Source organism: Oratosquilla oratoria, chromosome 12 (assembly GCF_046742065.1).
Source record: "Oratosquilla oratoria isolate Oo_2021 chromosome 12, ASM4674206v1, whole genome shotgun sequence".
NCBI lineage: Eukaryota > Metazoa > Arthropoda > Malacostraca > Stomatopoda > Squillidae > Oratosquilla > Oratosquilla oratoria.
Window position 1 is genome coordinate 12,165,852 of NC_134788.1, and position 144,179 is coordinate 12,310,030.

The 144,179-nt window shown below is 38.4% G+C and overlaps 3 protein-coding genes and 1 pseudogene across 6 annotated transcripts; all 4 read right to left on the minus strand.

The window, feature by feature from the left end:
* Window positions 1-33,792: 33,792 nt before the first annotated feature.
* Window positions 33,793-33,900, minus strand: LOC143032085 (U2 spliceosomal RNA; annotated as a pseudogene).
* Window positions 33,901-44,804: 10,904 nt separating this feature from the next.
* On the minus strand, window positions 44,805-45,218 carry LOC143030195 (putative CENPB DNA-binding domain-containing protein 1). The gene has a single exon (XM_076193356.1). The coding sequence runs from the start codon at window positions 45,216-45,218 to the stop codon at window positions 44,805-44,807; it is 414 nt and encodes a 137-aa protein (XP_076049471.1).
* Window positions 45,219-64,230: 19,012 nt separating this feature from the next.
* Window positions 64,231-93,592, minus strand: LOC143030972 (uncharacterized). Of its 4 annotated transcripts, none has more exons than XM_076194277.1 (5): window positions 93,322-93,592; window positions 88,445-88,631; window positions 65,630-67,970; window positions 64,967-65,145; window positions 64,231-64,657 (listed from the first exon to the last, which is right to left on the minus strand). In XM_076194277.1, the coding sequence occupies exon 3, from the start codon at window positions 67,759-67,761 to the stop codon at window positions 66,715-66,717; it is 1,047 nt and encodes a 348-aa protein (XP_076050392.1). In that variant the 5' UTR covers window positions 67,762-67,970; window positions 88,445-88,631; window positions 93,322-93,592; the 3' UTR covers window positions 64,231-64,657; window positions 64,967-65,145; window positions 65,630-66,714. The 4 variants fall into 4 exon arrangements, 3 of the variants coding, with proteins under 3 accessions (XP_076050392.1, XP_076050393.1, XP_076050391.1); XM_076194278.1 differs by having other exon boundaries at window positions 88,445-88,634; XM_076194276.1 differs by lacking the exon at window positions 88,445-88,631.
* Window positions 93,593-103,489: 9,897 nt separating this feature from the next.
* On the minus strand, window positions 103,490-118,510 carry LOC143030196 (uncharacterized). Its single transcript, XM_076193357.1, has 5 exons — window positions 118,363-118,510; window positions 108,836-109,197; window positions 104,453-104,973; window positions 104,160-104,344; window positions 103,490-103,575 (listed from the first exon to the last, which is right to left on the minus strand). The coding sequence occupies exons 1-5, from the start codon at window positions 118,508-118,510 to the stop codon at window positions 103,490-103,492; spliced, it is 1,302 nt and encodes a 433-aa protein (XP_076049472.1).
* Between the last annotated feature and the right edge of the window lie 25,669 nt (window positions 118,511-144,179).

Here is a 144,179-nt window from a genome sequence, read left to right on the forward strand (position 1 = left end):
AAGAACAATCAAAGTGGCATTTACATACCTGGATGAAGAAATGGTGAAGAAAATTCTAATCATCCTGATAAGACCAAGATTGGAATATGCAGCAATGATATGGTCGCCAAGTGCAAAAAAATGCATATAAAAACTTAAGGGTCCGTCAGGGGCAATTATTCGAAAAAATCTGGTACATGAACGAATTTTAGGAAAACATTTAAAAAGAATCTCTATGATGTTGGCAACACTCCTACAAAGTTATAGAGCTGTATTTCGTTTCTATCTTTTTATACAGAATTAAATAGATAAATTTTTGGCAACCTCTGGCAACCCCATTGCGTATCAAATATTCTGTATATTGTAATAGCGTTAATTTTTTCTATAGCTATTTTGTTTTTTGCTACGGAATTGTGTTTATGGAGGTATTTAGCAACTCCTCCCACAAGCATAGATCCAGAAATAGCACACATCAGGGCATCAGTACCCATCCAAACGTCAAAGTGAGGTTATGTTCTTTTGAAGCTCTCACCGTGCTTCATATTTTTGATTCCTCACTGTAATTTCTTGCGGTAATCATGGCAAGATTGACGAAAAGCCAGCGAGGAAGGAGGAAGAATGCAGTGAAGGTCCTTGCGTGCCAGATGAAGAAACGCGAAGGAAAAAAACAAACAAACGAAGAGGACAGCATCCAACAATGTTGGTTATAAAGAAGGATTTGTTGTTCCTCTTCTTGAAGAACCCTACACCCATATTCATAAGTCTGCCCTCGAAAGAAGAGACAAGAAACGAGAGGAGAAAAAAAGTGAAAAGTAAAAGTGGTAAAGTGACCAAAAGCGGGGACTATGGGGCTGGGGCCTTTTAAAAATGTCGCGCAAAATTTAAATGCCTTCTCATGTACATTTAATGTTTTTGTTCTTTTTGTTGTTATTTCTTCGGTTGTTCTTGATGGATTTTTGTCATTTTTGTTTCATTTGAAAGATAAAATTATGCTCTTTATTTCCTATATTAAAAAATAAAAGAAATTTTATTTAATTTTTTTTTTACTATTTATGAAACCTGAATTTTGCAGCATCTTTGAAATGTTCAGAAAAGAAAATTCACAATAAATCAGAGGTATAAGTTTGGTCAAATGTACAATATAACAAATATTCCCCAGAATCTAAGCTTGCAATATATACCAAGCTTAATTATGTGGAAGGATTTCCATATGATTAATTACAGCTTCATTAAACTTCATTATAACTTCATTATATCTTCACTACACTTTATATATACATGTGAGGAATACAATACCCAGGGGAATTATAGACAAATGTAAATGGTAATTATACCTAAGTTCATCAAAGAGATTCAAAAAGTTATAGGACATGCTCCCTTATAAAGCAACCTGACGGTCCCTTAAAAGAATACAAAGAGCAATTACAAAATTGGCACCAACACTCAAAACTATCATATGAAGAGAGACTAACAAAACTTGAACTACAGACACTAGAGCAAAGAAGAGAGGAGATTTGATAGCTATTTACAGAATCATGAAAGGCATAGAAATTACTGATAGAGAGAATCTGATAAAATGGGATGATTGAAATACAAGAGGACATGGAAAGAAAATAAAAAAAGACAGCTATAGAAGAGATGTGAAAAAGAACAGCTTTCCTCACAGAGTAATAGACAGTTGGAACAAGTTAGATGAGAAAGTGGTGTGTACAAAAACAATACATGAATTTAAAAATAGTTTAGATAAAATGAGATACGAAAACGGGACACCACGAGCATAGCTCCCCTTCCCGTAAAATACAACTAGGTAAATATGCACACACACACACACACACACACACACACATATATATTATATATATATATATATATACATATATATATATGTATATATGTGTGTATATATATATATATATGTATATATATATATATGTATATATATATATAAATATATATGTATATATATATATGTATATATATTATATATATATATATATATATATTATATATATATATATATATATGTACATATATATGAAACAATCCCAATGTCAGAGAAAGTAAATGGATGAAGAATAGAAATAATTATGTATTCTGACCACTCCCTGTGGTCCTCTTCAGCAGATATGGACTATGGACTAGCCAGGACAGATCACCCACTTGCATCGAATCAGTTTGTGTGGGAGGGGAAGAAGATAGTAACATGGTGTACAAGTAAGAGTTATATAGTCAATATAAAGGGAATATGAAAATGTGGCTCAGGGAACTCTGCCTTGGTAACGATTGCTGTCTTCCAGGCCATCTACATTTGGTAATTTTTTTATTTTTGAGTGCTAATATTGGTAAACAATCTGATACCCATTGTCCTTTAGATGTACTATGATTTGGGTAATTTTTAATTAATGATGACTCGATGATCTTTCTCCGGAAACTGCACTTGGAGTTGTAGATGATTTCTGCTTTCTCCCAATTTATCCGTCTGCTTTCTCTGACAGTGGAATTTTTTCATCTTACCTATGTGTCACGACATAGTCCCTCTCTGATATATATACAGTGTATATGTATGTGTGTGTGTGTGTATTTAACTAGTTGTATTTTATGGGAAGGGGAGCAATGCCCGTGGAGTCCCGTCTCCATATCTCGTTTTATCTAGACTATTTTTAAATTTGTGTATTGTTTTTGCACTCACCACATTCTCATCTAACCTGTTCCAAACGTCTATTATCCTGTGGGGAAAGCTGTTCTTTTTCAGGTCTCTTCTATAATTGTCTTTCTTGATTTTCTTTCCATGTCCTCTTGTATCTCTACTATCCCATTTTATTAGATCCTCTCTATCAATAATTTCCATGCCTTTCATGATTCTGTAAATAGTTATTGTCTCCTCTCTCTCTTCTTTGCTCTAATGTCTGTAGTTCAAGTTTTGCCAACCTCTCTTCATATGATATTTCTGAGAGTGTTGATGCCAATTTCGTAATTGCTCTTTGTATTCTTTCAAGTTTTGTTATACGTTTTTTTTTTTTTTTTTTGTACTTGGTGACCACGTCGTCACTGCATACTCCAATTTTGTTCTTATCAAAGTGACTAGTATTTTCTTCACCATTTCTTCATCCAGGTATGTAAATGCCAATATGATTGTATTGAATTATAAGTTTATCCAAAATTTTTGTTTATATGTTTCTCAGGGGACATGTTATTCATATTAATGACTCCTAGGTCCTTCTCTTTTTCCACTTTTTTAATTTCTTCCTCTCCCAGTGTATATGATCCCACCATTCTTTTTTTTTGCTTTTTCCAAATTCCATTATATTATACTTCTTAGTGTTGAATTCCATCTCCCACTTCCTACTCCATTCCCATATTTTATTGAGATCGCTTTGCAGTGATTCACATATTTTTGTTACTGTGCTTGTAAGGGATACCGGTCTGAAGTTTGTAGAATCTTCCCTATTTCCTCCTTTATATATTGGTACTATGTTTGCATCTTTCCAATCTTGCGGCACATTTCCCTCTTTGAGTGAGAAGTCAATTATCTTGTATAGTTTATCTGGCAGTTCATCTATACACTCTTTCAGTACCCAATTTGCGATTCTGTCTGGTCCATGTGATTTCTTGGCATCTAGGTTTTTTATCTGGTCTCTTATTTCTTTTTGTGTTATCTTTATTTCTTTCATCGTGGGTGATCTTTCTTGTTGTCCATCTTCCCAAGATTGTGAGCTCTCAATTGTAAAAACAGATCTAAAATGTCTGATCATAACTTCTGCCGTCTCTGTGTCATCTATATATTCTTTATCTCCACGCAATTTCACTATTTCATGTTTACCCCTTAGTTTTTCATTCATATATCTGTAAAAGAGTTTAGGTTGATCCTTACATTTGTCTATAATATCTTTTTCATAATTTCTTTTTTCTCTCCTGCATATATTCACATATTCGTTCCTGAGTTTTATATATGTTTGCCATATGGATTTTTTTTTTTCAGGTTTTGTCTTTCCTGTTTCTAGCCTCACTACACCTTTTGTTAAACCAAAACCTTGTGTAAATCTCTTTTTTTTTTTTTACCTTTTTTGGTACATATTTGTTAATTCCTTCCTTGTACTTTTCTTTGAATTTGTTCCATTTGTCTTCCATCTTTGTTTCCTCTTTAGAGAATTTATCCCAGTTTGTGTTTTGGAATTTTTTTCATAATTTTACAAAATCAGTTTAGTTGTACATTAATCTTCTTTCTCTATATTTATCATTCCTGTCTACATTATTCTGTTCTTTTAATTCAAACTCTATTAGTATATGGTCACTCCTTCCAATTGGTGTTTTATACTCTATTTTGTTCTCAATATCTAGTTCAGAAGTTAATATTAAGTCTAGTTTCGATGGTTCCTCATTGTTTCTATATCTAGTATTTTCCTTAACCCATTGTGTTAGGGTGTATTTGATGGTCATATCCAGTAGAATGTTGTTCCAAAGTTCATTTCCCCCTTTAACTATCATTTCTTCCCAGATTATGTCTATTGCATTAAAATCACCCATGATTACTGTTTCCACCCTCTTTCAGTAACTTGTTTAGCACAATCATTGTGTCTTCCAATAATTTGGAATGTTCGCTGACCAATTTGGTGGTACATACACTTCTACAGATTTTCTGCTTTTCATCTTTTTGTTTGTAATTTTGATCATGATGAATTCTACATTGCCTTGGCCTTCAATAATCTTTGTCACATTTAGACCCTTTTTGGTCAATATCATGACACCTCCTCCCTGCTTTTCTGCTCTATTTTTCACCCAGTGGTTGTATAGACCATATCCCACTATGCATATTAATAGAGGTCCTTTCAATTTTGTCTCTACTACTCCCATGATGTCAGATTTTTCTGTTTCTAGATAGTCATGTGTGTGTGAATGCAAATGAATCACAAAACTGGCATGTGAGCCAATAATATGCTGGTTACTAGTAAAGAAAAGTAAACAAAATACCCAAATGCATTTGTGTAATTCATATCTTCAGGGGAGATACAGAAGTAGCACAAAGTCATTTGTACCACTCCTGTATCTCTTCTGAAGCTGTGAATTACACAAAAACACTTGGGACTTTTGTATTTCTTTGTCCCCAGTGGTAACTAGCATATACATATACAGACGCTCCTCAACTTACGTTTTAGTTACGATCCGAGCAGCCGAACGTAACGTGAAAATGAACGTAAGTTGTTACTGTACTATACATCCATAAATTCTATTACCATATCTTATAAAACACCCCAAAATCATTAATTATAAACATAACATTGTAAAATAATAATATTAATTTCAAATAAATCAAATTCAAGCAACATAAATTGAGATGGTGGAGGAGAAGGAGGAGGGGAGGAGGAGGAGGAGGCAAGGCACGTTCAGTCGGTCGCTTGTGCCATGTAAACAATGGACGCAGCGTCATGCGTAAGTATCGTTTGAACTACGGAGAGTGCGCTAAACTCAAAAATTCACTAATTTTTTTTTTTTTTTTTTACAGCCAGTTCAAACATAAAATAAAAAAAACGTAAAACAAATGAACGTAAGTAGAGGAGCATCTGTATATTCATAGATAAAGATGTATAATTCCAACAGTTTCCCCAGGAATTCAATCAAGCATAGCTGTTACTTGTGATTCACTGAATATATATATATATATATATATATATATATATATATATATACAGGTAAACGTCGACTTACGATGGCCGCGACTTACGATTGTTCGACTTTACGATGACGACGACGACGACGACGATATGATAATTTAACCCCTTCCATACGGTGCCGCACACGTATGCGTCATGAGGAGCAAGTGGATTCGCGACGCTGCCATATCGGCGTCTTGATTATATTTATTGTAGTCGCCCCTGTGTTTTTACATTCTCTCAAATGATTCATTCTCTGTGGTTTTCAAAATTCGCGGGTGAAAGAGAGAACGATCGATATAAGCGGTGACTATATTTTATGATGCGAGTATTATTACGTCACGTCGTACGGCTGGCATTGGCTGCTGCCCGCGAGATTTAAGTCCCGTACTGAAAATACATATTATAGTGTTTGAATATGGTAAAAAGGATAAAAATGATTAAATAAACTACTGTACATGTTTAATAGGCTATATTCAGTATCTCTGGTGGTTAATATACAGGTAGGCTAGGTACAGTGACCACGGAACAGAGTGGGGATCGACTTACGATGAGATCGTCTTACGATGGCTCTATCGAAACCTAATGCCATCGTAAGTCGACGTTTACCTGTATATATATATATATATATATATACATATAAACATATATATGTATATACTGTATGCAGATAATAGGATGGAGGTATAATGTAAAAAGTCTACTTACATAACATGCAATGGAATCAGAAAGATATGTAGCATGATTAATGCCGATGAAGATTAATTATCTGAGTAGTACAATGAATCAGATGATGATGTAATTACTTCACAGTAAAGCAGAGCATATACAGCTCTTTTGAAAGCACCTCTTCAGCAAGTACTTCTTCAGGAGACCTATCTTTGCTGAGTACAGCTTATTTACATCATGATAGCCAGTAGTTGTTCCCTAGGCTGTCTAGCCAAGCAGTGCCATCTCCCTGAGGAACACGACAGCCGGAACACCACAAATCCTTTATATAGTGTATTTTGTGTTGTTGGTGTTCATGATTGTGTACAGTGTAGTTTTCCATAATGTTTTGTCAAGTATGGGGTGAAGTGTTACATCCTAGACAATTGTTTGCAATGCTATCATCCAACATCTTGTGTTAAATTAGAAGCACTGGATGGTGTCAGCACTGCAGTCTGGCCTGGATATCAGAGGGTCCAGCAAAAATTCTGGTAATGCATTGTTGCATACTAGATTTTGTCGTTGAAAATGTGTCTGTGGTGATTTACTATCCTTAGTATGGGTTCTTGATTGGGAATCTGTGTGAGCATGGACTTCTGCAATGTGGGCTTGTGTTTTGGGAGTCAGTGATGTTGCTGAGGGTTTTGCTGATGATGAAGAAGAGGGTTTTGTTGAAGATGCATTGGAATGCAGTGCTAAAGATGAGGTGGAGGGATTTGTTGATGATACAATATAATTTTACAAAATAGAGAACTTGTTGTGGACTGTAACAGCAGAAGTAGGATTCTCATAGGAGTGAAGGAGGGGGGGCAATTGATGGTTAAGAAAGGTGGGAAGATGCCCTAAATGTATTTGGTGGAGTGGAGGGAAAAGGAACATGTCTTTACCCTACCATCCATATGTCTAAAATGAAGTACTTCTTTGTCACTACCAAGACTAGCCAGTTGAAAAATGTCTTGTTCAAGACAGTACTCTTTGCATTGTCAAGAATGTATTCAGTGAGCCTCTCTGCTATGGAAACAATAAAGTTCTGATTCACAGTTAAGAGTAGGATGTGAATCAAGGACAGAGCAGTGACCACATAGGGGACCATTTGTTCATTTTTTCCTTCCATGGAGAAACTCATAACACTGGTAACTGTAAAAGACAGTTGATGAGAGCCTTTATTGAGAAAGAAAGAGGACCAATATTGACTAACTCATGGAAATATGAACCATAAAATATGAGCATGTTACCATTTTCTCTTGTTTCTGTCACTTTGTGAACATTGTCAGGGCATAAATGATATTTCTGAGAATTTGTGTAGGTCTTGGTTGTAGATATGTGCTTTGCAGTAATTGAATGTTCAGTGTGGTTTGATGGATTCGAAAATTCCATTGGAAGGGCAAGGTAGATGGAGGAGTATGATGGCTGGTATTAACCCCTTCCATACGGTGCCGCACACGTAGGCGTCATGGGGAGCTAGTGTATTCGCGAGGCTGCCATATCGGCGTCTTGATTATATTTACTGTAGTCGCCCCTCCATAATGACATTCTTTCTAATTCTTTTGTAATCGCATTTTCTATGGTTATCAAAATTCACGGGTGAAGAGAGAACGATCGATATAAGCGGTGACTATATTTTATGATGCGAGTATTATTACGACACGTCGTACGGCTGGCATTGGCTGCTGCCACCGAGATCTAAGTCCATGACGCCTACGTGTGCGGCACCGTATGGAAGGGGTTAAGTCCTTACCTCAGATCATCTTTACCATATTTTTTTAGATTATTTGTAGGGAACACTCTAGTCTCTAGATAATTAGCAGCATGGATAAAGTTACCTCAGTTTTCCTTATAGTATGTCACAAACCAGTAAGATGTAGGGGTGTGGTCTTTGGTAGCATGTTCTTCAGCATCATGGAAAAGGTTGGAACAGTAATCATTCTTGCTGTCAACTACATTGCTTGATCAAATGATCTCAGCAATTAGGCTGTCATCTTCAAGGTGGGAAATGCTCACATGGGACCAAAACTCATAATATCCAACTTTACATTGATTAATGTTAATAGGCAGGGACACCTTCTAAACTGAGATAATACTAATATCAAATAAAGGTTCCATAAAAGGTACACTCCTAAAAAATGTAAAGGCATAAGAGGGTCTGGGAGTTTTCCATCCAGTACCCTAAGGTTTGGGTATTTTAATGTGCATGGTTGTGGTTCAGATGAGAGTAAAAGGGAAAAGATAGATAGCATGTTTGTGAGAAGAAAGATGAATGTGCTGGCATTGAGTGAAATTAAGTTAAGTGTGTGGAGGAGTGAAAGGAGTTTTTTTTTATTTTTTCAAGGTTAATGTGGATGAAGGTGAAACAGGGAAGGGAGATGTGGGTTTTTGTAAGTAGTCAGAAGAGTGTAGAGGAAAGGGAAGCTTTTTGTATAAATTTAAATGAGTATATAGAGTGTTTAGGGAGAAATATCAATGTAGTGGTATTGGGAGACCTCAATGCTAGGGTAAGAAATGAACCAATAGACAGAGCAGTTAGAGAGTGTGGAGTTTCAGGAAAAAATTGTAGTGGAGAGTTGATGGTGATGTGTCTAGAGAGTTGATGATAGCAAATACAGTGTTTAGGAGGAAAGTCAAGCATAAGTACACATAGGAGAGGGTGTTGGATGAAAGGGTGGTAGATAGAGTATTAATGGACTATACTGTTTAGTGGTAACCAGGAGAATAGTAGGAAGAGTGAAGGATATACATGTTCTAAGTGGAGAGAGTGGGGGAATATCAGATAATTTTTTGGTGAAAGGTAAGTTGAGTGTAGAGGATAGATGAAGAAAGAGGAAAAGGACAGAAGGTAGGGAGGTGCTTAAAGTGAACTGCTTAAATGAGAAAGAAAAGGAGAAGGAGTACAAGAAGAAGCTGGGAAGGAGTGAAGGATTGAGTAGAACTAGGAGTGGAGGAGGAATGGGGATGGTTCAAGGAGGGATTCACAAAGTATGCAAAGATGGTGTGTGGAACAAAGAAGACGGGAGAAAATAGAAGGAAAGGTAGTGAGTGGTGGGATGAGAAAGCAAAGAAGGTTGTATAAGAGAAGAAGCGAGCATTCACAGATTGGTTACAAAATAGGATGAGAGAATCTTATGAATGGTACAAAGAAAAGAGAAGTAAAGCATAAAGGATGGAAGAGGAGAACAGATGTGAAATGGGGTAGGAGTATGACAGAAAGTTTAGAAAGTAATAAAAAGATGTTTTGGAAAGAAATTTAAAAAAGAGAAGGCAAATCAAGTAGAGAAGAAAAGTTAAAAGGTGCAGATGGAGAGATGATAAGTGAAGAGATGGTAGTAAGAGGAAGATGGGCAAAGTATTTAAGGGAGTTGCTAAATGTGAAGGAGGATAGAGAGGGAAAGGTAGTTGCAGTGCGAAGCACTAAGAAAATGACAGTAATGAGTGAGGAAAATAGAGGAGAAATAAGGAAAGATGAAGTGAATGCAGTTGTTAAAATGAAGAGAGTATGTAAGGCATCAGGGTTGCATGGGTGTCATGAAGAATGTCTAAAAAAGGAGGTACAGTGATGGTAAATTAGTTGGTGAGATTATTTACTGTTTGTTTAAGAGAGGGTAGAGTGCCAGAGGACTGGAGGAGTGCCTGTACAATTCCACTTTACAATGGAAAAGGGGACAAGTGTGAGTAGTATTTTAGAGGGATCAGTTAAGTGTAGTTGAGAAGGCTTATGGGAGGATGTAAGAGGCTGGTAGATTGAGGTAGAGAGTAAGGTAGGTAGAGGGGTAGGTGGCGAGAATTTCGTTTTTATGAACTTGTTTTCAAAACATCAAGCTGTGAAGGAGTTGCATAATCTTGCTCCTTGTCCAAAGTTTATAAGCAACCACTAGGGACTAGATTTTAATGCTGATGTGACAATATGTAAACTAAGCCATTCCTGCATTGATATTGAGATTGCTTGTGTAAGCAGTATTGCTTAAGACATTGTAACAGTCTGATTGGAGAAGGGTGGAGAAAAATTGATTGGTACATGGGAGTAAAGTCATGGCCTTTGGGAGAGGCACTTATTTGTTACAGTAAAGATCATTGGATGAATAAAGTCGTGACGTCAGTTCAGAGATGGCTTAGTGAGTGGATTGAGGATCCCAGTGAGGAGTCCCTTGGTGTAAATTGACAAACCAAGTGTAATATTATTTGGGAACAAGAAGAACATTTTACCTCAGAGGGTTAGGCAGCAAGAATTACTTAATACAGAAAGATATTGTGAAAGACATTCTTATTTAAGAAAAGTGATAGAAAGAAATTTAAAAGTAATAAAGAAATACAAAACCATAGCAGGGAACAGTAGTCAGAGTAGTAAACAGTAACAACAACAGAGGTAACAGGGGAAGCAGGGGGTGGAAGAGGGTCTTGATTGAGAGGATTAGGAGAGGAACAGAGGGAGAAATTGGTGATGAACAGTGTGGGTTTAGGGCAGGTAGGAGTTGTGTGGATCAGATTTTTGTGGTAAGACAGATATGTGAAAAGTTTTAAGACAAGGTAAGGATGCTTTTTGGGGCTTTATGGATTTGGAAAAGGTTTATTACAGGATAGACAGGAAAACACTTCAGATGTTGCAGATATATAGGACAGGAGGAAAGCTTTTAAGAGCAGCCAAGAGTTTTTACAAGAGTAGTAGAGCGGCCTTGCTGTGGATGTGCTGTGTCTTGTGACACTGCTTCTGACCCAGGGCAGTGGACAGGATGCATGGATGACCTGTCATCTAGGAGGTGCCAAGATGAGAGGGAGGTGGGTGAAGGGGAGTGGAATATGTAGGGGATGGAATGGATGGGAGTGGTTCTATGCCTTTTTCTTTTTGGATACCCCCCATCTAAGGGGTAAAAAGCCTTTGGTATATGTATGTTTGTAGTAGAGGTTGTGTTAAAATCAGAAATGGAGAGAGTGAGTAGTTTGAGGTAAAGGTGGGACTTCACCAGGGAGGTGTTATGTTGTCTTGGCTGTTCAATTTAAACATGAATGGGCTGGTGTAAGAGGTAAATGCAATGGTAATGGGTCAGGGATTGGAGATGGTTAGAGAAAATAGAGAAAAGTGGGGGATAAGCTAGTTGTTGTTTGCTGACACTGCTGCACTTGTAGTAGGATCAGAGGATGGATTGAGGAAGTTAGTGACAGAGTTTAGGAAGGATTGCAAAAGAAGTAAATTGAAGATAAATTTGGGTAAAAATAAGGTGATGAGATGTACAATGGGGTGAAAGTGGCAGCAAACTGCAAGTATTAAAGGAAAGAGACTGGAGGAAGTGGATAGTTTTAGATACTTGGGTGCGAATGTGGCGGGAAAGGGAGGAGTGGAGGTGGAGGTAGAGTGTAGTTTTAGAGATGCAATTAAATGCCTTGGAGGATTAAAAAGGGTAATGAGAAACAGACATTTGGGAATGCATGCTATGAGGAGATTGTATAGAGGAGTGATTGTGCTGACAGCACTGTATGGGGCAGAAACTTTGAATGTGTTTGAGATGAGGTGCCCAAGAAGTATGATAGGGTTAACAAGGCTATAGTGAGAAACGAGGAGGTGAGGAGGAGAATGGGTGTGGAAAGAGAGTTGGGAGATAGGCTTGATGAAAAAGTATTGGGATGGATTGGACACATGGAAAGAATGAGTGAAGAAAGATTAGTAAAAGAGGTGTGGAAGGCAGAGGTAGAATGAGTGAACATGAAGGGTTAACCAAGGATGAGATGGATGGTTTGGGTAAAAGGGGCATTGGGTTTCACCCGTGTCTGTCACCTCCATGATTATGGGTTTACTTGTGTTTACTGTTTCCTTGTATGATTTTGTTTTTCTTCTTTCACTGTCAACTTTCTTTTCATCACTGTCTTAAGTATGTCTTTCACCATATCTTTCTGTAGGAAGTAAGTAATGTTTCTTTATGGGGTGAATTAAACAGAAGTAAAAATTTTCTCTTCTTCCCAAATAATATTACACTTGGCTTGTCAATTTACACCAAGGGACTCCCTACTGGGGTCCTCAATATACTTCCTACACCACCTCTGCACTGACGTTGCGACTTTCTTAGTCCAGTGATCTTTACTGTTACAACTAAGTGCCTCCCCCTAAGGGTGTGACTTTAATCCCATGAACCAATAAATTTTTCTCCTCCATCCTTTCTCCAATCAGAAAGGCTGTTACAAACGTCTTAACCAATACTGCTTACTCAATCACAATATCGATGCATGAATGGCTTAGTTTACATATTGTTACATGAGCATTTAATGAAACAGCCTTGCTGTGGATGTGCTGTGTGTTGCAACACTACTAATGACACAGGGCAGTGGGTGAGATACAGAGATGACCTGTCATCCAGGAGGAGCTAAGAGAAGAGGGAAGGAGGGTGGTGGATGGGAGTTGAGTATGTGGGGATGGAATGGGTGGGAGTGGAATCTATGCCTTTGCTTCTTTGGCTATCTTTCTTGTAAAGGGAAAAAAACCTTTGGTATATGTATGTATTATCACACAAGTGTCACAACTGTTAGGGAGTCATAGGCTTCCTGGAAGATAACCGGGTTTATGTATATAATGCCTCTGTGCTTAAATGACATAGTTTGAGAATATTAAAGCACTAATTCTCACATTGTACATTGTGTTTTGCTATTTCCACATTTACTGGGATTGCACCTTTCATAGTGGTTCCTTCCTGATTACATAATGATTGTTGAAATTGTTTTAGTTGGTATAACTTTTTTTTTTTTCAATTACACAAACAAGGATCTTACTTAATGTGACAAGAGAAAATATGGAAATTTCCTCTACTATTTCATTTATTACATTATTTAGAAATAATAACACGGGTACACCACCTACCATTATATCTGATATGATGTGACTTACATCACTTATTTGGGTCAAATGAGATGAACTTCCTAGAGTTTGTCATATTTAGATTCTGGTCATATGTGCCCAAACATGGAATGTTGTGGAATCATGTTAAAATATGACTGCTGCAGCCATCTGGCATGTTCCTCACCTCCAAATCTCATGACATAATGAAAAAGCCAGAGCAGATTTTTTAAATATTCCGGTTGTGGTGAGGTGAGTATACATGCCTATTGGATGGTTTTCAGCATATTTCTACAGCAAAAGTAGAGTACAATATATAATAGCACCATAGCTGTTGTTATTTCTCTTTTATGTTACATTATGGTAAGTACAAAGGGTCTGTTTAGGTATAAAGGGACTTGAATATTAATGGCTTGTGTACACAATATTCACAGTCTTATTACAGTATACAGTGGTACCTCTACTTGCGAAATTAATTCGTTCTGGAAATCGTTTCGTAACGTGAAAATTTCGTAAGTAGAAATGCTTTTTACCCTATAGATGCCCTAATCGGTTCCAAGCCCCTTAAAGATCGGACATAGATTTTTTATGAATTACAAAAATGCATCAAAACCTGTAACAAATACATGTTAGAATTAAATAACTGCACAATAAACATGAAAATAAGAGTTGTACATAATGTAAAGAATTAATGTAAAGAATAATTTTTTTTTTTATTAATTTCTCTCTTGTTTTAACTGCTATCGTCACCTTTCTCCTTCTTCGGTTCAGGTTTACTCTCAGCAGTGGTTTTTGCCTGACGTTTTGTAAAGAACCGATCCAAGGTCATTTGCTTCTGTCGGCTTTTAAAAAATTTTCGAAAATGTGCAAGGCAAACATCATCATAGCGATAGCCCGACTAGTGGAACGCTTTTTCTGGGTGATTCTTTTTAACAAATTCCGAAACTTCATAGAATTTTCCTAAAATGTCTTTTATTCGGGCTGTTGGAATAATGGCTGCCTCCTCTTCATCTTTACTGAACTCCTCCTGCACTGCCGTGTGTTGCATCGCCTCCAACTCCCTCAGCTCCTCCGCCGAAAGATCCTCGTGGTGCTCCTGAATCAACTCGTCGATGTCCTCGTCATTCACCTCAAGCCCCATGCACTTTCCCAGCGAAACAATTTCGTCAACTTCAGGCTCAACTTTACCCTCCAACTCCACCTCGAACCCCTCAAAATCTCATGGGGCAACAGCATCGGGCCACAGCTTTCTCCAAGCCGCATTAAGGGTACGCCTGGTCACCTCCTGCCAAGCCATCACGATTATCTTGAGGCAAACAACAATATCGAAGTGCTGCTTCCAAAACTCACGATGGGTGAGCTGGGTGTTTTCAGTGATGTCGAAACACCTCTTGAACAAGTGTTTGGTGTAGAGTTTCTTGAAGTTCGAAATGACTTGTTGGTCCATGGGCTGGAGGATAGAGGTGGTGTTAGGTGGGAGGTACAGCACCTTAATAAATGAGAACTCCTCCAGGATATCATCTTCGAGGCCGGGTAGTTGGGCAGGTGCATTATCGAGAATGAGGAGGCACTTGATGGGGAGATTGTTCTCCTCTAGGTACCTCTTAACAGCAGGGCCAAAAACCAAATTGACCCACTCAACAAAAAATTGTCTGGTAACCCAGGCCATGGCATTGGCCCTCCATAGCACCTGAAGTTTTTCTTTTGATAATTTGTGGGCCTTAGATGCTCTGGGATTTTCGGAGTGGTACACCAGCAGGGGCTTGATTTTACAATCTCCACTGGCATTGGCATAAAGGGCAAGTGTAAGGCGATCCTTCATTGGCTTGTGGCCTGGCATTTTTTTCTCTTCTACTGTGATGAAGGTACGGCGAGGCATCATTTTCTAAAAAAAGGCCGGTCACAATTAAAAACTTGCTATGCAACGTAGCCTTCATCGATCACCAATTGTTCAAATTTTCGCCCAAATTCTTCGGCCGCTTTCTGGTCGGCGCTAGATGCCTCGCCATGCCGAACAACAGAGTGAATTCCGGTCCTCCTTTTGAACTTCTCGAACCAACCACGCGATGCCTTAAACTCCTGGTGTGGTTCTTGCGCCGAAGTGCCCTCTCCTGCATCCATCTTTACGAGGTCATGAAAGATGGCAGTCGTCTTTTCGCAAATTATGGTCTCGGTCACTGTGTCTCCAGCTATCTCTTTCTCCTTTATCCACACGAGTAAGAACCTCTCCATCTCATTGTTCACTGCCGACCTCCTCTTCGAAATGACAGAGAGGCCTTTGGAAGGAGTCGTAGCTTTTAGGGCTTCCTTTTGTTTTAATATCGTGCCGATCGTAGATGGATTACGGCCATATTCTTTGGCGAGATCAACCAAACGCATCCCTTTTTCGTACTTTTCTATTATCTCTTGCTTTGTTTGTATGGACAAAACTCTCTTCTCACCACATTTCTCCATCACTTTCTTGGGGCCCAAAGTAAATAAAAGTTAATACACACACGTAAAGTTGTAATAAACGCTAACAAAAGCTGACGAAAAACTGTCCGAACACTTCATGCTTTACTGAATTTCGCTAGTGTGAGACTGAGGCTTCGGTAATCCTTGTGGACCGACGGGAAAACGAAGAGGATTCTGGGTATACGCACATACACACAGAGGTCCCTCTTAGCCAATGGGATGCCAGGAAGATGCTGGGCAATAGCCAATGGCAGAGCAGCTCGGACGCGCCACATTCAAACTAAGATACAGGATGCTACAAGTATGTTTACGTTCGGTGGACTCTGGGAGCTGTGATTAGCAGCGCGTATTTTGAAATTTTCGCCTTTCGTATCCTGAAATTTCTTACGTAATAAGAGGCAATATTTTTCCGAATAAGTGTTTCGTAACCTGAAAATTTCGTATGTAGAGCCTTTCGTAAGTAGAGGTACCACTGTATTACACAATTTCAAAGTGTTAGACGTCAATCTTATGATTACATTTTTTCCAGGAAGAGGGTAACTATCAACATTCCTTTGGAGGAGCTATCCATAGAAGCCACGTGTCACATGATGAAGAGTATCCGGTGTGACATCTATGGATTGATTCTGATATATCATGATAATTTCTCAACATGATGACAGACAGAGGAGAGAAGCCTTTCCAGTGTGACCTGTGTGATTCTGCTTTTTCATAAAAGGGTGATCTTAAAAAGCATATGAGAACCTACGCAGGAGAGAAGCCTTTCCAGTGTGACCTGTGCGATTCTACTTTCTCACATAAGTGTAATCTTACAAAGCATATGAGGACCCACACAGAAGAGAAGCCTTTCCAATGTGACCCGTGCAATTCTGCTTTCTCGCGAAAAGTTTCTCTCACAGACCATATGAGGACTCGCACAGAAGAAATGCCTTTCCAATGTGACCTGTGCAAATCATTTTTCTCACAAAAGGGTAATCTCACAAGGCATATGAGGACCCACACAGGAGAGAAGCCTTTCCAGTGTGAACTGTGTAATTCTGCTTTCTCAGACAAGGGTAATTTCACAACACATATGAGGACCCACACAGGAGAGAAGCCTTTCCAGTGTGATCTGTGCAATTATGCATTCTCGGTAAGGGGTAATCTTAAAAAGCATATGAGGACCCACACAGGAGAGAAGCCTTTCCAGTGTGAACTGTGCAATTCTGCTTTTTCAGGAAAGGGTTGTTTTACAAGACATATGAGGACCCACACAGGAGAGAAGCCTTTCCAATGTGACCTGTGTGATTCTGCTTTCTCACACAAGAGTAATCTCACAGACCATATGAGGACCCACACAGGAGAGAAGCCTTTCCATTGTGACCTGTGCACTGCAGCATTCTCAAGAAAGGGTTCTCTCACAAAGCATATGAGGATCCACACAGGAGAGAAGCCTTTCCAGTGTGATCTGTGCAATTCTGCTTTTGTGCAACAGAGTTCTCTCACAAGTCATGTGAGGACCCACACAGGAGAGAAGCCTCACCAGTGTGAACTGTGTGATTCTGCTTTCTCAGAAAAGAGTCATCTCACAAAGCATATGAGGACCCACACAGGAGAAAAGCCTTTCCATTGTGACCTGTGCAATTCTTCTTTCTCAGTAAAGAGTAATCTCACAAGACATATGAGGACCCACACAGGAGAGGAGCCTTTCTAATGTGACCTATGCAATGCAGCTTTCTCAAGAAAAGATTATCTCACAAAGCATATGGGGAACCACACAGGAGAGGTTTTCTAGTGTGACTCTGCTTTTTTACAAAAGAGTTATCCCACACAGCATATGAAGACTCCCACAGGAGAGAAGCCTTTCCAGTGTGATCTCTTTGACTCTGGTTTTTCACATGAGATTCTCTCACAAAACATATGAGGATGGACATTGGATAGAAAACATTCCTGTATGACCTGTATGATGAAAAGATCACAGTTTTTTGATGGCTTGGATTAAGCCAGCAAAAAGGCAGTTATGCAAGCAATGCCTACACACTTAGAATCCTGTGTGGCGTTCCTTTTGTTTTACCTGTAAGGTCATTCATGTGTGAACAAAATTCATTCTTATAGTTCAATATATGAGGAATTTGTCCTCTATGTACAAAAAATATTAATTGTTGTCCTGGTAAAGACCCATGATGTATGAGTATTTACCTGAATTGGTTTGCAGTCCATGCATATGAATGACTAGTTGTTGATCATGGTATTCACCTCATCTATTTAAAGGTCAACTGAGGTTTTGGATCGCTTTATTTTTTGTTATATCATGTTTGAAAATAACTTAGAAGTTAGAACATTAATATGCACATATTTAGCATTTTATAGTCTTGATTTTATCCGAGTAGCATAATCTTGAAAGTGCCTGATAGCAGACGAACTTTTCAATGTCGTAGTTACATTTTCCACCGTTGGGGCAACTGATGATATTAAGGTTGTTGTTTACATTCTTGGACATGGCCATTAAGCAACATGATGGGGATTTCACATTGAGTGAAGAAGATTTTTGGATGCCCTCTCATGATCCAATGTGGGTACAGTACAAGGATACATGTACAAACCAATTTGGATATCCAAACAAGACTCAACTGACGAAGAACATGTTGAGAGTGAGGAACCTTCAGAGGATGAACGTCCAGAACAAGCAGGAAATAAGGACTGCTGTGTTTGTCAGAATGCATTACTGCATGCATGCTTTACATACATAAATGCACACCACCAACCACACCAGGCCAGACACATGATTTCGTTGGTTTGTCATCAGAGGTGCAGTTGAAAGTTTGAAGGCATGAAATGGTAGGCCTAATATCTAGCAGACATTGATGGGCCTGGCCCTATCTACCAGGCCCCGGCATGCCCAGCAGGGCTGGTGTTAATTTTATTTTCTTGGAAAAACACCCACACAACCACCAAGATGACCACATCCACAGTGCATGGATAGTTCATCTGTTCATGCAAGGAGGATAGCATGGTTAGGCTTATGGCATTCATGCCATAGACCTATAAGCAAGCAAAAGAAATTTTGATTAAATTTTCTGACATTTGCTTAACTTGTTACTTTATTCCAGGTAGCCTGTAGCTTGCAGAAATAGCTAACCCCCTGGACTCCCCATTTCCCATTGCATGGCTTTGCTAAAATTCATGAATTTGACTATTTCAAGTGCAGTTGTGGACATTGTGTCACAGCGAAAGGGCAGAGAGAGCTTGTGTTGCTCTGATTCCAGTGCATCACCCAGCACCCAGGATTTTCATTGTCTACCTGAAGCCATATGCTCTTCAATTGACAATGTACAGAATCAATGACAATGGGCTGATTCAGAATGACCAACCTCTGCACAAGTGAATAGTCCTATACATGTGCATGTAGCATTACAGTATTTCAGTTACATATAAGCCCAGGCCTTTCAATTTGAATAATATTGCTGAAATTTTGGTAGCAGTTGTGTTTTGAAGTAAATATTACTAATATTAAATTATATTTATTCTTAAAATAAGAAAAATATATATATATATATATATATATATATATATATATATATATATATATACAATAGACTATGTAAAAATGAATAGTTATATTAATTTACAGCAAAATGAATAATCATAAATTGGTACTTTTATTTCTTTCAGGTTGAACAGGTATCTTGTCTATCATAATTTAGTGGAGTGGTGTTAGCAATGACTAGGCAAAAGAAATTGCCTGCACTTCCAGAGTGTGCCAGAGACCAAATTAGGAAAAAATGGCCTGCACCAGATGGACATTACACAGGATTTAAATACCCTTCAGCAATGACTTTGGTTCAGATTCTTGGAATTATATTCGGAGTACTATTTGTCCTTGGTATATGAAAAAATTCACTGTGTTGGATGATTAACCTGGACCTTTGTTTCTGGATGATGTCAGACTTCTCTTGTTTTTCATACTTGGAACAGACTGGTTCAGGAACTTTCATAGCGGACTGAAGTTTGGCATCTCTTGCAAGTTTGTATGATGGATATTCAGAACGCAACCTCAGTAATTCACCAAGTAAAATTTGTACATATTCTGTAAATAAAAAATGGAGATTTATGTTTTGTGCATTTTATTGTTTAGTTTGTCATATTATCAGAACAATTCCAAATTTTTAGGTATTTTGAATTTATCACATTGCTCCAGTAGGAAGTCCTTTGCAGTTTCACATTTTGGATGCAATATGTAGCACAATAATGCTTCATACACTCACCATATGTTAGATCAACCTTCTCCTTCGCCACTCCAACACCTGTTTTGGCTTTGGGATAAGATATAGCCCATTGCGCCTCTTATTTTTTTTTCTTCAAATTGTTCTGCTTTCTATATAGATTTTCATTGTAATGAGGGGGAGCAAGTAGTAGTCTGAAAGTGGAAAATTAATCATGATAATTTTCAATCACTATGCATATCTTGTATCATTCTCAATATGAATTCAGCCCCCTTGTGCCTGAATTACCGTGCTGAAATTACATCGAGATGTTTGAAGTTACATATTTACTTGCCTTTGTTTCATTGCTGCATAAAAAGAAAAATGCAGGGACTTGGGAGCAAAGAACTTTGTGTTATGATTCCAGCGCTGATGTTTGGTTCGTTGAATCACAGTTGCAACTTCAAGCAACATAATAAACGGTTTTCAAACTAGATACTTGATAAAACCTTGCTAACACATAAAATATGACATTACTAATGAAGTTGGCAGCACAGCATGGTATTTCATAATACGCACACATGGTGTGCATCAGAATGTAATCATCAAGCTTGACGTCACAGTCTTACAAGAACAGCTGAAGGTCGGCGAAGGAAAAGTTTGTCTGCTACCGATATTTTGATAGGTCTTTTTATCACTGCATAATAATTAGGATTTATTTTTCATTATTTTAGCAAATATTCACCAATTCTTTGAAAACCTCTGTTGACTTTTAAAGCTGTTCACTTCCTTGGTTGCTGTTTAGATTTAGTTGCAGCCAATTGGGTTTGACTCATAGGACAGTTTGGCCAGTTTACTTCTAGTTGCACCCCAGTTTGTGGTTGCCCCAGTTGCAGTCTAATTTGTAGTTGTCCCAGTTGTTCATTTGTACTTGTTTTATAAAGGTAGTAGCTGTTAAGGATGTAACAATAATGTTATCTTTGACAAACCTTGTGAAATGTGTAGCAAGCATACAGTGAGGCGAATCCACATAATTGTGGCTGTGCCATTCCAGCACTTGTTATAGTTTTGCTAATATTACTAAAATGTTTGTACACATTTTCCTCCCAGTCAGGAAGTCTTTCATCCATTCCAATAATTTTCCTTTGATGCCACCTATTGACTCTATCTTCCTTATTAATTTATTGTTTGGTACCTTACCAAATGCATGCACACACGTTTTACAACTAGTGCTTGAAGGAAAAGATGGAAACAAGGTGTTTGTGAAGAAATTGAATTTGTGAAATGAATTATACAATTTCATAACAATGGATTACAACAAATGTTATTTTGAGACTATGTCAGTGACCTGTAAAATGGAAGTGTACAGATTCATAATTTCACATGTGAGATCATTTGTACTTTGGTGGTTATTCATCACCAATACTTGTTCAGTCAAGTGAAATAAAATGAGAAGCATGACATCAATTTCACCCTCTCAGATAGTCCTTGTTGGCCTGAGAAGTGTGAATACTTAATACAATTCCATTTTTTTCCTAATGTATCAAATTCTGTTTGGAAAAAAAAATAATAATAATAAAAAAAATCAATAAAGTTCTCCATGAAGACCATCTGTTAAGGAATAGCAACATTAGCAAAGATACTGATGATAAAAAAGACTATTAAAAGAGCCTTGGAATAGTAAAAATATTAACAAAAGAGGAACAGAGCCAAAGCAAAAATTGGAAATCAGAATTTATGTTCAAGGAAAAGGGAGCCACTAGACTCATCCTATTCTACTTTACTTGAAAGGTAAACAAAGAAAAAAGAAATGTGATAACCATGTTAGGTAGGTAGTGCACACAGACATGGTCTGTATTCTGTAGCCATTTGTGAATTTACAAAATAAAAACATTCTTCAAATGACAAAATTGCAAATAACCAATGCACCATGTCAAATTGGAAGGAAGCAAATGGTGTAAAGTGAAAACGAACTGCTACTGAGTGGATGAAATAATGAAAAGTACAATATCCAATTAGTGGAGGATGTACCTGAGGATGAGATAAAAGATTATGTTTGATATCTCTATTTCACATAGTGATATCTAATTTGGAGGTGAACATGTTAATGCGCTTTGTATTGAATATCATAATTTTCAGGTTGGTACCACAGAAATAGTTTAATGATTTCACATTTTCTGTGCAGGAAAAAATTAAATCTAAAGCAGTATAAAATTTTACAAAAATGGTGGAATTTGTTCTAAAGAATGAACAGTTCTGTGACATGGCAAAGTTGATGAATATTGGAGAAAGCTTAATTGAGTCTACTGCAGACTGTGAATGGGGTTTTAGGCTAATGAATAAAAAAAAAAAAATGAGAAACCATAGAGGATAAGTTATTTGAATATGCTTCTGAGATGGAAAAGATACCAATTATATGGAAATTCAGGTAGTGTGTCTAAAGAGTGGGTGAATGCTAAAGACAGAGAAGGAATAAGGAGTTAGAAGCTGGAGCTAAACAAATTGAGAATTAGAAATAGACTTATTATGTACTATAGTCATTTGTAAATTTAGAAAATTTAGATAAAGGTAATCAGTCATCAGTCATGTGTATATATTTATATTTTACTACTAATCAGTTCAATATGAAATATCAAACATTTTTGTCAGCTCTACCATTGTTGTCACACAAATGACTTGCAATCTTTGATCCTGCAACATATGTATATATATATATATATATATATATACATACATACATATACCAAGGCTTTTTCCCCCTTACTAGGGAGGTAGCCAAAAAGGAAAAGGCATAAAATCATTCCCACCCATTCCATCCCTAAAAACACTCCACACCCCTCCACCCTCCCTCCCATCTTAGCACCTCCTAGATGACGGGTCATCCCTGCATATATATATATACATATATATATATATATATTGACGAGTTAAACACCATATGAGGACGGAGCCTTTATTTGTACGACATTTTGCTTATTACAGCTTTTTCAAGTACATAAAAAAGCTGTAATAAGCAAAATGTCGTACAAATAAAGGCTCCGTCCTCATATGGTGTTTAATTCATCTATCTTGTTGGCAACTGCCACTTTCATGAAATATGTATATATATATATAAAGAAGTGCCTAATGTTTTGCCTTAATTATGGAAAGCCAAATACAAAATATACAGTATTCCAAACACATAAACATTAAACTAGATGGCCCTTTGTGCATTGCATACCTCCACCAGTTTCAGGGTCACAAAATTGAAAAAGATAGTTTTGCCCACATTATAAATAATGATAGGTGCAGCTTTGTATACAACTCGTGAACTTTTTATGCAATCTATAAATGCCAGGGTCACACATACTTTGCAAAAAGAAAAAGAAAAATCTAAACTCATTTAGATGGAAGTTATTTTTGTTCATACATACATACACACACACACACACACACATATATATATATATATATATGTATATATATATATATATATATATATATAATATATATATATATATATATATATATATATATATTATATATAAACATGTGTTGCCAAAAAATGTCCTTGCTGGTACACTCTCTCAAGGTATCAGTTTTAAGGGGGAAGGTGTTATGCCCTAGAGTGAACATAATAAAAAACCACATGTCCATTATTGTCAAGCCTTTGCACATGGTAAAAATGGTATATGTATGTGGTTGTCTTGTGTTGAACTGTATGTTGTATTTTGATAAGAATTAAAATGTGTATTTAAATTGTATTAGTTGTGATTTTATGTAAATTGTGTGGTATGAGAGCGGAGGAGATATACATCCTGAAAGTATGTTTCTGATGTCTGAGCCATTTACATAATGCGCATTATTGATGTCATCAGCAAAGGTTATATAAGAGAACATATAGTAAGAACATAAGAATGATGGAGACTACAAGAGACCATAAGGGCTACAATAAGCAGTTCCATGTTCATTACCACCTGTCATCTCCATCCATAAAGTTGCCTAACCATTTCTTGAAACAACAGATAGTTTCATCGCTCACTATATGGTCACTAAGTCTATTTTATTCATTGACCACCCTATTAATAAACCAGTTCTTGCCTATTTCCTTCTTAAATCTAAATTTGTCCAATTTAAATCCATTACTGCGAGACTTGTCCTGTTGTCTTAATGAAATGAACTTGTTTGTGTCACCCTTGTTAAAGCCTTTGACTCACTTCAACACCTCTATTAGATCACCCCTCTCCCACTCTGTGTCTTTCCAGAGAGTGTAACTTAATGTGCCTAAAAATCTCCTCATAAGGTAAATTTCTGAGCCCATGCATCATTTTGGTCATTCTCCTCTGTACTGATTCTAGTGAATTGATGTCCATTCTATAGGATGGAGACCGAAATTGTACTGCATAGTCAAGGATGGGTTGCTAGAGTTTGATGATTACCTCCACTTCTATTCATAACCATCCTAGCAATGAAACCTAATGCTCTGTTAGCTTTATTCCTGGCACTAATACACTGTTTCCTGGATTTAAGGTTAGGACTCACTAGAACTCCCAAGTCTCACACTCAGTTTTCTCTAAATATGTGTTAGTTAAACTATGTCTGGGGTTGTGTAGCCCTACGTTTAACATGCTGCACTTTGAGTTATTTCAATAACCATGCAAACAATTTGTTAAGATCCTGCAGAATCTCGATATCCTACTTTAGGCAGGACAGTCCTGTTTTTTTTTTTTTTTTTTTTTTTTTTTTTAGCACTGACCTCCGTACAGCACCACCTTAAGTGAAAAATAGTTGTATGATCTTGCTGTTACTAGCTATTCACTTCAGGTATTTGCAACAGTTAAAGCCCATCAAGGTTTTGTGCCAATTTATCATTGTCCATGAGATGAGTTCGGGGACACAGTGAAAATTATGTATACATATATATATATATATATATATATATATATATATATATATATAATATATGTATATAAATATATATATATATATATATATATATATATATATATATATATATATATATATATACACAAAGGGCATTCAGTAAGTAATGCCCCTTACCCCCTTCCAGTTGTCCAATCTAGCTGAAATTTTGCATGTGCAGTGATTTATATCTCTATGGGTTATGTGGAAAATAAGAGCTTAGAACTAATTGTGTTTTTTATTTACAGGCGTTTGAATTGAGTCAGGTGTGAAATGGAGCCTGTTGAATGCTGAGCTGTGATCCGGTTTTTATATTTGAAAGGACGCACACCACGGGAGACTTTTGATGAAATGAAAGAAACTTATGGTGATGATGCCCCATCCTATGACCTTGTAAAACGCTGGCATCGTGAATTCAAACATGGCCGGAACTCTGTGGAAACAGCTCCAAGACATGGTCGCCCCCTTCTGCCATTGATGAGGCATCTGTCCGTAAAGTTGAGGCTGCCATTTTGGAAGATCGACGCATTACTATTCGCCAAATAGCCCAAGAGGTCAAGATTAGTACAGGTTCTGTAGAAACAGTCATTCATGATCATTTGTATATGCATAAGGTGTCTGCCAGATGGATCCCCAAGTTGCTCACACATTTCCAGAAGCAAGAACGCGTCGTGTGCTCGAGGATGAATTTGGAGATGTGCCAAGAAGATGAGTCAAAGTTTTTCAAAAGACTGATTACACAGGATGAAACCTGGGTCCATCACTATGATCCAGAGACCAAAGCCCAGTCAATGCAGTGGAAGCACTTAGATTCACCACCTCCAAAGAAGGCAAGGGTGCAGCCCTCCGCTGGCAAGGTCATGCTCACAGTCTTCTGGCAAAGGGTACCACAATTACAGGAGCCTATTATGCTTCACTTTTGAGGAAATTAAGAGAAACTATCAAAATCAAAAGGCGGGGTAAGATCAGCAAAGGTGTCCTCCTGTAGGACAACGCTCCGGTCCACAACTCGCATGTCACCAGATCAGAAGCACAGGCGTGTGGCTATGAAATTCTCCCCAATCCCCCCTACTCTCCTGACCTTGCACCCTCTGACTTTCACCTTTTCCCAGCCATGAAGTTGTTTTTGAAAGGAAAAGGTTTCCTAGATGATGTAGCCTTGATTTCTGAAGTCACATCGTGGTCGGAGGACCAAACTGGGGTGTTCTACAAAAACGGTCTCCAGAGCTGCATCAAACGATGGGAGAAATGTGTAACTCTGGCTGGTGGTTCCTATGTAGAGAAAGACTAATGAATGTGCCAAGTTTCATTGATCTATTGCTAGGGGAAATGGGTGAGGGGCATTACTTATTGAACGTCCCTCATGTGTGTATATATATATATATATATATATATGTGTGTGTGTGTGTGTGTGTGTATATGTATGTTTGTATTTATCTAGTATTTTGCGGGAAGGGGAGCTATGCTCGTGGTGTCCCGCCTTTGTATCTCGCAGTGTCTAGTTTGCTTTTAAACTCATGAATGGTTTTTGTGAATACTATTTCATTATCCAGTTTGTCCCAAGTGTCCACTACTCTATGTGGAAAACTGTGTCTCTTCAGTTCTCTTCTGTAGCTATTTTTTTTTTTTTCTTTCCACATCCTCTTGTGTTTCTCTTGTCCCAGTTTAGTAAGTCCTCTCTATCGAGTATCTCTGTGCCTTTCATGATTCTGTAGATGGTCAATAGGTTACCGCTCTCTCTTCTTTGCTCCAGCATCGCTAACTCCAGTTTAGCCAATCTCTCCTCATATGATAGGTTTGCAAGTGCAGGTGCCATTTTTGTTGCTGCTCTCTGGATTCTTTCTATTTTCTTTATATTCTTTTTGGTACTGGGTGACCACAATGTCGCCGCATATTCTAGTCTAAGCCTTATCAGTGTGACCAATATTTTTTAAATAATTTCTCGTCCAAATATGTAAATGCCACTTTTATTGATCTTAGTAAGTGTGTGTGTGTGTGTGTGTGTTTACCTAGTTGTATTATACGGGAAGGGAGGTATGCTCGTGGTGACCCGTGTGTGTGTGTGTTAGTGTGTGTGTGTGTTTTACCTAGTTATATTTACCTAGTTGTATTTTACGGGAAGGGGAGCTATGCTCGTGGTGTCCCATCTTCATATCTCATTTTATCTAAACCATTTTAAAATTCGTGTATTGTTTTTGCACACACCACTTTCTCATCTAACTTGTTCCAACTGTCTATTACTCTGTGAGGAAAGCTGTTCTTTTTCAGATCTCTTCTGTAGCTGTCTTCCTTGATTTTCTTTCTGTGTCCTCTTGTATTTTTATCATCCCATTTTATTAGATCCTCTCTATCAATAATTTCTATGCCTTTCATGATTCTGTAAATAGCTGTCAAATTTCCTCTCTCTCTTCTTTGCTCTAGTGTCTGTAGCTCAAGTTTTGCTAGTCTCTCTCCATATGATAGTTTTGAGAGTGTTGGTGCCAATTTTGTAATTGCTCTTTGTATTCTTTCAAGTTTTTCTTATACATTTTTTTTTGTACTTGGTGACCACATCGTTGCTGCATATTCCAATCTTGGTCTTATCAGAGTGATTAGAATTTTCTTCTCCATTTCTTCATCCAGGTATGTAAATGCCACTTTGATTGTTCTTATTAGATTATAAGTTTCACCAAAAATCTTATTTGCTTGTTTCTCAGGTGACATATTATTCATAACAATGACTCCCAGGTCCTTCTCATTTTCATTTTTTTTTTTTATTCCTTCTCCCAATTTAAATGATCCTGTTATTCTGTTTTTGCTTTTTTCCAAATTCCATTATACTACACTTTTTAGTATTGAACTCCATCTCCCACTTCCTACTCCATTCCCAGACTTTATTTGGATCACTCTGTAGTGATTCATAATCTTCTTCCGTGTTCACTTTTTTAATAGTTTTGCATCATCTGCAAAGAAGCTCATATAACTTTCAATTTCTTCATCCATATCATTAATATATATAACAAGCATAATTGGGGCCAAAAATATTCCTTGTGGAACACCACTTATTACTTCATCCCAATTTGAGTGTTTGTCTCTTATCACTACTCTCATTTTTCTTTCTTGCAAAAAGTCTTCCATCCATTTAAGCATTTTGCCCTGTATTCCTCCTTCGGTTTCTAATTTCTTAAGCAACTTCTTATGTGGTACTTTGTCAAAAGCTTTTTTTAGGTCTAGAAATGCACAATCAGCCCATCCATCTCTTTCTTGTATTATATCTATTAGCCTTGAATAGAAACATATTAATTTGGTGACGCATGATCGTCCTTGTCTGAATCCAAATTGTCTTGGATTTAGCACATTTTTTTTTTTTTTCTAAATATTTTACCCATCTACTTTTGACAATTCTTTCACAAATTTTTGCTATTGTACTTGTTAGAGAGACTGGTCTATAGTTGGTAGGGCCTTCTTTATTTCCCCCTTTATATATAGGTACTATATTTGCTTTTTCCAATCTTCTGGAATTTTTCCTTCTTTCAAGAAACTGTTTATTATGCTATGTAGTTTGTCGGCCAGTTCATTCCTGTATTCTTTCAGAATCCAGTTTGCTATTTCATCTGGTCCATGCAATTTTCTGACATCAAGATTACTCAAGTGTTTCAATATTTCATTCTTTGTTACTTCTATTTCTTTCATAGGGGGGACTTTCTCTTTCCATTCGTTCTCTTCAGGTTGTATGTTCTCCCTTGTAAACACTGATTTAAAATGCTTGTTCATAATTTCCACCATTTCAATTTCCTCTGTGTATTCAACTCCTCCCTGTCTTAATTTCTCCAAATATTGTTTGTTTTTTAGGTTTACAAATCTGTAAAATAATTTTTGTTGATCTTTACATTTTTCCATGACATCTTTATCATATTTTCTCTTTTCGTCTCTCTTCACGCTTGTACATATTCTATAACAAGTATATATTTTCCATTTTTCAGGTCTTTTGTATTTTTCTATTTGGTCCAAGCTTTGTCTTTTTTGTCTTTTAACTCCCTACAACTTTTGTTGTACCAGTATTCTACATATTCTTTTTCTTGTTTTTGTCTTGTGACATTTCCACTCCTTTTTTATAAATTTTTGTCAAAATATTCCATTTCTCTTCCACTGTTGTTTCTTTTTTGTATATTCCTTCCCAGTTTTCTTTTTGAAAGAATTCTCTTATTTTATCAAAGTTTGTTTTTTCATACACCAATCTTCCTTTTCTATATTGTTAATTTCTTTTCATGTATTTTTCCTCATTTAGTTCCAGTTCAATCAATATATGGTCACTTTTACTTATTGGTGTTTTATATTCAATCTTTTCCACTATTCTAGGTTCAGATGTGATTATTAGGTCTAGTCTCGATGGTTCTTCTTCATTTCTATACCTAGTGTTCTCCTGTATCCACTGTGTCATTGTATGGTCAATAATCATCTTGAGTAGAACATTTCCCCATGAGCCGTCTCCACCCTTTACTGTCATCTCTTCCCAGCAGACTTCTTTGCAATTAAAATCGCCCATCATAACTATTCTTCCTCCATCTTCCATTATCTTATCTTATGTTATCTTTGTGTCCTCTAACATACTTTTATGTTCACTCTCTTCCCTCGAGGCTGTTTTTGGAGGCATATAATTTATCACAAACTTTCTGCTCTTCTTATCTCTGTCTTCCACTTCGATCATAATCATCTCTACTGTATTCTTTCCATATGTGACACCCTTCACGTTTATATCCTTCTTAGTCAGAAACATAACTCCACCCCCTTGCTTTGTCTCTCTGTTTCTAATCCAATAATTATATGCGTCATGTCCTACACTGTTGGGTGGTAGTCGACCTTTTAATTTTGTTTCTATGGCTCTTTTTCCAGATAATCATTCAGCTCATTCAATCCTGTTATCAATCCATCTATATTTGTGTAAGACACTCTTAGTTTTCTGTCACTTCCATTGTATTCTCTGTTTCCCTTTTGTTTTTCTCTAGTATGTCGTATTGCCTTTCATATTCACTACTCTCCAATAGAATTTCTCTTTTTCTGACTCTGTTCTGTTCTCGTTTTTTTTTTCTCAGCTTATTGTCTTTTAATTTTTTCCTCCTCCTCCTCTTTATTCATTTCCCTTTTTATCCATACCTTTTTATATTGTTCACTTGCTGCTAGTTTCCCTGTTTTTGATAAGATATTCTCTGCCGTCGTTTGTGACCTGAATTTAATCTTAATTGGTCTGGTCTTATCTGTACTATACTTTCCGAGTCTAAACATCTCTTCAATTTGTTTCATGATATCAGGTTCATCTTCCTTAACTAATTCTAGTGTGTGTGTGTGTGTGTGTGTGTGTGTGTATTTACCAAGTTGTATCATACGGGAAGGGACCTATGCTTGTGGTGACCCATTTTTGTATCATTCAGCATCAGGTTTTTTCTTAAAATCTTAAAATTGTTTGTATACATTGTTTCTTTGTCTAATTTGTACCAAGTATTTATCACTCGCTGTGGGAAGCCGATTTTTTTCAGGTCTCTTCTGTAATTATCTTTTTTTTTTTTTTTTTTTTTTTTTTTTTAGTTTCTTTTTGTGTCCTCTTGTTTTTCCATTGTCCCATTTCAATAAATCATTCTTATCTAAGTTTTCCATTCCCTTCATAATTCTATAGATATTTAGTAGGTCTCATATTTCCCTTCTTTGTTCCAGACTTGGTAATTCTAATTTGGACAGTCTTTGTTCATATGTCATTTTGGAAAGAGTTGGTGCCAGTTTTGTTGTTCCTCTTTGTATTCTTTCTAATTTCTTTATATTCTTTTTGGTACTGGGTGTCTATAGTGTTGCTGCATACTTGAGTTTTGGTCTTATTAGTGTATATATATATATATTTTTTTATCATTTCCTCATCCAAATAGGTAAATGCCACTTTTACTGTCCTCAATAAATTGTAGGTTTCTCTATTTTATTAATATGCTCATCCGGTGTCATGTCTTTGCTGATCATCCCTCCAAGGTCTTTTTCCGAGTTTACTTTTTTGACCTTTTCTTCACCAATTTTAATCTCTTGATGTTCTGTTTTTACTTTTTCCAAATTCCATTATACTACATTTCTTGATATTGAATTTCACTTCCCACTTTTGAGTCCATTTCCAGATCTTGTCCAAGTCTTGTTGTAATGAGTTGCAATCCTCCTCCGTTTTTACTTTCTTTGGGATTTTTGCATTGTCTGCATGAAATTCATATAACACTCTACTCCTTCATCCATGTCACTTATGTATATAGCAAACATGATCAGGGCCAGTACTGATCCATGCAGGACACCACTTATCATATCTTCCCAATTTGAGAATTTATCTCTAATTACAGCTCTCATTTTCCTCCTAGTCAGGAAGTCTTTCATCCATTCCAATAATTTTCCTCTTATGCCACCTATTGATTCTAATTAGTTTATTGCGTGGTACCATATCAAATGACTTTTGTAGGTCCAGAAAGGCAGTCTGCCCAACCATCTCTCTCTTGTATTATGTCTATTAATCTTGAGTAGAAGCAGGTAAAGGTGAGACTTCATCAGGGATGTGTTATGTCGCCCTGGCTGTTCAACTTGTACATGGATGGGGTGCTGCGAGAGGTAAATGCAAGGGTGGTGGGTCAGGGATTGGAGATGGTTAAAGAAAATGGAGAAAAGTGGGAGGTGAGCCAGCTGTTGTTTGCAGATGATGCTGCTCTTGTGGCAGGATTGGAGGAGGGATTGAGGAAGCTGGTGACAGAGTTTGGGAGAGTGTGTGAAAGAAGAAAGTTGAAGATAAATGTGGGTAAAAGTAAGGTGATGAGATGTACAAGGGGTGAAAGTAGCAGCAGACTGGAAGTGAGCATTAAGGGAGAGCGACTGGAGAAAGTGGATAGTTTTAGATACTTGGGTGCAAATGTGGCAGGAAAAGGTGGAGGTAGAATGTAGATTGAGAGAAGCAAGTAAATGCCTTGGTGGATTAAAAAGTGTAATGAGGAATAGACATTTGGCAATGGATGCTAAAAGGAGACTGTATGAAGGAGTGATTGTGCTAACAGTACTGTATGGAGCAGAAACATGGAACATAAGAGAGGAAGAGAGAAGGAGTTTGAATGTGTTCGAGATGAGGTGTCTGAGAAGTATGATGGGGGTTACTGGGCTAGATAGAGTGAGAAATGAGGAGGTGAGGAGGAAAACAGGGGTGGAAAGGGAGTTGGGATATAGGATTGATAAAAGAGTATTAGGATGGTTTGGCAGATGTGGAGGGAGTGAACATGAGGGGACGTCCTAGGATGAGATGGATGGATGGGGTGAAGGGGGCTTTGGGGAAGAGGGGAATGTCTGTTGAGGATCTAAGCTTTACTTTCAATAGCCTGTATTGTTTTCCTTTAGAGTATCTGCCCATCCTATATGTCTCCTCGATTTCCCTTTTACTACATTTGATGTTGAATTTCACTTCACACTTTTGACTCCATTCCCAGACATTATCCAGGTCTTTCTGCAGTGATTCACAGTCTTCGTCTGTACTTTCTTTAGTTGTTTTGTATCATCTGCAAAGAAGTTCATATAACATTCCACACCTTCATCCATGTCATTTATGTGTATGGCAAACATTATCGGAACCAATATAGAACCTTGTGGAACCCCACCTATCATCTCTTCCTAGGTCGAGTTCTTGTCTCTAAGTACCGCCCTAATTTTTCTCCCGTTCAAGAAATCTTTCATTCATTCCAATAACTTTCCTTGTTATTGGAATGTGTGTGTGTGTGGAGATGAATCATAAAACTGGCACATGAACCAGTAATATGCTGGTTACTAGTAAGGAAAAGTAAACAAAATACCCAAATGCATTTGTGTAATTCGTATCTTCAAGGGAGATACAGAAGTGGCACAAAGTCATTTGTACCACTTCTGTATCTCTCCTGAAGCTGCGAATTACACAAAAACACTTTGGACTTTTGTATTTCCTTGTCCTTAGTGGTAACTAGCACATACATTACATATATGTACAGTATATATATATATATATATATCTATATATATATATATATATATATAAATATATAAATATATATATATATATATACAGGGGGTCACCGCAATTCGACTGTTCGCAATTCGAATTATCGCAAATTCGACAGTAGCTAATTTATACCCAACCCTCAAGGTTCGACAGCCAGACTCGACAATTCGACATTCAAATCTCGCGCGCCACGCACCCGGTCGAATTTGCCGCCACTCCCAATGCGCCACTCTGTCTCACTCTCGCCCCAGCCATCGTCGAGGCAAGCCACGCTCCGCTGTTCCACCTCCACCATGCCACTCAAATCCACCTCCGGCCCCACCCCTAAGAAACACACTTTCCTGCCTTTCAAAGATAAGCTTGAGCTTATAAGAAAGTGTGAGGCAGGTATGGCTCATTCTGCCGTTGCAGCGGAAATGGGTGTCCCGAGATCAACAGTATCAACGATTTGGAAGAACAGGGACAAGTACCGCCAGGCCGCTGCATCAGCATCTTCCACGACTTCCCTTGTTCTCCGTGGCTCAAGGGACTCCCGTTTCGACACGATGGAGGACATGTTGATCAAGTGGATAGAGGACAGGACACAACACAAGATGCCGATCAGCATGGGGCTTGTGCCTTGTCACTGTGGGAGGACTTGCAGGCCAAAACATCCACCACCAAAAATGTACTGTACAGCACCTTAATGTGCTTAATAAATAAAATTAGATAAAAATGAAGCCTTTAATATTACTGATTTAGTCTATATTAGAGTTTCTTAGAGGTCATAGCGATATTTTTTTTGGGGGGGTGGGGGGTTTGGGCTGGAGGTCGGTCCCTATCCCCCCTAATTACAATGTATTCCTATGGAAAACTGTATCATGATTCGACAGAACCCAGGCTCGACCGATGATAGACCGCCCCATCCCTGTCGGATTGCGGTGACCCCCTGTATATAATATATACATACATACATATATATATATATATATATATATATATATGTGTGTGTGTGTGTGTGTGTGTCTGTGTGTACATATATATGTATGTATATCATGTACATATGTATATATATATACATATATATATATATATATATATATATATATATATATACAAATATACGAGTGTTTATATATATATGTATATATGTGTGTGTATATATATATATGTTAAGCTGATAAGAACAGATACTACACTTTCATCTTAGCCAAAAGGCCGAGAAGCGTAGAGACAAAATGGTAAAAAGAGTAGAAGAATTTTACCAAGAGCTTTACTCTTCGAAGGCCGTAGTTGAGTCAGTAAATTCATGTGTAGACGTTAGTAGTGTACCAGACATTACAAAGGAAGAAGTAGAATTTGCTCTAAAAACTATGAAAAGAGGAAAAGCACCTGGGGAAGATGGTATATCAATAGATCTATTGAAAGACGCTGGTAAATTAGTTCATATTATATTAGCTGAGTTGTACACCCAGTGCTTACGTCAAGAAAGCGTTCCGAATGCGTGGTGCAATGCTATAGTGATTTTGCTTCATAAAAAAGGAGACCAGAAGGACCTTAGTAACTATCGACCGATTAGCTTGCTATCAAACGTATATAAAGTATTCTCCAAGATCCTCACAAATAGACTGAGTCAAGTTTTAGATGGAAACCAACCGAGAGAACAGGCAGGCTTTAGAAGCGGATATTCAACTCTAGACCATTTGCAGGCGATAAACCAACTAATCGAGAAAACGACAGAATATAATATACCTCTGTGTTTAGCTTTTGTAGATTACGAGAAGGCCTTTGATTCAGTAGAACAAATAGCAATATTAAACTCGCTACGCAAACAAGGTACAAACAACAGATCGTAAGAGTTTTAGAAAATATTCGAAAGGTACCGCTATAGTTCGACTACATAAAGACACAGAAAAGATCAAAATCGAGAAAGGAGTACGGCAAGGCGATACAATTTCACCCAAACTATTTACAGCTTGATTAGAAAATATTTTCAGAAGGTTGAGTTGGGAAAAGAAAGGTTTGAAGATTAATGGCGAATATTTGAACCACCTAAGATTTGCAGATGACATCATTCTTATTTCAGAAAGAGCAGACGACTTGCAAGATATGCTGAGCGATCTAAACAAAGAAAGTATCAAAGTAAGTTTAAAAATGAATAAGAGTAAAACCAAAGTAATGTTCAACACGAAAGTTCAAAGTAAAGAGATTGTAATTGATGATGAGAGTCTTGAGGAAGTTGAAGAGTATAATTATTTAGGTCAGATGGTGAAGGTGACGAAAGATCATGATAATGAGATCAAAAGACGCATTACAATTGGTTGGAAAATGTTTGGTAAGTATAGCAAAATCCTGAGAGGCTCTCTACCTTTATGTTTGAAACGTAAAGTTTACAACCAGTGCATTCTGCCAGCAATAATCTACGGATGTGAGACTTGGAAGCTGACGAGGGCGATGGAAACAAAGCTAAGGACTGCACAGAGGAGAATGGAGAGATCAATGATGGGAATAACACTGAGAGACCGAAAGAGAGCAAGTTGGGTGAGAGAGCAGACTAGAGTGAAAGATATTGTGGAAGCAGTAAAAGAGAGGAAGAGGAATTGGGCAGGTAAGTTAGTGCGAACGACAGATGAGCGATGGAGCAAGTGTGTTACTGAATGGACGCCGCGAGATAGGAAGCGTGGAAGAGGGAGACCAGACAGAAGGTGGAGAGACGAGATCGAGAGGTTTGCGGGAGTGACGTGGCAGAGGGTGGCACGGTCGTGTGAATCATGGAATGCTATGAAGGAGGCCTTTGTTCAGCAGTGGACTCAGAATGGCTGATTTGATTTGATTTGATATATATATATGTATATACATATATATATGTATATATACATATGTATATATATTATATATACATATGTATATATACTTATATATATAATATTTACATGCATATATACAGTAGAACCTCTACATACGAATTTAATTCGTTCCAGGACCTACTTCGTATGTTGAAATGGTCGTATGATGTTAAATCGAATATTCCCATAAGAATACACTGTAATTCGTTTAATTCGTTCCACAGCCCAAAAACCTATGATAACTCCTTAATAAATACTGCACTGCAGATAAATACACAAAGCCATAAAACAAATGCATTACTGTATATAAGAGAGATGTAATTTTTCTTTTATAAAGATCACTTATACGAACACCGCTCTCATGCTTTTTTTATGATTTGCTTTACTTCTATGGAAGGCATTACTTTCTTCCTTTTTTCACCACTGGTACCACTCGCACTAGCCTTCATGGGTAGATAGATAGATAGATAGATAGACTTTATTTGGCAATAAATCAATGTACATGAAGTGCAAATAATGACAAGAACACATAGTTCGAAATAATAAATATAAATTGCCGAGGATAACACAAAAAGCATGAACGCTTATTTCCATTGTGGTCCTCATCAGGTCATTTTTCTACATTAAGTCACACGGACAAACATACATAGAGGGTTGAGGGGACCAGAGACACTCATGAGTAATACCAGTCAGTACACATATGACAAGTAAACATTGTTATAGATTTGCTAATATTACTGAAATGTTTGTACACATAGGAACATTGAGCACCATCCAAAAGGAACCTTGCATTCAGCAAAGGAACAACAAAATAATGATAAACTGTAACAAAACAGTATGAGTGAGTACTATATCGGAGTAGTACCATTAATAATATATTGCATTTTTCTACATCTGTATCAACATGGATGAGTGAGTACTATATCAGAGTAGGACCATTACTGATATACTACAATATTCAACATCTGTAACAACATGTAGTTATAGTGAATCCTACACTGCAGCTAGGGTTACCTATTAATTAAATCTAACATTTTACCTGAATCTCAGGACGGAGTGGGCAATTACTATGAGTAGTACATTATAGCCTGAAGCACCAGAGGTAGGGCACAGGGGATCAGTACTCGAATGAGTAAAACAACAAGGAGAATGAGGAAAGAGGTCAGATCATAACTGTTCTCGGAACCTACCTGAGGCATATGCCATATTACGACTGGCAAAACAAAGGTGGAAACCAATTTGTAAACATCAATCATTGTTATGCTTAACTAAACTTCTGAAAAAAGGGGGGGGGAGGTCAGAAACAGTTATGAGTGAACGCAGATATGGATGGTATTACTCATGAATTCAGGTATCCCTCACTAAGCTAGTAGTACACAAAGTCAAGGCTGTTCTCTGTCCATAGCTGGGACGTATAGTAACCCTTAACTTTTTCTTGAAGGTAACCTTGCTATTTGTCTTCTTAATGGACACAGGTAGTGAGTTCCATAGTTGAGCACCTGTGAAGTGAAAACTGTTTTTGGTGAAGGGACCTGCATGAGGTACGATAAGAGACTCTTGACTGTTCCGGGTTCGGTTCTCAGCCGATAATGTAAAATTACAGCTCACATATGAGGGAGCAGAATTATGAATGGCATTGTAAACCTGGTTTAGTTTCAGCTGCTGGACACGATATTTTACTGGTAACATTCCTACCTTGCTAAATTCTTCAATACCAATATGACTACGTTGAGGTAGGTTTAGTATGAATCTAACTATCTTATTCTGTGTAACCTGTAGCCGGGACTGGTTTTTTCTGCTCAGACTACTGTACCAAGAGCTACAAGCGTAATCGAAGTGATGTTGTAACAAGGCTGAGAATAGAAGCTTCTTTGTTTCCAGATCAAAATTTCTGGCTTTTCTGCACACAAATTTGACTTTATGTGAACACTTGGAAACAATCTTATCTGTTATAGCATTCCCTGAGAGGGACTGATCTAAGGGTATTCCAAGATAGGTTACTTCTTGTTTTGACTCTAAGACATTAACCCCACATCATGGGACCCATGATGATAAAATAAAAAAGGAAATGTGAAAAAAGGAAGGTATTAAGCACTGTTATTTGCGATCAGAACAAGGAGAACCATGCGACACGAAAGAGAGCTGTGAACTGACTGCCGTCTATCGGGCTAACCATGAAACTGCGACGCTACGAGAAACTTCGACGCCGTATGAATGCGAAACTTCGACGACTTCGTATGTTTGAAATTACTTCGGGTTAAGAGTCAAATATTAGATCGAATTTCACATCGTATGTTGGAAAATTCGTATGTTTAGGCAATCGTAAGTAGAGGTTCTACTGTATATGTATATATATATATGCATATAATATATATATGTATATGTTGAAGTATGGAAGACAAATGAGTGGAAGGGCGGTGAGCTAAACACAGAGAACATTTGGAGTTTTATTCACTGTTTCGTCCTTACCAGGACATTCACAAAGTACATACAGTCTCAGAAAATTAACAGCTTATATAATCCATCCTTGCCGTGTTCCTCTCCCTCCATACTCCCTCAACCCTTCTCATGTGACTCCAACCATGCCACTTCTCCCTCCTTTCTCAATTGTCCTTTTTACCTCCTTGATAATTAGAGTATCTACCGCCCCTGCTAATTTTATAAACCCTTCCCTATGGTTGATGCAGGGGTGGGAAGTAATGTAGGCTGCCTCCACTATTTTTCTTTTCTTTTTCTCTAGACCCATGTGGAGCACCTCTATCTTGTTTCAATATGGAAGATGACCACATTGGTCTAAATGAACCACTAGCGAGTTGGAGGTTCTGTGAGCTCTGATGTAATTTTTGTGTTCATATGTCCGTAGCTCCACTGATCTTCCCGTCTCTTCATAATATCCTAACGGACAACCACTACATAGTATATTGTAGATCGCGCCTTTCTCCATACCCTTTTCTAATTTATTTCTATTCTTGACAACATCTCCTAATATTGTACCCGCGGAGAAAGCAACGCTCACACCCACTTTTCTGAGAATATGTCCCGACTCCTCCGCGTACTTCGAATTGGGGACGGACAAAAACCCCACCCTGCATTCTCCGGACCAGTCGTCCTTCTTTCTCATTATTACCATTGCTTTCTTTCTCAATCTGTGCAGTAGTCCTTCCGGGTAACTGAGTTTAGTGAGCACTTTGAAAATATACTTGATTTCATCCTCTAAAAAGTACTTCCCACCCCTGCATCAACCATAGGGAAGGGTTTATAAAATTAGCAGGAGCGGTAGGTACTCTAATTATCATGGAGGTAAAAAGGACAATTGAGATCGGAGGGAGAAGTGGCATGGTCTGAGTCACATAAGAAGGGTTTAGGGTGGATGAGAGTATGGTGGGAGAGGAACACGGCAAGGATGGATTATATAAGCTGTTAATTTTCTGAGACTGTATGTACTTTGAGAATGTTCTGGTAAGGACGAAACATCAGTGAATAAAACTTCAACTGTTTTCTGTGTTTAGCTCACCGCCCTTCCACTTATATGTATATATGCATGTAAATATAATACATATATAAGTATATATATATGTATATATATATAAATATATATATGAATATATATATAAATATATATATGTAATATATATATATATATATACAGTATATATATATATATATATATATATATATATATATATATATATATATATATATATATATATTGAGACATTCTGACAGGTTGACTAAGTGGTCAACCTTCATACGTTGCAGTGGGTATTCCTGGTTACCCTCCGCTCCTCTCTAACATTGTGGTGAGAGGCAGAAGCTCTAGGATCTCTTTTAACCACCATATTCTGTGCCAGTTCCTTCCCCCGCCTACCTCAACAACAGAAGGCAGAACGTGGCGTCTGAGTCGATTAGCTAAACAAAGGGGAAGTTCTCATATAATACCGAAGAGAAAAATCAACACTTCCAAGCTTCTGGTGTCCTACGCCCTCCTTCTCTGAGGTGATATACATCCCTGTCCTGGCCCAACTGCAACGAGAGTCCCAAAACAACCATGTGTAAGCTGTCTACATGGAGTCCGTCGCAATAGCAGAGCCATCAGCTGCAAGTCATGTGGGGAATGGACTCGTTTCAAGTGTTGTGGAATTTCTCTTGAAACCTACAATGCTGCCTTGGTGAATGAGGACATTCTCCACTTCACTTGCAATGGGTGTACACTCAAAGAACTACCAGGACCCCCCATGTCCGATGGTGAGGTTGACCCTACACTTGTTAACCCCGATCGCTGTGCCTCGCCCCAGTCAACACCCAGGGACGATTTCAACTGCTTCAACAAGTGGGGCCTCCACTTCGTGCACTTGAATGCCAGAAGCCTTCTACCTAAGATAGACGAGTTCCGTCTACTAGCGCGGCGGACCATGGCAGCAGTCATCGGTGTCACCGAAACTTGGCTAGACAGTACCATCTCCGACTCGGTTTAGTGAGGCTAAGGATAAAAGAGACAAAGCTTGGAAGAAATGGAAAAGATCCAAGAAAACAAGCAAATGCTAATGTACATCATACTAAGAAATGATTATGTAAAAATACACATAGATGAAATGAGGAAATATGAAAAAAGCATGGAAGAACCCAAACTATTTTACAGGTATGTAAATGGCAAACTGAAGAACAAATAAGAAATAGAAAAGCTGCTCCGAAGTAAATATGAATATACAGAAGAACTGGAAATGGCTGAAATTATGAACAACCCATCCAAATCAGTATTCACAATAGAAAACTCACCTAACTACGAGGAAATAGAGAGATATCCCCCTCAATGAAAGAAATAATTGTAACACAGAAGGAAATCACCAACCAAATCAAAACCCTTGACATCAAAAAATCACATGGTCCAGACAGAATTGCAAATTGAATACTGAAAGAATGCATGGAAGAATGAACAGATAGAATATACAATATAATTAAATTCTCATTTAAAGAAGGAAAAGTGCCACAGGACTGGAAGAATGCAAACATTGTACCGATTTATAAAGGAGGAAACAAGGAAGACCTATCAAATTACAGACCGGCCTCCCTGACAAGCACAGTAGCAACAATTTACGAAAAGGTCGTCAAAAATAGATGGGTTAAACATTTGGAAGAAAAAACTATACTGAATCCAAATCAATTTGGATTCAGACAAGGAAGATCATGTACAACAAACTTGATCTGCTTCTGCATACATATACCAAGGCTTTATTCCACCTTACAAGGGAGGTAGCTAAAAAGAAAAAGGCATAAAATCATTCCCATCCATTCCATCCCTAAATACACTCCACTCCCCTCCACCCTCCCTCCCATCTTAGCACCTCCTGGATGATGGGTCATCCCTGCACCTTGTCCACTGCCCTGGGTCAGAAGCAGTGTCGCAAGACACAGCACATCCACAGTAATGCCGCTTCATTAAATTGGCGACCTCTCCCCTCTCCGTCCCCCCATGCACAAAAGGAGAAGACGGGGAGAAATCCCTTCGGGCTGCGTCAAATTTTGCTCACACATACTACCTCACCCCCCATCCCCCCACCCATTCCACCTCATGCATCACAACATCATCCATATACAACCATTCTCCATTCACCCCTGTCTTCTGTCCTCTCCCATCCTTCCTCAACAGACATTCCCCTCTTCCCCAAAGCCCCCTTCACCCCATCCATCCACCTCATCCTAGGACGTCCCCTCATGTTCACTCCCTCCACATCTGCCTTCCATACCTTTTTTACTAGTCTTTCTTCACTCATTCTTTCCATGTGTACAAACCATCCTAATACTCTTTCATCAACCCTATCTCCCAACTCCCTTTCCACCCTTGTTCTCCTCCTCACCTCCTCATTTCTCACTCTATCCAGACTAGTAAACTCCATCATACTTCTCAGACACCTCATCTCAAACACATTCAAACTCCTATCTCTCTTCGTCTAATATATTCCATGTTTCTGCCCCATACAGTGCTGTTGGCACAATCACTCCTTCATACAGTCTCCTCTTAGCATCAATTCCCAAATGTCTATTCCTCATTACACTTTTTAATCCACCAAGGCATTTACTCGCTTCTCTCAATTTACATTCTACCTCCTCCTTCACTCCACCTTTTCCTGCCACATTTGCATCCAAGTATCTAAAACTATCCACTTCCTCCAGTCGCTCTCCCTTAATGCTCACTTCCAGTCTTCTGCCACTTTCACCCCTTGTACACATCATCACCTTACTTTTACCCACATTTATCTTCAGCTTTCTTCTTTCACACTCCCAAACTCTGTCACCAGCTTCCTCAATCCCTCCTCCAATCCTGCCACAAGAGCAGTGTCGTCCGCAAACAACAGCTGGGTCACCTCCCACTTTTCTCCATTTTCTTTAACCATCTTCAATCCCTGACCCACCACCCTTGCATTTACCTCTCGCAGCACCCCATCCATGTACAAGTTGAACAGCCAGGGCGACATAACACATCCCTGACGAAGTCCCACTTTTACCTGCCTCTACTCAAGATTAATAGACATAATACAAGAGAGAAATGGTTGGGCAGACTGTGCCTTTCTGGACCTACAAAAGGCATTTGATAAGGCACCACACAATAAACTAATAAGATAGAATCAATAGGTGGCATAAAAGGAAAGTTATTGGAATGGATGAGAGACTTCCTGACTGAGAGGAAAATGAGAGCTGTAATTAGAGATAAATTCTCAAATTGGGAAGATATGAAAAGTGGTGTCCCGCATGGATCAGTACTGGCCCTGATCATGTTTGCTATATACATAACTGACATGGATGAAGGAGTAGTGTTATATGAATTTCTTTGCAGACAATGCAAGAATCCCAAAGTAAAAACGGAGGAGGATTGCAACTCATTACAACAAGACTTGGACAAGATCTGGAAATGGACTCAAAAGTGGGAAGTGGAATTCAATATCAAGAAATGTAGTATAATGGAATTTGGAAAAAGTAAAAACAGAACACCGAGAGATTAAAATTGGTGAAGAAGAGGTCAAAAAAGCAAACTCGGAAAAAGACCTTGGAGGGATGATCAGCAAAGACATGACACCGGATAAGCATATTAATAGAATAGTCAGAGAAACCTACAATTTATTGAGGTCAATAAAAGTGGCATTTACCTATTTGGATGAGGAAATGATAAAAAAAAAAAAAATTAATTACACTAATAAGACCAAAACTCAAGTACGCAGCAACACAATGGACACCCAGTACCAAAAAAGGATATAAAAAACTGGCACCAACTCTTTCCAAAATGACATATGAACAAAGACTGTCCAAATTAGAATAACACTGAAGATATATTTGATTTCATCCTCTAAAAATTACTTTTCACCCCTGCATCATCCATAGGGAAGGGTTTATAAAATTAGCAGGTTCTGACATAAATAATCAATCTAGGCTCGATGGTTCTTTGTTATTTCTCAATCTAGTATTTTCTTTTACCCATTGTGTCATTGTATGTTCTATAGTCATGTCGAGTAAAACATTCCCCACTGTTCTCCACCATTCACCATCATCTCTTCCCAACATATTCCTTTGCAGTTAAAATCTCCCATAAGCACTGCATTATTTCCATCCTTCAGCATCTCATTTAATGAAAGTCTTGTATCATCTAACATTTCGGAATAATCTCTCTCTTTCCAAGACCCCATTTTTGGAGACACAATCATTGCAATTTTTTTCTTTCATGTAACTATCTACGACTCTTATTATGATTATTTCTACAGTGGAACCTCGCTATTCGTACACAATCCATTCCAGGAGGCTGTTTGAATGGCGATTTGTACGAATGGCGAATCATTTTTTCCCATAAGATATAATGTAAATTAGATTAATCCATTCCAGACCCACAGATGATTGCTTATTTAAACCTTTGTAATAATATTTTAAGCCTAAAATACATAAAAACTATGAAAAAACAATAAATATACAGTACTGTACATGAAATAAATAAAGATTCAACTGCACTTTACCTGGACTGAGGTGAGCTGATGGCATAAGTGGAAGGTGGAGAGGAGGAGGAGGGATGTTGATATTACTGTTTGGAAGGGGAGTCATCTTCCATATAAACATCAGGTAACATCCCTTCAGGTGTTTTCTCTCTTTGTGGTGTTCCTTCTTTTTTCTGTTCTTTTGCACTAGAAGAATCTTGGGATTCTTTCTTTAAAAACCTGTCCAATGCCTGCCTTCAACAATTTTTCAGTTTTTTTTTTATGGTCAATAACATTGTCATTGAACAAATTGATGCTTCTGTTGACCACAGCAGTGTTAGGATGCCATATTTCCACCACTCTGTGTTTTCTCTTTGATAACAGTTCCCTTATTACTTTCCACCTCTGAAGAAGAAAGTTCTTCAACCACTTCTTCTTGCTGCTCTCTGTGCAGTTCTTGGTTCTTCAGTTGTCAGCTCATTTCTGTGGTCTTCGATCAACTCCTCCACATCATGACTGTCTACATCCAAACACATGGACTTCCCCAGGGACACAATATCATCCACCACTACAGGCTCCATGTCAAAGCCTTCAAAGTCACTGGCTGCCACAGTCTTGCCACAGATTCTTCCAGGCAGAGTTCAATGTCCTGAAAGAAACTTTCCCCCAGACTTTGTCTATTATCCTCAAGCAATGAAGGATATTGAAATGGTTCTTCCAAAAGTCCCTGAGGGTTAGTTCTGTGTCAGAGGTCACTTCAAAGCACCTTTGAAAATGAGCTTTTGTGTAAAGCTTTTTGAAGTTTGAAATGATCTGCTGATCCATGGGCTGGATTAGAGGAGTGGTATTAGGGGGCAAAAACCTCACTTGGATGAAGCTGTATTCACCCACCAGATCTTCCTCCAAGCCTGGAGGGTGAGCAGGAGCAATGTCCAAAAAAAATTTCCGCTCTAAATATTTTTTTCACACGTGGGGCAAACACTTCATACATCCACTCGGTGAAGAACTACCTTGTTACCCAAGCCTTACTATTAGCCCTCCACATTACACTTAGTTTACTCTTTATAACATTATTTTTCTTGAACACTCTTGGGTTTTCTGAGTGGTAGACAAGCAAAGGTTTAATTTTGAGGTCCCCACTGGCATTAGCACGCAACAAGAGTGTAAGCCTGTCTTTCATAGGCTTGTGTCCTGTCAATGATTTCTCCTCTTTTGTGAGGCAGGTCCTCTTAGGCATCTTCTTCCAGAAGTGAGGAGTAAATCCCTCACTCTCAACAAAGTTTATAAATTCCCCAACAAACTTTTCAGCAGCATCTTTGTTTGCACTGGCAGCCTACCCATGCCTAACAACACTGTGAATGCCACTTCGCTTCTTAAATCGATCAAACCATCCCCTACTTGCTTTAAATTCATCACTTTGCACACTGGTTCCAGGGCTGTCTCGCTTAAGGTCATCATGCAACAGCTTTGCTTTTTCACAAATTATTGTTTCAGAAATGCTGTCACCAGGAAGTTGTTTTTCGTTAATCCAAACTAACAAAAGTTTTTCCACTTGTTCAATTACAGGTGACCTGTTCACAGCAAGAACAGTCACTCCTTTTGCCACATTAGCCTCTTTTATTATGTCTTCATTATTCAGGATAGACAATATGGTTGATTTTGCCATACCATACTGAGTTGCCAGGTCAGAGATACAAGTTCCACTTTCAAACTTCGCAATGAGTTCTTTTTTCAATTCAATTGTCATTCTCACTGCTTTCCTTTTAGGCTTGGTTGGATCACTAATCTTTTTTGGACCCATGGCTGCACTATTTTTAATAAGAATAACAAAAATTAGCAATAAAGTAGCACAAAGTTTCACGAAGCTTGCGTGGATGATGCATAGTGTACAGAAACTAACATGAGACTGAGCTGAAGCGACTGCGTGGCATGGCCAGTAACAAGGAGACATTGTCCAAATCGCAGGGCAAGCGAATGAATGACGAGTTGAATTTTACTTCAACAAGTTGGAGGAATAACAAGTTGTACGAGTAGAGAGGCAGACGAATGGTAGGGTTCCACTTTACCCTGTTCTCTCCATATGTGTGTTTGTTTTTGTGTGTGCAGATGAATCACAAAACTATCACATGAGCCAATAATATGCTGGTTACCAGTAAGGAAAAGTAAGCAAAATACCCAAATGCATTTATGTAATTCATATCTTCAGGGGATACAGAAGTGGCACAAAGTCATTTGTACCACATCTGTATCTCTCCTGAAGCTGTGAATAACACAAAAGTAATTGGAACTTTTGTATTTCTTTGTCCTCACTGGTAACTAGCATATACATATATAATATAGATATGTAATTCCAACAGTTGCCTCAGGGATTCAACCAAGCCCTAGCTGTTACTAGTGGCTCACTGCAAATATATATTTTTATGACTGTACATGTGCGTATGTATATATATATATGTATATATATATATATACACTCATATCTCGATTTAACGGACCTCACTTTAACGGATTTCGGATGCAACGAACAAAATCTGTAGCTTCCGGATCGTCCGGAGCGACCGGACGCGGTCCGCTGTTTCCGCAGTTGACCGCCAGATGACCTATGGTCGCTTTGTTTACAACTGTGCCGGAACACGTGGAGCAGTTTGGTCCGTGTTTTTCGACCTTTTTGGCCCTGTTTTGTGTGTTTGTGAAATAATTCAACAGTTTTTTTAACCATGGCACCTGTACATCCTGTAGAAAAGAGGAAAAGAGTCAATTTAACAGTATCACAGAAGCTTGAGTTGATTAAAAAGTTGGAAAGTGGCGTGTCGGTGAAGCAGGTGTGTGATGAATATCCACTCTGGGTCAAAATCTCGCGGGCAGCATTAGCTGCCAGACGTATGATGTTGCGTCATAATACTCGCATCATAAAAAATAGTCACCGCTTATATCGATCGTTCTCTCTTTCACCCGTGAATTTTGATAACCATAGAAAATGTGATGAAGACAGTTTAGAGAGTATGTCATTACGCAGGGGCAACTACAATAAATATAATCAAGACGCCGATATGGCAGCCTCGCGTATCCACTTGCTCCTCATGCCGCCTACGTAGGCGGCACCGTATGGAAGAGGATATGGAGTGAAGAAACAAACTGTGTCTGATATTCGTAAACAAAAGGAACAACTTCCTCAATATTCGCTAAAGTATTCGGTTGATGAAAATTTTGGACTTGGTATTATTGGGGTGAAAATTTTGGGCCAGATCCCAGGTATTTACACTAACAGATTGGATAGTGTGCTTAAGTAAAAGTACCGTACTGTATTCATTCCTCATTTTTTCGTAACGTAATCGTTGAAATACAGTAGTATCGGAAACTTCGGACAATCGGGTATATCGGACCGGTGTTCCCCCCTTTTAGTCCGTTAAATCGAGGCATGAGTGTATATATATACGTGTGTGTGTGTGTGTATACATCCTGTATACAGATAATAGAATGTGCAGTACAATGAATCAGGTGATGATGATGTAATGTACTACACAGCAAAGCAGAACATTTACAGCTCTATAGAAGTCACCTATTCAGCAGGTGCTTCTTCAGGAGACCTATCTTTGCTGAGAAGCTTATTTACACCATGATAGACAGTAGTTGTTCCCTAGACTGTCAAACCAAGCAGTCCCATCTCCCTGAGGAACACTATGGCTGGAACAGGGTTTTCCCACAAAACCTTCATAGTGTATTTTGTGTTGTTGGTATTCATGATTGTGTACAGTGTAGTCTTCCGTAACGTGTTGTCTAGTGTTGCATCCTGGACAATTATTTGCAATGCTGTCATCCAACCTGTTGTATTTACCTAGTTGTATTACATGGGAAGAGAGCTATGCTCGTAGTGACCTGTCTATGTATCTTTCAACATCAAGTTTTTTCTTAAAATTTGTATAGTATTTGCACACACTTTCTTTATCTAAGTTATTCCATATATCCAGCACTCTGTGTGGGAAGCTATTCTTTTTCCAATCTCTGCCATAGTTATCCTTTTTGAGTTTCTTCTCATGACCTCTTGTTTTTCCATTGTCATTTTTTAGTAAATCATTTCTGTCAAGGATTTCCATTCCTTTTATGGTTCTAGATATAGCCAGTAGATCACCTCTTTCTCTTCTCTGCTCTAGTGTTGTTAGTTCAAATTTCGATAATCTTTGTATGTTAAATTGGAAAGAGCTGGTGCCAACTTTGTTGTTGCTCTCTGTATTCTTTCTAGTTATATTATTTTTAGTACTGGGTGTCCATAGTGATGCTGCATATTCCACCTTTGGTCTAATCAATGTAACTAATATTTCTTTTAATAATTTCTTCATCCAAGTAGTCAAATACTACTTTCATTGACCTTAAAAGGTTGTAGGTTTCACTGACTATTTTGTTTATATGTTCATCCGGTGTCCTGTCCTTGCTGATTAATACTCCAGGGTCTCTTTCCTAGTGCACTTTTTTTTCTTTGCCAATTTTGTATTTTTTTTTAAATTCTGTTTTTGCTTTTTCCAAACTCCATTATGCTACACTTCTTGATATTGAAGTTCACTTCCCACTTTTGAGTCCATTTCCAGATTTTGTCCAGGTCTCATTGCAATGAATCATAGTCCTCCTCTGTTCACACTTTAATATTTTTGCGTCATCTGCGAAGAAATTCATATAACATTCAATCCCTTCATCCATGTTATTCATGTATATGGCAAACATGATTGGAGCCAGCACTGACCCTTGTGGAACACCACTTATCATTTCATCCCATTTTGAGTATTTGTCTCTGATTACTACTCTCATTTTTCTCCCAGTCAGGAAATCTTCCATCCATTCTAATAATTTACCTGCGATGCCACCTATTGATTCTAATTTTCTTATTGATTTCTTGTGTGGTACTTTATCAAATGCCTTTTGTAGGTCTAGATAGGCACAGTCTGCCCATCCATCCCCCTCATCTATTATATCTATTAGTCCTGAGTAGAAGCAGATTAGGATTGTTGTACATGATCTTCCTTGCCTAAATCCAAATTGGCTTGGGTTTGGTATAGATTTTTCTTCCAGGTGTTGAACCCATCTACTTTTGACAAATTTTTCACATATTTTAGCTACTGTGCTTGTTAGGGAGACTGGTCTGTAGTTAGTTGGATTTTCCTTTTTTCCTCCTGTACATATTGGTACTATGTTTGCATTTTTCCAGTCTTGTGATGCCTCACCTTCTTTGAGCAAGTATTTGATTATAGTGTTGTTGTTGTTGTTGTTGTTGTTGTCGTCGTTTCCTAGACTGTCTGTCCGAGCAGTCCCATCTCCCCAAGGAATGGGAATTATAGTGTGTATTTTATCTGTTAATTCCTCTACTCATTCCTTCAATATCCAATTTGCAATTCCATCCGGACCATGCAATTTTCTAACATCAAGGTTTTTTTTTATTTGGTCGCTGATTTCCTTCTTTGTTATAGTTATTTCCTTCATTGGGGGGATTTCTGTCTCTCTATTCCTTCTCTATTCCCTCACAGTGTTAAATTAGAGGGGCTGGATGATAGCACTGCAGTTTGGCCGGGTGGACTATGTCCTTTTGTTGGGAGAAAGAATTTTGAGGGATGGATATCATAGGGTCTAGCAACAAATTCTAGCAACACATTGCTACATACCAGATTTTGTTGTTGAAAATGTGTCTGTATTGATTTACTATCCTTAGTATGGGTTCTTGATTGGAAATCTGTGTGAGCATGGAATTCTGCAATATGGGCTTGTGTTTTTGGGAGTCTGTGATGTTACTGAGGGTTTTGCTAATGATGTAGAGGAGGGTTTTGTTGAAGATGCAATGGAATGCATTACTAAAGATGAGGTGGAGGGATTTGTTGATGATACAGTGTAACTTTACAAAATTGAGAACTTGTTCTGGACTGAACAACAGAGGCAGGAGTCTTATAGGAGTGGAGGGACGGGGATGGAAAACATAACATAAGAACATAAGAATGAAGGAGACTGCAAGAAACCATAAGGCCTACACTAGGCAGCTCCGTACCCATCACCATCTGTCATCCCCATCCATAAAGTTGTCTAATTGTTTCTTAAAACAACTGATAGTTTCAGCGCTTACTACGTGGTTACTAAGTTTATTCCATTCGTCGACCACCCTATTAGTAAGCCAATTCTTGCCTATTTCCTTTTTAAATCTATATTTGTCCAGTTTATAACCATTACTGCGAGTCCTGCCCTGTTGTTTTAATATGATGACCTTGTTTGCATCACCCTTGTTAAAGCCTTGATCCACTTGAACACCTCTATTAGATCACCTCACACTCTGTGTCTTTCCAGAGAGTATAAGTTAAGGTGACTAAGCCTCTCTTTGTAAGGCAAATTTCTGAGTCCATGTATCATATTGGTCATTCTTCTCTGTACTGAATCTAGTGAATTTATGTCCATTCTGTAGGACGGAGACCAAAACTGTATCGCATAGTCAAGGATGGGTCTAACTATCGCTAGATAGAGTTTAATAATTACCTCTGCACTTCTATTCGTTACCGTCCTAGCAATGAAACGTAATGCTCTGTTAGCTTTATTCCTGGTGCTAATGTACTGTTTCCTTGTTTTAAGGTCAGGACTCACTAGAACTCCCAAGTCTCTCTCGCACTCAGTTTTCTATAAAAGCGTGTTATCTAAGCTGTATCTATTTTCAGGGTTGTGTAGCCCTACATTTAACATGCTACACATAGAGATATTGAAGTTCATTTGCCATTTCACCGACCATGTGGACAATTTGGATACATGGAGAGAATGAGTGAATGAGGCAGAGGTAGGAGTTAACATGAGGAAATGACCAAGGATGAGATGGATGGATGGAGTAAAAGGGGTATTGGGAAAGAGGGGAATGTCTGTTGAGGAAGGACAGGAGAAGACAGAAGATTTGGGTGAATGGAAAATGGTTGTGTATGGATGATGCTGTAATGCATGAAAGGGAGTGGGTGGGGGATTTGGGGTGAGGGAGTGTGTATGAAAATAAATTTACATATCCTGAAGGGATTTCTAAGCCATCTTTTCCATTTCTGAATGAGGGGACAAAGAGGGGGAATCACCGTTTTAATGAGGCAGCCTTGCTGTGGATGTACTGTGTCTTGCGACACTGCTTCTGACCCAGGGCAGTGGGCGAGATACAGGGGTTACTGAGGAGCTAAGATAAGAGGGATGGAGGGTGACTGATTGGAGTGGAGTATGTGGGAATGGAATGGGTGGGAGTGGATTTTATGCCTTTGTTTTTTTGGCTACTTTCCTTGTAAAGGGGAAAAAGCCTTTGGTACAGTCATCCCTCATTATTCACGTTTTTTTTTTATCCGTGTTTTGACTATTTGTGGATTTCAATTGAAAAAAAAAAAAAAAAAAAATGACTGTCGACTGCGCACGCTGGGCCAAGCATCATTACTGACTATTGTGTGTGTATGATACTTTAGAATAAAAATATTAAATTCACCAGAGGTTTTATTACACATATCTTTAGTCTATTTCATTGCCTACGTATTTTAGTGGTTGAATATGATTGTGGAGTATGTGGTGATGGAATGGGTGGATTTTATGCCTTTGTTTTTTGGCTACCTTTCTTGTAAATGGGAAAAAGCCTTTGGTATATGTATATATGTGTTATCACACAATTGTCACAACCGTTAAGGTAGACACAGGCTTCCTGGAAGATGACTGAGTTTGTGTATGTAACGTCTGTCTTTAAATGACCTGTAGATTGAATATGTTAAAGCACTAATTCTCATATTATATATTATTTTCTTGCTATTTCCACATTTACTGGGATTGCACCTTTGATAGCAGTTCCTTCCTGATTACATCATGATTGTTGAGATTGTTATCCAATATTTTTTTTTATTAGACAAACAGGTATTTTACTTAATGTGACAAGAAGAAATATGGAAATTTCATCTACAATTTAATTTGTTATGTTATTCAGAAATAATAACATAGGTACACCACTTACCATATCTGAAAGGATGTGACTTGCATCACTTATTTGGGTCAGATGAGATGAACTGAATATACCTTCCTAGAATTTGTCATATTTAGATTCTGGTCTTGTGAGCCCAAACATGGAATGTTGTGGAATTATGTTAAAATATGACTGCTTTTGCAATCTGGGCTGTTTCATACTTCCAAATCTCATGACATGATGAAAAAGCCAGAGCAGAACTTTAATCATTCTGGCTGTGGTGGGGTGAGTATTGGATATTTTCAGTATATTTCTAATGTAAAGATAGAATGCAATATATGATAGCACCATATCTGTTAGTATTTCTATTTGATGTTACATTATGGTAAGTACAAATGGTCTGTTTAGGTACAAAGGGACTTGAATATCAAATGGTTTGTGTACACTCACAATCCTATTACAGTGTATTATGCAGTTTCAAAGAGTTAGATATTAATCTTATGATTACATATTTTCCAGGAGGAGGGTAACTATCACCATTCCTTTGGAAGAGCTATCCATAGAATCCATATGTGTCACGTAATGAAGAGGATCTGGTGTGACATCTATGACACAGTGATATCATGAATCATTGTAGATATCATATGATGACCCACAGTGGAGAGAAGCGTTTCCAGTGTGACCTGTGTGATTCTGCTTTCTCACAAAAGGGTGATCTTACAAAGCATATGAGGACCCACACAGGAGAGAAGCCTTTCAAATGTGACCTGTGTGATTCTGCTTTTTCACAAAAGGGTTCTCTCACAAGTCATATGAGGATTCACACAGGAGAGAAGCCTTTCCAATGTGACCTGTGCAATTCTACTTTTTCACAAAAGCATTCTCTCACACAGCATATGAGAACTCACACAGGAGAGAAGCTTTTCAAATGTGACCTGTGTGATTCTGCTTTCTCAAAAAAATCTTCTCTCACAAGTCATATGCGGACTCACACAGGAGAGAAGCCTTTCCAATGCAACCTGTGCAATTCTGTATACTCACGAAACCATTCTATTACAATACATATGAGGACCCACACAGGAGAGCATTTCCAGTGTGACCTGTGTGATTCTGCTTTCTTAGAAAATAATTCTCTAACAAGACATATAAGGACCCACACAGGAGAAAAGCCTTTCCAGTGTGACCTGTGTAATAATGCTTTTTCACAGAAGTATTCTCTCACAAACCATATAAGGACCCACACAGGAGAGAAGCCTTTCCAATGTGGCCTGTGTGATTCTGCTTTCTCACAAAAGTGATCTCGTAAGTCATATGAGGACCCACACAGGAGAAAAGCCTTTCCAGTGTGACCTGTGCAATTCTACTTTCTCGCTAAAGAATTCTCTAAACAAACCATATGAGGACCCACACAGGAGAGAAGTCTTTCCAATGTGACCTGTGTTATTCTGCTTTCTCAATAAAGAGTAGTCTCGTAAGGCATATGAGGACTCACACAGGAGAGAAGCCTTTCCGGTGTGACCTGTGCAATTCTACTTTCTCAGTAAAAATTTCCCTAACAAAGCATATGAGGACCCACACAAAAGAGAAGCCTTTCCAGTGTGACCTGTGCAATTCTGCTTTCTCAGTGAAGGGTAGTTTCACAAAGCATACGAGGACCCATACATGAGAGAAGCCTTTCTAATGTGACCTGTGCAATGCAGCTTACTCAAGAAAGGATTATCTCACAAAGCAAATGAGGAGCCACATAGGAGAGGTTTTCTAGTGTGACCCCTGCAACTCTGCTTTTTCACAAAAGAGTTCTCCCACACAGCATATGAAGACTCCCACTCGAGAGAAGCTTTTCCAGTGTGATCTCTTTGATTCTAGTTTTTCACATAAGACTTCTCTCACAAGATATATGAGGATGGACATTGGAGAGAAGCCATTCATGTATGATTTGTATGATGAAAAGATCACACTCTTCCAATGGTTTGAATTAAGCCAGCAGAAATGCAGTTACACAAGCGATGCCTACACACTTAGAGCCCAGCATGGCATTCCCTTTGTTTTACCTGTATAGAGGGATTAGGGAGAAATGTCAATGTAATTGTACTGGGAGACCTTCATACTAGGGTAGGAAATGAACCAATAGACAGAGTGATTGGGAATTATGTAGTTCCAGGGAAAATTTGTAGTGGAGAGTAGATGATGGAGATGTGTCTAGAGAGTTGATGATAGCAAATACAGTGTCTAGGAAGAAAGTCAACCATAACTACACATGGGAGAGGTTGGTGAATGGAAGGGTGGTAGATAGAGCGTTAATGGTCTATATAATGGTAACCAAGAGTATAGTAGGAAGAGTTAAGGATGTACATGTTCTAAGGGGAGAGAGTGGGGGAATATCAGATCACTTTTTGGTGGAAGGTAAGTTCAGAGTGGAGATAGGTGGAGAAAGAGGAAAAGGGCAGAAGGTAGTGAGGTATGTAGAGGGAACTGCTTAAATGAGAAAGAAAAGGAGAAGGAGTAGAAGAAGCTGAGAGAGGAGTGGGAGGGAGTGAAGGATAGAGTAGAACTAGGAGTGGAGGAGGATTGGGTATGGTTCAAGGAGGGAGTCATAAGGTGTGCAAAGGTGGTGTGTGGAACAAGGAGGATGGGAGGAAATCGAAGGAAGGGTATTGAGTGGTGGAATGAGGAAGGAAAGAAGGGTGTAGAAGTGAAGAAGCAGGCTTTCATAGATTGGTTGCAAATTAGGATGAGGAATGATATGAGAGGTACAAAGTAAAGAGAAGTAAAGCATAAGATAAAGGAGGCAAAGAGGAGAGCAAATGTGATATGGGGTAAGAGTATGACAAAAAATATTACATACATATACACATACATATACCAAGGCTTTTTCCCCCTTACAAGGGAGGTAGCCAAAAAGGAAAAGGCATAAAGTTATTCCCACCCATTCCATCCCTGAATACACTCCACACCCTTCCACCCTCCCTCTTATCTTAGCACCTCCTGGATGACGGGTCATCCCTGCACCTTGTCCACTGCCCTGGGTCAGAAGCAGTGTCGTAAGACACAACACATCCACAGCAATGCCGCTTCATTAAATCGGCGACCTCCCCCCTCTCCGTCCCCCCATGCATAAAAGGAGAAGACGGGGAGAAATCCCTTCGGGCTGCGTCAAATTTTGCTCATACACACTACCTCACCCCCCATCCCCCCACCCATTCCACCTCATGCATCACAACATCATCCATATACAACCATTCTCCATTTACCCCTGTCTTCTGTCCTCTCCCGTCCTTCGTCAACATACATTCCCCTCTTCCCCAAAGCCCCCTTCACCCCATCCATCCACCTCATCCTAGGACGTCCCCTCATGTTCACTCCCTCCACATTTGCCTTCCATACCTCTTTTACTAATCTTTCTTCACTCATTCTTTCCATGTGTTCAAACCATCCTATCTCCTATCATACTTCTCAGACACCTCATCTCAAACACATTCAAACTCCTTCTCTCTTCCTCTCATATGTTCCATGTTTCTGCCCTATACAGTGCTGTTGGCACAATCACTCTTCATACAGTCTCCTCTTAGCATCCATTCCCAAATGTCTATTCCTCATTACACTCTTCAATCCACCAAGGCATTTACTTGCCTCTCTCAATGTACATTCTACCTCCACCTTCACTCCACCTTTTCCTGCCACATTTGCACTCAAGTATCTAAAACTATCCACTTCCTCCAGTCGCTCTCCCTTAATGCTCACTTCCAGTCTACTGCCGGTTTCACCCCTTGTACATCTCATCACCTTACTTTTACCCACATTTATCTTTAGCTTTCTTCTATCACATACTTTCTCAAACGTGTCGTCAGCAAACAACAGCTGGCCCACCTCCCACTTTTCTCCATTTTCTTTAACCATCTCTAATCCCTGACTCACTATCCTTGCACTTACCTCTCACACTACCCCATACATGTATAAGTTGAACAGTCAGGGCGACATAACGCATCCCTGACGAAGTCCCACCTTTACCTCGAACCACTCACTCTCTCCATTTCTAATCCTGACACAAGCTCTACTACTCTCATAAAAACTCTTGACAGCTCCTAGAAGCTTTCCTCCTATCCCATATATCTGCATAACCTCCCACAGTACCTTTCTGTCTACCCTGTCGTAAGCCTTTTCCAGATCCATAAAAGCCCCAAAAACATCCTTCCCCTTTCCTATAGCTTTCTCACATATCTGTCTTACCACAAAGATCTGATCTACACAAACTCTACCTGTCCTAAATCCACACTGTTCCTCACCAATTACTCCCTCTGTTCCTCTCCTAATCCTGTCAATCAAGATCTTCCCATAAGCCTTCCCAACTACACTTAACAAGCTAATCCCTCTGAAACTACTACATTCACACTTGTCCCCTTTTCCCTTGTAAAGTGGAACTATATAGGCAATCCTCCAGTCCTCCAGCACTCTACCCTCTCTCTAGCAAACATTAAATAACCTCACCAGCCAGTCCACTGTACCTCCTTTTTTTAGACATTCTGCATGGCATCTATCCAGACCAGATGCCTTACCTGCTTTCATCATCTTAACAATTGCCTTCACTTCATCCTTCCTTATTTCTCCTCCATTTTCCTCACTCATCACGGTCATTTTCTTAGCATTTCCCACTGCAACTATCTTTCCCTCCCTATCCTCCTTCACATTTAGCAACTTCCTAAAATATTCTGCCCATCTTCCCCTTACTGCCTTCTCTTCCATTATTATCTCTCCATCTGCACCTTTTACCTTTTCTTCTCTACTTGATTCGCCTCCTCTTCCTCTCTTAATTTCTTTCCAAAACATCTTTTTATTACTTTCAAAATTTTCTGTCATACTCTTACCCCACTTCAAATCTGCTATCCTCTTTGCCTCCTTTACCGTTTGCTTTACTTTGAATGTAATAAAAAATGTTTTGGAAAGAAATTAAAAGAGGAGGCAAGAGGAAGGTGGGCAGAGTATTTTAGGGAGTTGCTAAATGTGAAGGAATATAGGGAGGGAAAGGTAGTTGCAGTGGGAAGCACTAAGAAAATGACCATGATGAGTGAGGAAAATGGAGGAGAAATAAGGAACGATGAAGTGAAGGCAGCTATTAAGATGATGAGAACAGATAAGGCACCTGGGTTGGATAGATGCCATGCAGAATGTCTGAAAAAATGAAGTACAGTGATGGTGGACTGGCTGGTAATGCATCTGGGATGGATGGGCCTCATGCAGAATAAAAAAAAAAAAAAAAAAAAAAAAAAAAAAAAAAAAAAAAAAAAAAAAAAAAAAATAGTACAGTGATGATGCAATGGCTGGTGAGGTTATCTAATGTTTAAGAGAGGGTAGAGTGCCAGAGGACTGGAGGAGTGCCTGTATAGTTCCACTCTACAAGGGAAAGGGGGACAAGTGTGAGTGTAGTAGTTTCAGAGGGATCAGCTTGTTGAGTGTAGCTGGGAAGGCTTATGGGAGGGTCTTGATTGAGAAGATTAGAAGAGGAACAGAGGGAGTAATTGGTGAGGAACAGTGTGGGTTTAAGAAAGGTAGGGGTTGTGTAGATCAGATATTTGCGAAAGCTATAGGAAAAGATAAGGATGTTTTTTTGGCTTTTATGGATCTGGAAAAGGCTTACGACAGGGTAGACAGGAAGGCACTGTGGGAGGTACTGCAGATATATGGGATAGGAGGAAAGCTGTTAAGAGCAGTCAAGAGTTTTTACGAGAGTAGTAGAGCTTGTGTTAGGATTAGAAATGGAGAGAGTGAATGGTTTGAGGTAAAGGTGGGACTTCATCAGGGATGTGTTATGTCGCCCTGGCTGTTCAATCTTTGCATGGATGGGGTGGTGCGAGAGGTGAATGCAAGGGTAGTGGGTCAGGGGTTGGAGATGATTAAAGAAAATGGAGAAAAGTGGGAGGTGAGCCAGCTGTTATTTGCTGACGACACTGCGCTTGTAGCAGGATCAGAGGAGGGATTAAGGAAGTTGGTGACAGAGTTTGAGAAGGTGTGTGAAAGAAGGAAGCTGAAGATAAATATGAACAAAAGTAAGGTGATGAGATGTACAAGGGGAGAGAGTGACAGCAGGCTGGAAGTGAGCATTAAGGGTGAAAGATTGGAGGAAGTGGATAGTTTTAGATACTTGGGTGCGAATGTGGCAGGAAAGGGAGGGGTGGGGGTGGAGGTAGAATGTAGATTGAGAGAAGCGAGTAAATGACTTGGTGGATTGAAAAGTATAATGAGAAATAGACATCTGGAAATGGATGCTAAGAGGAGGTTATATGAAGGAGTGATTGTGCCAACAGCAGTATACAGGGCAGAAACATGGAACATGAGAGAGGAAGAGAGGAGTTTGAATGTGTTTGAGATGAGGTGTCTGAGAAGTATGATAGGGGATACTAGGCTAGGTAGAGTGAGAAATGAGGTGGTGACGAGGAGAACAGGGGTGGAAAGGGAACTGGGAGATAGGATTGATGAAAGAGTACTAGGATGGTTTGGACACATGGAAAGAATGAGTGAAGAAAGATTAGTAAAAGAAGTGTGGAAGGCGGAGGTGGAAGGAGTGAATATGAGGGGGCTTCCTAGGATGAGATGGATGGATGAGGTGAAAGGGGCTTTACAAAAGAGAAGAATGTCTGTGGAGGAAGGACAGGAGAGGACAGAAGATAGGGGTGAATGGAGAGGGGTTGTGTATAGATGATGCTGTGATGCATGAGGGGGAGTGGGTGGGGGATAAGGGTGAGAAAGTATGTGTGAGAAAAAAAAAATTGACGCAGTCCGAAGGGATTTCTCCCCGTCTTCTCCTTTTCTACACGGGGGGGGGGGGGCCGAATTTATGAAGCAGCCTTACTGTGGATGTGCTGTGCCTTGCGACACTGCTTCTGACCCTGGGCAGTGGACAGGATGCAGGGATGACCCATTATCCAGGAGGTGCCACGATAAGAGGGAGGGAGGAGGGTGGAGGGGGAGTGGAAAATATAGGGAATGGAATGGGTGGGAGTGGATTCTATGCCTTTTTCTTTTTGGCTACCCCCCGTGTAGGGGGGAAAAGCCTTTGGTATATGTATGTATATTTAGAGTGAATCGCAAGTAACAACTAGGGTTTGGATGAATTTCTGGGGCAACTGTTGGAATTATATAAACATATATATATATATATATATATAATATATATATATACATATATATATATACATCCGATAATTTTTGACAGTTGTATGCAGGATTCGAACCCACTGCACTCAGCCACCCGTAGATCACCTTCGCAGAGCCTTAAACCACTACACCACAGAAGCTATAATTTCCTTGAAACCTGGAATCGAACTGATTCCCGAGGGTAGGAAGATCACTTAACCTGCGACCCCAATTCCTGTTTTTACTCAAGGACCAAGCTAACCAGTGGTAAGAGGTAAGGACCGGAACGAATCCCTTTCACGCTTATCGCCATTGTAACTATGAGAGAAATTCGTTAATAGCAGCGACATCAATCCGATAATTTTTATGTCATAAAAATTATCGGATTGATGTCGCTGCTATTAGCGAATTTCTCTCATATATATATATATATATATATATATATATAATGTGTGTGTGTGTGTGTGTATAGTAATCCCTCCCGTATCCGGTTCGCCATTATTCGGAACTTGCCATTATCCGGATGCCCTGTAACTACCAGAGTTCCCTCCAGTATCCGAATGGTGACCGGGATCTGACGAATATATCTGGAGTGATTCAAGCAGCCCGCGTCGTCCCACCCCCATCCCAGGTGAATTGATTTATGGAGTTTTTGGCTCGAAAGCCAAGCGCCCCATCCCAGGTGAAGCGACCACAGAAGAGGACGTGCAAGACTGGCTAGAGTGTGACGAAGGAGATCCTGAGATGCACTTGCAAACCGAAGAAGAAATTGCTGAAGAGGTGATGCATCCAGACGAGCCTCACTCTGATAGCGATGATGATGATAATGATGATGTTGTTGAGGCAAGGCCTAAGTTTTCTGAGGCCAGAGCAAGCCTTGAAGTACTCCTGGATTTCATTGAACGTCCTGCTGCTGACGAAGAAATGCGCAGCTACACCTCAGCATTACGGATGATTCGAGAAATGCTGATCAGAAAACACAGCAGGTGGCCGACGAGGCAGACCAAGATGGATACCTTCTTCAGGGTAACATCATCATCATCTCGTGAGGACGCATCACGCCCAGGGCCAGCAACTCGTCGCGACTCGTCATCACCACCATCAAAATCAATTCGTGAGGACTCACCACACCCAGGGCCATCGACTCGTCACGAGTCATCACCACCACCATCGACTCGTGACAACTCACCACCACCACCAACTCGCTCTCCTCCAGCAACACCTCGGTCAACTCCATCACCACCACTGCCCACACCATGATGTAATAACGTAGTACTGTACAGTATGTACTGTGTGTGTTTTTTTATATACACATGAATGTACACGTGTATTTATACATTTATTTACAATAAAATAATAGTGTATTGGGCACAGTAACAGCTTCTTTAACCTTCGTTTTTTTATAATAATGGCTAAAAAAAAAAAAAAAAAAAAAAAAAAAAAAGAAAGAAAAAAAAAAAAAAAAAAAAAGCGTATCCGGAAACTCAACGTATCCATCACGGCCGTGGCTCAATTGATCCAAATACGGAAGGGATTACTGTATATATATATATATATATATATATGTATATATACACAAATATATATATATTATATACAAATATATATATATGTATATATATATACATACATGCATATATGTATATATATATATATATATATATATCGCTTGTTTGCGAAAACGTCGTCATAACTCAAAATATCGAATTTTTCAGGAGAGGCATTTTAAAGTTTCAAAACGCTCTCAATATTATAAAAAGCCCTCAAACACCATAGGTGGAACATTTTTTGGAGCATCAAATACGCCTCTAAAGTTTATAGAAGTTGAAACAATCATAATCTTTACTAAGTCTAAAATATTTGTTGGAACAAGTTGGAACATGTAAGGTTATGTCGTTGGGACATTTAGCACTCCCTAGCGGTCAATTTTTGAGCTACAGATATGACACTGTTACCAAAAAAATCCGTGTTTGAAGATGAATATGTCTGTATAGATAACTCAAAAATTCAGTTTTTTGAGTTATGACGACGTTTTCGCAAACAAGCGATATATGTATATATATATATATATATATATATATATATATATATATATATATATATATATATATATATATATATATATATATATATATATATGTATATATATATATAATATATATATATATATATATATATGCAATCTGAGTTAAACAACACAGCATTGTCACAATTATTAATCTTCTTTCTGATATTTTCAATTCTCCTCACTACAATTCTGACTTTGGGAGGATGATTGTAAATGAGTTGTCCAAAGTTATCCATTGTAATAACACACAATTTGACATTTCGACTTCAAAATAATAAACTACAATTCAACACAATTTATTATTTTGAGATTGACTCCTTGAAGTTGAAACGTCAAATTGTGTGTTATTGAAATGGATAATTTTAGACAGCTCGTTTACAATTATCCTCCCAAAGACAGATCTGTAGTGAGGAGAATTGAAAATATCAGAGAGAAGATAAACAATTGTGACAATGCTGTGGTGTTTACCTCAGTTTGCATTAAAGAGAACCTGCATCCCAAATATATTATATTATATATTATATATATATATATATATATATATATATGTGTGTGTGTGTGTGTGTGTGTGTGTGTGTGTGTGCTGGTTACCACTAAGAACAAGGAAATACAAAAGTCCAAAGTGTTTTGTGTAATTCACAGCTTCAGGAGAGATACAGCCACTTCTGTATCTCCCCTGATTATACGAATTCCACAAATGCATTTGGGTATTTTGTTTACTTTTCTTTACTAGTAACCAGCATATTATTGGCTCACATGCCAGTTTTGTGATTCATTTGCACACACACATTCCAATAACAAGGAAAGTTGTTAGAATGGATGAAAGATTTCTTGAATGGGAGAAAAATGAGGATGGTACTTAGAGACAAAATCCAATAATGTTTGCCATATATATAAATGATTTGGGTGAAGGTGTGGAATGGTATATGAGCTCCTTTGCAGATGATACGAAACAACTAAAAAGAGTAAGTACAGACGAAGACTGTGAATCACTACAGAAAGACCTGGATAAACTCTGGGAATGGAGTCAAACGTGTGAAGTGAATTTCCATATCAAGAAATATAGTATAATGGAATTTGGAAAAAGCAAAAATAGTATAGCAGGACAATATAAAATTAGTACAAATTAAGTTAAAAAAGTGAACTTGGAAAGAGACCTAGGAATAACTATCGGCAATGACATGGGACCAGACAAACATATCAACAAAACAGTCAGAGAAACTTTCAATTCACTAAAATTAATGAAATTGGCCTTTGACTACCTGGGTGAAAAAATGGTAAAGAAAATATTATTTACATTGATAAGACCTAGATTGGAGTATGCTGCAACACTATGGACACCCAGTACTAAAAAGAATAAAGAAATTAGAAAGAATCGAAAGAGCAATGACAAAGATGGCACCAACGCACCGTGTCCCCAAACTCATCTCATGGACAATGATAAACTGGCACAAAACCTTGATGGGTTTACGCCGTTGTAAATACTTGAAGTGAATCGCTAGTAGCAGCGAGATCGTACAAATAATTTCTGATAGTCTCCCTGGGATTCGAATCATGACCTACTTTGATGCCAACCTGTCAACCTAGTATTTGAGCCATAAGTTCTACAGAAGGACTTGAACTTGGAGTTAATCTATACATTGCAAAATTTAAGGTTGACTGTTAACTGTAGTCATTACCTAATTTTCACCGAATTGCCGAACTCATCTCATGGATAATGGCAAGTTGGTATGAAACCTTGATGGGCTTTAACCCATTCAACTCCGATGGCAAGATTCTTGTCATTTGGTCAAATAAAACAAAAAATCATAAAACACCAAAATGTTTGATCAAACAGCACCAGAAAAAATATGTCAGTCCTCGCTTCGCTCGCGAGCGAAGCGAGGACTGACGTCATATTTTTTCTGGTGCTGTTTGATCAAACATTTTGGTGTTTTATTATTGCAAATACCTGAAGTGAATAGCTAGTGACAGCGAGGTCATATTAATTTTCACAGAGTCTCCGAACTCAACTCGTGGATAATGGTAAATTGATATGAAACCTTGATGGGCTCTCGTCGTACACTGTGTCCCCTCGTGTTGTGTTCCCAATGGCAACTACATAAAAGTATAATGAAAATAAAGTGATAGTTATTGTGGTTTTCAATTCACACTGCATTATCATACACAAGGTAATTTATATGATTGCTTTTAGATAGGTCCCTTAAAGAACAATTTAATGTTCTGCTTGAGGTGGCACTGTACGGAGGTCAGTGCTCAATAAAACAGGACATCTGGCCACCCCAATTTCATCCTCACCTCGAGAGACTACTAAATAAAATCAAAAGCCATGGCATAGGAGAAAAATTGTTAGAATGGATTAGAGCTTGGATCAATGACAGAAAACAGCGGGTCACCATAAGTGTTTCTAGTGGAGTTTCCTAGGGCTCGGTTTTGGGTCCCTTATTGTTTATTATGTGCAAATACAACTTGAGCAATGGGATTACTAGTGATAAGCTTGTGTGCGACACTAAAATAGGACGCCAGATTAGGTCATGAGACGACATTGAGATTCTGCAGGATCTTAACAAATTGTTCGCATGGTCGGTGAAATGGCAAACTTCAGTATCTCAAAGTGCAGCATGTTGAATGTAGGGCTACACAACCCCGAAAGCAGACTTAGTTTAAATAACACGTTTTTCTAGCGAGTCCTAACCTTAAATCCAGGAAACAGTGTATTAGTGCCAGGAATAAAGCTAACAAAGCATTAGGTTTCATTGCTAGGATGGTTATGAATAGAAGTGCAGAGGCAATTATTAAACTCTAGCAACCCATCCTTTGGCTATGCGGTACAGTTTCGGTCTCTGTCCTATAGAATGGACATCAATTCACTAGAATCAGTACAGAGGAGAATGACCAAAATGATGCATGGGCTCAGAAATTTACCTTATGAGGAGATTCTTAGGCACCTTAAGTTACACTCTCTAGAAAGATGCGGAGTGGGAGAGGGGTGATCTAATAGAGGTGTTCAACTGGGTCAAAGGCTTTAACAAGTGTAACACAAACAAGTTCATTTCATTAGGACAACAGGACAAGTCTCGCAGTAATGGTTTTAAATTGGACAAATTTAGATTTAAGAAGGAAATAGGCAAGAATTGGTTTATTAGTAGGGTGGTCAACGAATGGAATAGACTTAGCGATGAAACTATCTGTTGCTTTAAGAAATGGTTAGGCAACTTTATGGATGGGGATGACAGGTGGTAATGGACATGGAACTGCTTATTGTAGCCCTTATGGTCTCTTGTACTCTCCTTCATTCTTATGTTCTTATTATATGTTCTTTTATATAACCTTTGCTGATGACATCAATACTGCGCATTATGTAAATGGCTAGGACATCAGAAACATATTTTCAGGATGTATATCTCCTCCGCTCTCAAAGCCAAAACAGGTGTTGGAGTGGCAAAGGAGAAGGTTGATCTAACATATGGTGAGTGCATGAAGCATTATTGTGCTACATATCACATCCAAACTGTGAAACTGCATAGGAATTCCTACTGGAGCTATGTGATAAACTCAAAATACTCACCTAAAAATTTGGTACTATTCTGATATGACAAAACTAAATAAAATGTACAAAACATAAATCTCCATTTTTTATTTACAGAATATGTACAAATTTTACTCAGTGAACTACTGAGGTTGCGTTCTGAATATCCATCATACAAACTTGCAAGAGATGCCAAATTTCAGTCTCCTATGAGAGTTCCTGAACCAGTCTGTTCCAAGTATGAAAATCAAGAGAAGTCTGACATCATCCAGAAAAAAAGGTCCAGGTTTAATCTTCAACACACTAAATTTTTTTATATACCAAGGACACATAGTACTCCGAATATAATTCCAAGAATCTGAACCAAAATCATTGCTGAAGGGTATTTAAATCCTATGTAATGTCCATCTGGTGCAGGCCATTTTTTCTTAATTTGATCTGGCACACACTGGAAGGGGCAGGTAATTTCATTTGCTCAGTCCTTGCCAACACCACTCCACTAAATTACGATTGGCAAGATACCTGTACAGCCTGAAAGAAATAAAAGTACCAATATATGATCATTCATTTTGCTGCAAATACATAAAAATATGCATTTCTACATAGTCTATCATATATATATATATATATATATATATATATATATATATATGTATGTATATATATATTATTTTACAGACATATTTTAAGAATAGATACAATTTTGTATAAAATTAGTAAAGTTTACTTCAAAACACAACTGCTACAAATTTTCCAGCAATATTATTCAAATTAAAAGGCCTGGACTTATATGTAACTGAAATACTGTAATGCTACATGCACATGTGTGGGCCTACTAACTTGTGCAGAGGTTGGTCATTTCCAATCAGCCCATTGTCATTGATTCTATACATTGTCAATTCAAGAGCATATGGATTCAGGTAGACAATGAAAATCCTGGGTGCTGGGTGATGCACTGGAATCAGAGCAACACAAGCTCTCTCTGCCCTTTCACTGTGACACAATGTCCACAGCTACACCTGAAATAGTCAAATTCATAAATTTCAGCAAAGCCATGCAATGGGAAATGGGGAGTCCAGGGGGGGTTAGCTATTTCTGCAAGCTACAGGCTACCTGGAATAAAGTAACAAGCTCAGCAAATGTTAAAAATGTTGATAAAAAATTCTTCTGCTTGCTCATAGGTTTATGGCATGAATGCTAACCTCCTTGCATGAACAGATGAACTATCCATGCACTGTGGATGTGGTCATCTTGGTGGTTGTGTGGCTATTTTTCCAAGAAAAGAAAATTAAAACCAGCCCTGCTGGGCATGCTGGGGCCTGGCAGATAGGGCCAGGCCTATCAATGTCTGCTAGGTATTAGTCCTATCATTCTATGCCTTCAAACCTTCAACTACACGTCTGATGACAAACCAATGAAATCATGTGTCTGGTCTGGTGTGGTGTGTGGTGTACATTTATGTATGTAAAGCATGCATGCAGTAATGCATTGCGACGAACTCACCAGTCCTTATTTCCTGCTTGTTCTGGGCATTCATCCTCTGAAGTTTCCTCGCTCTCAACTTGTTTTTCATCAGCTGAGTGATTTGGATATCCGAATTGTTTCATACATGTATCCTTGTACCGTACCCACACTGGAACATGAGAGGGCATCCAAATCCAATAAATCTTCTTCACTCAATGTGAAATCTCCATCGTGTTACTTACTGACCATGTCCAAGAATGTAAACAACAACCCTAATGTCATCACTTGTCCCAACGGTGGAAAATGTAACTATGACATTGAAAAGTTTGTCTGCTATCAGGCACTCTCAAGATTATGCTTCTTAGATAAAATCAAGACTATAAAATGCTAAGTATGTGCATTTTAGTGGTTTAACTTCCAAGTTATTTCCAAACATGATATAACAAAAAATAAAGAGATCCAAAACCTCAGTTGACTAAATAGATGAGGTGAATACTATCATCAACAACTAGTCATTCATATGAATGGACTGCAAACTAATTCAGGTAAATACTCATACTTCATGGGTCTTTACCAGGAGAACAATTAATATTTTTTTTTTTGTACATAGAGGACAAATTCCTTGTATATTGAACTATAAGAATGAATTTTGTTCACTCTTGAATGACCTTACAGGTAAAACAAAAGGAACGCCACACAGGATTCTAAGTGTGTAGGCATCGCTTGCATAACTGCCTTTCTGCTGGCTTAATCCAAGCCATCAAAAAACTGTGATCTTTTCATCATACAGGTCATACAGGAATGGTTTCTATCCAATGTCCATCCTCATACGCCTTGTGAGAGAAGTCTTATGTGAAAAACCAGAGTCAAAGAGATCACACTGGAAAGGCTTCTCTCCTGTGGGAATCTTCATATACTGTGTGGGATAACTCTTTTGTAAAAAAGCAGAGTAACACAGGTCACACTAGAAAACCTCTCCTGTGTGGTTCCCCATATGCTTTGTGAGATAATCCTTTCTTGAGAAAGCTGCATTGCACAGGTCACATTGAAAAGGCTTCTCTCCTGTGTGGGTCCTCATATGTCTTGTGAGATTACCCTTTTCTGAGAAAGTAGAATTACACAGGTCACACTGGTAAAGGCTTTTCTCCTGTGTGAGTCCTCATATGCTTTGTGAGATGACTCTTTTCTGAGAAAGCAGAATCACACAGGTCGCACTGGTAAGGCTTCTCTCCTGTGTGGGTTCTCATATGGCTTGTGAGAGAACTCTTTTGCAAAAAAGCAGAATTGCACAGATCACACTGGAAAGGCTTCTCTCCTGTGTGGGTCCTCATATGCTTTGTGAGAGAACCCTTTCTTGAGAAAGCTGCAATGCACAGGTCACAATGGAAAGGCTTCTCTCCTGTGTGGGTCCTCATATGGTCTGTGAGATTACCCTTTTGTGAAAAAGCAGAATCACACAGGTCACATTGGAAAGGCTTCTCTCCTGTGTGGGTCCTCATATGTTTTGTGAAACAACCCTTGTGTGAGAAAGCAGAAATGCACAGTTCACACTGGAAAGGCTTTTCTCCTGTGTGGGTCCTCATATGCTTTGTGAGATTACCCTTTACCGAGAATGTAGAATTGCACAGATCACACTGGAAAGGCTTCTCTCCTGTGTGGGTTCTCATATGTATTGTGAAATTACCCTTTTCTGAGAAAGCAGAATTGCACAGTTCACACTGGAAAGGCTTCTCTCCTGTGTGGGTCCTCATATGTGTTGTGAGATTACCCTTTACCGAAAATGCAGAATTGCACAGATCACAATGGAAAGGCTTCTCTCCTGTGTGGGTCCTCATATGTGTTGTGAAATTACCCTTTTCTGAGAAAGCAGAATTGCACAGTTCACACTGGAAAGGTTTCTCTCCTGTGTGGGTCCTCATATGCTTTGTGAGAGAATCCTTTCTTGAGAAAGCTGCATTGCACAGGTCACATTGGAAAGGCATTTCTTCTGTGTGAGTCCTCATATGGTCTGTGAGAGAAACCTTTCGCAAGAAAGCAGAACTGCACGGGTCACATTGGAAAGGCTCCTCTCTTGTGTGGGTCCTCATATGCTTTGTAAGATTACACTTATGTGAGAAAGCAGAATCACACAGGTCACACTGGAAAGGCTTCTCTCCTGTGCAGGTTCTCATATGCTTTTTAAGATCACTGTTTTATGCAAAAGCAGAATCACACAGGTCACGCTGGAAAGGCTTCTCTCCTCTGTCTCTCATCATGTGATGTCTTAGATGAATCATGACATAGCTGTGCCATAGATGTCACACCGGATACTCTTCATCATGTGACACATGTGGCTTCTATGGATAGCTCTTCCAAAGGAATGTTGATAGTTACCATCTTCCTGGAAAATATGTAATCATAAGATTGACGTCTAACTCTTTGAAATTGTGTAATATACTGTAATAGGACTGTGAATATTGTGTACACAAACCATTAATATTCAAGTCCCTTTATACCTAAACAGACCCTTTGTACTTACCATAATGTAACATAAAAGAGAAATAATAACAGCTATAGTGCTATTATATATTGTATTCTACTTTTACAGTAGAAATATGCTGAAAACCATCCAATAGACATGTATACTCACCTCACCACAACCAGAATGATTAAAGTTCTGCTCTGACTTTTTCATCATGTCATGAGATTTGGAAGTGGGGAACATGCCAGATGGCCGCAGCAGTCATATTTTAACATAATTCCACAACATTCCACATTTGGGCACATATGACCAGAATCTAAATATGACAAACTCTAGGAAGTTCATCTCATTTGACCCAAATAAGTGATGTAATTCACATCCTTTCTGATACAATGGTAGGTGGTGTACCTGTGTTATTTCTGAATAATGTAATAAATGAAATAGAGGAAATTTCCATATTTTTCTTGTCACAATTTGTGTAATTGAAAAAAAAAAAAAAGTTATACCAACTAAAACAATTTCAACAATCATGATGTAATCAGGAAGGAACTGCTATCAAATGTGCAATCCCAGTAAATGTGGAAATAGCAAAAATACAATGTATAATGTGAGAATTAGTGCTTTAATATTTTCAACCTATGTCATTTAAGCACAGAGGCATTATATAAATAAACCCGGTCATCTTCCAGGAAGCCTGTGACTTCCTAACAGTTGTGACACTTGTGTGATAATACATATCTAAGGTTTTTTCCCCTTTACAAGGAAGATAGCCAAAAGAGCAAAGGCATAGAAACCACAAGAAAGGTGGGGGTGTTCTATTGTATGTTAAAAACAATGTTCATGCTTGTGTTTTAGAGAAAGTGAAACAGGATGGATATGATAGTTTGTGGGTTGAGTTAACCCAAACAATTGGACAAAAAATGAATATAGGTGTAATATATAGGCCAAAGACATTATCATTAGCAGACGACAAACTGTTATTTCAAGAACTGTCTAGTTTCTGCAACCGGGATTTATTGATAATGGGTGATTTCAATTTTACTGACATTGATTGGATGACCCTTGAACATGGCCATATAGGTAGTTGCTTGATTGATTTTCTTAGTGACAATTACTTAATTCAGCATGTAAAAGAGCCCACAAGATATGGAAACTTACTCGATCTTTTGATCACTAGCCGCGAAAGCATGGTAACTGATGTAGAAGTCGGTGAATCTGTTGCAAATAGCGATGACAACTTAGTTAGATTCAAACTCCTAAACAATTTTAGAATAGATACTTGTGTTTCTAAAATACCCGATTTCAGTAAAGCTCAGTTCATAGGACTACGTCAGGAGCTTCAGCTTACAGATTGGGAGGCAAAATTAAACGAAAGACCTGTAGATCAGATGTGGGAAATATTTCAAAATACGCTCACTAAGATGATTCAAACTTACATTCCTTTTAAGGACAGACGTCCCCCAAATCAGGCTCGCCCAAAGTGGCTCGACAAAGAAACTGAAAAAGGTATTGTTAAAAAGAGACAGGCTTATAAGAAATATAAGTGCTCGGGTGCATCTAATGACTATGAAAGTTATGTATCAATACAGAGAGATTTGAAAAAGACAATAAGAAATAGAAAACGACAATACGAAATGAACATCGCTGATAAATCCAAAGAGAATCCCAAAGAATTCTATAGTTACATTAGAGATAAAAAGGTTGTTAGGAATCACATTGGTCCACTATCATCTGCTGACGGTCAACTTGAATATTCAAATGAAGGAATGTGTAATATCTTAAACAATTATTTTAGCTCGGTATTCGTAAACGAAACGCCTCAAAGTGAATTCCAAACTGAAACCTGTGAAAAGTCTAGGGTAAACTTACTCACTACGGTAAATGTAACAAAAGAAAAAATTAAAAGGTGTATAGACAAACTCTAAGTTAATAAAACACCAGTGCCTGACGGTTGGCATCCAAGAATCTTAAAGGAAATGAAAAATGAGATTGTTGTTCCATTAGAAATTATTTTCAAGAAATCCATCATATCCAGAGATGTCCCAAGAGAATGAAAGCTAGCTAACATTACTCCCATATTAAAAAAAGGTGACAAAAAGAAACCAAATAAATATAGGCCTATAAGTTTGACTTCAATCATAGGAAAAATAATGGAAACTATCATCAGAGAATGCTATCGAACATCATTTAGAAAGTAACCATTTGATAAATGATAGCCAGCATGGTTTCAGACGGAAACGTTCTTGCGTGACTAACTTACTCGAATTCTACAACACAGTTATCTCGAATTATGACAAAAGAAACAATATAGATTTAATATATCTAGACTTTGCAAAAGCTTTTGATACCGTCCCACACAAAAGACTAATTACTAAATTAGCTTTACACGGAATAAGTGGTAGCCTATTGGACTAGTAATTGGTTGAATGATTGAAAACAGAGAGTTGTTTTAAATGGAAAGACTTCTAGATGAAAAAATGTTACAAGTGGAGTTCCTCAGGGTTCCGTTCTTGGGCCACTTCTATTCATAGTATATATAAATGATATAGACCATGGACTAAAATCTACTTTTTCCAAATTTGCTGATGATACAAAACTGTGCGGAGTGGCAAATGATCACTCAAACCAATTAGATATTCAAGAAGATTTAGATAAATTATAGCAATGGTCTGAAAAGTGGTTAATGAAATTTAACACAAGTAAATGCAAGGTAATGCACATAGGTAAAAATAACAGTGAGTACGATTACAAGTTATTTGGAAATTCATTAACAAAAGTGGATAGTGAAAAAGATCTCGGAGTAATTATCAGTAACGACCTCAAATCATCCAAGCAGTGTATTTCAGCCTCTGAGAAAGCAAATAAGATTCTGGGACTGATTGTGCGATCTTTTGATTTCAAAAGTCCATCACTCATCAACAAGCTATATAAATTGTTAGTTCGTCCACATTTGGAATACGCTGTTTCCGTATGGTCACCGAATCTCATTAAAGACATTGACAGACTGGAAAAAGTACAACGGCGAGCCACAAAACTGATTCCAAATATCAAAAATAAATCATACGAAAATCGACTGAAACATATGAATCTGTTTTCCCTAAAAAAGCGTAGACTCAGAGGTGACTTGATACAGGTCTTTAAGATTTTAAAGGGAATTGACAACATCAAAAGTGACAAAATTTTCACATTGAATGAGAATCAGACAAGAAACAATGGTCTCAAACTGTCAGGAAATAGATTAAATTTGGAGGTGGGTAGAAACAACTTTGCCAACCGTGTAGTTAATGAATGGAATAAACTTCCTGCACAGGTAGTGCAATGTAGTTCAGTTTGAAGCTTTAAGAATCATTTAGATAAATACCTAAGATGCTGTAATGATTATAATATATCTTATATTATTTGTTTTTGTTTTGTTATCTTTTGTCAGTCTGATTTTCATTTATTATTAGTTATATGTCAATTTATTATTATTTACTATTTACCTGTTTGTTTATTATTTAACTATACCTATGCATTTATTTATGTATTTTATTTGTTATTTACATTATTATACATACATACATACATACATACATATACCAAGGCTTTTTCCCCCTTACAAGGGAGGTAGCCAAAAAGGGAAAGGCATAAAAACACTCCCACCCATTTCATCCCTAAATACACTCCACACCCCTCCCACCCTCCCTCTCATCTGAGCACCTCCTGGATGACGGGTCATCCCTGCACCTTGCCCACCGTCTGGGGTATTGGCTGCTTGTTATTGTGGCAAAGTAGCATGCAGTCGATACTTTAGGGTCTATATGGGGCTCCCCTATGGACCAGAGCCACACATCATTTTGTCTATGATAGAAGAAAACTCTGTTCATAGAGAAATTATGACACTGTTATACTACGACTGTCCCTCCGTTATGCTGTCCCCCAACCCCTTGTTGCTGTCCTGTACCATTTCTCTGAGTATTCTCTTTCTGTGATGGGGGATTTCCCTGTGGTGGGGGAAAAGAATACTGCCACCAAGTATCCCACTTGGATCGTAAGAGGCGAGAAGAAAGGGACAGGGAGTGGGACTAGGCATCCTTCTCCCTGTAGCCCCACGGGGCATATATCCTAAAAACAGAAGTGAAAACAACATTATTATAGTTTTTATTTATTATTTTATTATCAATATGATTTTTTTTTCGCATCCGACCTAGATATGGATCAAAAGGTCTCCTGTCGGTATGCTCCACCTTTGTAATCCTTTGATTCCACTCCCACCCATTCCATCCCCACATACTCAACTCCCATCCACCACCCTCCTTCCCTCTTATCTTGGCTCCTCCTGGATGACAGGTCATCTCTGCATCTTGCCCATTGCCCTTGGTCAGAAGTAGTGTTGCAAAACACAGCACATCCACAGCAAGGCTGCTTCATTAAATGCTCATGTAACAATATGTAAACTAAGCCATTTATGCATCAATATTGTGATTGAGTAAGCAGTATTGATTAAGAAGTTTGTAACAGTCTATCTGATTGGAGAAAGGATGGAGAAAAATTTATTGGTTCATGGGAGTAAAGTCACACCCTTAGGGGGAGCCACTTAGTTGTAACAGTAAAGATCACTGGACTAAGAAAGTCGCAACGTCAGTGCAGAGATGGTGTAGGAAATATATTGAGGACCCCAGCAGGGAGTCCCTTGGTGTAAATTGACAAGCCAAGCGTAATATTATTTGGGAAGAAGAGAAAAATTTTACCTCTGTTTAATTCACCCCATAAAGAAATATTACTTCCTACAGAAAGATATGGTGAAAAACATACTTAAGACAGTGATGAAAAGAAAGTTGAAAGTGAAAGAAATACAAAACCATAGAAGGGAACAGTAAACAGAAGTAAACCCATAGTTATGGAGGTGACGGATGCAGGTGAAACCCAATGCCCCATTTACCCCATCCATCCAACTCATCCTTGATCACCCTTTCATGTTCACTCCTTCTACCTCTGCCTTCCACACCTCTTTTACTAATCTTTCTTCACTCATTCTTTCCATGTGTCCAATCCATCCCAATACTTTCTCATCAATCCTATCTCCCAACTCCCTTTCCACACCCATTCTCCTCCTCACCTCCTTGTTTCTCACTCTATCTAGCCTTGTTAACCCTATCATACTTCTCAGGCACCTCATCTCAAACACATTCAAACCACTCCTCTATTATGTTCCATGTTTCTGCTACATACAGTGCTGTTGGCTCAATCATTCCTCTATACAATCTCCTCATAGCATGCATTCCCAAAAGTCTATTTCTCATTACACTTTTTAATCATCCAAGACATTTAATTGCTTCTCTCAATCTACATTCTACCTCCACCTCCACTCCTGCCTTTCCTGCCACATTCGCACCCAAGTATCTAAAACTATCCACTTCTTCCAGTCTCTCTCCCTTAGTACTCACTTCCAGTCTGCTGCCACTTTCTCCCCTTATACATCTCATCACCTTACTTTTACCCACATTCATCTTCAACTTATTTCTTTTGCAATCCTTCCAAAACTCGGTCACTAACTTCCTCAATCCATCCTCTGATCCTGCTACAAGTGCAGCAGAGTCAGCAAACAACAACTGGCTCATCCCCCACTTTTCTCCATTTTCTTTAACCATCTCCAATCCCCAAACCAATAACCTTGCATTTACCTCTAACACCAGCCCATTCATGTTTAGATTGAACAGCCAAGGCAACATAACACATACCTGGTGAAGTCCCACCTTTACCTCAAACTACTCACTCTCTCCATTTCTGATTTTAACACAAGCTCTACTACTCTTGTAAAAACACTTAACTGCTCTTAAAAGCTTTCCTCCTATCGCATATATCTGCAACACCTGCAGTGCTTTCCTCTCTACCCTGTAATAAACCTTTTCCAAATCCATAAAGCCCCAAAAAGTATCCTTACCTTTTCTTAAAACTTTTCACATATCTGTCCTACCACAAAAATCTGATCCACACAACTCCTACCTGCCCTAAACCCACACTGTTCATCACCAATTTCTCCCTCTGTTCCTCTCCTAATCCTCTCAATCAAGACCCTCTTTCACCCCTGCTTCCCCTGTTACCTCTGTTGTTGTTACTGTTTACTACTCTAACTACTGTTCCCTGCTATGGTTTTGTATTTCTTTATTACTTTTAAATTTCTTTCTATCACTTTTCTTAACTAAGAATGTCTTTCATAATATCATTCCGTATCAAGTAATTCTCACTGCCTACTCTATCTGAGGTAAAATTTTCTTCTTTTTTCCCAAATAATGTTACACTTGGCTTGTCAATTTACAGCAAGGGACTCCCTACTGGGATCCTCAATCCACTTACTAAGCCATCTCTGAACCGATGTCACAACTTTATTCATCCAATGATCTTTACTGTTACAAATAAGTGCCTCCCCCAAGGGAGTGACTTTACTCCCATGTACCAATCAATTTTTCTCCTCCCCCCTTCTCCAATCAGACTGTTACAATGTCTTAAGCAATACTGCTTACACAAGCAATCTCAATATCAATGCAGGAATGGCTTAGTTTACATATTGTCACATCAGCATTAAAATCTGGTCCCTAGTGGTTGCTTATAAACTTTAGACAAGGAGCAAGATTATGGAACTCCTTCGCAGCTTGATGTTTTGAAAACAAGTTCATAAAAACGAAATTCTCGCCACCTACCCCTCTATCTACCTGTCTACCTCAATCTATCAGCCTCTTACATCCTCCCATAAGCCTTCTCAACTACACTTAACTGATCCCTCTAAAATACTACACTCACACTTGTCCCCTTTTCCCTTGTAAAGTGGAATTGTACAGGCACTCCTCTAGTCCTCTGGCACTCTACCCTCTCTTAAACAAACAGTAAATAACCTCACCAACTAATTCACCATCACTGTACCTCCTTTTTTAGACATTCTTCATGACACCCATCCAACCCTGATGCATTACATGCTCTCTTCATCGTAATAACTGCCTTCACTTCATCTTTCCTTATTTCTCCTCTATTTTCCTCACTCATCACTGTCATTTTTAGTGCTTCCCACTGCAACTACCTTTCCCTCCCTATCCTCCTTCACATTTAGCAACTTCCTAAAATACTTTGCCCATCTTCCTCTTACTACCATCTCTTCACTTATCATATCTCCATCTGCACCTTTTAACTTTTCTTCTCTAATTGATTTGCCTTCTCTTTTTTAAATTTCTTTCCAAAACATCTTTTTATTACTTTCAAAACTTTCTGTCATACTCTTACCCCATTTCACATCTGTTCTCCTCTTCCGTCCTTTATGCTTTACTTCTCTTTTCTTTGTACCTTTCATATGATTCTCTCATCCTGTTTTGTAACCAATCTATGAATGCTTGCTTCTTCTCTTCTACAACCTTCTTTGCTTTCTCATCCCACCAATCACTACCTTTTCTTCTATTTCCTCCCATCTTCTTTGATTGATTGATTGATTTATGGAATTTTTGGCTCGAAGGCCAAGCGCCGGAGTCCCGTCTCCTTTGTTCCACACACCATCTTTGCATACTTTGTGAATCCCTCCTTGAACCATCCCCATTCCTCCTCCACTCCTAGTTCTACTCTATCCTTCACTCCTTCCCAGCTTCTTCTTGTACTCCTTCTCCTTTTCTTTCTCATTTAAGCAGTTCACTTTAAGCACTTCCCTACCTTCTGTCCTTTTCCTCTTCATCTATCCTTTACTCTCAACTTACCTTTCACCAAAAAATGATCTGATATTCCCCCACTCTTTCCACTTAGAACATGTATATCCTTCACTCTTCCTACTATTCTCCTGGTTACCACTAAACAGTATAGTCCATTAATGCTCTATCTACCACCCTTCTATCCACCACCCTCTCCCATGTGTACTTATGCTTGACTTTCTTCCTAAACACTGTATTTGCTATCATCAACTCTCTAGACACATCTCCACCATCAACTCTCCACTACAATTTTTTCCTGGAACTCCACACTTTCTAACCGGTCCGTCTATTGGTTCATTTCTTACCCTAGCATTAAGGTCTGCCAATACCACTACATTGACATTTCTCCCTAAACCCTCAATACACTCATTTAAATTTATACAAAAAGCCTCCCTTTCCTCTACATTCTTCTCACTACCAAGCCCATATGTACTTACAAAAACCCACATCTCCCTTCCCAGTTTCACCTTCATCCACATTAACCTTGAAAAAAAAAAACTCCTTTCACTTCACACACTTAACTTAATGTCACTCAATACCAATACATTCATCTTTCTTCTCACAAACATGCTGCCTATCTCTTCCCTTTTACTCTCATCTGTACCACAACCATGCACATTAAAAGACCCAAACCTTAGGGTACTGGATGGAAAGCTCCCAGACCCTCTTATGCCTTTACATTTTTTAGGAATGTACCCTTTGTGGAACCTTTATTTGATATTAGTATTATCTCAGTTTAGAAGTTGTTGCTGCCTATTAACATTAATCAATGTAATATTGGATATTATATTAGTTTCCCATTGGAGCATTTCCCACCTTGAAGATGACAGCCTAATTGCTGAGATCATTTGATCAAGCAATATAATTGACAGCAAGAATTATTACTGCTCCAACCTTTTCCATGATGCTGAAGAACATGCTACCAAAGACCACACCCCTACATCTTACTGGTTTGTGACATACTATAAGGAAAACAGAGGTAACTTTATCCATGCTGCTAATTATCTAGAGACTAGAGTGTTCCCTACAAATAATCTAAAAAAATATGGTAAAGATGATCTGAGGTAAGGACTTAATACCAGTCATCATACCTCTCCATCTACCTTGCCCTTCCAATGAAATTTTTGAATCCATCAAACCACACTGAACATTCAATTACTGCGAAGCACATACCTACAACCAAGACCTACACAAATTCTCAGAAATATCAATTGTGCCCTGACAATGTTCACAAAGTGACAGAAACTAGAGAAAATGGTAGCATGCTCATATTTTATGAGTTAGCCAATATTGGTCCTCTTTCTTTCCCAATAGAAGCTTTCATCAACTGTCTTTTACAGAGTTACCATTGTTATGAGTTTCTCCATGGAAGGAAAAAATGTACAAATGGTCCCCTATGTGGTCACTGCTCTGTCCTTGATTCACACCCTACTCTTAACTGTGAATCAGAAGTTCATTGTTTCCATAGCAGAGAGGCTCACTTAATACATTCTTGACAATGCAAAGAGTACTGTCTTGAACAAGATATTTTTCAACTAGCTAGTCTAGGTAGTGCCAAGGAAGTACTTCATTTTAGACATATGGATGGTGGGGTAAAGACATGTTCGTTTTCCCTCCACTCCATCAAATACATTTAGGGCACCTTCCCACCTTTCTTAACCATCAATTGCCCCCCCCCCCCCCACTCCCTCACACCTGTGAGAATCCAGCTTCTGCTGTTACAGTCCAGAACAAGTTCTCTGTTTTGTAAAATTATATTGTATCATCAACAAATCCCTCCACCTCATCTTTAGCACTGCATTCCATTGCATCTTCAACAAAACCCTCCTCTACATCATCAGCAAAACCCTCAGCAACATCACAGACTCCCAAAACACAAGCCCACATTGCAGAAGTCCATGCTCACACAGATTCCCAATCAAGAACCCATACTAAGGATAGTAAATCAATACAGACACATTTTCAACAACAAAATCTAGTATGCAGCAATGCATTACCAGAATTTTTGCTGGACCCTCTAATATCCAGGCCAGACTGCAGTGCTGACACCATCCAGTGCTTCTAATTTAACACAAGATGTTGGATGATAGCATTGCAAACAATTGTCTAGGATGTAACACTTCACCCCATACTTGACAAAACATTATGGAAGACTACACTGTACACAATCATGAACACCAACAACACAAAATACACTCTATAAAGGATTTGTGGTGTTCCAGCTGTAGTGTTCCTCAGGGAGATGGCACTACTTGGCTAGACAGTCTAGGGAACAACTACTGCCTATCATGATGTAAATAAGCTGTACTCAGTAAAGATAGGTCTCCTGAAGAAGCACCTGCTGAAGGGGTGCCTTCAAAAGAGCTGTAAATGCTCTGCTTTGCTGTGAAGTAATTACATCATCATCATCTGATTCACTGTACTACTCAGATAATCTTCATCAACATTAATCTTGCTACATATCTTTCTGATTCCATTACATGTTATGTAAATAGACTTTTTACACTACCTCCATTCTATCATCTGTATACAGTATATATATATATATATATATATATATATATATATATATATATATATATTATATATATATATACATATATATATATATATATATATATTCAGTGAATCACAAGTAACAGCTATGCTTGGTTCAATTCCTGGGGAAACTGTTGGAATTATATATCTTTATCTATGAATATATATGTATATGCTAATTACCACTGAGGACAAAGAAATACAAAAGTCCCATGTGTTTTTGTGTAATTCACAGCTTCAGGAGAGATACAGGAGTGGTACAAATGACTTTGTGCCACTTCTGTATCTCCCCTGAAAATGCATTTGGGTATTTTGGTTACTTTTCCTTATTGGTTACCAGCATATTATTGGCTCATGTGCCAGTTTTGTAATTCATTTGCATACACATACACACACACATACACACACACACACACACACACACAATAAGAACAATCAAAGTGGCATTTACATACCTGGATGAAGAAATGGTGAGGAAAATCCTAATCACCCTGATAAGACTAAGATTGGAATATGCAGCAACGATATGGTCACCAAGTACAAAAAAATGTATAAAAAAAACTTGAAAGAATACAAAGAGCAATTACAAAATTGGCACCAACACTCTCAAAACTATCATATGAAGAGAGACTACAAAAACTTGAACTACAGACACTAGAGCAAAGAAGAGAGAGAGGAGATTTGATAGCTATTTACAGAATCATGAAAGGCATAGAAATTACTGATAGAGAGAATCTGATAAAATGGGATGACAGAAATACAAGAGGACACGGAAAGAAAATAAAAAAAGACAGTTATAGAAGAGATTTGAAAAAGAACAGCTTTCCTCACAGAGTAATAGACAGTTGGAACAAGTTAGAAGAGAAAGTAGTGTGTGCAAAAACAATACATGAATTTAAAAATAGTTTAGATAAAATGAGATATGAAGACGGGACCCCACGAGCATAGCTCCCCTTCCCGTAAAATACAACTATTTATCTATATACAACTAGGTAAATACACACACACACACACACACGGCTCGGTGGCGGATTGGTAAAGTACTGGCCTCACAAGCCAGAGAACCGGGGTTCGATTCCCCGGCCGGGCGGAGATAAGTTGGGTTTGTCTCCTTTCACGTGTAACCCCTGTTCACCTAGCAGTGAGTAGGTACGGGACGTTAGTCAAGGAGCTGTGACCTTGCATTCCCGGTGTGTGGTGTGTGAGTGGTCTCAGACCTACCCAGAGATTGGCAAATAATGAGCTCTGAGCTCACTGCCGTAGGGTGGTGTCTGGCTGTCTCGACAGAGACTGCAGCAGATCCGAGGTGAATACACACACACACGTCCGTTGGATGGACGGCGGAGATTGACGTCCTGAAGAAAAAGTGAAATTCTCGTGGATCTCAACGGAAAGGAAGTACCTATTGTATTTACAGGGGGGGATTGCTCGTGGTGTAGTGGGAAAGTGAGGAAAATGAGAGGGGGAGGGATAACTGAGGGAAATGGAAGGAAATGAGGAAGGAGAGGACTTGGTCCAGGCAGGCAGACGCCATGTAAACAAAAGAGGGCCGGACCAATTTAGTGAGGACGAAAGGTCTAACAAAAATGTAAAGATTAGAAACATAGATATGAGTAGCACAATAGAAGGTGAGGATAATAATTTCCATGGATTCAATGAGGGTGTGGGTGGGGTGGGTGGATACCAACCTCCCCCGACTGGCAAGACCCAAAGAAAAACTTGAACAAATGACCGAACATTGGGAGAGTAGGTTCGGTAGAATGTCAAAAATGGCAGAAAGGGTTGAAAGATTGGAAGCACTAGAGAAGGCAAACAAAAACTTAACTAAGGAAATAGAAGAACTAAAAAGACAGTTAAAAGAAGTAAAAGGGGAGAATGAAGAATTAAAGAGGAATAGTAAGGACAACAAAGAGGGTTGGAAAAAAAATCCAAGAAAACAGTAAAGTTGCATTTACTGACATAATCAAACAACAAATGAAAGAACAAACTGAAGACTCAGTTATTAAAGTGATGAGACAGAAGGAGAATATAGTAAGAGACTTAGCAGATAAAAAGAAATGTATAATTATATTAGGAATGGAAGAGAAACATAACCCAGATAGAACCACAAGAATCAAAGAGGAAAATGAAAAAGTAAGCAGTTTACTAGAATTAGTTCAGGAAGATGAACCAGAAATAATAAAAACAAATCGAAGAGAAGTTTGGGTTCGGAAAGTATAGTACAGATAAGACCAGACCAATTAAGATTAAATTCAGGTCACAAACGACGGCAGAGAATATCTTATCAAAAACAGGGAAACTAGCAACAAGTGAACAATATAAAAAGGTATGGATAAAAAGGGAAATGAATAAAGAGGAAAGAGAGGAGGAAAAAAAGAAAAGACTTGAAGCTAAGGAAAAAATGAGACCAGAACAGAGTCAGAAAAAGAGAGATTCTATTGGATAGTGAATATGAAAGTAAGGAAATTCGACATACTAGAGAAAAACAAAAGGGAAACAGAGAACACAATGGAAGTGGCAGAAAACTAAGAGTGTCTTACACAAATATAGATGGATTAATAACAGGATTGAATGAGCTGAATGATTATCTGAAGGAAAAAGAACCGGATATAATGGGAATTGTAGAAACAAAATTAAAAGGTCCACTGCCACCCAACAGTGTAGGACATGATGCATATAATTATTGGATTAGAAACAGAGAGACAAAGCAAGGGGGTGGAGTTATGTTCCTGACTAAGAAGGATATAAACATGAGGTGTGTGACATATGGAAAGAATACAGTAGAGATGATTATGATCGAAGTGGAAAACAGAGATAAGAAGAGCAGAAAGTTTGTGATAAATTATGTGCCTCCGAAAACAGCCTCGTGGAAAGAGAGTGAACATAAAAGTATGTTAGAGGACACAAAGATAACATTAAATAAGATAATGGAAGATGGAGGAAGAATAGTTATGATGGGCGACTTTAATTGCAAAGAAATCTGCTGGGAAGAGATGACAGTAAAGGGTGGAGACGGCTCATGGGGAAATGCTCTACTTGAGATGATTACTGACCATACAATGACACAGTGGATACAGGAGAACACTAGGTATAGAAATGAAGAAGAACCATCGAGACTAGACCTAATAATTACATCTGAACCTAGAATAGTGGAAAAGATTGAATATAAAACACCAATAAGTAAAAATGACCACATATTGATTGAACTGGAACTAAATGAGGAAAAATACATGAAAAGAAATGAACAATATAGAAAAGGAAGAATGATGTATGAAAAAACAAACTTTGATAAAATAAGAGAATTCTTTCAAAAAGAAAACTGGGAAGAAATATACAAAGAAGAAACAACAGTGGAAGAGAAATGGAATATTTTGACAAAAATTTATAAAAAATGAGTGGAAAAGTATGTCCCAAGACAAAAACAAGAAACAGAATATGTAAAGTGCTGGTACAACAAAAGTAGTAGGGAGTTAAAAGACAAAAGAGACAAAGCTTGGACCAGATGGAAAAAATGCAAAAGGCCTGAAAATGGAAAATATATACTTGTTATAGAAATGAATATGTACAAACGTGCAGAGAGGAAAAGAGAAAATATGAAAAAGATGTCATAGAAAAGTGTAAAGATCAACCAAAACTATTTTACAGATTTGTAAACAACAAACTGAAAAACAAACAAGATTTGGAGAAATTGAGACAAGGAGGAGTTGAATACACAGAGGAAATTGAAATGGCGGAAATTATGAACAAACATTTTAAATCAGTGTTTACATGGGAGAACATACAACCTGAAGAGATCGAATGGAAAGAGAAAGTCCCCCCTATGAAAGAAATAGAAGTAACAAAGAATGAAATATTGAAACACTTGAGTAATCTTGATGTCAGAAAATTGCATGGACCAGATGAAATAGCAAACTGGATTTTGAAAGAATGCAGGAATGAACTGGCAGACAAAATACATAGCATAATAAACAGTTCCTTGAAAGAAGGAAAAGTTCCAGAAGATTGGAAAAAAGCAAATATAGTACCTATATATAAAGGAGGAAATAAAGAAGACCCTACCAACTATAGACCAGTCTCTCTAACAAGTACAATAGCAAAAATTAGTGAAAGAATTGTCAAAAGTAGATGGGTAAAATATTTAGAAAAAAAAAAAACAATGTGCTAAATCCAAGGCAATTTGGATTCAGACAAGGAAGATCATGCATCACCAATTTAATATGTTTCTATTCAAGGCTAATAGATATAATACAAGGGATGGATGGGCTGATTGTGCATTTCTAGACATAAAAAAAGCATTTGACAAAGTACCACATAAGAAGTTGCTTAAGAAATTAGAAACTGAAGGAGGAATACAGGGCAAACTGTTTAATTGGATGGAAGACTTTTTGCAAGAAAGAAAAATGAGAGTAGTGATGAGAGACAAACACTCAAAATGGGATGAAGTAATAAGCGGTGTTCCACAAGGAACAGTTCTGGCCCCAATAATGTTTGCTATACATATTAATGATATGGATGAAGAAATTGAAAGCTATTTGAGCTTCTTTGCAGATGATGCAAAAATACTGAAAAAAGATTGTGAATCACTACAGAGTGATCTAAATAAGGTACAGGAATGGAGTAGGAAGTGGGAGATGGAGTTCAATGCAAAAAAGTGTAGTATAATGGAATTTGGAAAAATCAAAAACAGAATAACAGGATCATATAAATTGGGAGAAGAAGGAATAAAAAAAAGTAGAAAATGAAAAGGACCTGGGAGTCATTGTTATGAATATGTCACCTGAGAAACATAAATAAGATTTTTGGAGAAACTTATAATTTGATAAGAACAATCAAAGTTGCATTTACATAACTGGATGAATAAATACATACATCATACATATACCAAGGCTTTTTCCCCCTTACCAGGGGGGTAGCCAAAAAGGACAAGGCACAAAAACATTCCCACCCATTTCATCCCTGAAAACACTCCACCCTCCCTCCCATCTTAGCACCTCCTAGATGATGGGTCATCCCTGCACCCTGTCCACTGCCCTGGGTCAGAAGCAGTGTCGCAGGACACAGCACATCCACAGCAAGGCTGCTTCATTAAATCGGCGACCCCCCCTCTCCGTCCCCCCATATAAAGGAGAAGACGGGGAGAAATCCCTTCGGGCTGCGTCAAAAAATTTTGCTCACACACACTACCTCACCCCCATTCCCCCGTCCAATCCACCTCATGCATCAAAAAATTTTCCATATACAACCATTCTCCATTCACCCCTGTCTTCTGTCCTCTCCCGTCCTTCCTCAACCAACATACCCCTCTTCCCCAAAGCCCCCTTCACCCCATACATCCATCTCATCCTAGGACGTCCCCTCATGCTCACTCCCTCCACATCTGCCTTCCATACCTCCTTTATTAGTCTTTCTTCACTCATTCTTTCCATGTGTCCAAACCATCCTAATACTCTTTCATCCACCCTATCTCCCAGCTCCCTTTCCACCCCTGTTCTCCTCCTCACTTCCTTATTTCTCACTCTATCTAGCCTAGTAACCCCCATCATACTTCTCAGACACTTCATCTCAAACACATTCAAGTTCCTTCTCTCTTCCTCTCTCATGTTCCATGTTTCTGCTCCATACAGTGCTGTTGGCACAATCACTCCTTCATACAGTCTCCTCTTAGCATCCATTCCCAGATTCCTATTCCTCATTACACTTTTTAAACCACCAAGGCATTTACTCGCTTCTCTCAATCTACATTCTACCTCCACCATCACTCCACCTTTTCCTGCCACATTTGCACCCAAATATCTAAAACTATCCACTTCCTCCAATTGCTCTCCCTTAATGCTCACTTCCAGATTACTGCCACTTTCACCCTTTGTACATCTCATCACCTTACTTTTACCCACATTTATCTTCAGCTTTCGTCTATCACATACTCTCCCAAACTCTGTCACCAGCTTCCTCAATCCCTCCTCCGATCCTGCCACAAGCGCAGTGTCGTCTGCAAACAACAGCTGGCTCACCTCCCACTTTTCTCCATTTTCCTTAACCATCTCCAATCCCTGACCCACTACCCTTGCATTCACCTCTCGCACCACCCCATCCATGTATAAGTTGAACAGCCAGGGTGACATAACACATCCCTGACGAAGTCCCACCTTTACCTCAAACCACTCACTCTCTCCATTTCTAATCCTGACACAAGCTCTACTACTCTCATAAAAACTCTTGACAGCTCTGAGAAGCTTTCCTCCTATCCCGTATATCCGCATAACCTCCCACAGTGCCTTTCTGTCTACCCTGTTGTAAGCCTTTTCCAGATCCATAAAGGCCCAGAAAACATCCTTCCCCTTACCTATAGCTTTCTCACATATCTGTCTTACCACAAAGATCTGATCTACACAACCTCTACCTGTCCTAAACCCACACTGTTCCTCACCAATTACTCCCTCTGTTCCTCTCCTAATCCTCTCAATCAAGATCCTCCCATAATCCTTCCCAACTACACTTAACAAGCTAATCCCTCTGAAACTACTACATTCACACTTGTCCCCCTTTCCCTTGTAAAGTGGAACTATACACGCACTCCTCCAGTCCTCTGGCACTCTACCTACTCTCCAGCAAACATTAAAGAACCTCACCAATCAGTCCACCATCACTATACCTCCTTTTTTAAGACATTCTGCATGGCATCCATCCAGACCAGGTGCTTTAACTGCTTTCATCATCTTAACTGCTGCCTTCACTTCATCCTTCCTTATTTCTCCTCCATTTTCCTCACTCATCACTCTCATTTTCTTAGCATTTCCCACTGCAGCTATCTTTCCCTCCCTATCCTCCTTCACATTAAGCAACTCCCTAAAATATTCTGCCCATCTTCCCCTTACTGCCTTCTCCATTATCATCTCTCCATCTGCACCTTTTACCTTTTCTTCTCTACTTGATTCGCCTCCTCTTCCTCTCTTAATTTCTTTCCAAAACATCTTTTTATTACTTTCAAAATTTTCTGTCATACTTTGAAGATAAATGGTGAAGAAAATTCTAATCACCCTGATAAGACCAAGATTGGAATATGCAGCAACGATATGGTCACCAAGTACAAAAAAATGTATAAAAAAACTTGAAAGAATACAAAGAGCAATTACAAAATTGGCACCAACACTCTCAAAACTATCGTATGAAGAGAGACTAGCAAAACTTGAACTACAGACACTAGAGCAAAGAAGACAGGAGATTTTATAGCTATTTACAGAATCATGAAAGGCATAGAAATTACTGATAGAGAGAATCTGATAAAATGGGATGATAGAAATACAAGAGGACACGGAAAGAAAATAAAAAAAGACAGCTATAGAAGAGATCTGAAAAAGAACAGCTTTCCTGACAGAGTAATAGACAGTTGGAACAAGTTAGATGAGAAAGTGGTGTGTGCAAAAACAATACATGAATTTAAAAATAGTTTAGATAAAATGAGATATGAAGACGGGACACCACGAGCATAGCTCCCCTTCCCGTAAAATACAACTAGGTAAATACAACTAGGTAAATACACACACACACATGACTATCTAGAAATAGAAAAACCTGACATCATGGGAATAGTAGAGACAAAATTGAAAGGACCTCTATCAAGAAGCATAGTGGGACATGGTCTACACAACCACTGGGTGAAAACTAGAGCAGAAAAGCAGGGAGGAGGTGTCATGATATCGACCAAAAAGGGTCTAAATGTGACAAAGATTATTGAAGGCCAAGGCAATGTAGAATTAATTATGATCAAAATTGCAAACAAAAAGATGAAAAACAGAAAATCTGTAGCAGTGTATGTACCACCAAATACATGTGTGGTTGGTCAGTGAACATTCCAAATTATTGGAAGACACAATGATTGTGCTAAACAAGTTACTGAAAGAGGGTGGAAACAGTAATCATGGGTGATTTTAATGCAAAAGACATAATCTGGGAAGATATGATAGTTAAAGGGGGAGATGAACTTTGGAGCAACATTCTACTGGATATGACCATCAAATACACCCTAACACAATGGGTTAAGGAAAATACTAGATATAGAAACAATGAGGAACCATCAAAACTAGACTTAATATCAACTTCTGAACTAGATATTGTGAACAAAATGGAGTATAAAACACCAATTGGAAAGAGTGACCATATACTAATAGAGTTTGAATTAAAAGAACAGAACAATGTAGACAGGAATGATAAACATAGAGAAGGAAGATTAATGTACAACAAAACTGATTTTGTAAAATTAAGAAAAAAAAATCCAAAACACAAACTGGGATAAATTCTCTAAAGAGGAAACAAAGATGGAAGACAAATGGAACAAATTCAAAGAAAAGTACAAGGAAGGAATTAACAAATATGTACCAAAAAAGAAACAAAAAGAGATTTACATAAGGTGTTGGTTTAACAAAAGGTGTAGTGAAGCTACAGGAGAGACAAAGCCTGGAAAAGATGAAAAAAAAAAAAAAAATCTAAATGGCAAACATATATAAAACTTAGGAACGAATATGTGAATATACGCAGGAAAGAAAAAAGAAATTATGAAAGAGATATTACTGACAAATGTAAGGATCAACCTAAACTCTTTTACAGATTTATAAATGAAAAACTAAGGGATAAACATGAAATAGTGAAATTGCATGGAGATAAAGAATATATAGATCACACAGAGATGGTAGAAGTTATGATCAGACATTTTATATCTGTTTTTACAATTGAGAGTTCACAATCTTGGGAAGATGGACAACAAGAAAGATCACCCATGATGAAAGAAATAAAGATAACACAAAAAGAAATAAGAGACCAGATAAAAAACCTAGATGTCAAGAAATCACATGGAGATAGAATTGCAAATTGGATACTGAAAGAGTGTATAGACGAACTGCCAGATAAACTATACAAGATAACTGACTTCTCACTCAAAGAGGGAAAGGTGCCGCAAGATTGGAAAGATGCAAACATAGTACCATTATATAAAGGAGGAAATAGGGAAGATTCTACACACTTCAGACCGGTATCCCTTACAAGCACAGTAGCAAAAATATGTGAATCACTGCAAAGCGATCTCAATAAATTATGGAATGGAGTAGGAAGTGGGAGATGGAATTCAACATTAAGAAGTGTAGTATAATGGAATTTGGAAGAAGCAAAAAAAAAAAGAATGGTGTGATCATACACACTGGGAGAGGAAGAAATTAAAAAAGTGGAAAAAGAGAAGGACCTAGGAGTCATTAATATGAATAATATGTCCCTGGAGAAACATATAAACAAAATTTTTGGAGAAACTTATAATTTAATACAAAGTGGAATTACATACCTGGATGAAGAAATGGTGAAGAAAATACTAGTCACTTTGATAAGACCAAAATTGGAGTATGCAGCAACAATGTGGTCACCAAGTAAAAAAAAAAAAAAAAAAAAAAAAAAAAATGTATAACAAAACTTGAAAGAATACAAAGAGCAATTACGAAATTGGCACCAACGCTCTCAGAACTATCATATGAAAAGAGGTTGGCAAAACTTGAACTACAGACATTAGAGCAAAGAAGAGAGAGAGGAGACGATAACTCTTTATAGAATCATGAAAGCCATGGAAATTATTAATAGAGAGGATCTAATAAAATGGGATAATAGAGATACAAGAGGACATGGAAAGAAAATCAAGAAAGACAGTTATAGAAGAGACCTGAAAAAGACCAGCTTTCCCCACAGGATAACAGACGTTTGGAAGAAGTTAGATGAAAATGTGGTGAGTGCAAAAACAATATACAAATTTAAAAATAGTCTAGATAAAACGAGATATGGAGACGGGACACCACGGGCATAGCTCCCCTTACCATAAAATACAACTAGGTAAGTATACACACACACACACACATATATACACTGTATATATATCAGAGAGGGACTATGTCATGACACATAGGTAAGATGAAAAAATCCCACTGTCAGAGAAAGCAAACGGATAAATTGGGAGAAAGCAGACATCATCTACGTACAACTACAAGTGCAGTTTGCGGAGGAAGATTATCGAGTCAGCATTAATTAAAAATTACCCAAATCATAATACATCTAAAGGACAGGACAATGGTCATCAGATTGTTTAACAACATTAGCTATCAAAAATAAAACTTTTACCTTCTGTAGATGGCCTGGAAGACAGCAATCATTACCAAGGCAGAGTTACCTGAGCCACATTTTCATATTCCCTTTGTATTGACTATATAACTCTTACTTGTACACCATGTTACTATCTTCTTCCCCTCCCACACAAACTGATTCCACGCAAGTGGGTGATCTGTCCTGGCTAGTCCATAGTCCATATCTGCTGAAGAGGACCACAGGGAGTGGTCAGAACATACAATTATTTCTATTCTTCATCCATTTACTTTCTATGACAGCGGGATTTTTTCATATATATATGTGTGTGTGTGTGTGTGTGTGTGTGTGTGTGTATGTGTGTGTGTGTGTGTGTGCATATATACATACATACACACACCAAGGGTTTTTCCCCCCTTATAAGGGAGTTGGCCAAGTCAAAAGACTCCCATCTATGGCGAAGCCGCTTCACTTAATTGGTGACACCTCGTCTCCATACCCCTCATGCAGAAAAAGAGAAGACCTTAAATCAGGCTTCTATTGTTATACAATGCAAAAAGAGACTTGATTAATTTTGGGTCAAGCAGGAGACTAAATTTAATTTTGAGGAAAGTCATACTATTGGACACATCTGATAAAGGTCAATTGGGGGAGGACACAAATCAGAGGCCTGACCTGCCTAAGCTGAAAGTGATCTGGACATATAGGTCACATGACCTGCATCCAGTATCTATGTAAGACTGCATAAAGGAAGGTATAACTTCTCATACTATAATGCAATAACTTCTAATTGATATGATGTGGATGTGTGGAGTGAATATCAAGATTTTTCATGAAAGTGGCAGTTGCCGACAAGACTGACGAGTTAAACACCATATGAGGACGGAGCCTTTATTTGTACGACGTTTCGCTTATTACAGCTTTTTCAAGTACAAGTTGAGATACATATGCTTGAGATTAAATAAGGGGAAAGGAGGGAACGGGGAGAGAAAAGAAGAAGGGGGGGAAGGAGGAGGAGGAGTAGGAGGGGGAGGAGAGAAGGAGGAGAAGGGGGGGGGGATTGAACACTGGGAAAGGTTGAGAATGCTGGCCTAAACGTCCATGGGCGAAACGTTCACAAAGGGTACATACATACATATACCAAGGCTTTTTCCCCCTTACAAGGGAGGTAGCCAAAAATGAAAAGGCATAAAATCATTTCCATCCATTCCATCCCTGAATACACTCCACACCCCTCCACCCTCCCTCTTATCTTAGCACTTACTGGATGACGGGTCATCCCTACACCTTGTCCACTGCCTTGGGTCAGAAGCAGTGTCGCAAGACACAGCACATCCACAGCAAAGCTGCTTCATTAAATCGGCGACCCCCCCTCTCCGTCCCCCATGCATAAAAGGAGAAGACAGGGAGAAATCCCTTCAGGCTGCATCAAATTTTGCTCATACATACTACCTCACCCCCCATCCCCCTGCCCATTCCACCTCATGCATCACAACATCATCCATATACAACCATTCTCCATTCACCCCTGTCTTATGTCCTCTCCCGTCCTTCCTCAACAGACATTCCCCTCTTCCCCAAAGCCCCCTTCACCCCATACATCCACCTCATCCTAGGACGTCCCCTCATGTTCACTCCCTCCACATCTGCCTTCCATACCTCTTTTACTAATCCTTCTTCACTCATTCTTTCCATGTGTCCAAACCATCCTAATACTCTTTCATCAACCCTATCTCCCAACTCCCTTTCCACCCCCGTTCTTCTCCTCACCTCCTCATTTCTCACTCTATCTAGCCTATTAACCCCCATCATACTTCTCAGACACCTCATCTCAAACACATTCAAACTCCTTCTTTCTTCCTCTCTTATGTTCAATGTTTCTGCCCCATACAGTGCTGTTGGCACAATCACTCCTTCATACAGTCTCATCTTAGCATCCATTCCCAAATGTCTATTCCTCATTACACTCTTCAATCCACTAAGGCATTTACTCGCTTCTCTCAATCTACATTCTATCTCTACCTTCACTCCACCTTTTCCTGCCACATTTGCACCCAAGTATTTAAAACTATCCACTTCCTCCAGTCGCTCTCCCTTAATGCTCACTTCCAGATTACTGCCACTTTCACCCTTTGTACATCTCATCACCTTACTTTTACCCACATTTATCTTTAGCTTTCTTCTATCACATACTCTCCCAAACTCTGTCACCAACTCCCTCAATCCCTCCTCCGATCCTGCCACAAGCGTAGTGTCGTCTGCAAACAACAGCTGGCTCACCTCCCACTTTTCTCCATTTTCTTTAACCATCTCCAATCCCTGACCCACTACCCTTGCATTTACCTCTCGCACCACCCCATCCATGTATAAGTTGAACAGCCAGGGCGACATAACGCATCCTTGACGAAGTCCCACCTTTACCTCGAACCACTCACTCTCTCCATTTCTAATCCTGACACAAGCTCTACTACTCTCATAAAAACTCTTGACAGCTCCTAGAAGCTTTCCTCCTATCCCATATATCTGCATAACCTCCCACATTGCCTTTCTGTCTACCCTATCGTAAGCCTTTTCCAGATCCATAAAAGCCCAAAAAACATCCTTCCCCTTTTCTATAGCTTTCTCACATATTTGTCTTACCACAAAGATCTGATCTACACAACCTCTACCTGTCCTAAATCCACACTGTTCCTCACCAATTACTCCTTCTATTCCTCTCCTAATCCTCTCAATCAAGATCCGCCAATAAGCCTTCCCAACTACACTTAACAAGCTAATCCCTCTGAAACTACTACATTCACACTTGTCCCCTTTTCCCTTGTAAAGTGGAACTATACAGGCACTCTTCCAGTCCTCCGTTACTCTACCCTCTCTCCAGCAAACATTAAATAACCTCACTAGCCAGTCCATCACTGTACCTCCTTTTTCTAGACATTCTGCATGGCATCCATCCAGACCAGGTGCCTTACCTGCTTTCATCATCTTAACAACTGCCTTCACTTCATCCTTCCTTATTTCTCCTCTAATCCCTGACCCACTACCCTTGCATTTACAAAGGGTGGTTTAATTTTTTTTTTTTTTTTTTTTTTTTTTTTGCTGGCCATGGGTATTAGGGGAATTATGTGGGGCAAGATGTTAAACAAAACAGGGGATTGTTTAACATCTCGCCCCACATAATTCCCCTAATACCCATGGCCAGACAAAATAAATAGATAAATAAATAAATAAATATTTAAACCACCCTTTGTGAACATTTCACCCATGGACGTTTGGGCCAGCATTTTCAACCTTTCCCAGTGTTCAATCCCCCCCCCCCCCTTCTTCTTTTTTCTCCCCATTCCATCCTTTCCCCTTATTTAATCTCAAGCATATGTATCTCAATTTGTACTTGAAAAAGCTGTAATAAGCAAAACGTCGTACAAATAAAGGCTCCATCATCAAGATTTTACTCACAAGAACATCATAATCAGTTCACATTGAATTCTGAGTAAACTTTATGTATGAATTTTTTATTTGAAGACTGAATGGAGGTCCATTCCCTAATAAAACTGTAAGAACAATGTAAGCCAGTTTTAATTTTTTTTTAATTGCTACCAATGTTAATATTAATTTACAGTAGTTATGTATGGAGCTCAAAATACTCACAATGATAAGAGCTAGCCAATGACAGAGCTAAAGTTTGCAGCGGTGAGACTGGTGAATATCTTTATAATATACCAGAATATTTGCCAGTCTCAATTTTCTAAAAAAAATAGCAGTATTATTTTAGTTGTGCACACCTACACAATATAGCATTAGAAAATTGAATATAAATTTTGTAAATTATAATACATGAATGTAGTATGCTATTTTCTTGGCAAAAATAAATGACAAAATACCTTGCTACAAGCAATTCTACTACTGAACAAAGCTACTAGGATATGGTCCAGATGCCTTGCCGTTTTCTGTCCAGTCCAGTCACTGTCAATTAGACAATGACTTTCATGCTGTGGACTGGTTGTTCTCCAACTCCAGGTGATGTTAATAAGTGCTGTTACAAAGATAACAGGGCTTCCTTGGACTTTATGAGAGAACATGGGGTTGTACCATCATCTGTTAAATGCTTGAGGTATAATAATATAATCAGGCCGCCAGTATCCATGACAATGACAATGACCCAGATGATCTTTAGAATTTGAGGTACCAAATTACTAATTAATTATAGGTTTTATATGGATTAGGTAGGTTAGGTTAAAATAAATGAAATTAACATCCTTTCATTTCTTTGACCTCGGCAACTATTAAAATAAACATGGCGTATCATTAAACTGCTGAGACTTCGTTCATTAGTAATTAGGTTTCAGCAACTTTTTTGTTATTGATTTCCATCAAGAAAATCGCATATTACATTGTTGTATTATAATTTAGAAAATTAATACTTAATTTTCTATTCCTATATTGTGTAGATGTTCACAGCTAAAATTTTACAAAAATTGCTACCGACATTGCTATCTTTTGGTGATATTTATATATGGGGTTCAAAATACTTAATGATAAGAGATAGAGGTAAGAATTGCAGCAGTGAGACCTGACCTGACCTACCCTATCCCCATGGGCTTGGTAAATTAACTAAATATAAAGATGTCCCCTCATCTTAATTTTCTTAAATAGCTATTGCCACTACTTTTAGTTTGCAGCACTTATATCTGGGGTTAAAAATACGCAGAATGATATGAGCTAACCGACTATATTGGTAATTGCAGTTGCCAAGCTGGCAAACATCTTCATTAAATACCAACACATTAAGTTATTAACCCCAGTTCAGAATGCCAATTACACTGTAACACCACCAAACGGGAGTTAAAGTGTAGCAAATGCCAAAAGTAAACACACAACGCATGCATTTAGCTACTTTACTATTATATGATTACACTTACGAATTCAACAAAGGCACACTTGTTTAGCCTGCACAAAATACAGCCACGAAAACAAGCTCTTCAAATAGATGAAAGAGTGCAACTCCAGACTTCGCTGTCTATGACGTCATATGTAAATAAACAATGCCAGGAACTTGAAGAAGAATATTGTGAAACATAAGTACTAGATAGGGACAATGATGAATTGACAGCAGGGAATTTCTTATTCTGGAAAGAAGAAATAGATGTTAATGAGGAGTCACTACACAAAATATGGAAAGCAAGAGAAAAGATGAAGGAGGAAGTTGGTGTTTAAACGAAGGAAAATAAAAACATTTAGGATGAGATTATTCTCGCGTTCGGAGTATAAACGAAGGAAACAAAACACAATCGAAACACTTCATAGTCAGTTAGGGTAGGAAATTGCCGCACGTTCTTGTGGCCAGACATCGGGTCTCCGGCCTTTGCAACCAGGCCGCCATATTTGATTAAGGGAAAGCAACAACACACATGAGAGGTGCTCTCAGTAAGGATTCTAGTCGTAGGTTCTCTTAACATCATACCCAAAAGTTGCTGTGTAATAGGATGTACCTCTAGTGTAAAGAAGGACAGTCACTTGAAGCTCCGTATGCTGCCGCCAAGTGGGGATAGCCGTAAAGGGTGGCTAAAAGCTACCAACAGATTTGCACTGAAGCCAGATGAGCCAGTGAATTAAGGAAATTTATGGGAACAATCAAATCATATATATGTTCACAGTCTGCATTTTATCACTCGTGATTTCATATTTATCATATGTCTATTAATATGCTGTAAATTGATCAACATTTCGTGTTAGTAACCACTTAAGTTATACAAAGATCACATTGGCTATGTAGAGCGCATGCTAATATATATATATATATATATATATATATATATATATATATATATATATATATATATATATATATGTATGTATATATATATATATATATATATATATATATATATATGTGTGTGTGTGTGTGTGTGTGTGTGTGTGTGTGTGTGTGTGTGTGTGTGTGTGTGTGTGTGTGTGTGTGTGTGTGTGTGTGTGTTCACCACGGATCTGCTGCAGCCTCTTGTCGAGACAGCCAGACACCATCCTACGGCAGCGAACTCAGAGCTCATTATTAGCCGATCTCTGGGTAGGTCTGAGACCACTCACACATCACACACCGGGAATGCAAGGTCACAACTCCTTGACTAACATCCCGTACCTACTCGCTGCTAGGTGAACAGGGGCTACACGTGAAAGGAGACAAACCCAACTTATCTGTGTGTGTGTGTGTGTGTGTGTGTGTGTGTGTGTGTGTGTGTGTGTGTGTGTGTGTGTGTGTGTGTGTGTGTGTGTGTGTGTGTGTGCATTTACCTAGTTGCATTTTACGGGAAGGGGAGCTAAGCTCGTAGTGTCCCGTGTGTGTGTGTGTGTGTGTGTATGTATATATCACTTGGACAAAATATATTGTCCCACTACATATGTAGTGGGACATTTGTAAGTAATAATCACGAAGAACTCACAGTCGGGGTAAAAGAAAACTTAGAAGAAAGTATAAATTCCGTATTTCGGCTAATAGCTATAGCCCTCTTCAGGAAAGTACTTCCTGAAGAGGGCTATAGCTATTAGCCGAAATACAGAATTCATACCTTCTTCTAAGTTTCCTTTTATTCCAATTGTGGGTTCTTCGTGATTAATGTATATATATATATATATATATATATAATATATGTGTGTCTGTGTGTATTCACCTCGGATCTGCTGCAGTCTCTGTCGAGACAGCCAGACACCACCCTACGGCAGTGAGCTCAGAGCTCATTATTTGCCGATCTCTGGGTAGGTCTGAGACCACTCACACACCACACACCGGGACAGCAAGGTCACAACTCCTTGACTAACGTCCCGTACCTACTCACTGCTAGGTGAACAGGGGTTACACGTGAAAGGAGACAAACCCAACTTATCTCCGCCCGGCCGGGGAATCGAACCCCGGTTCTCTGGCTTGTGAGGCCAGTGCTTTACCAATCCGTGTGTGTGTGTGTGTGTGTGTTGTAACCATTACTAACCATCACCCACCACGCACGTGATCCACATGCTTGCAACATAGCGAGACTCCCCCTTCTTGCTTACCTTGCATTTCCCACAACATACATCTAACGCAGCACGTTTTAAGACAAACAAGATATAGATACCCAATGTCACCAGACTAACCTATTAAAATCCTTTATTATAAACTGCCCTATTATATTACACATAAACTAATATAAATATAATATACTTAACAACATCCACCAACTATAGGACTAACCCTCATATATAAACTGACCCTAATGCATAGAATAGCGAGACTAACGCCTTTGCTTACAGTAACCTACTAACAACCTATATAACCTTTAACACCCATGTCACGTACCCCGAGAGGCTGGGTAGGTCAAGAGCCTACCGGCCAGTCGTCAGAGCTGGGCAGACCGAGCAGGCTGCCAGCTAGTTGTGCCCTAGGTCAAGGCCTCGCACATATTGTTATTTGCCCAAAGGGCCCATTTGTAGTTTGTAAACCAGATTGACCTTCAATTGTTATTAAAGAAGTAAACTCCCGCTTTGGAGTTTATCTCGCCCGCATTAAGTCCTCCTTACGTAACCAACAAACCTATTTAACGGTTACAGTGTGTGTATTTACCTAGCTGTATTTACCTAGTTGTATTTTGCGGGAAGGGGAGCTATGCTCGTGTTGTCCCGCCATTGTATCTCTCAGTGTCTTGTTTGCTTTTAAACTCGTGAATGGTTTTTGCGCTTACTATTTCATTATCCAGTTTGTTCCAAGTGTCTAAAACTCTATGTGGAAAACTGTTTTTCTTCAGTTCTCTTCTATAGCTATGTTTTCTTAATTTCCTTCCATGTCCTCTTGTGTTTCTCTTGTCCCAGTTTAGTAATTCTTCTCTATCAAGTATCTCTGTGCCTTTCATGATTCTGTAGATGGTCAGTAGGTCTCCTCTCTCTCTTCTTTGCTCCAGTGTCGGTAGCTCCAGTTTAGCCAATCTCTCCTCGTATGATAGGTTTGCAAGTGCAGGTGCCATTTTTATAGCTGCTCTTTGGATTCTTTCTATTTTCTTTATGTTCTTTTTGGTACTGGGGGACCACAATGTCGCCGCATACTCTAGTCTAGGCCTTATCAATGTAACCAATATTTTTTTTTATCATGTCTTCGTCCAGGTAAGCAAAAGCCACTTTTATTGATCTTAGCAAGTTGCAAGTCTCCCCGACAATTTTGTTAATCTGTGTATCATAGGACAGGTCGTTTGTGATAATAACTCCCAAGTCTTTTTCGGATCCTACTTTCTTTACTTCCTTGGTTCCAATTGTATATTTTCTTGATATTCTGTTTTTACTTTTTCCAAACTCCATTATGCTACACTTCTTAGTATTAAAATCCACTTCCCATTTCTGACTCCAGTTCCATACCCTATTCAGATCTTCTTGCAGTGCTTCACAGTCCTTATCAGTTTCTACTTTCCTTAACAGTTTGGCGTCATCAGCAAAGAAGCTCATGTAACAGTTCACTCCCTCGTCCATATAATTCATATAGATAGCAAACATTATTGGAGCCAGTACAGATCCTTGCGGTACTCCACTGATCACCTCTTTCCAATCTGAATATTTTTCTCTGAGTACTACTCTCATCTTTCTTCCAGTCAGGAAGTCCTCCATCCATTTTAGTTGGTTCCCTCGTATTCCTCCTATGTGTTCCAGTTTTTTCTAGTAGTTTTCTGTGTGGTGCTTTGTCAAATGCTTTTTGCAAGTCTAGGAATGCACAATCAGCCCATCCGTTTCTTTCTTGCACTATGTCTATTAGTCTTGAGTAGAAGCATATCAAGTTTGTGGTGCATGATCTACCTTGTCTGAACCCGAATTGTCTTGGGTTTAATATGTTGTTATCTTCCAGGTGTTTTACCCATCTATTCTTGATGATTTTCTCACAAATTTTGGCTATAGTGTTTGTTAGTGATACTGGTCTATAGTTGGTGGGTTCTTCCTTGTTTCCTCCTTTATATATTGGTACAATGTTAGCATTTTTCCAGTCATTAGGTATCTTTCCTTCCTTGAGTGAGCTATTTATTATGATGTGTATTTTGTCCGTTAGCTCTTCTTTGCATTCTTTTAGAATCCAATTTGCAATTCCATCCGGGCCATGTGATTTTCTGACGTCCAATTTTGATAGATGTTCTGATATTTCTTTTTGTGATGTTGTAAATTCACTCATGTGAATTTAGTGTGTGTGTGTGTGTGTGTGTGTGTATGTGTGTGTGTGTGTATTCACCTCGGATCTGCTGCAGCCTCTTTTCGAGACAGCCAGACACCACCCTACGGCAGTGAGCTCAGAGCTCATTATTAGCAGATCTCTGGGTAGGTCTGAGACCACTCACACTCCACACACCGGGAATGCAAGGCCACAACTCATTGACTAACGTCCCGTACCTACTCGCTGCTAGGTGAACAGGGGCTACACGTGAAAGGAGACAAACCCAACTTGTCTCCGCCCGGCCGGGGAATCGAACCCCGGTTCTCCGGCTTGTGAGGCCAGTGCCTTACCAATCCGCTACCGAGCCGTATGTGTGTGTGTGTGTGTGTAGCCAGGTAGTATATTCTCTTGTAAACATACAAGGTTGAAGACTAAAGACTAATTTCACTTTTGATTATTTTATTGCGTGTATATATAACTTCTCGCAACTGCGAAAAAAAAAACACACTGAAAATAGTAAAGGTAATTAAAAAAGACATTGGGAAGTAATAAACAGCTTAGCTTGGCCAAAAAGTAAAAATCACGACGAATGTAGAACTTATATAAAAAAAAAGGCAAAAAAAAAAAAAAAAAAAAAATGTAGGAAATTAACCCATTCAACTCCGATAACAAGATTCTTGTCATTTGGTCAAATAAAACAAAAAATCATAAAACACCAAAATGTTTGATAAAACATTTTGGTGTTTTATGATTTTTTGTTTTATTTGACCAAATGACAAGAATCTTGATATCGGAGTTGAATGGGTTAATTTAAAGATTCCTCTCCCACATAGGACCTAACCATGCGAAACAAATAAAAACAATTAATCAAACTTGTGTGATTTTCATGAAACAACGAATCAGTAACACTATGTTTTTGAAACCCGTCACCGAAGACGAGATTATGAATACCGTTAAATCAATACAAAGGAAGAAATCGCTTGGTTATATAGGAATTAATATGAGCCTCGTAAAGCAAATCATGCCAAACATAGAAAGTATATTTTTTAGCAGTATGCAATAATTCATTTGAGCAAGGAATATTCCCAGACACTATGAAAACAGCAAAAGTAGTTCTGACATTTAAATCAGGCAACAAATCTGGTTATAACAACTATAGACCAATTTAACTATTACCACAGTTTTCTAAACTGCTTGAGAAGTTACAACTCGCCTAGACTCGTTTCTAAATAAAATAAAAAATGATGTCCTTTACCATAGTCAGTATGTTTCAACGTCATCAGCAGTAATGGAATCATAAGAAGAAATAACTACCAATATCGAACAAAAGAAAAAACAGCTGGAATCTTTATTGACCTTAAAAATGCGTTTGACAAAGTAAATCACGATATTTTAATTCGAAAGGCTGAACACTATGAATTAAGAGGTACGGTTAATGGCTGGTTTGAAAGTTATCTAATTGACAGGAGACAATATGTGGTCATCGGGGAAGAAAAGTCACAAGAATTACTGGTAACGTGTGGGGTACCACAAGGTACAGTGTTAGGACCTAAACTGTTTTATTATACAAAAATGACATTATCAATGTATCCAACTTAATGAAGTTCATACTGTTCGTCGAGGATACAGCCATTCTTTGCTCCGATACAAATTCCGACCAACTGATAAAGACAATCAATGAAGAATTACATCAGCTATGTAACTGGTTTTCGGCCAATAAGTTTTCCTATGTATCGAATTTTGTTTACTTTTTTATAATGATAATAATGCAAGTAATAACCCTATCAAAATAAACAATGAAATTATTGAAAAAGCGTCTGTCAGTAAACTTAACTGGAAATATAATATTAATCATGTGATAGCAAAGCTATCGAAAACGTTAGGAATAATGGATAAAATGAGAAATCTCCCAAATGAAAATATCCTTCGGACCATTCATTGTAGTCTCTTCCTCCCGTACTTAAACTATTGCTCAGAAGTATGGGGTTGTAGTGACGTGATGCATCCTACGACCCGTCAAACACTGATCAAAGAAATCTTCAAGTTCCTGTAGTTGGCAAGCGTAGTTCGCAAGGGTGTCCCTGCCAGCCAGCGGTCAGCCAATCAGGAACTTGGAAAGCTCCCCACGTTCCCGCCAGCCTCCCTTAAAAGGTCGGCGTTTCGCAGAGATGGGCAGAACAGTACCGACCAGACTGACCAGTGCACAAACTACATCTCCTCGTCCTGTCTTCTAGCTGTCCCATCGAGCCTCGCCGTCATCATCTGCTACCGCCTCGCTGACGTTAGGCTCCACGTCCAGCTACAACCATAAGCTCCACTAAGTTGTGGCCTTAGTCCGAGCTTCACATATATTTTTCATGTGACACTTCTAGTGTCGCACCTTGTGGCTAATTACCAAAAGAAAGAGATTAGATATTTTGTGTTGATTTTCATTTATCCTGCCGTTCTTCCGAACCAAACTAATTTACAACGTGTAATTACTTTACAAAAGGAAGCACTGCGTTTAATATGCAATGTAGGACGACTAGACCATACAAATAATTTATTTAGAAAATTAAATCTACTAAAGTTCATGGACTTAATAAAGTACAAAATCGCCAGTGTTATGCACCAAAACTTTACTAAGCAAATGGCTCCAAATAAAATTATATTTTACATTACTCATGAAACCAGCTGTGTCCAGGCACACAAATAACTTTTTTAAACCCCAATATAGAACAAACAAAAAAAAGGACACTGTTTATCAATCATAGGCGTCAACACATGAAACATGAATTAACCAGAACAAAAAATCTATCACATTTCAAATTCCGTCTCAAAAATTCACTTATAAAATCGTATTAATATTGCTTAAACAGTCCCGAACATCAAGTGTTGCTGCAATAATTAGAATAGAAATTATTATTCACAACTAAAATAAGGTATTTCTTGGTGCATAGATTGAATAAAATCATACTTGTTTTCGGGTTAAATGAATCTCATATTATCTTTTCAACTTTGTTATTGTGCATTGTACATGCATAAATTTCATATTTTGATAAATTCTGAGCGATTTCCACCTATTTTGAGGTCTTAGATCTTCCTTTCAACTTCGTCACCAGACAGAGGGGTGCTGTGCAGGGTAGGACGGTGTCATGTTGGGCATGTTCAGAATCCACTTCTTCCACGGCACATACACCCGGAACGAAACGAAAGGAAACAGCAGCAGCAAGAGCAACTGCTGTTTCCTTTCGTTTCGTTCCGGGTGTATGTGCCGTGGAAGAAGTGGATTCTGAACATGTCCAACAGGACACCGTCCTACCCTGCACAGCGCCTCTCTGTCTGGTGACCTCACCTGAACCAACTCAACGACCGACCTAATTAACCAAATACAGATGTGCCGCGACAGTTGCTTACACCAAGGCAACAAATGTTCACAAATGTTTGTTATCTACGTGTCACAAGTTGCTTTGGTATGCGTTTTACACTCTATGCTGCATAGCAAGGTATACCACTTTTATTTTACACGATTTTTCGTCATACTGAAATAAGCATTGAGAAAAGGGACAGGAATAGTATGATTTAGATGTGGCATGCTTTGGTGGGCGTTTACCTGGCCAATTTAATTTACGTATAAATTGCGCGGGTACCACCAGGGAATGTGAACACTGTTTACCCAAATTGTATATCTACATCTATATAAATTGTAAATATTGGCTGCTCCTACTGGATACAAAAATGTATATACAATTACTGTTACTATCTTTGTGATAAATTTTACTTTTCTACGAAAAATGGACTGTACTATACATATATATAAACTACTAAGGGAGAGCATTTTATAAGCTTTCGCTCTCTCCTTTTCAACAAATTGATGTTTATATGTATGTATATATGCGAATAAATCACAAAAAGTGTGATTCACAAAATGTGCAAAAAAACCACTTGGAAAAAAAATGAAAGGTGAACAAACGTTTTCGTCTTAGACGAAAACGTTCGGTCACCTTTCATTTGATTTTCCAACTGGGTTTTATTACACGTATGTATATACTGTATGTGCATCTTCAACATGCAAATGTAATGTGTAGTACTTTGTTTAATAAACTGTTAAACAATTTTGACAGAAGAACATTACACAAAAATAGAATAAAAGTTTTCGGTTGACTCATACAACCATCTTCAGGTAAGTAAAAATGATTATACAGATCGGTATTTAGATATGGAAATAAGAAGACACTAGGAGAGGTAGATGGTGCTGGACGTTAGGTCAAGGAATGGTGGAGGTTTCGCATTACTGGACGTCAGGTCAAGGAGGGTGGGGGATTCGCATTAGCGGGTGGTAGCAGGACATTTGATTTCTGGAGGAAGTTCGCTTTTACCACGTAGCCTAGTTGTGTAGCTGTAAAGAAGTAAATATGCCAGTGTGTATATTGATGATGTGAGATGTAAACTCTCTAAGTGTTTTTATGTTGTTCACCAGATCTTGCCTGGTAGGAGTTTTATTGTGTGCTTGTGTCATTCGTTTGCGTATGCTACCATCACAAGCATGCAGAGTGAGTGTCCTACTTGTTGAAATATAAATATTTGTTATTTTACATCTTGTGTTGTTTTTTATTGAATGTACAATGCAATGTATAGTAAGAATTTTGTCATTTGATTTATTGTATAATCTGTACTTAATTTGCATGTATAACAAAGTTCAGTTGCTAGGCCTGAGAAATTTCCCTCGCTAAGGGAGGCATTACGCTTCTGCAGGCAGTGCTTTCACTTTTAGGGTAATTACCCTATTTTAGGGTAATCAAGCCTATGCTGGGGTAGAGGTTAGGGTAATGTTTTTTTTTTTAGGGTAATTGGGCAAATTTTGGGGGTACAAATAGAGAATCTAGGGCAATCAGACACATTCACATTCCTTTAGAACAAAACCAATTTAGAATATTTTTTCTTTCCGACATTGATAAATAACGAATATATATGATGGACAAGCATGATAATATTATGTCCAGTAACTCCTTGGCCTTTTAAAATTGTGGAGCTTATTTCTAAATCTCTTGTGGATGTAATTAATGCTTTACCACAATTATCAAAATTTGTAGACAAGCAAAAGCTAGATGATGAGTGGAGATCTCACTATTCAGTAGATGGGTTATCCAAAAAATTTTCTTGTGATGAGTACAGGAACATGGTTTTCAACAAAAATGCAGCTGGAATTATATGCTTTCCCAACCTAAAAACTGTGATCAGTAGCTTACTGTCGCTGCCCTTTTCAAATGCATCTGTTGAAAGATTTTTTAGCAAACTAAATTTAACCAAAACATCCCAAAGGAACAGTCTGAAAAATGAAACAATCTGTGGGCTCATGCACGCAATTTACCACATGAAGAACAACAATGCAAAAGCAAATACCTTAATTATTGACGAAAGTTTACTTAAAGCTGTTAGAAATGTGAAAAGCAGTGCTACTTGCAAAGAATCTGCTGCTCTAAGGGGAGAACCTAGCTCCAGTACTTCATAAAATAGCATGTTGCACCTATTTGGAACCAGGAGTTCTGTCTTTATTTTCTGGATTACGGTCTCCAGTACTTCATAAAATAACATGTTGCACCTATGTATTTGGAAGCAGGAGTTCTGTCTTTATTTTCTGGATTACGCTCAGTATTGTACTTGTTATTTTTATAGAAATACCTAAATCTTTACATAAAGGTGACTTTGACTTACATAATACTGTTCTTATGCAGTTCTATTATTTGCCAGCAAAAAAAAAAAAAAAAAAAATTAATAATAATAATAATAATATATATATATATATATATATGTATATATATATATATATATACATATATATATACATATATATATACATATATATATATATATAAAATAAAGTTATAATTTAGGGTAATTGATACAACTGTCTGGGGTAACGAATTTTTTTTTGCTGTGGAAGCACTGTCTGCAGGTTAGTCATGGTGAAGCCACGGTGTGGAGAGGTTGATGTGTATATTTTTGTCTGAACATAAACTTATTTGTGTCATGTTCATTGTGCCTTTGAAGAACAATAAACAGTTAAGTGTTTTTCTAAGCGTTGACATACCCATAACTTAACACTACTCACAGAAGTAGTGGTAAAAACCAATGTATGAGGCATTGGGGGAGAAGTTTGTAGCCTTCTTCTGGGCAAGTGAACTATACCACATTACTCTGTTTAAGGAGATTGCTGTCTTTAATCAAGTTGTTTCTCATAAGAAGGCTGGAGACTTGTATTTTTTGTAGTATATGATAAGAGCCAATTTGTCGTGTGAGTTCGTGCATGTAACTTTACGTGGAGCGATTTCTTTCAAAATTCGTTCGTCTGTTTTGTGGGCTGGTGTCATTTGATTTTTGTAATAATTTGTGTGTGTGTGTGTGGAATATGTGTTGTTTTGTTCGTGTTGTGTTATGGTGCGGGTGATGAAAAGTCTCGTCTCCTTGTCAATAATGGGGGTCGGAAAAGCCGTTATTAATAAGTATCTGTTTGACGCGCGATACTTCACCGTGGAAAAGTTTTCAAAAGGTGCGAGAAGCAATTCCTGTATGCGCGTCGAAGGTATGCCCGAATGACACCACGTTTGTACCGCTAGGGGCACTCACTTGGGGCAGTCCGGCATGTTCCAGTGTCAGTCTTCTTCCTGTAAACAGTGGTCTTGTATGTGTTGTCTTGAGAGTGGATCAGGACGTCGAGGAAAGGGGTCTTGTTGTGATGATGAGTTCGTAGGTGAAATGTTATACAGAGGATGCTTCCATGGCTAATTGTGTCTCTCAGTTGGGATTCGCTCCTTCAATGAAAATATCGTCGACATATCTACAATAGGTGAAGGATTTTACGTCAGGGTCTTCTAACACTGTTCCCTAGGTGGCACATGTACAAGTCGCCAAAAGTTCACCTTAGGGGTGAGCCCATGGCGACACCTTCCACTTGCAGGTAGAGCTGGCCTGTGGGGCTTATAAATAGAGCTTCTGTCGTGCAGGCGAGAAGTAGATTCTTCATAATGTTTCCCGGGATTTTAGGGTGACGGTACACATTATTGGGGATTATTCTAACAGCGGGAAGAATTGGGGCATATGAGAATAACGATTCCACGTCGAGGGAAGCCATTATTCCTTGGAGTTGTTTACTGCGTTGAATGCCAACAAATTCATCTGTCAATTTCAGGGAGTATTTCTTAGAAGTGTATGGGGTGATTATATCAAGCTGACTAACAAGTCCATATGTAGGAGTGGGGATTTGCGAGGTGATCGGGCGGGGAGGGGAGTTGGTCTTGTGTATTTTGACATTCCCGTCAATATATCCAGGAGAGAATTCGCCGGTGATAAGAGGGACATGCAGGTGGTCCATGACTGCGTTGTTAGCTGCGATTAATTTGTTAACTTTGATTTTAAGTTTGCCGGTGGGGTCACATAAAATCTTGAATTTAGAATTATAAGAACATAAGAATGAGGGAGACTGCAAGAGACCATAAGGTCTACACTAGACAGCTCCGTATCCATCACCACTTGTCATCCCATCCATAAAGTTTTCTAATCGTTTCTTAAAACAACCGATAGTTTCAGCGCTTACTATATGGTTACTAAGGATATTCCATTCGTCGACCACCCTATCAGTAAACCAATTCTTGCCTATTTCCTTTTTAAATCTAAATTTGTCCAGTTTATAACCATTACTGCGAGTCCTGCCCTGTTGTTTTAATATGATGACCTTGTTTGCATCACCCTTGTTAAAGCCTTTGATCCACTTGAACACCTCTATTAGATCACCCCGCACTCTGCGTCTTTCTAGAGTAAGTTAAGGTGCCTATGCCTCTCTTCGTAAGGCAAATTTCTGAGTTCATGTATCATTTTGGTCATTCTTCTCTGTACTGATTCTAATTCATTGATACCCATTCTATAGGACGGAGACCAAAACTGTACCGCATAGTCAAGGATGGGTCTAACTATCGTTAGAGTTTAATAATTACCTCTACACTTCTATTCGTTACCATCCTAGCAATGAAACCTAATGTTCTATTAGCTTTGTTCCTGGCGCTAATGCACTGTTTCCTGGTTTTAAAGTCCGGACTCACTAGAACTCCCAAGTCTCTCTCGCACTCAGTTTTCTCTAAAAACGTGTTATCTAAACTGTATCTATTTTCGGGGTTGTATAGCCCTAATTTTAACACGCTACACTTACAGATATAGAAGTTCATTTGCCATTTCACCGACCATGTGAACAATTTGTTAAGATAATCCTGCAGAATCTCTGCGTCGTCTCCTGACCTAATTAGGCGTCCTATTTTAGTGTCGTCCGCAAACTTACTAACATCACTATTTATCCCGTCGTCTAAGTCGTTTATGTACATAATGAACAACAAGGGACCCAAAAACGACCCCACTAGTAATATTGCCCCACCTAGATTTTACTCCATATATGGTGACCCGCTGTTTTATGTTACTAATCTAAGATCTAATACATTCTAACGTTTTTCCTCCTATGTCATGGGCTTTAATTTTATTTAGTAGTCTCTGGTGTGGCACCTTGCCGAACGCTTTGCTAAAGTCAAGGTAAATAACATCGTAAGTATCATTGTTATCTGACGCCTTATATACTTTAGTGTAAAAGGATAGAAGATTAGTCACACATGCCTTACCCTTAGGGAAACCATGCTGTGAATCACGAATTAAATGATGCCCTTCAATGTGTTCTCTGAGTCTATTTACTATTACTGATTCAAGCATTTTTCCTATAACCGATGTCAAACCGACTGGCTTGTAGTTGCATATAGACGATCTATCTCCCTTCTTAAAAACAGGAACAACGTTTGCTTTCCTCCAAGCAGTAGGCACAAAACCAGTGTCTACTGATTTATTAAATATTTCAGTTAACTGGTCGCAGATTTCAATTTTTCACTCCTCTAGCATTCTCGGATTTTTTTTTTTTTGTCTGGACCCGGGGATTTTGTAGCTTTAAGTCTTTCAATCTGCTTGACTACTACTTTACTGATCCTGATATTAGATAGACTACTTTCTTCATCCCCTCTGAAAATCGGATCGCAGTCAGGCACTTTATCTAATATCTCATTAGTAAACACCGATAGAAAATAATTGTTAAACTCCTCACTCCTTTTTTCCTCCGATTCTATCATGACATTTTCATCGTTTTTAATTGGTCTTATTCTTCCTTTATTTTTTGTTTTATAGAGATGAAAGAAACCCTTTGGGTTACATCTTGCTTGACTAGCAACCTTAATTTCATAAATACGTTTCGCTGTTCGTGTATTCTTTTTAACCTGCTCTGCCATTTCGTTATTTCTTGATCTAAGGTGTGTTTCCCCGTTTTTTATTTTTACGTAAAGTCCTCTTTTCATTTCGATCCCATGTTTCAATCTGTCCGTCATCCATTTGGGAGTTTTACTATTTTTCCGTATTGACTTCAGGGGGATAAATGTATTTTGTGCATTAATAATTCAATCAGTTAGATTGCTATATATTTCATCCAAATCCCTGACCTGTCTGTTGAGCCCTCGCCCCCAAATGACCTGACCCAAGGTATGCATATTACCCTCCGTGACCCAACCCCTGGTCATGATCTCGCCCCCGGTCATGCACCGAGACTCAACAATGTCAGAAACGTCCGCATGACATTTCATATTCAATTTCAAATAAGTTTTTATATTGTAAAAGTTTGCTCTCCTGAAGTCTGGTACTTGGACGTTATTCGTACTTTTTATTTCTTCCCAAATGATATTAAATCTTATTTCTTGATGATCGCTAGAGCCTAGACTGTCTCCCACTTTTACGTTACTCATTAGGTCCTCATTATTAGTTAAAACTAAGTCCAGAGTATTTTCTTCCCTCGTAGGATCGGTAATCACTTGTTTTAGGAAATTATCCTGCACCACATTTAGGAATGTCTTCGTTTCCTGATATCCTATTAAAGTTCCCCAGTCAATGTTTCTATAATTAAAATCTCCCATGATCACAACGTTTTTTGTACTGGGACGCTCTGTGAACTTCATGAATCAGGGGATCAGTCTGCCCAATGCTGAGGTTAGGAGGTCTATACAAGACGCCAATAATAACTTTCTTATTCTTGCCTATAATCTCTACCCAAATAGATTCCGTACAGTCCTCTTCCTTAATCGAATTGTTGATAATACAGTTTATTGTATTTTCAACGAAAAGTGGTACACTCCCCCACTCCTTCCAACCCTATCCTTGTGAAAAAAAAACTTATATCCTTCTATTTCGATTTCCGGAAGGAAATGTTTATCAGCCATGTTGATCCAAGACTCAGTTATAAGTTTATCTTCCCTCCACTTGCTTTGGTGATTCTTTTCAAAGTCCCTCTCTAAGTTGTTTCTATTGCCTAAACTATATTCCGATACTTCCCCCCCCCCTACTCCCACGTAATCTACCCGAAAAAACCCTGTAGGATGCCTACTTCTCACCCAAGGCATTCAGCAAGGAGCCGAAATCCTCTAGGCGACAAATGCACCCCGTCCCTTGTATATAGATGATTTCTACCGTAAAAGCGGTCTCAGTTGTCGACAAATGTCCATCCATTGGCCCTACAATGTTTTGCCAGCTTGCAATTCATTGCAATAGCCCTGGAATGCCACATGCCTCCAACTCTATGCCTCGGAAGGGTTTCACATACAACAGGAACACTTCCCCTATTTCTAATCTTGTCTAGCGCATCCCGGAACCGCGCAAACAATTCCCCACTCCCTAACTTACCTATATCATTGTCCCCGGCACTTAAGCAAACTACAAAGTCCTTACCTTCCCCTACTAAACACTCTTCAATCCTATCTCTAACATCTCCTATACCCGCGCTGGGGAAACACACCTGCGTCCTATGTTTCCTATCTTTATCGCAGAAAGCCCTGTCTAAGTACCTCACCTGACTGTCTCCTACAACCAAAATCTTACCTGTGGGTAGGGATCCAGCGTCTGCCCTTCCCTTCTTCTCTTGAATTTCAATTGTTTCTTCTTCCTGCAGATTCGCTAGTACTTTAAACGAGTTCTTGCAATGGAGTGGGGCTGGTGAGGACTTTTTTCCACTATTCCGCATCTTATTTTTCGCAGTTTTCCATCCAAGCTCATAGCTAGTTTTGTCTTTCGTATTTTGGGCCTTCGAGTGGAGAACTTGATTTTCCTCTTAAGGCATTTTACAACATCCTCCATGGCTTCAATTCTACTAAGTAGAGATTGTACCTCATCGGTGCTGAGCACGGTAACACAACCACTCGCCATATCACTAATTGAAACAGCTACACGGTTGACCTAACCTGAGTGACGATGGGGTCAGAGAGGACGTGGTCAATTTTGGACAAATGGTCCTCTTTGTTGAGAAGGATATAAATGGAAGATTTGTCAGCTCGCAGAATGACAAGGTCGGGGTTGATGCGTAGCTCTGTAACTTCTTGCTTGAGTTGTGGAGAGAGGAGGGACTTATATTTGTGTCTGCGTCTCTTGGTAGTTTCAACTAATAACTGGGGTCGTAAATCAGAAGAAACAGTGATCTTACCATCCATCTGGAGTTGAAGGAGGGACTGAAGGAGGAACTCCATCTCAGCAATCATATCCACTTTGTCAAATTTTGGCTGGATGTGACAGTTGAGTCCAAAGTTAAGGAGTTCCGTTGGTGTTTCTGTCAGGTTGTGATGTGAAATGTTGATATACTCTTCCTAGCCCAATCTATCGTAATCATTCCGTAGAAGAAATAATCTTAGAAAAAAAAAGTGAAACATGTGCAAGCGCGATGCTGGAATATTATAAACATCTCATGTTCGCCCTACGAGGAGTTCGAAAGCTCCTGGCCGTGGTCGGTTAATTGTGAGGCTAAAATCTTAACTTTGCGTCAAAGATATGATAATTTAGATATTTGGAAGACAAATGTTCTGCCAATGTAAATATTGGTCAAGTAACGCTACAAACTGCATATTTGTGTCATACCTGTTTTAGTCGGTTATTAGGGAGATCGCCACCAAGGAATGATGATAAATGTACTGCATAAGAATAAATATTGAGAATGAAGACAGAAATTACATAATATGAATATACTTTGGTGTACGATCTACACAGTCAACGTGATGTACGCATAAATTCAGTGGATACCAAGAGTTTATTTTCTTTTATATAATAAATCTTAAGAATTACACACACACACACACACACACACACACACACACACACACACACACACACACACACACACACACACACACACACACACATATCAATATATATATAGATATATATATATATAAACATATAAATATATGGATAAAAAAAGTGCATTGTAGTTTATGATATTAAAGAAAAATGTAATGTACCTAGATACCAAAGAGAAAAACAAGAAAAATTGCAAGAGCAAATCTGAAAGAGATACAAGGAGAGAGACAGGTAATGGGGAAAGAGATAGAAGTACATAAGATGAGGGATTCTAGACAAAAACAAAATAGGCCACCAAAAATCAAACTAAGGTCTCCAATGATAGCAGAAGTACTATAAAAAAAAACCAGCAAAGCTGGCAAATAGTGAGAATTACAAAAATGTATGGATAAAAAAGAAATGAGCAATGAGGAAAGAGAGAAAAGACATTTAGAAGTGGAGAGAAGAATGGAGACTGAAAAGATTTTTTTTTTTTTTTTTTTTTTAGATTACTAGACCTGAGGCTGAGAAAATGGTATAAAAAGGAACATGATAGAGAAAAAAAAGAGGCAAAATAAAAAATAACATATACCAACATAGACGGCATGATTTCAGGACTAAACAAATTAAACTATTATCTGACAGTAGAGAAACCAGACATAATGGGAATTGTGGAGACAAAATTAAAAGGTCCACTACCACCAAATCCTGTGGGACAAGGTCTATTCAACCATTGGATGGAAAACAGAAAGGAGAAACAGGGTGGAGGAGTCATGTTTTTGACTAAGAAGGGCTTAAATGTGACAAAGTTAACAGAAGGAAAAAATAATGTGGAATTGATTATGATAAAAGTTGAAAACAGTGACATGAAAAGTAGAACATTTGTAGTAATACATGTGCCCCCCAGAACACAGTCTTGGACAAAGAGTGATCATTCCAAAATGTTGGAAGAAACAAAAAATTAATTAATTGAATTACTGAGAGGAGGAAACATGATAATTGTGGGTGACATTAACTCGAAAGTACTATGTTGGCAAGTAATGACAGTGAAAGGTGGAGAAGACCTTTGGGGAAATATACTACTGGATATGACCATTGAATACACAATGAATCAATGGGCGAAGGAAAATACCAGATATAGGTTTCATTGCTAGGACGGTTACGAATAAAAGTGCACAGGTAATTATCAAACTCTAGCGTTAGACCCATCCTTGACTATGTGGTACAATTTTGGTTTCCGTCCTATAGAATGGACATCAATTCACTAGAATCAGTACAGAGGAAAATGACCAAAATTATATATGGGCTCAGAAATTCACCTTATGATGAGAGGCTTAGGCAACAATAACTTACGCTCTTTGGAAAGATGCAGAGTGAAGGGTGATCTAATATAGGTGTTGAAGTGGGTCAAAGGCTTTAACAAGGTTGCCTCAAACAAGGCCATCTTATTAAGACAAGATAAGTCTCTCAGTAACGGATTTAGATTGGATAAATTTAGATTTAAGAAGGAAATAGGCAAGAACTGGTTTACTAATAGGGTGATCAACGATTCGAATAAACTTAGTACCCTTGTAGTGAATGCTGAATCTATCGGTTGTTGTAGGAAATGGCTAGGCAACTTTATGGATGGGGATGACATGTGGTAATGGACATGGAACTGCCTAGTGTAGGCCTTACAGTCTCTTGCAGTCTCCTTCATTCTTATGTTCTTATTATATGTTCTCTTATATAACCTTCGTTGATGACGTCAATACTGTGCATTACGTAAATGGTTCGGGCGTCAGACACGTACTTTCCAGATGTGTATCTCCTGCGTTCTCATTCCACACAATCTACATAAAATAACATGATTCTTAACCCATTAAACTCCGATGACAAGATTCTTGTCATTTGGTCAAATAAAACAAAAAATCATAAAACACCAAAATGTTTGATCAAACACCAGAAAAGTATGTCAGTCCTCGCGCGAAGCGAGGACTGACGACATACTTTTCTGGTGTTTGATCAAACATTTTGGTGTTTTATGATTTTTTGTTTTATTTGACCAAATGACAAGAATCTTGTCATCGGAGTTTAATGGGTTAATATAATTACAATACGACTAATACAATTATTTAAATTCAGTTTTTAATTCTTATTAAAATACAACATATAAACACAAGACCGACAACTACACAGATACACCATTTTTGCCATACTCAAAAGGGTGTGACAATAACGGACACGAAGTTTTCTATTATGTTCACTCTAGGCCGTGACGTGACACCTTGCCCTTTAAAATTGATACCTCGTGAGAGTGTATCAGCAAGGTCATTTTTGTAGCAACGCACGTGTTTTATATGTATATCTCTCTCTCTCTAGATGAATTTAGATTTTTTTTTTTTTTTTTTGCAAAGCATGTGCGACCCTGGAGTTTATAGATTGTATAAAAAATTAACGAATTCTATCTAAAGTTGTACCTATTCATAATGTGGGCAAAACTATCCTTTTCAATTTTGTGACCCTGGCATTAGTGTATGCGATGCACAAAGGGCCATCTTGTTTAATGTTTTATTGTGTGGATGGGAATACTGTACATTTTATATTTGGTTTTTCAGAATTAAGACAAATCATTAGGAAATTATCTTTATATATATATATATATATATATATATATATATATATATATATATATATATATATATATATATATATATATATAATGCAGGATCAAAGCTTGCAAGTCCCTAGTGTTACAACAATGACAGAGCTGACAAAAATATTCAATATGTATTTCATATTGATCTAATTAGTAGTAAGAAATACACACACACACACACACACTTCAACGAATGGACGGCTTAGAAGACGTTCTGAAGAAAATTGAAGTCTGTGGATCCCAACGCAAAGAGAAGTGCCTAGTGTTTTTACAGGGTGGGGGGGGGGGAAATTGCTCGTGGAGTAGTGGGAAAGTAGGGAAAGAGGAAAAGGAGAGGGATTACTGAGGGAAATGGAAGGAAATGAGGAGGGAGTAGACTTGGCCCAGGCAGACAGGCGAAAGGTAAACAAAAGACCTGAGCTGAGCGACGATGAAATGTCTAATAAAAATGTAAAGATTAGAAGCATAGATAAGAGCAATACAGTAGAAAGTGATGAGAATATTTTCCAGGGATTTAAAGAGGGTGGGGGGGGGGGACACAAACCCCCCCGACTGACAAGACTAGAAGAGAAGGTCGATAAGATGATCGAGGACTTGGAGCGTAGGTTCGGTGATGTTAACAAAATTATCCGGAGAGTTGAAAAATTGGAAGAACTAGAGAAGGCGAACAAAAACTTAACTAAGGAAATTGAAGAATTAAAGAAACAGTTGAGGGAAGTAAAAGATGAGAATAAAGTCTTAAAGGAGAATAATAAGGAGAACAAGGAGGGTTGGAAAAAAATTCAAGAAAATAGCAAAGTTGCATTCACTGACATAATCAGACAGCAAATGAATGAACAAACTGAAAACTCAGTTATTAAAGTGATGAGACAGAAGGAGAATATGGTAAGAGACCTAGCAGACAAAAAGAAATGTATAATTATATTAGGAATGGAAGAGAAACATAACCCAGATAGAACCACAAGAATCAAGGAGGAAAATGAAAAAGTAAGAAATTTACTAGAATTAGTTCAGGAAGATGAACCAGAAATAATGAAACAAATCGAAGAGAAATTCAGGCTAGGGAAATATAGTACAGACAAGATCAGACCAATTAAGATTAAATTCAGGTCACAAACTTCGGCTGAGAATATCTTATCCAAAACAGGGAAACTAGCAACAAGTGAACAATATAAAAAGGTATGGATAAAAAGGGAAATGAATAAAGAGGAGAGGAAGAAAAACAGAAAAGACTTGAAGCAAAGGAAAAAAACGAGATAAGAACGGAGTCAGAAAAAGAGAGATTCTATTGGAGAGTAGTGAATATGAAACTAAAGAAAGTCGACATACAAGAGAAAAACAAAAGGGAAACAGAGAACACAATGGAAGTGGCAGAAAACTAAGAGTGTCTTACACAAATATAGATGGATTAATAACAGGATTGAATGAGCTGAATGATTATTTGAAAGAAAAAGAACCGGACATAATGGGAATTGTAGAAACAAAATTAAAAGGTCCACTACCACCCAACAGTGTAGGACATGATGCATATAATTATTGGATTAGAAACAGAGTGAAAAAGGAAGGGGGTGGAGTTATGTTCCTGACTAAGAAGGATATAAACGTGAAGTGTGTCACATATGGAAAGAATACAGTAGAGATGATAATGATGGAAGTAGAAGACAGAGATAAGAAGAACAGAAAGTTTGTGATAAATTATGTGCCCCCAAAAACAGCCTCATGGGAAGAGAGTGAACATAAAAGTATGTTAGAGGACACAAAGATAACATTAAACAAGATAATGGAAGAGGGAGGAAAAATAGTTATGATGGGCGACTTTAATTGCAAAGAAATCTGCTGGGAAGAAATGACAGTAAAGGGTGGAGACGGCTCATGGGGAAACGCTCTACTTGAGATAGTTACTGACCATACAATGACACAATGGATACAGGAGAACACTAGGTATAGAAATGAAGAAGAGCCATCAAGACTAGACCTAATAATTACATCCGAACCTAGAATAGTGGACAAAATTTAATATAAAACACCAATAAGTAAAAGTGACCACATATTGATTGAACTGGAACTTAATGAAGAAAAATATATGAAAAGAAATGAACAATACAGAAAAGGAAGAATGATGTATGAAAAAACAAACTTTGATAAAATAAGAGAATTCTTTCAAAAGGAAAACTGGGAAGAAATATACAAAGAAGAAACAGCAGTAGAAGAGAAATGGAATATTTTGACAAATATTTACAAAAAAGGAGTGGAAAAGTATGTCCCAAGACAAAAACAAGAAAAAGAATATGTAAAATGCTGGTACAACAAAAGCTGTAGGGAGTTAAAAGACAAAAGAGACAAAGCCTGGACCAGATGAAAAAAAGACAGAAAACCTGAAAAATGGAAAATATATACCTGTTATAGAAATGAATATGTACAAATGTGCAGAGAGGAAAAGAGAAAATATGAAAAAGATATAATAGAAAAGTGTAAAGATCAACCAAAACTATTCTACAGATATATAAACAATAAACTGAAAAACAAACAAGACTTGGAGAAATTAAGACAGGAGGGAGTTGAATACACTGAGGAAATGGAAATGGCGGAAATTATGAACAAACATTTTAAATCAGTGTTTACAAGGGAGAACATACAACCTGAAGAGAACGATTGGAAAGAGAAATTCCCCCCTATAGAAGAAATAGAAGTAACAAAGAATGAAATATTAACACACTTGAGTAATCTTGATGTCAGAAAATTGCATGGACCAGATGAAATAGCAAACTGGATACTGAAAGAATGCAGGAATGAACTGGCAGACAAAATACATAGCATACTAAATAGTTCCTTGAAAGAAGGAAAAGTTCCAGAAGATTGGAAAAAAGCAAATATAGTACCTATATATAAAGGAGGAAATAAAGAAGAACCTACAAACTATAGACCAGTCTCTCTAACAAGTACAATAGCAAAAATTTGTGAGAGAATTATCAAAAGTAGATGGGTAAAATATTTAGAAAAAAATAAAGTGTTAAATCCAAGGCAATTTGGATTCAGACAAGGACGATCATGCGTCACCAAATTAGAAACTGAAGGAGGAATACAGGGCAAACTACTAAATTGGATGGAGGACTTTTTGCAAGAAAGAAAAATGACAGTAGTGATAAGAAATCAGCACTCAAAATGGGATGAAGTAATAAGCGGTGTTCCGCAGGGAACAGTTCTGGCCCCAATAATGTTTGCTATATATATTAATGATATGGATGAAGGAATAGAAAGCTATATGAGCTTCTTTGCAGATGATGCAAAACTACTGAAAAGAGTGAAAACTGAAGAAGATTGTGAATCACTACAGAGAGATCTAAATAAAGTACAAGAATGGAGTAGGAAGTGGGAGATGGAGTTCAATACAAAAAAGTGTAGTATAATGGAATTTGGAAAAAGCAAAAACAGAATAGCAGGAGCATATAAATTGGGAGAAGGAATAAAAAAAGTAGAAAATGAGAAGGACCTGGGAGTCATTGTTATGAATAATATGTCACCTGAGAAACATATAAATAAGATTTTTGGAGAAACTTATAATCTAATAAGAACAATCAAAGTTGCATTTACATACCTGGATGAAGAAATGGTGAAGAAAATCCTAATCACCCTTATAAGACCAAGATTAGAATATGCAGCAACGATATGGTCACCAAGTACAAAAAAATGTATAAAAAAAACTTGAAAGAATACAAAGAGCAATTACAAAATTGGCGCCAACACTCTCAAAACTATCATATGAAGAGAGACTAGAAAAACTTGAACTACAGACACTAGAGCAAAGAAGAGAGAGAGGAGATTTGATAGCTATTTACAGAATCATGAAAGGCATAAAAATTACTGACAGAGAGAATCTGATAAAATGGGATGACAGAAATACTAGAGGACACGGAAAGAAAATAAAAAAAGACAGCTATAGAAGAGATTTGAAAAAGAACAGCTTTCCTCACAGAGTAATAGACAGTTGGAACAAGTTAGATGAGAAAGTGGTGTGTGCAAAAACAATACATGAATTTAAAAATAGTTTAGATAAAATGAGATATGAAGACGGGACCCCACGAGCATAGCTCCCCTTCCCGTAAAATACAACTAGGTAAATACAACTAGGTAAATACACACACACACACACATATATATATATATATATATATATATATATATATATATATATATATATATATATATATATATTTTTAGATAAACACACACACACACACACACACACACACACACACACACACACACACACACACACATATATATATATATATATATATATATATTTATATATATATATATATATATATATATATATACTTGCAGAAACCACTGGGAAATTGAAAAAACAGATACCGAACGTTTTCGTCTATTTAGACATTTTCAAAGGTACAAAAAAGCAATATAGAAAGAAACAATAAATACATGAGAAGACAAGGATACTCGGAGAGGTCCCATGTTACATTTTATCACACACAATTTTGTCAATAATAAAATTGTCCAATTTAAATAAACCCAAACTCAAGTTCATGTTATTTCCAAAATTTCTTTTTATAAAACAAGATTTAATATTTCTTTCTATAATATTATTACAAGAAGTAATTATTTTAGAATTTCCCCAGTCAATATTATGACCATAATCCCTTTGGTGTACAAATAATCCACTGGACACTTGCCCCGTTCTAATACTATATTTATGTTGGCCTATTCTTTTTTCTAAGCCTTTGCCTGTTTGGCCTATATAAATAAAATCACAGTTTTCACATGGTATGTTATAAATACATCCTTCTTTACTTCTTGGAGAATTTTTGATTAACAGACTCTTAATGTTATCATTTTTAAAGACCATCTAAATACCAAATTTTTCAAAGATGCTAGGAAGATTGATTAAATTTTCGTGGTACGGAATTGTTAATATATTTTTATGATTAAATGGTTTGACCTGCGAAGTATTTCTTCTCTTTTCTGTCTTTATCATTCACCCACTCTTTATACACACTATCTGAATTGATTGGATTTCCATATAATTGGTATCTTTTCCTTTTCATAAGAATATTCAAATAAATTTCTCCCAAATTTGTTTTTAATTGATTCATTACTCTAAAACCTCATTCACAGTCTGTAGTAGACTCAATTAAGCTTTCTCCAATATCCATCAACTTTGCCAAGTCACAGAACTATTCATTCTGAAGAACAAATTCCATTATTTCTGTAAAATTTCATATCACTTTAGGTTTATTTTTCTCCTAAACAGAAAATGTGAAATCATTAAACTATTTCTGTGGTACCAGCCAGAAAATTACAATATTCAATACAAGGTACATTAACATGTTCACTTCCAAACTAGATATCAGAATGTGAAACAGAAATATCAAACACTTACCATTTTTATCTCATCCTCCACTAATTGGACATAGCATTTTTTCATCCACTCGCTAACAGTTCGTTTTCATTTTATACCCTTTGCTTCCTTCCAATTTGACATGGTGCATTGGTTATTTGCAATTTTGTTATTAAAAAAAAAAAAAAAAGTTAATTTGGAAATGTGTGCACTATCTACCGAACGTGGTTGTCACTTTTTTTCTCCTTTGTTTACCTTCCAGGTAAAGTCAAGTAGAAAGATAGGATGCGCCTTTCTAGTGGCTCCCTTTCCCTTAAACAAAACTTCTGACTTCCAATTTTTGCTTTGACTCTGTTCCCCTTTTGTTCATATTTCTACTATTCCAAGGATCTTTTACTGTCATCAGTATCTACATTACTCATGTTGTTATTCTTTAACAGTAGGTCTTTGTGGAAAACTTTATTGATTTTTTCACTATTCCAGACAGAATTTGATACATTAGGAAAAAAAAAAAAAATGGAATGGTATCAAGTATTCACACTTTTCAGGCCAACAAGGACTATTCGAGAGGGCGAAATTGATAAGATGCTTCTTGTTTGTTTTACTTTGCTTGACTGAACAAGTACTGGAATGGATTCTCACTAGTGCGAGTCACTATGTCACACTTGAGAGACCTGTGTGGGTCATATGCTTTGTGAGAGACTGCTTTTGTGAGAAAGCTGCTTCACACAGGTTGTAGTGAAAGTAGAGTCCTCCACCACACATGATCTGCAGGTATGGAGGTTCCAGTCCTCCTCCAATGGCCGATACCATTGTAAATAGCTAGGAGAGAGAGAGAGAGAGAGAGAGAGAGAAAGGAAACAGATGGACATCACAGAGGTCATGGGAAGCTACCAGGTAAAATTCTTAACTAATCTAATATCAACATTAAACAATAATTAGAAGGACAGACCCAAGCTGTTGAATAAGGAGAAATAAAAGAGGGGGTTAGGAAGAAATAATGGGGCAACTACAAACTGGGGTGCAACAAGAAGTAAACTTGCCAAACTGGACTACGAGTCAAACCCAACTGGCTACAACTAAATCTAAACATCAACCAGGCAAGTGAACAGCTTTAAAAGTCTACTGAGAAGGTTCTCAAAGAGTTGGTGAATATTTGCTAGATGTATGGCTTAGTCACTTTTTTGGTAAAATAATGCAAAAATAAATCCTAATTTTTAGGTAATGTAATAAAAAAGGCCTATCAAAATATCAATAGCATATGAACTTTTCCTTTGTCAACCTTCAGCTTTTCTCATAAAGCTGTGATGTCAAGCTTACTGTTTACATCCTGATGCTTGCTATGTGCATGCATTATAAAATGCCATTCCATGTTGCCAATTTGATCAGTGATCTGTTATATTTCATGTGTTAGCAAGGTTTTATCAAGTATTTAGTTCGAAAATCGTTTACTGTGTCACCGCAAGTTGCAAGAGTGATTCAACGAAACAAACATCAGTGCTGGAATCTTATCACAATGTACTGTACTGTGCTTCTTTGCTTCCAAGTCCCAGCACTTTTTTTTTTCTTCTTTTTTTTAAGCAATGACAGGCAGGCAAATACATATGTAACTTCAAACATCCCTTGATGTAATTTCACTACGGTAATTCAGACACAAGGGGGATGAATTCATATTGAGAATGGTAAAATGTATGCATGGTGATTGAAATTTTCCACTTTCAGGTTACTATTTGCTGCCCTTCATTTCAATTAAATTACATGTAGAAAGCAGAAAAAAAAGCGAGGTGCAATGGGAGTGGCAAAGGAAAAGGTTGATCTAACATATGGTAAGTGTATGAAGCATAATTGTGCTATATATTGCATCTGAACTGTGAAACTACATAGGACTTCCTACTGGAGCAATGTGATAAATTCAAAATACCTAAAAATTTTGTATTGTTCTGATATGACAAACTAAATAAAATGTCCAAACCATAAACCTCCATTTTTTATTTACAGAATATGTACAATTTTACTTGGTGAATTACCGAGGTTGTGTTCTGAATATCCATCATACAAACTTGCAAGAGATGCCAAACTTCAGTCCACTATGAAAGTTTCTGAACCAGTATGTTCCAGGTATGAAAAACAAGAGAAGTCTGACATAATCCAGAAAGGTAAGTTCAGGTTTAATTGTCCAACAAAATGAATTCTTCCATATACCGAGAACAAATAATACATATATACATATACCAAAGGCTTTTTTCCCTCTTACATGGGAGGTAGCCAAAAGACAAAGGCATAGAAACCACTCCCACCCATTCCATCCTCACACACTCCACTCCCCTCTTATCTTGGCACCTCCTGGATGATGGGTCATTCCTGTATCTTGTCCACTGCCCTGGGTTAGAAACAGTGTTGCAAGACACAGCAAGGCCACTTCATTAATTTGGCAATCCGCCCTCTCTGTCCCCTCATGCAGAAAAGGGGAATACAGGGAGAAATCCCTTCAGGCTGCATCAATTTATTTCTTATACATACTCCCTCATTCCCCAATCCCTACCCACTTCCCCTCATGCATCACAGCATCATCCATACACAATCCTTCTCCATTCACCCCTATCTTCTGTCCTTCCTCAACAGACATTCCCCTCTTCCCCAATGCCCCTTTTCCCCATCCATCCATCTCATCCTAGGTTGCCCTCTCATGTTCACTCCTACCTCTGCCTTCCACACCTCTTTTATTAATCTTTCTTCACTCATTCTCTCCATGTGTCCAAACCATCCCAATACTCTTTCATCAACCCTATCTCCAAACTCCCTTTCCACCCCTGTTCTCCTCCTCACCTCCTCATTTCTTACTCTATCTAGCCTAGTAACCCTTAAACTTCTCAGGCATTTCATCTCAAACACATTCAAACTCCTCTCTTCCTCTCTCATGTTCCTGCACTGTACAGTACTGTCGGCACAATCACTCCATCATACAATCTCCTTGTAGCATCCATTCCCAAATGTCTATTTCTCATTACACTTTTTAATCCCCCAAGGCATTTATTCACTTCTCTCAATCTACATTTTACCTCCACCCCCACTCCTTCCTTTCCTGCCACATTCACACCCAAGTTTCTAGAAGTATCCACTTTCTCCAGTCTCCCTCCCTTAATACTCATTTCCAGTCTGCTGCCACTCTCTCCCCTTGTACATCTCATCACCTTACTTTTACCTACATTTATCATCTTCTTTCTTTCGTACATCTTCCCAAACTGTCACTAATTTCCTCAATCCCTCCTCTGATCCTGCCACAAGTGCAGTGTCATCAGTAAACAACAACTGGCTTATCTCCCACTTTTCTCCATTTTCTTCAACCATCTTCAATCCCTGACCCACTACCCTTGCATTCACCTCTTGCACCACCCATTCCATGTATAAATTGAACAGCCAGGGTGACATAACACATCCCTGATGAAGTCCCACCTTTACCTCAAACCACTAACTCTCTCCATTTCTAATCCTAACACAACCTCTACTACTCTCGCAAAAACTCCTGACTGCTTTTAACAGCTTTCTTCCTATCCCTTATATCTGCAAAACCTCCCACAGTGCCTTCCTGTCTACCCTCCCATAAGCCTATTCCAGATCCATAAAAACCCAAAATACATCCTTATTTGTACCTATAGCTTTCTCACATATCTGTCTTACCACAAAAATCTGATCTACACAACCCTTTACCTCTCCTAAACTCACACTCTTCCTCACCAATTACTCCCAATGTTCCTCTTCTAATCCTCTCAATCAAGACCCTCCCATAAGCTTTCCCAACTACACTTAACAAGCTCATCCTTCTGAAACTACTACACTCACACTTGTCCCCCTTTCCCTTGTAGAGTGGAACTATACAGGCACTCTTCTAGATCTCTGGCACTCTACCCTCTCTTAAACAAACATTAAATAACCTCACCAGCCATTCCATCATCACTGTACCTTTTTTTTTTTTTTTTTTTTTTTTTTTAGACATTCTGCATGATGCCCATTCAGCCCAGATGCATTACCAGCCAGTCCACCATCACTGTACCTCCTTTTTTCAGACGTTCTGCATGGCATCCATCCAGACCAGGTGCCTTACCTGTTATCATCTCAACAGCTGCCTTCACTTCATCTTTCCTTATTTCTCCACAATTTTCCTCATCATGGTCATTTTCTTAGTGCTTCCCACTGCAATTACCTTTCCCTCCCTATACTCCTTCACATTTAGCAACTCCCTAAAATACTCTGCCCACCTTCCTCTCACTGCCTTCTCTTCCATTATCATCTCTCCATCTGCATCTTTTATCTTTTCTTCTCTACTTGATTTGCCTCCTCTTTTAATTTCTTTCAAAAACATTTTTTATTACTTTAAATATTTTCTGCCATACTCTTACCCCATTTCACATCTGCTCTCCTCTTTGCCTCCTTTATCTTATACTTTACTTCTCTTCTCTTTGCACCTCTCATACGATTCCCTCGTCCTAATTTATACCCAATCTATGAAAACCTGCTTCTCTTCTGTACCCTTCTTTGCTTCCTCATCCCATCACTCACTACCTTTCCTTCTATTTCCTCCCATCCTCCTTGTTCCACACACCACCTTTGCACATCTTATGACTCCCTCATTGAACCATCCCCATTCCTCCTCCACTACTAGTACTACTCTATCCTTCACTCCCTCCCACTCCTCTCTCAGCTTCTCCTACTCCTTCTCCTTTTCTTTCTCATTTAAGCAGTTCCCTCTACATACCTCCCTACCTTCTGCCCTTTTCCTCTTTATCCACCTATTCTCCACTCTCAACTAACCTTCCATCAAAAAGTGATCTGATATTCCCCCACTCTCTCCCCTTAGAACATGTACATCCTTAAGGGATCGCTCGGTACAAAAAAAAAAAAAAAATCGAATTCTGGAAAATTGATGAATTTTAGGTAAACATTTCTAAAGTTTCTCTATGATGGTGGTAACACTTCGACCAAATATTACAGCTCAATTCCGTTTCTTTTCTTATATATAAAATAAAATAGATAAATTTTTGGCGAACTCTGGCAACCCCATTGCATGAAAAAAACATTCTGTATATTGAAATAAAGTCAAAATTTCAATAGCCAGTTTTGTTTACTGCAATTAATATCTATGGAGATATCTGGCAATTTGTATGGAGGTATCTGGCAATTTGACCAACCGTACGATCGCAAACAGTGATCTTCGACAAATAGCTTCATCACTTTAGCAAGAAGACTTCAATTCACGCACGCGATCGTATCATCTTATTTCATTCTACCAACAGGTAAGCATTTCAAAAGATTCTCTATGATGGTGGTAACACATTAACAAACTATTACAGCTCAATTCAGTTTCTTTTCTTATATATAAAATGAAATAGATAAATTATTGGCGACATCTGGCAAGCTGGAGTTGCCTTTAAATGCCTCTCCTAACAAGTATGTTTTTGTTATTTAGATAGCCTATCTCTGTTTCTTTTTGTCCGATTTTATTCATTCTTTCGAATTTGTGAAGAGAAATAGTTATTCTTTAATTTGGCAAAAAAAAAAAAAAAAAAAAAAGGAAACTGTAATTTAATGTTAGTGCATTCCCTTTAAACTTTAAATGGCTCTCCTGAAAAGTTACCTTTTTTGATATTTAGATAGTCATATCTGTTTCTATTTATCCGATTTTATTTATTTGTTTGAATTTATGAAGAGAAATAGTCATTCTTTAATTTCACAAGGAAAAATAAAGGAAATTGTAACTTACTTTTTTTTTTTTGCTTCATTTATCCTAGCAGATTTTCACTAGTTTTGAGTACTTAAAAAAAAAAAAAAAAAAAAAAAGAGAGAAAGAGGAAATTTGCTTTAGTGAAGTTGTTCCCAAGACTCTAATATTTCATTTCCTACATAGTAGGCTGATTACCTATGCCTATGGATACAAAGGATTACAAAGGCGGAGCATGGTGACAGGAGACCTTTTGGTCTGTATCTAGGTCGGATGCGAAAAAAAATCATAATAAAATAATAAATAAAAACTATAATAATGTAAATAACAAATAAAATACATAAATAAATGCATAGGTATAGTTAAATAATAAACAAACAAGTAAATAGTAAATAATAAAAAAATTACATATAACTAATAATAAATGAAAATCAAACAGACAAATGATAACAAAACAAAAACAAATAATATAAAATAAATTATAATCATTACAGCATCTTGCTTAGGTGTTTATCTAAATGATTCTTAAAGCTTCGAACTGAACTACATTGCACTACCTGTGCAGGAAGTTTATTCCATTCATTAACTACATGGTTGGCAAAGTTGTTTCTACCCACTTCCAAATTGAATCTATTTCCGGACAGTTTGAGACCATTGTTTCTTGTCTGATTCTCATTCAATGTGAAAATGTTGTCACTTTTGATGTTGTCAATTCCCTTTGAAATATTAAAGACCTGTATCAAGTTACCTCAGAGTTTACGCTTTTTTAGGGAAAACAGATTCATATGTTTCAGTCGATTTTCGTATGATTTATTTTTGATATTTGGAATCAGTTTTGTGGCTCGCCGTTGTACTTTTTCCAGTCTGTCAATGTCTTTAATGCGATTCAGTGACCATACGGAAACAGCATATTCCAAATGTGGACGAACTAATGATTTATATAGCTTGTTAATGAGTGATGGACTTTTGAAATCAAAAGATCGTGCAATCAGTCCTAGAATCTTATTTGCTTTCTCAGAGGCTGAAATACATTGCTTGGATGATTTGAGGTTGTTACTGATAATTACGCCGAGATCTTGTAATCGTACTTACTGTTATTTTTACCTATGTGCATTACTTTGCATTTACTTGTGTTAAATTTCATTAGCCACTTTTCAGACCATTGCTGTAATTGATCTAAATCTTCTTGAATATCTAATTGGTTTGAGTGATCATTTGCCACTCCGCACAGTTTTATATCATCAGCAAATTTGGAAACAGTAGATTTTAGTCCATGCTCTATATCATTTATATATACTATGAATAGAAGTGGCCCAAGAACGGAACCCTGAGGAACTCCACTTGTAACATTTTTCCATCTAGAAGTTTTTCCATTTAAAACAACTCTCTGTTTTCGACCATTCAACCAATTACTAGTCCAACCTAATAGGCTACCACTTATTCCGTGTAAAGCTAATTAAGTAAGTAGTCTTTCTTGTGGGACGGTATCAAAAGCTTTTGATCACAGATACTATCATAGAAAAAAAAAATTAACTACACGTAACATATACATATTACTAAAACAATTTAGTATGTAATAATTCTCTATTGGAAAGGGTAAGTATACATAAGTTCACCAGAGAAATTGAACAACTTTTATGACACGCTCACCTATAAGCACCTTGAGCGTTCCCTTAACTCTTCCTACTATACTCTTGGTTACCACTATATAGTCCATTGACACTCTATCTACCACACTCTCCCATATGTACTTATGATTGTCTTTCTTCCTAAACACTGTATTTGCTATCATCAACTCTCTAGACACATCTCCACCATCAACTCTCCACTACAATTTTTTCCTGGAACTACATAATTCCCATTCACTCTGTCTGTTGGTTCATTTCCTTCACTAACATTAGGGTCTACCAATACAACTACATTGACATTTCTCCCTAATCCCTCTATACAAGTAAAACAAAGGGAATGCCATGCTGGACTCTAAGTGTGTAGGCATCGCTTGTGTAACTGCCTTTCTGCTGGCTTAATCCAATCCATTGGAAGAGTGTGATCTTTTCATCATACAAATTATACAGGAATGGCTTTTCTCCAATGTCCATCCTCATATACCTTGTGAGAGAAGTCTTATGCGAAAAACCAGAGTCAAAGGGATCACACTGGAAAAGCTTCTCTACTGTGGTAGTCTTCATATGCTGTGTGGGATAACTCTTATGTAAAAAAAGTAGAGTCACACAGGTCACACTAGAAAACCTCTCCTGTGTGGCTCCCCATATGCATTGTGAGAGAATCCTTTCTTGAGAAAGCTGCATTGCACAGGTCACATTGGAATGGCTTCTCTCCTGTGTGGGTCAACATATGCTTTGTGAGTCTACACTTTACTGAGAAAGCAGAATCACACAGGACACACTGGAAAGGCTTCTCTCCTGTGTGGGTCCTCATATGCTTTACGAGACCACCCTTTACTGAGAAAGCAGAATCACACAGGTCACACTGGAAAGCTTTCTCTCCTGTGTGGGTCAACATATGCTTTGTGAGACTACCCTATACTGAGAAAACAAAATCACACAGGTTGCACTGTGTGGGTTCTCATATGTTTTGTTAGAGAATCCTTTACCGAGAAAGTAGAATTGCACAGGTCACACTGGAAAGGCTTCTCTCTTGTGTGAGTCCTCATATGCCTTACAAGATTACCCTTTTGTGAGAAATCAGAATCACACAGGTCACACTGGAAAGGCTTCTCTCCTCTGTGGGTCAACATATGCTTTGTGAGAGTACACTTTTCTGAGAAAGCAGAATCACACAAGTCACACTGGAAAGGCTTTTCTCCTGTGTGGGTTCTCATATGCTTTGTTAGAGAATTCTTTGCTGAGAGTGTAGAATTGCACACGTCACACTGGAAAGGCTTTTCTCCTGTGTGGGTCCTCATATGACTTACAAGATAATCCTTTCGTGAGAAAGCAGAATCACACAGATCACATTGGAATGGCTTCTCTCCTGTGTGGGTCCTCATATGGTCTCTGAGAGTACCCTTTCGTGAAAAGACAGAATTACACAGGTCACACTGGAAAGCCATTTCTCCTGTGTGGGTCCTCATATGCTTTGTTAGATAATTCTTTTCTAGGAAAGCTGAATCACACAGGTCACACTGGAAATTCTCTCCTGTGTGGGTCCTCATATGCGTTGTAAGAGAACGCTTTTGTGAGTAAGCAGAATCGCACAGGTTACACTGGAAAGGCTTCTCTCCTGTGTGAGTCCTCATATGAAAAAAAAAGAATCGTAGAAAAAAGCAATTGAGTGAATATTTTAGTTTAGCGCGCTCTCCGTAGTTCAAACGATACTTACGCATGATGCTGCGTCCATTGTTTACATGGCACAAACGACAGACTGAACGTGCCTTGCCTCCTCCTCCTCCTCCCCCTCCTCCACCATCTCAATTTATGTTGCTTGAATTTAATTTATTTGAAATTAATGTTATAATTTTACAATGTTATGTATATAATGATTTAGGGGTGTTTTATAAGATACGGTAATAGAATTTACAAATGTATAGTACAGTAACAACTTACGTTCATTTTCAACTTACGTTTGGCCGTTCGGAACGTAACTGAAACGTAAGTTGAGGAGCGTCTGTAGTGGTCCCAGAATCTTCAATAGGCTACCAAAACATATAAGAGAGATAAAAAACTGCCCAGTCACAAACTTTGAACAACACCTAGATAAATACCTGTCAGACGAGCCTCCCGTACCTGGATACACAGCTCATTGCAGGGCAGCCTCAAATTCCATTCCAGACCAGATCAACCTACAAAAAGAAGATTCCCGGACTGGAAGTAGCGGTGGACCACCACAGCTATGAGGAAGACCCTCTGAATTCTACTAAGTAAACTAAGTAATACCAAAGTATTTGCCAGTCTCAATTTTCTAAAAAATGCTACCAACATTACTATCGTTTTGTAATACTTACATATGGGTTTTAAAATACTTAATGATAAGAGATAGAGTTAAAAATTGCAGCAGTGAGACCTGACCTGACCTGACCTAACCTATCCCCTTGGCCTTGGTAACTATAAAGATGTCCACTTAAAATTTCTTAAATAACTATTGAAACTACTATTAGTTTGCAGTACTTATATCCGGGGTTAAAACACGCAGAATGATATGAGCTAACCGAATATATAGGTAATTGCAGGTGCCAGACTGGCAAACATCTTCATAAATACCCGCACATTTACCCGTTCAGAATGCCAATTAAACTACCAAACGGTAAGTGAAGTGTAGCAAAAGCCAAAAGTAAACACGCAACGCATTCATTAAGCTACTTTACCATTATATGATTTAACTTACGAATTCAACAAAGGCACACTTGCTTAGCCTGTACAAAACAAATGTAGGACAAAATGTCCCCGGACAAAATGTCCCCGGACAAAATGTCCCAGGACAAAATGTCCTGAAATCTGCACCCCCGGGACAAAATGTCCCCAATATTTAGGACAAAATGTCCCCATTTTTTTTTTCAACAATATTGATTTTTATCAACTGTTTATACATTTTGGGTCATAGTTAATTGTGGTTTATTAAATAATTACCTATGGGTGAACATGTGAACTGAAGTCGTTGTATTGTTTTGTCTGATTCATTTGATTAACAATATATATATAGAATTGATTATTCCTTTGATCTACCATACTACCATAATCCTGAATAAAAAAGTTCTCTAAAGATACTTTCTATAGGATTCTATACTCTACATATTGTTTACAATATCATTCCCAAAATCAAGTTATAAACCAAAAACTCACCACTCACTTTTGTTAACGAATTTCCAAAATAACTTGTAATCGTACTTACTGTTATTTTTACCTATGTGCATTGCCTTGCATTTACTTGTTAAATTTCATTAGCCACTTTTCAGACCATTGATTTAATCTATTTAAATCTTCATTCCGCAAATTATGAGTACAATTACAGCACACAATTATGCTTTACTGAACTTATATTGTATGGCTATAAAAAAATAAAGTTAAAAACCAAAAATTCACAAAAAAAACATATAAAGGAATAAAGTAAAACACATCTGACAAAAAAAAAAAAAAAAAATTGAGGACATTTTGACCACCCACCAAGGCCGTTGGGGACATTTTGTCCCAGGGGGTGCAGATTTCAGGACATTTTGTCCGGGGACCTTTTGTCCGGGGACCTTTTGTCCGGACACCGTACAAAACACAGCCACGAAAACAAGCTCCTCAAATAGTTGAAAGAGTGCAAATTAAGACTTCGCTGTCCATGACGTCTTATGTAAATAAACAATGCCAAGAAAAGAATAATGGAGTGCGTAAGTAGATAGTGCCAATGATGAATTGACGGCAGGGAAATTCTTATTCGGGAAAGCAAAAATAGATGTTAAAAAGGAGACACTACACAAAATATGGAAAACAAGAGAAAAAAAAAAAGGACTGTGTTTACCAATCTTTGGCGTCAAGACATGGAACAAAATTGTTAAAGAATTAACCAAAACAAAAAATCTATCAAATCTAAAATTCAGTCTCAAAAATTCACTTATAAAATAATACTAATGTTAATTAAACAGTCCAGAAAACAAATATTACTGCAATAATAAGAATAAAAATCTAATATTCACAACTGAAATAAGGTATTTCTTGGCGCAAAGATGAATTAAGATCATACTTGTTTTCAGGTGTTAATGAATCTCGTATTATCTTTTCAACTTTGTAATTGTGAAATGTATATGCATAAATTTCCGATTTTGATCAATTCTGAGCGATTTTTACCTATTTTGATCTTCCTTTCAACTTCATTACTACTGTGTATAATGTGTATGGCAAATTGCTGCAAATTGCTCTTGCTGGTGCTGTTTCCATTCCTTTCGTCCCAAGTGTATGTACCGTGGAAGATGTGGATTCTGAACATGCCCAACAGGATCCTGTCCTACCCTGCACAGCACCCTTCTGTCTGGTGACCTCACCTGAACCTACACCGTCCTGTCCTGCACAGCACCCTTCTGATAACCTCACCAACCAACTCAACGACCGACCTAACCAAATACAGATTACAGACGTGCCGCGACAGTTGCTACCAAGGCAACAAATGCTCACAAATGTTTGTTATCTACGTGTCACAAATTGCTTTGGTATGCATTTTACACTTTATGCTGCATACCAAGGTATATCACTTTTATTTTACACGATTTTTCGTCATGCTGAAATAAATATTGAGAAAGGGGACAAGAATAATATGATGTAGATGTGGCATGCTTTGGTGGGCGTTATACCTGGCCAACTTAATTTACGTACAGATTGCGTGGATACCACCAAGGAATGTTAATTAATTTGTTGCTACAGTTGTGTGAGCATTTGTCCTGGAGCATTTGTCGTGGAATCGTGCGTCATGTATGTGTGTGTATCAGTGTGTATATGTAAACATATCTTTATACGAGCGTAGCTTCTTGTGAACACTGTTTATCCAAAATGTATATCTACACCTTATATCTATATAAATTGTAAATATTGGCTGCGCCTACTAGAAAAAAAATCTATATACAATTACTATTACAAAGGCGGAGCATGTTGTCACACGGGCTACTATTTCTTCTCATTTTCTTACGTCTGCTCTCAAACCACAGTTACCAAATACTTTCGCTCAAGGGCCTAGCCGACGCGGGTTCCACAGTTTTTCGTCTCCTTTCAGCCCTTTTCGGCTATCAATTCCCTCTACTCTTGGGAATCACCGGAACTCTTAAAGCCTCTAGCAACTACTTCTTGATATTTTCCCTGCTCCTTATCCTCATTATCTATTGTGCCAATTTGGCAATCAATTACAGTGCCTTAACGAATTTGAGAGAGACTTCTAATTGCTCAGAAAATCCCTCCCCCTCCCTTTAGTTCCAGGTGTCTACATATGCCTGCGAGCAAAGACACGACTGTTTATATTAAGTGTGGGATTCCACAATTTCTCAAGTTTACTGTTCCTTCCTGCAGTTGTAAGTTGCTACTTTATGAATAGAATTAGTGTATTACATTCAAGAGTTACCGTTCGAATTAGTTCTAATGGTTTCACCCCCCCCTGCGCGCTTGCCATTTATTGTTTAGGCTAGTTTTAATTAGACTAGTGAGGATCATATCTTCCGCTCTCGTGAGTAGTGACTACCCCCAAGGAACAATTAGAACTGTTTCAACTTCCACATAAACATTGCACGGCGCTCCCTTCAAATCTAGCGAGTGGAAACGAAGAAGTAACGGCAACGGTGTATGCCATACAGCGTATGGGCATAGGCGGTTGATGCGGCGGTGCCGGGCACTGGGCAGTTATTCCCCCTGGGTCTCTACAGGGAGGTCGGGCCGCTCGTATTCTCGGAATTGCAATCGCGCCCTACCTTCCCATATGGTGGCTATCGAGGATTTGCTTCCTTAAGTGACCGATTACGTACTGTCAGACTCTACACGAGTGATTTAAGTACAAAATCCCCCGGAGACTTATCGAATTTAAGACAGTGTTGTGAGTGACGCCTAGACCATCGTGGGAACGGATTTGAACGGCGTCATGACGAGGTCAGCCTCCAGTGAACAGACAACCCTTGTGTTATTCGACTATTTGTATAACCAGTTCCCCCCTTTTCGGGACATCCTGACCTGAAAGGAACTTGATAGTGAAAAATAGGAAACCCCCTACGAGTTCGCACCCGCGTCCCGCCATGAGGTGCCCAACAACGAAGATGGCCAGGGTTCCGGTCGTGCTCAACGGCACAGTTATCCTTCAACAGCAAACGCATCCTGCCTGAACGAGGGACCCGCACCTATTTGAAGGCATCCCCGCAACCAGCAGAAGGCCCCTAAGGATGGTAGCAAGTAACGATATTGGTGTTTACTAGATAGGAACCATAGTTAGGCGCGCAGGGAGTTAGAATACGGTAGGAAACATCTATTAACTTTTAGACCAACCTTTATAGATTTGAGACGCATGCCAACGAGGATTGATTGTAGAAATAATCTTGATAATTAAAACGCACAATAGGATGATCTGTTTGATTAGCCTAGGACGGTCTACTTAATGAGTTGTCCCACCCCCCTTTGAGTTATATACACGCGAGCCGAGAAGGGAGAGCGCGTGGTCCCGGTCGGTGATTCAAATCTCCTGGACTGCGGCTTCCCACTGTGGCTATCCTTCCCCCTTCATCCCTCACTTAAGGTAGGTATTTCCCACGCCCCCACAACCACCATCTTCTCCTTCCACTGTCCAGGGATTTTGTGACACCAGTGTTTCTTGCCTGATTCTCATTCAATGTGAAAATATTTTGTCACTTTTGATGTTGTCAATTCCCTTTAGAATCTTAAAGACATGTATCAAGTCACCTCGGTGTCTATGTTTTTTTTAAGGAAAATATATTCATATGTTTTAATCGATTTTCGTATGATTTATTTATGATATTTGGAATCAATTTTGTGGCTCGCCGTTGTGCTTTTTCCAACCTGTCAATGTCTTTAATGAGATTCGGTGACCATACGGAAACAGTATATTGCAAATGTGGACGAACTGACGATTTATATAGCTTGTTAATGAGTGATGGACTTTTGAAGTCAAAAGATCGCGCAATCAGTCCTAGAATCTTACATGCTTTCTTTAGAGGCTGAGATACACTGCTTAGATGATTTGAGATCGTTACTGATAATTACGCTGAGATCTTTTTCACTATCCACTTTTGTTAACGAATTTCCAAATAACTTGTAATCATACTTACTGTTATTTTTACTTATGTATATTACCTTGCATTTACTTGCGTTAAATTCTATTGGCCACTTTTCAGACCATTGCTGTAATTTATCTAAATCTTCTTGAATATCTAATTGATTTAAGTGATCATTTGCCATTCCGCACAGTTTTGTATCATCAACAAACTTGGAAACAGTAGATTTTAGTCCATGGTCTATATTATTTATATATAGTATGAATAGAAGTGGCCCAAGAACGGAATCCCGAGGAACTCCACTCGTAACATTTTTCCATCCAGAAATTTTCCATTTAAAACAACTCTCTGTTTTGGACCATTCAACCAATTTCTAGTCCAACTTAATAGGCTACCACTTATTCCGTATGAAGCTAATTTAGTAAGTGTTCTTTCGTGGGGGACGGTATATATATATATATATATATATATATATATATATATATATATATATATATATTGCAAAGTCTAGATATGTTAAATCTACATCGTTTCTTTTGTCATAATTCGAGATAGCTGTGTTGTAGAATTCGAGTAAGAACTTTTCCGTCTGAAACCATGCTGCCTATCATTTATCAAACAGTTACTTTCTAAATGATGTTCGATATCATCTCTGATGATAGTTTCCATTTTTTCCTACGATTGAAGTCAAACTTTGTAGTGTATTCATATTAAAACAATGTTTAGGTTAACGGCGATATACGCATTTTGCTTTTGTTTTGTTGATGTTTTTTGCGCTCGTTTGAGATTGCCATGATGTAAACAAAGAGTGTACAATATACAGTGTTACAGGAAGTATGAGTATAGTTATCCTTACTACATACATATACCAAAGGCTTTTTCCACCTTACATGGGGGGTAGCTAAAAAGAAAAGGGCATAGAAACCACTTCCACCATTCAATTTCCTATATATTCCACTCCCCTCCACCCTCCTCCCTCTCTCCTATCTTGGCATCTCCTGGATGACGGGTCATCCTTGCATCCTGTCCACTGCCCTGGGATAGAAGCAGTGTCGCAAGACACAGCACATCCACAGCAAGGCCGCTTCATAAATCCGTCCTCTCATGCAGAAAAGGAGAAGACTTGGAGAAATCCCTTAGGGCTGCGTCAATTTTTTTCTCATACATACTTCCTCACCCCCATCCCCCACCCACTCCCCCTCATGCATCACAGCATCATCCATACACAACCATTCTCCATTCATCCCTATCTTCTGTTCTCTCCCGTCCTTTCTCCACAGACATTCCTCTCTATTGTAATGCCCCTTTCACCCCATCCATCCATCTTATCCTAGGACGCCCCCTCATATTCACGCCTTCCACCTCTGCCTTCCACACTTCTTTTACTAATCTTTCTTCACTCATTCTTTCCATGTGTCCAAACCATCCCAGTACTCTTTCATCAACCCTATCTCCCAGCTCCCTTTCCTCCCCTATTCTCCTCCTCACCTCCTCATTTCTCACTCTATCTAGCCTAGTAACCCCTATCATACTTCTCAGACATTTCATCTCAAACATATTCAAACTCCTTCTCTCTTCCTCCCTTAAGTTCCATGTTTCTGCCCTGTACAGTACCATTGGCACAATCACTCCTTCATATAACCTCCTCTTAGCATCCATTCCCAGATGTCTATTTCTCATTACACTTTTTAATCTCAATCTACATTCTACCTCCACCCCCACTCCTCCCTTTCCTGTCACATTCGCACCCAAGTATCTAAAACTATCAATTTCCTCCAATCTTTCATCCTTTATACTCACTTCCAGCCTGCTGCAACTCTCCCTCCTTATACATCTCATCACCTTACTTTTGCCTACATTTATCTTCAGTTTCCTTCTTTCACACACCTTCTCAAACCGTGACCGGTCTTTTGGCCGAAGGACATTTGGCCGACGTACATATGGCCGACGGACATTTGGCCTAATGGACATTTGGCTTAGTGGACATTTGGCCTAATGGATATTTGGCCGAATGTACATTTAACTAAGGGACGTTTGGCTTATTGGACATTTTGACTAATGGAAATTTGACTTAGTGGACTCACTCTTACTGTCTCTCTCACTCTCATATTTGTCTGTCTGTCTGTGTTTAACACAAAGAATTTTTTATCTGAAAATTAGCCAGTTTACGAATAAGATATTTAAAATACTGAATTGTATGTATTTATAGTAACTGCCATTCTGAACTCACCAAACTTAAACAACACAACTAGCTCAGTCCTTCACCTTATTGGTTAAACATGCAGTTCACTCGCTCATGTTTATATGAGCGAGTGAACTATGACATTTGGCCTAATGGACATTTAACTAAGGGACGTTTGGCTTATTGGACATTTTGACTAATGGAAATTTGACCTAGTGGACTCACTCTTACTGTCTCTCTCACTCTCATATTTGTCTGTCTGTCTGTGTTTAACACAAAGAATTTTTTATCTGTATGTATTTATAGTAACTGCCATTCTGAACTCACCAAACTTAAACAACACAACTAGCTCAGTCCTTCACCTTATTGGTTAAACATGTTTTTCAACATGTTTTTCAACGTGGTCGACGACGAAGGCCTTTATTTGATATAAGAATGTGGAATACTTTTGAGCGAACCAGCCTTGGCCTTCCGAGGACTACAAACTCTCTGGAGGGATGGCACAGAGCATTCGAACAGAGAATGGCAGTCACCCACCCTTCTGTTCGCCGTTTAGTCACTAAGATACGGAAAGAGCAATCGGACTGGGAGTTGACAATAGAGATGCTCAATTCTGGAGTTGCACTGAGATCTTCAAAGAAGAAATACCAGATCTTGAATACGAGGCTCGGGTCTATTTAATTATCGAAAAATACGAGTCGTATGAAAAAGTAGATTTTTTGAGGGCAATTGCTCACAATCTTTAAACACTTTTCTTAATGTTTTTTTTTCTACAATAAACTCCTTATTAATCACATTTTACTACAATAAACTTTTTACTACAATAAACTATTATTAGTTGAATTTCCTCTCTGCAATATATATCTTGTTAATCAAATGAGTTTTTACAATATACTTTAAAGTATTGGCTGTTACTATACTTTTTCGGCCAAACATCCCTTAGCTAAATGTACATTCGGCCAAATTTCCATTAGGCCTAATGTCCACCAAGCCAAATGTCCATTAGGCCAAATGTCCGTCGGCCATATGTACGTCGGCCAAATGTCTTTCGGCCAAAAGTCTGGGTACTTCTCAAACTCTGTCACTAACTTCCTCAATCCCTCATCTGATCCTGCTACAAGTGCAGTGTCGTCAGCAAACAACAACTGGCTCACCCCCCACTTTTCTCCATTTTCTTTAACCATCTCCAACCCCTGACCCACTACCCTTGCATTCACCTCTCGCACCACCTTATCCATGTAAAGATTGAACAGCCAGGGCGACGTAACACATCCCTGACGAAGTCCCACCTTTACCTCAATCCACTAACTCACTCCATTTCTAATCCTAATATAAGCTCTACTACTCTCGTAAAAACCCCTGACTGCTCTTAACAGCTTTCCTCTTATACCATATATCTGCAGTACCTCCCACAGTGCCTTCCTATCTACCCTGTTGTAAGCCTTTTCCAGATCCATGAAAGCCCAAAAAACATCCTTACCCTTTCCTATAGCTTTCTCACATATCTCTCTTACCACAAAGATCTGATCTACACATGGCCTACCTGTCCTAAACCCACACTGTTCCTCACCAATTACTCCCTCTGTTCCTCTCCTAATCCTCTCAATCAAGACCCTCCCATAAGCCTTCACAACTACACTCAACAAGCTGATCCCTCTGAAACTACTACACTCACACCTGTCCCCCTTTTCCTTGTGAAGCGGAACTATATAGGCACTCCTCCAGTCGTCCGGCACTCTACCCTCTCTTAAACAAACATTAAATAACCTCACCAGCCAGTCCAACATAACTGTGCCTCCTTTCTTCAGACATTCTGCATGACATCCATCCAACCCAGGTTATCCTTACTGAGGACAGATAGTCACAAAGAGACTGACTGACACGCACGGAAAAACTAAGACATAACAATGGCGACGAGGATCAAAGTGATTTTTCTGGTGGTTTAGACCAGAAAACAGTGGTAAACGCACCTAGTGTGGGTACCACAGCATTCAATTACGTGCGTCATGACGCCTGGGTTATAGGCTGTGCTAAAGGTGACCACACCGAGTGTAGGTGCCTTTGCTTATATTACTTCCTGTTATACAACACCGGACATCACTGGTTTGTTCGTTTGTTTGTTTTTCTCCTATTTGAGAGGAGAAAGGTTTATGATTACCTAAAGTGTCTGAAAGTGTTCTAGCCAAGAAGCTAGACCAGGGTTAACGATGGCATCTTCAATCAAGATTGGACCTTTTATCCCTAAAGAACTCCCTTTTGATGTCTACTTGGCTTTGTTTGAAGCCCGTGTAGCCGCACAGGATATAACTGATGCCGGCAAGAAAAAAAATCAGTTATTTGTGTCCATAGGCACAAAAATGACCGCACCAGATATGCCAACTACGAAGACATATGATGAGCTAATTGAATTAATGAAAAACCACCTCATTACAAAGCCATCATATCACCGAAGCTTGTGTTTTTTTCAACAACAGCGTGAAGTTGAAAAAGGAACTGTGAAAGACCTCTATGCAGACCTGAAGAGACTGGCTAAGGATTGCAACTTTGGTACCACGTTTGATGCCAGGCTGTGAGACCAACTATTTATGGCCATTGATGGCGAACCATACTTCAAATATCTACTTGCCGAAGACCTGAAACTAGAAGCATTGACATCTTCAACACTCCTAGAACGCATTCTATCGCTTGAAAAAGCTCACGTGGGGGAAGGAGAGATGGTTAATTCCAGTTCATCGGGTACAACTGTACACGAAGTGCATAGCAAGACTATGTCAAAGTGTAAGCATTGTGGTTTCCTGCATCCAAGTTCTGCTTGTAGGTTTAAAGACTTGGAATGTCACTTTCGTGGTCGCCATGGTTATTTAGAAAAAAAAAAAAATGTAGAGTCAACCAAAAGGATGCATACAAGCAAAATAGCTCTAAAAGTTTTAAGTATAAATCGTAAAATCAGTTTCTGAACCTGAACCAGTACATGGAGAACACCAGTGTAATGCTTGTAATGTTGATAAAAGCCTGTTGCCGAAAGTTTCTTGTAATTGTATAAAATCTGTTAAACCAGAAATGTACAAGTTTGTGTTAAATGATAAACCTATACCTTTAGAGGTAGATTCTGGTTCATGCGTTTCAATGTTAGGTGAAAACTGGATAAAAGTACTAAATGTTAAAATGACTCCATCTTCCAAAGATTTGACTGCTTATGGAGGTCATCAAATAAAAGTACAAGGTCAAATTGATCTTGTAGTGAGGTTTAATAACTATAGTACAAAGCATAGATCTTTCGTTACTGATTGACACTGTACACTCTATTTCCCCTTCCCCTTGGGTTTTTACCCCCCCCCCAAAAAAAAAGGAACTAGTTCATTATAAACTCCCACAATGTGGTTTGTAAGAACATCTTTGCCTCCGCGGGTAAGGTGGGTCCCATCAGAAGCGTAAAGGTCATGACGCCTGGAAAAGAGATCCCAAAGATTAAGAAAGTGGTATCCCAGTTGTGTGCACGATCGTGATATCCTCTCATTGATCCCTATGGCTCTACTGTTCCAACACGAGTCTGCGTCGATCCTCGGGAGGATCCCACAAACTATGTGACGGCTCCCACGTTCCTTCATCTCCTGAAGGAGGACCTTGTATTTCCAAACAAGTTCCTCTGATCTCACCCTACCTACATCGTTACTTCCCGTATGAACAATCGTAACAGTGTTCGTCCGTCTTTGCTCCCTGAGGGTCTGGGTACAATCGGCAATCCCATGGCCTGGTTGACATACAAGATTGCAACGTCGTTTAGTCTTCCACTGCAGGATGTCGTCATAGACTCGCACCATGGAGTCCACCACCACCAAGAACTCTTGATTTTCGGCCACTTCATCCTCCAGCAGAGCAAAACGATTGGCTAGAGCCACCAGTTGCTCCGCAGGGCACCCGCCTACCGAACGCGGGCTCGGCAAACGGGACCCCACGGAGCGCCACTCGCTCACGACAGTGGCAGAAGGGGAAGAAGTGGTATGCTCTTTGGGTTGTGGGAAGGATTCACTCTTTTCACAAAGCTTACTCCTGAGAAGACGAATTTCCTCCTCACACATCCTGAAATGGTCCTCCAGGTTCACACAACCTTCACAAGCCATTTCGCTCCTCCTTCAGCAATACAAACAGCAAAGAGAAAATATACACGAAGCTTACTCTGCTTACCTTATACTATTACTCCTACCTTTGGAATACAGTAACCGAATACGGTTTTGATTCTAAATTAATAGAACACTACACTTTATCTTATATCTGTAACTGTATAGCGCTATACGTATACAATTACAAAAACACAACACAATCACTTGTCACTATTCGGAGATATAGATTTCACAGGTATTCACTAGCTGGTGTCTCTGCAGAACACGAGTTCTCTAGCTGAGGTCACGAAGCAGACTCTAGCTCTCTAGCTGAGGTCACGAAGCAGACTCTAGCTCTCTAGCTGAGGTCACGAAGCAAACTGAGCTTTGTGGAAAAATATTGTAAATACTTATATATAAACTATTTGGGGAGAAAATTTTATAAGCTATTGCTTCCGCTCTCTCCTTTTCAACAAATTAATGTTTGTATGTATATACAGTATGTGCATCTTCAACATGGAAATGTAATGTGTAATATTTTGTTGAATAAACTGTTGAAAATTATTTGACAGAAGAACATTACACAAAAATAGAATACAAGCTTTCGGTTGATTCATACAACCATCTTCCGGTAGTAAAAATGATTACACAGATCAGTATCTATATATGGATATAAGAAGATACTAGGAAAGGTAAGTGGTATTGAACGTTAGGTCAAGAAGGGTGGAGGTTTCGCATTAGCTGGACGTTAGGTCAAGGAGGGTGGGGGCTTCGTATTAGCGGGTGGTGACAGGACGTTTGGTTACTGGAGGACGTTCGCTATTACCATAGAGCCTAGTTGTGTAGCTGTAAAAAAGTGAATGTGTCTGTTTGTATATTGATGATTGGGGTGTATTGTGAGATGTAAATTCTTTCTAAAATATGTAGCTTCTGATGATTGTCGCACTGTTTAAGTATTTTTGTGTTGTTGGCTAGATCTTGCCTGTAGGAGTTTTATTGTGTGCTTGTGTCATGTGTTTGCGTATGCTACCATCACGAGCATGCAGAGTGAGTGTCCTGCTCACAGAGGTAGTGGTAACACCCTCCTTGACCTAATGTCCAGCACCACCTACCTCCCCTAGTGTCTTCTTATATCCATATTTGAATGCCGATATTCACTTACCTGATGATGGTTGTATAAGACAGTCGAAAGCTTGTATTCTATCTTTGTGTAATGTCCTTATGTCAAATGATACCACGGAACTCGGAAACTTTTTGTTTAACCTCGCCTCGAGTTATAAACAATTCATTCGGAAAATTGAGAAAATCACTAAGAAGATAGTAGATACAGAATTAGCTCTGGTCTTCAATCAAACATGTGTACACATACAAACACACACACATATGTGCGGGGATCTGGAGTCTGGGCTCCAATTGTACATATGGGTTCCATTGTGTACAATTGGCTATGTAAGGTTGTGACCAGTTTGTCCGGTTCTCGTAGCGACTGGAGGAGGAGGGGGACCCAGGCAGCTTCGGCAGCGCGGAATACCTCTCCCAATTTCAACCACGGGCAATATATTAAGCTCTTTGGTTAGGGATACAGTGGACAAAAAAATATGCATTGTAAACTACGGTATTAAAGAAATGCATTGATGTTCCTAGGTATCAGAGAGCGAGGAGAAAGAGATCGCTAAAGAGATTCTGAAGAAGATTCAAGAGGAGGATCAAACCCTGGATAAAGAAATCGAGGAAATATATAGAATATGTACATACATACATACATACATATACCAAGGCTTTTTCCCCCTCACAAGGGAGGTAGCCAAAAAGGGAAAGGCATAAAAAATTTCCACCTATTCCATCCCTGAATACACTCCACAGCCCTCCACCCTCCCTCTCATCCTAGCACCTCCTGGATAACGGATCATCCCTGCACCTTGTCCACTGCCCTGGGTCAGAAGCAGTGTCGCAAGACACAGCACATCCACAGCAAGGCCGCTTCATTAAATCGGCAACCCCCCTCTCCGTCCCCCATGCATAAAAAGAGAAGACGGGGAGAAAGCCCTTCGGGCTGCATCAAATTTTGCTCACACATACTACCTTACCCCCCATCCCCCTGCCCATTCCACCTCATGCAATCACAACATCATCCATATACAACCATTCTCCATTCACCCCTGTCTTCTGTCCTCTCCCGTCCTTCCTCAACAGACATTCCCCTCTTCCCCAAAGCCCCCTTCACCCCATCCATCCACCTCATCCTAGGACGTCCCCTCATGTTCACTTCCTCCACATCTGCCTTCCATACCTCCTTTATTAGTCTTTCTTCACTCATTCTTTCCATGTGTCCAAACCATCCCAATATTCAATCATCAACCCTATCTCCCAACTCCCTTTCCACCCCTATTCTCCTCCTCACCTCCTCATTTCTCACTCTATCCAGCCTAGTAACCCCCATCATACTTCTCAGACACCTCATCTCAAACACATTCAAACTCCTTCTCTCTTCCTCTTATGTTCCATGTTTCTGCCCCATACAGTGTTGTTGGCACAATCACTCCTTCATGCAGTCTCCTCTTAGCATCCATTCCTAAATGTCTATTCCTCATTACACTCCTTAATCCACCAAGGCATTTACTCGCTTCTCTCAATCTACATTCTACCTCGACCTTCACTGCACCTTTTCCTGCCACATTTGCACCCAAGTATTTAAAACTATCCACTTCTTCCAGTCGCTCTCCCTTAATGCTCACTTCCAGTCTACTGCCACTTTCACCCTTTGTACATCTCATCACCCTAGTTTTACCCACATTTATCTTTAGCTTTCTTCTATCACATGCTCTCCCAAACTCTGTTACCAATTTCCTCAATCCCTCCTCCGATCCTGCCACAAGCGCAGTGTCGTCCGCAAACAACAGCTGGCTCACCTCCCACTTTTCTCTATTTTCTTTAACCATCTCCAATCCCTGACCCACTACCCTTGCATTCACCTCTCGCACTACCCCATCCATGTATAAGTTGAGCAGTCAGGGCGACATAACGCATCACTGACGAAGTTCCACCTTTACCTCAAACCACTCACTCTCTCTATTCCTAATCCTGACACAAGCTCTACTACTCTCATAAAAACTCTTGACAGCTCCTAGAAGCTTTCCTCCTATCCCGTATATCTGTATAACCTCCCACAGTGGCTTCCTGTCCACCCTATCATAAGCCTTTTCCAGATCCATAAAAGCCAAAAAAAACATCCTTACCTTTTTCTATAGCTTTCTCACATATCTGTCTTACCACAAAGATCTGATCTACACAACCTCTACCTGTCCTAAATCCACACTGTTCCTCACCAATTACTCCCTCTGTTCCTCTCCTAATCCTCTCAATCAAGATCCTCCCATAAGCCTTCCCAACTACACTTAACAAGCTAATCCCTCTGAAACTACTACATTCACACTTGTCCCCTTTTCCCTTGTAAAGAGGAACTATAAAGGCACTCCTCCAGTCCTCCGGCACTCTAGCCTCTCTCCAGCAAACATTAAATAACCTCACCAACTTGTCCACCATCACTGTACCTCCCTTTTTCAGACATTCTGCATGGCATCCATCCAGACCAGGTGCCTTACCTGCTTTCATCATCTTAACAACTGCCTTCACCTCATCCTTCCTTATTTCTCCTCCATTCTCCTCACTCCTCACTCTCATTTTCTTCGCATTTCCCACTGCAGCTATCTTTCCCTCCCTATCCTCCTTCACATACCCAAAAGAAAAACAATATAGGGCACTAGAAGTAAAACTTAGGTCACAAATGATAGCAGAGGAAGTACTATCCAGAACAGCAAAACTAGCAAATAGTGAAAATCACAAAAAACATATGGATAAAGAAATGAGTGAAGAAAAAGAAAAAGGAAAGGAGCTTAGAAATGAAGCGAATGAGAATAAAAAAAGAACCGAGACTGATTTTTTTTTTTTTTTTTTAAGTGGTGGACCTGAGGCTGAGAAAATGGGTATCATGAAAAAGGAAACAAAGCAGACAGAAAAAGACAAGAAAGAAATTAAAATTAGCCTATACCAACATAGATGGAATGATCTCAGGACTGAACGAACTAAATGATTACCTGGCATTAGAAAAGCTGGACATAATGGGAATAGTACAAACTAAAGTAAAAGGGAATCTACCACCTAACACTGTGGGACAAGGCCTATACAACATCTGAATGAAGAATAGAAAGGAAAAACAAGGAGTGGGAGTACTATTTCTGACCAAGAAAGACTTAAATGTGACAAAGTTAACAGAAGGAAAAAACAATGTAGAGTCAATCATGATAATGATAGAAAACAACCAAATGAAAAGTAGAAAATTTGTAGTGTATGTGCCCCCTAAAGCACAGGCCTGGGCAGAACACGATCATTCCAAATTACTAGAAGATATTAAACATGAACTGGTATACTGAAAGTGAAAATACAGTAATCATGTGATTTTAACTCAAAAGAATTATGTTGGGAGGAATGACAGTGAGGGGTGGAGAGGACATATGGGGCAGCATGCTACTTGATATGACCATTGAATACACAATGACTCAATGGATTAAGGAAAATACCAGATATAGAAACAATGAGGAACCTTCGAGACTGGATTTAATACTTACATCAGAACCTGAAACTGTAGACAGAATAGATTATAAAACACCAATAGGAAAGAGTGACCATGTACTAATAGAACTCGAACTAAAAGAACAAACAGACCCACGAAGAAACGAGAAACATAGAATAGGAAGACTAGTGTACAACAAAATGAATTTTGAGAAACTTAAAAAGTTCTTTCGCAATGCAAAATGGGAAAAATCCAAACGAAGAAGCAAGGATGGAAGAGAAATGGAATATACCAAAAGAAACTTATAATGAGGGTGTGACCAAATATGTTCCACAACAAAAGCAAGAAAGAACGTACATAAAGAACTGGTGCAACAAAAAATGTAGTGAAGCCAAGGATAAAAGAGACAAAGCCTGGGAAAAAAAGGAGCAAATGGCAAACATACATCAAACTAAGAAACGATTATGTAAGAATACGCAGAGAAAAAAAAGAGGAATTATGAAAAGGAAATAACGGAAAAATGCAAGGAACAACCGAAACTATTTTATAGATATGTGAACGGTAAACTAAAAAACAAACAAGAAATAGAAAAGCTGCGCCAAGGAAGTCATGAATACACAGAACAAGAAATGGCAGAAGTTATGAGCAACCACTTCAAATCGGTATTCACAATTAAGGAAATAGAGAGACAGAAATCCCCCCCCCCCCCAATGAAGGAAATAACTGTAACAAAGAATGAAATCAGCGACCAAATAAAAAACCTTGGTGTTAGAAAATCGCATGGTCCGGATGGAATTGCAAATTTGATACTGAAGGAATGCATAGAGGAATTAACAGATAAAATACACACTATAATCAAATTCTCACTCAAAGAAGGCAAGGTACTACAAAACTGGAAAAATGCAAACATAGTACCAATATATAAAGGAGGGAACAGGGAAAATCCAACTAACTACAGACCGGTCTCCCTAACAAGCACAGTAGCTAAAATATGTGAAAAAGTGATAAAAATTGATGGGTTAAACACCGTTTAGGGTATTGGCTGCATGTTGTTGTGGCAAAGTAGCATGCAGTTGATACTTTAGGGTCTATATGGGGTGCTCCTACGGACCAGAACCACACATCATTTTGTCTGTGATAGAGGAAGACTCTGCTCACAGAGAAATTATGAAACTTTTATTACTGCTACTGTCCCTCTGTTATGCTATCCCCTAAC

Excerpts from the sequence above, each read along its gene's own strand:
- LOC143030196 (XM_076193357.1), bottom strand. The coding sequence starts at position 118,510 with ATGGTATCGGCCATTGGAGGAGGACTGGAACCTCCATACCTGCAGATC. Across the intron at positions 104,345-104,452 it reads GCCATGGGCTCACCCCTAAG|GAGCGAATCCCAACTGAGAG; the intron begins GTGAACTTTTGG and ends TTTTCATTGAAG. Across the intron at positions 103,576-104,159 it reads AACATGCCGGACTGCCCCAA|GCACAATGAACATGACACAA; the intron begins GTGAGTGCCCCT and ends TGTTCTTCAAAG.
- LOC143030195 (XM_076193356.1), bottom strand. The coding sequence starts at position 45,218 with ATGACAATTGAATTGAAAAAAGAACTCATTGCGAAGTTTGAAAGTGGA.
- LOC143030972 (XM_076194276.1), bottom strand. The coding sequence starts at position 67,761 with ATGAGAACCTGCACAGGAGAGAAGCCTTTCCAGTGTGACCTGTGTGAT.